Source organism: Cynocephalus volans, chromosome 6, assembly GCF_027409185.1.
Source record: "Cynocephalus volans isolate mCynVol1 chromosome 6, mCynVol1.pri, whole genome shotgun sequence".
NCBI lineage: Eukaryota > Metazoa > Chordata > Mammalia > Dermoptera > Cynocephalidae > Cynocephalus > Cynocephalus volans.
Window position 1 is genome coordinate 14224637 of NC_084465.1, and position 140500 is coordinate 14365136.

The window sequence follows — 140500 nt, forward strand, 5'->3', positions numbered from 1 at the left end:
CCCAATCTCTGCCGCTGAAAACCCAGGGCACACCATCTGCTCCCTGAAGACTCGCCTCACGTGCCTGCTCGCTGGGTTGCTTTCTCTCCTCACCTCCCAGGGCTCCCCTGAGGGTTGTGCCTCGCCTTGCATGGTGGTCATCTAAGCCTCCGGTACTAGAGGATGAAGATGGGTCTCTCACCCCTGCCTTCCCCGATGTCCATTACAGTTCTAGGGCCTGCAGAAAGTCAGAGGAAGAATTAGGTTAAAGGCTGGATCAAGCCTGGGTTGGGTTTAGGATTAGAATCAGGAAAGGGTTAGTCAATTCCTAATCCCACCCACTAGGCGGCGCCCGCAGTCTCATTCCGGTCAAGACGCCTCCGGTTTGGGACGTTAATTACCCGTCCAGCAGGTTTCCTTCCGACCCTCCTGTCCCTTTAAGAAGGTGAACCAGGTGAGACCGGGGCTCCGCCCCCGGCGCTGGCCCCGCCCCCCGCCCCCGTCCTGCCCGCCCGGCTCGCCCAGTCCCTCGCGACCTGGCCCTGCCGTCGGGGCCGCGGTCCCAGGTCCCGGCCCGGCGCCATGGAGCGGCGCTGGCCCCTGGGGCTCGGGCTGCTGCTGCTGCTCTGCGCCCCGCTGCCCCCGGGGGCGCGCGCCAAGGAAGGTACCGACCCCCTCCCTCGCGGCTCCCACCCCCTCCTGGGCCCGGCCGGCTCCCTCCTGCAGGAGCCGGCATTCCGGAGGAGGCCCTGCTCCCCGCGCCCCTCTCCAGCTCCCTTGGTTTGCCCCGGTCGCCCGCCGGTCTATCGACCGGCCAGGCCAATCTTTGGTCTTTAACCCCAGACTGCTGCTGTCCCGGGTCAGTCACCCCCACCCCCGCTGGCCTGCAGTTTGCGCCTGGGGTTGGCCAGTGACTGAGCTGCTGACCATTGCAGGCACGCAGCCTCTGCAGCCCCACCCCAGCATCGTGGGACCCTTCATTCCCAGGCAGTCCCAGCCTCAGGTGCCCAACCCAGAGATCTGAGTCTTCTGAGGTCGAGGTGGGAAGCCGCTTTCTGCCAACCCAGGCCAGGCGAAAGAGGGACCTGCCGCTGGGGGAAGGCATTGCTACAGGGGTTCCCAGATGTAGGGGTCAAACTTTATAGAAGAAGGCTTGCAAACCCTCTCTGGCCCTACGGCCCCCACTTGGTAGACTCGAAGCTGTGCCTTGTATCCCAGGTTAGAACCCCAGTCACAAGCCAGAGCAGGCTGGTGACAGTAGAGTTGAGCCTCCCCAACCAGGAACCCCCTTTTGAAGTCCCCTATCTGCACCCAGCCTACTCAGCACTGGCAGGGTCTGAACTCCTCCTGCCCACCCACTTATTCCAATTCTGCAGCTGATGGGTGCCCCAGGCCACCCCAGCCCCGGTGGCTTTAAGGGTGCTAGTTTTGTGGGGCTGCCTCTCATGCTTCCTGCATTGACTTTGGTCAAAGATCCAGCACTCCAACCCTTGCCCCGCTCTGCCTTTCTCCCTTCACACTTGGAAGGAAGGAGCTCTCCACTCATTCCTGGGCGCTTTTCCACCCCTAAGCCTCAGGAAGTCACAGCTGTTAGGAACAAGATGTTAAAGCCCGGGGCTGGAGCCCCAGAATGAGGATGTGGGTTGCATGGGCACCTCCACCCCCAGAGGTGACAGGCTCCTTCTCTCTCCATCTTCAGTCACCCTGATGGACACAAGCAAGGCACAGGGAGAGTTGGGCTGGCTGCTGGATCCCCCAGAGGATGGGGTAAGTGTCAGGGAAGGGAAGGGTCTGGGAAGGCTCAGGGCTGAAGGCCAGTGGGAAATGGGGCGGAGAGGTGGGTGGAGGAACAGAGAAAAGAGCAGGAAAAACTGGAAGTGTCTCCTCAGGGAGGGGGAGGGGAGGCTGAGTCAGCCTCCTGAATGGGACATGGGGGGGGGGTCAGACTCACCCGTGGGGAAGGCCTCAATGGCCGGGCTCCTCCCCCTCCCTGCCCCAGTGAGGGAGGGGTGAATACTTGTGAGGACTGGAGGGGGAGATGTACCCACTTCCCCTAGGAAGAGGGGATGGTTGAAGGCTGAGACCAGAGCATTGCTTGGGGAGGGACAGAAACACCAGAAAAGCATCCTCAGTCTGAGACCCATTCATCCCAATGGAGTTGCATGGGTAGGTTTCAGGGGGTCGATACCTAAAAGTGTACTCTAAATCGTGTATATATGTATGTGGACATTTTTTTCTGGAGAAGAGAGCCTAAGTTTTCATCAAATTCTTCAAAGGGTCTTTGACTTCCCCCACGTTAAAAGCTGCTTCTCTAGAGTTCCCCAAGCCCCTGGCACCTTCTCCATCAACACACTGTGCATTCCAGCTGTTGGAGGGTGAAAGAGCCTGCTCCCAGTCCCCTCCTTCCTCAAATGTTCTAAGACCCCGTGAGCAGCAGTAGGTTGTGAAGTGAGTCCCAGAGAGAACCTCTGATGATGTCGGAGAAACCAAACTCAGTTTCTTCCTACCGCACTCACAACACGAATCACTTCTGTGGCCTCTAGTCACCAAAATGTTGGGGGGATTCTCCTCATTAGCAACCAATTCTCTGCTGGATTCTTTAGCAGACACTGGCTGAGTGTCCTCTAATTCAATGCAACCCTGACACTGTTTCCCTGGAGACAGTGTCAGATCCCATAGACTGAGGGCTCAGCTCCACGAGACTGCTCCTCACCACACACACTCAGAAGCCAGTTAGTAATAAGTTGTCACCTGCACTTCCGTCTGATCAGCTATCAGTGGGGGTTTCCACAACCCTGTCCTTACGTTTCATTACTTCGGTAGGACAGATCACAGTACTTGGGGAAATACTTATGTTTACTGGTTTATCATAAAGGATATTACAACGGACAGCCACATGGAAGAGAGCGTAGGGCAAGGTGTGGGAGGGGTGCACAGCTTCCGTGCCCTCTCTGAGTGCTCCACCTTCTAGTCACCTCCATGTGATCAGCTATTCAGAAGCTCCCGGAACTCAGTCCTTTTGGGTTTTTATGGAGGCTTCATGACACAGGTGTGATTGATTAAATCGTTGGCCATTGGTGATCAACTTGACCTTCAGCCCCTCTTCCCTCAGGAGGGCTGAAAGTCCCAACTTTCTAATCACATGACTGGTTCCCCTAGAAACCAGCCCCCCATCCTGCGGCTATTCGGGAGCCCCCAACCTTCAGTCAACTCATTAACGTAAAAAAAAAAAGGCCCTTATCACTTTGGAGATACCAAGGGTTTTAGGAATATACCAGGAAACAGGGACCAAAACCAAATACAAATGTCACAATATCACAGCACCCCAGCAGAGCTGGTGACAGAACCACAGGATCCTGCCTCAGTTGCTGGAGCCTCAAGGACCCCGGTCCTGGACCCCATTCTCTTGGTGCTTCCTTCCTTACTTCAGTTCTTCGAACTTCAGTCCAGCCTCTTGTTTCTGGGTTAGGGTTACCGGCTTGGTTTCCCTCTGGGTCCTAGGGTCCTGGCTCCATTCTCTGCTCTCCCACAGAGTGCCCTGTAATTAGAGTTAATAGACTAAACCATAATGTATCCTCCAGGAGGGGCTGTTTAGAAAATCCTGGATTAGGCCAGCCCTAATAGGCGCCTTATCTCATAAACCAGCTAATCACCCCACAATGATGGCTGCAGGTCCATCTGCTGGCTCCCACGGGCCTTCGCCTGCGTTGTGCCCCTGCTACTGCCACACAAATAACTCTTCCCTAATTGGGTTGGAGTGAAAGTAAGGCCTCTTTCTCAGCTCAGGAGAAATAACCTTGTCCTAGGAGGGCAAAAAGAAAGCCAGCAGTCACACGATCCCACTCTCTACCTTGCCCTCTTCTCCTTTTTCAGAACACATGCACACACATGCACACATTCAGATTCGGGCTCCTCAGAATGCACTCAGGCAGCAGCCAGCAGAGCCTGAGTGATAAGTGAAAGGATCCTTCTTGTTGATCCTGGGCAGCTGGTTCTCCCTCATCTGTCACTGCTGGAACTGGGAGAGGCGCATTACAGCTGGGAACATCTGCTCCTGGCTCCAGCTGCAGCCTGGCAATCTGGCTAATGAGCTGCACGTTAACCACCCACCAGCCTGTCCACCTGGCCCCCACCCTGTGCCTTCCTGTTGGGCTTCCCAGCACAGCTTCCTCCTAGGAGCAGACCCCAGATGCCCCTTTGATTCCAAGTTCATTGCCTTTCACATACCCCTTGCCAGATCTTTGAACTCCCTAACATAATGCAGAAATATGTGCCTCACAGCAGCTAACATTTCAGCTAACATTTCATCCCACCCCAAGTTCTTAATTACTGGTGCTTTTTCCCAGAGCTAAGAGTAGAGGTGAGAGCCCCTACATTACAGTGGAGTAAAAACTTGGGGAAAGTGAACTTTCTGAGGGCATCAGGCACTTCTCTCTCAAAGTATGGGGTTGCAACCTAAAATATCAGTACAATGCTTTATAGAAGTTAAAGGCTTCTTTCTCAGGTTCACCTGGCAGAGAAAATATTTAAGAATGATTGAGAATGTTTTCTGAAGAAGAATGAAATGGGAGATTTTTCCTACCAACAGATATCATCAGAACATCAACTATAAGTAAAACATGTCACTGCACGAAAATACTCAAGTCAAAGGAACAGAATAGAAAGTCCAAAAACAAACCATATATATGAGATTTTAGTATGTGATAACATTAGAATCCAAATCAATGTGGGTAGTATTGACTAGTCAATAAATTGACAATTGAATGTCCAAAATTTAAAAAAAAAAAACAAAAAAACGGTAAAGATACACTTCAGACTATACACACAAAAAATAAAAGATTTTTTAATAGAGATGAAAATCTAAACCTACAAAGCAAACCTACAAAAATTTTGGAAAAAAATCTAGAAGATCTTTATAATATTGAGATGGATGGGTTTCCCAAGCAAAATACACAACCCAAAAATCATATAGGGGAAGATTATAGATGTTATTATGTAAAAGTTTCAAATGCGTCCACATCAAAGACACCATTAACAAAGTTAAGTGCCATGGCAGACAGGGAGAGAGTATTTGAAATCTACATGTTGAGCAAATGACTACTGTCTGTAACACGTTTTTTAATAAAGCTCATCCACATGCAAAAGAAAACAATAAAATGAGCTCCAAGATTATGAACAGAGAATTCCATAAAAATGCAAATAGTCAATGAACAAAAGAGAAACACACACAATCTCCTCCTAAAAGAAATGAAAATTTAAATGGTAAAAGCTGTGTTTTGACCATAGGATTGGCAAAAAGTAAAAAGATCGTTAATATCCAGGGTTGATGAGATTATTAGAAAAAGAGCCCTCCTGCATTGCTGGTGGAAGTATAAATTAATAAAGCCTTTTTGAAGGACAGCTTGGTAGTATCATATAAAATTTGCAGTACGCCTACCCTTCTACAGACATCTTACATAAATCTGAACATGTTTACATGATACAGCAGTATTCTTTAAATGTTTTCTTTAAAAACAAAACAAAACTAGAAGCTATCAAAATGTCCAAGGATCAATGAATGATTAAGTATATTATAGCACATCCATGCAATGAAATATTACTTCTGGATAGGTAAAAAGAGATCTATACATACTCATGTGGACATGTTTCAAAGGCTTCTTATTTGTTAAAACAGAAAGTAGTTTACAGAATGACACTTGTATGATCTCATGTATGCTAAAAAATGAAACAGAAACATTCAAACATTTCTCTGGAGGCACTGAAAATGGCCTGGAAAGTTTTACTCCAAATTGTTCAGAGTGGCTGCCTCTGGGCATGAGGGTGGAAGGCACAAAAGAGAAACACACACACAACCTCCTCTTCAAAAACATGTCAGTCTAAGTGGTGAGAAGTTATGTTTTGACCAGAAGTGGAAGGGGGATGGTTAACTTTTTATTGTATGCAAGTCTTTATTCTTTGACTTTTTATGATAAGCAAGCAGAGGCATAATGATTGAGGGCATCATCTGCGGGGTCTGCAGTACCTGGGCTCCCGTCCCAGTTTTGCCTCTTCATAGCTGAGTACCTTGGGCAAGTTACTAAACCTTGCTGTGCCTCAGTTTCCTCGTGGAAAGTGCTTAGAACAGTGACTGGCCCATTGCAAGCACTATATTAGTGCTAATGTTAATATATTACTATTATATATTAGTACTAAGTTTAAAAAATTATTTTAATGTAAAAGAAGTTAAGGAGGGTGGATTAGATAGGGTCTGGGAGCCTAGCTGACTCTGTCAATTGTTGATTTTGATATTGGGTATAACTGGAAGGAATATTGGTGAGGGTGAGAGTTTTCTACAGAAACAGTTCTGTGCTTGTTTTTGCCCTCCAAACCTTAGAGGCTTTAATATTTTAAAATGAAGCAGCTGTCCAGTTCACTCAGTTGTTTAGAGCATGGGGCTGATAACACCAAGGTCCAGGGCTTGATCCCTGTACCAACCAGCCACCAAAAAGAACAACATGAAATAAGTCACCTCCTTGAACAAGTAGGCAGAAGGGTTTTGTGAATGAGCTTTGCCTCTGGGTACCTGACAGCTCCTCTGATGCAATATGGAGAAATCGGTGCTCACATTCTTATAGTTGGAGTCAGTTAACTGAAGGGACCAGCACTGACTAGGGATGTTAAAGGGCTCTTGTCTTGCCCATCCTATATTCAAATAAATCCCCAACTCTAAACACTTAACCTGCTGTTCTGGAGCCTAGGGGTGGGGACCCGAAGGGCCTTAACACCACCCTTCCCTCCATCAGCTCTAAAACGGGAGGGTTTGGGGAGCCGTGTGATGCTCCATGACTCTCTCTTTTCGCAGTGGAGTGAGGTGCAGCAGATGCTGAATGGGACCCCCCTGTACATGTACCAGGACTGCCCAGTGCAAGAAGGCAGAGACACCGACCACTGGCTTCGCTCCAACTGGATCTACCGGGGAAAGGAGGCCTCACGAGTCCACGTAGAGCTGCAGTTCACTGTACGGGACTGCAAGAGTTTCCCCGGGGGAGCCAGGCCTCTGGGTTGCAAGGAGACCTTCAACCTTCTGTACATGGAGAGTGACCAGGACGTGGGCATTCAGCTCCGACGGCCCTTGTTCCAAAAGGTGCTGTGACCACCACCCTCCTGCACCCTCCCCAAGACCATCTCCATCCCAATGCTGATTGCTGCCTGGCCCCTGACCCTGCTTAAGATGGAAAAGAGAAGAAGGTGGCAGATACAAGCAGAGAGTGCAGGTGGAGAATAATGGAAAGAGTGAGGGACTAGAAATTGCAAGGGCTGGACCTTTTCTGCTGTGCCCCAACTTTGGGGGCGTTTTTAACCTCTCCAAGTTTTGGCTTCCTTGTTACAGAGTAGTGGTAATAATCGGGCCAGCCTTATCTGTTTTAAAGGCTTTTACAAGCATCTGTTGAGATAACAGGATGCTGAAGTGGAGGAGGGGAATGTAGCAGAGGTATTTAGGCTGTTTCTGTCAGTACCTGTGAAGCTTATGTACAACACGCCCCATGAGTCCAGCTGGAGTTATGTAGACAGTGCCCTGCAGGCTAGTTCTCTATAACACCATCCCTTTCTTTCCTACTCAAGAAAACATACTAGAATGCAAAAGAGTAAGGAATATATTATTGTAGGAAGTGCTCTCATTTCTTCCCAACACTGTAACCTCCCCTCACTGGCACTGGGGTTGGAAGCACCACCAAATAGTGGAAATTTCATGGACTGTAGAGTCCCACTGCCTGCGTTCCAACCCTAGCCCCCTCAGGTAGTAGCTGTGTGATCTTCTACAAGGTCTTTAAAGTCTCTTAGCCTTAGGTTCCTCATCTGTCAAATAGGAATGAAAAGCCATCCTACCTTGGAGTATTATTGCATCGACTAAATAGCATAATGCACGTACAATGCTTAGCCCCGCACCTCACACACAGTAAGCTCTCGTTCATGGTTGTTTAACTGCTAAAGTCTTGAGCAAAGAGTTGTGTCTGTTGTATGGGGATCAAGCACGACTTTTCCATCGCTCCCCTCTTCTCCTCACCCCCCTCCCAGGTAACCACGGTGGCTGCAGACCAGAGCTTCACCATCCGCGACCTTGCGTCGGGCTCCATGAAGCTGAACGTGGAGCACTGCTCCCTGGGCCTCCTGACCCGCCGCGGCCTCTACCTCGCTTTCCACAACCCGGGTGCCTGCGTGGCCCTGGTGTCCGTGCGTGTGTTCTACCAGCGCTGTCCTGAGGTCATGCACGGCTTGGCCCGATTCCCTGACACTCTCCCTGAGCTCGGCGGGCTGGCGGAAGTGGCAGGGACCTGCTTGCCCCATGCGCAGGCCGGCCCCGGGCCCTCGGGTGCACCCCGCATGCACTGCAGCCCTGACGGCGAATGGCTGGTGCCCGTGGGACGGTGCCACTGCGAGCCAGGCTACGAGGAAGGTGGCGGCGGTGGCAGTGAGGGATGTGTCGGTAAGGAAGGAGGCAGGGAGAACCTGCAGAGCCCATTGGGAGAGTCGGGGGTGCCAAGGCAGGCAAGGAAGCCGATTCTTAATCTGAGTGCTCGAGAGCCCTGGGGACACATGCAGAGGTGTTTCCAGTACAAGCGAAGTGATGGGGCAGGGAGGGAGAGGGGATGGTTCTGCCCGTAAGAACACTGGAAAACCATGGCTCTGTGACGTTGTGTCTCCAGCCTGCCCTAGTGGTTCCTACCGAACTGACATGGACACACCCCACTGTCTCAAGTGCCCGCAACACAGCACAGCAGAGTCAGAGGGGGCCACCATCTGCACCTGTGAAAGCGGCCATTACAGAGCCCCCGGGGAGGGCCCCCAGGTGCCATGCACACGTGAGTCCAGGAGTAGGGCCTGGCCATCTAGGAGGAGGTGCTGGACCTTTGCTGAGCTCTTGTTAGGGTCAGCATTTTCCAGAGCTTATCAGATATTGGAGACCATCCAGGGTGTCAGGTACTTATAGTCCCTGCCTGGCCCCTGCTCTCCCTGGAAGAATGCAGAGGGAGGAGTCAAATCTGCCCATGAAGACTTCAGGAATTGGGGTGAGGGTCAAGGTGGGGTCCCACAGCTTGGATGAGAGTGAAGCTGGCTCCTACTGACAGTTCCTCTTCTCCCACAGGTCCCCCCTCAGTCCCCCGAAACCTGAGTTTCTCTATGTTGGGGACCCAGCTCTCCCTGCGTTGGGAACCCCCAGCAGATACGGGGGGACGCCAGGACATCAGATACAGTGTGGGGTGTTCCCAGTGTCGGGGCACAGCACAGGATGGGGGACCCTGCCAGCCCTGCGGGGCAGGTGTGCACTTCTCTCCAGGGCCTGGGGGACTCACCAAGCCTACTGTGAGTGTCGATGGTCTTGAGCCCTATGCCAACTACACCTTCAACGTCGAAGCCCAAAACGGAGTGTCGGAGCTGGGCAGCCCCAGCCACACCAGCGCCTCACTCAGCATCAGCATGGGGCATGCAGGTGAAGGATCCAGGAGGGGTTGGGCCGGACCTGGAGGAAACGAAGGGCATGGGACCACGGGGACAAACTGATGGGCAGGATGCATGTGACAGGCTATTTAAGCTGTTTCCTCTTTCCTTCCAAATCCAACTCTGTCCTTCTGGACTCCCAGAGTCACTCTCAGGCCTGTCTCTGAGGCTGGTGAAGAAAGAGCCAAGGCAGCTGGAGCTGACCTGGGCGGGGGCCCGGCCTCGCAGTCCAGGGGGTAACCTGAGCTACGAGCTACATGTGCTGAACCAGGTCAGGATGCCACTGGGGGATGGTCTCCAGTGTCTGTGCCTGGTCGCACCCAACATTCCCAGCCTGGGGCACTGGGTAGGAGGAATCCACCCAAAGTAAACTATATGACTTTCTCAGGACAAAAGTCTACACAGAACCTTATCCTTGCCATCTCCTAGCCAGCCCCTCCCCACGTGCTCCCACAGTTGTCCGTCACATCCTCCCAGGCCTGGCCTGGCCTGGCCCAGGTAACACAAGCCACACCCACAGGATGAAGAACGGCACCAGATGGTTCTAGAGCCCAGGGTCTTGCTAACAGAGCTGCAGCCAGACACCACGTACATTGTCAGAGTCCGAATGCTGACCCCACTGGGCCCTGGCCCTTTCTCCCCTGACCATGAGTTTCGGACCAGCCCACCAGGTAGGTCATGTGTTCTGCACCCAGCTCCCTGGTCAAGGGGACAAATGCATACCTGAATCCCACCGAGAGGCCTAACCAGCTGTTCCCCCATCATTCCTGGGGACTGTGAGTGCCCCCAGCCGTCCTCACCCCATGTGCTTACAGTTTCCAGGGGCCCAACTGGAGGAGAGGTTGTGGCCATCATCTTTGGGCTGCTGCTTGGTGTCGCTCTGCTGCTCGGGATTCTTATCTTCCGTTCGAGGTGCTGGCTTCTGCCCCTTCCCCATCCACCCATCCTGGGTCCTTCTGCCGGGTCAGAAGCCCTTGGCTGTACCCTGACCACCCTCCCATCCCCTGGTACCAAAGCTCAAGTGGGCCCCACTCCCATCCTGCACTCCCACTCCCTCATTTCTGGGGAAACTCAGCCAGGGCCTATTGGGCCCCTCAGGAGGTGCTGGGACCCTGAGGAAGCTGGACCCCAACCCCCACAGGAGAGCTCGGCACCAGCGGCAGCAGAGGCAGCGCGATCGTGTCACTGACGTGGACCGAGGTGAGCCATCAGCACCTGTGTGTGCTTGTGTGTAGGGGGGGTGTGTGTTAGGAGGCATCACTGGGAAGGGACCAAGCAACCCACATTTGCTAGGCCAACTCGGGGGGCCCAAGTGGGGTTTATTGTCCCTGGGGATCCTGTGTTTTGCTACCTAATTAAGTTTGGTTAATTAACTTTGCACTGATAGCCCCCAGTGGCTCTGAAGCAATTATGTGTTAGCTCTTGATGCCGTGTGCCATCACCCTGGGCTCTGGGCAGCCTTCCCCCTCCTGGTGACTGGATCTGTGGGCCAAGGCTGGACAGGAGGGGGATTGGAGTCCTCTGAGGCATGTGTGTTTCCTGTCTGTCACCTCATTAGGTGTCCCGTGAATGGAGGAGTCAGTGGTCCCTCCAAGTAACTGGGATGGAAGGGAGGCTTTGTCGGGCATGTGAACGAGGTGTTGCTGACAGGAGCAGCGTGGGGAGCAGGGATGAGGAGGACAGGCAAGGGATGGGAAGATTGGGTAACCATGGCAGTGACATGCCCTTCAGACCCCGGGGAGTGAGGACAGAGAAGCTTGGAGTGCAGGCAAGAAGAAAGGCTGTGACATGAAGGTTTAGTGGCTGTGGATAGAGACTTTCTCCCACTTCAGCCAAAACAGGAGTCGCCTCAGGGAACAGGGAAGTATGGAGAAATGTGGCGCCTGCTGTCCTCTTCACCCTGCCCCCACAATAGTCCTGAGCACTGAAGTTGGAGCTTCTGTGGCTGAGCCTTCCCTGTTCCCCCCCAGAGGACAAACTGTGGCTGAAGCCCTACGTGGACCTCCAGGCATATGAGGACCCGGCACAGGGAGCCCTGGACTTCACTCAGGAGCTCGATCCAGCATGGCTGATCGTGGACACGGTCATAGGTGAAGGTGAGTCCTGCTGTGCACCATGGCCAGTCCCCTCTGTGTGGCAGCATAGAGCCACCAGCAGGACCTTTCCTTCCGGCCTTTCCTGGGGAACCTGGCTGACCTCTCCTCTGGCCCAAGAGTTCTCAGATGAGCTCACTCTCCACTCAGCCCTGTGTCCTCTTTGAACTGCTGTATTCATGTTAAAGCCCCCTTATCAGGTGTGCTGGAGCAGCCCCTGCCTCCTACACATGTTGCTTCTATGGTCTTGGAATTTCTGATTAGGAGTGATAAACACATCGTCTTTGTCCCTAGAGGTGTTGCTGTGCTGAGGCTCAGGTTGTTCTCAGATGGTTAACAAATGTGGGAGAGACTCAGAGCCTCCCTTGCCCGGCATCCCACCCCATCAGAGGCCCAATGTCCTTGGACTGCCCTGATCCCTTGAGTCACCAGAGGAAATGGATCTGAGCAGAGAACAAAGCTTGGCAGTGTCCTTGCAAATTGTGTCGCCAAGTTGTGACTGAAGGAGCTCACAGAAGAGAGGTGGCAATGTCAGCCTCCCTGTCACTTGGGCACTGGTGCTGGACTGCCTGCCCATCATGAGCACACCTCAGTCCTGCTGCATAGGGCTCACTCACCCAGCATTTACTGAGCACCCACTGTAAGCCAGAACTGGAAGACAGTGGGGCCAGGTGACAGTGCTTCATTCCGGTTCCAGAATCTGCCCCTTCCCCAGGAAGGGCAACCCACCCCCTGTGCCAGGAAGGGCACTCCATGCTTCTGATCCTCCAGAGAAGAATAGGGGCTGGGGGGCCTGACAGAGTTGCTCTTGTCCCCAGGGGAGTCTGACAGTGCAGAGGGCCATGACTCTGTTTTCTTTAAATGCAGGAGAGTTTGGGGAAGTGTATCGAGGTACCCTGAGGCTCCCCAGCCAGGACTGCAAGACTGTGGCCATAAAGACCTTGAAAGACACATCCCCCGATGGCCAGTGGTGGAACTTCCTTCGAGAGGCAACTATCATGGGCCAGTTCAACCACCCGCACATTCTGCATCTGGAAGGCGTTGTCACAAAGAGTATGAGGAGTGGTCTCCACGAGCCCCAGGGGTGGTGCGGGAAGGAGGGGGTGAGACCACTGTGAGTGGAAGAAGGATGTGCTGCCAAGGGCAGGAAGCCCAGTGCCTGGTATGATGGCTGCACTCTCTGTCTCAGGAAAGCCCATCATGATCATCACAGAATTTATGGAGAACGGAGCCCTGGATGCCTTCCTGAGGGTGAGGAGGGCAGAGGACCCACTGGGGAGGGGGATGTGCCAGGGAGCCCTAGACATTGGGAGAAGGAGACCTGCCCATCCCCTGACTTGCACACTCACCCTGCTGCAGGAGCGGGAGGACCAGCTGGTCCCCGGGCAGCTTGTGTCCATGCTGCAGGGCATAGCATCTGGCATGAACTACCTCAGTGACCACAATTATGTCCACCGGGACCTGGCCGCTAGGAACATCTTGGTGAGTCAGAACCTTAGCTGCAAGGTGTCTGACTTTGGCCTGACCCGCCTCCTGGACAACTTCGATGGCACCTACGAAACCCAGGTGAGAGTCCTATATGCACGGCATTCATATTCATGTGCACCACTGCATGCCATTCATGGTCACACATGTACAAACACGGGGATTCATGCTCATGTGGGCACGATGCCTTTCCATCCCTGTCCCACATGCTTTCTCAGGGAGGAAAGATTCCCATCCGCTGGACAGCACCTGAAGCCATTGCCCATCGGATCTTCACGACAGCCAGCGACGTGTGGAGCTTTGGGATTGTGATGTGGGAGGTGCTGAGCTTTGGGGACAAGCCCTATGGGGAGATGAGCAATCAGGAGGTGAGCCCAGAATATTCCTCTCATGTCATCCCTAACTCACACCTCTTATCTCCTCCTAAAATCCTCCCATGGCCTATCCCTGCAAATATCCTTATTTCTTCCTGACCCTCCATCTTTCTGCACTCCTGTCTCCTCTATCCATTCACCGCATACCCTGTGCTCCTTACCTCTCCTACCCTGTCAGGGTTGCTGAGAGGCTCCATTGCAATGATCCTGTCAGCTGCCTAGCCTAGGGCATGCCTCCCTCTCCCCACTGCAGGTCATGAAGAGCATTGAGGATGGGTACCGGCTGCCCCCTCCTGTGGACTGCCCAGCCCCTCTGTATGAGCTCATGAAGAGCTGCTGGGTTTATGATCGTGCCCGCCGGCCCCACTTCCACAAGCTGCAGGCACATCTGGAGCAACTGCTTGCCAATCCCCACTCCCTGAGGACTATTGCCAACTTTGACCCCAGGTAACTGTGTGGGAGGAAGACCAGGGAATTCAAGGTCTGGGAGAATGGAAATGGGCATTCAGCCACGTGCACCAAGTGCCAGGCCTGGGAGCTCTGCAGAGGCCAGCGTGTGAGGCAGGACCACAGTCCAAACCCTCAGGGAAGGTCCGCCCTCATGGAAGTGGTGCAGCCCCGCCCTGCAGAGCCCTAGTCCAATAGAAGATAAGAAGCAGTCACACTGAGAGGGAATACACATTGAGAATTCTGAAAGGTGCCACTTAGAGAGGTCAGCTCTAGATTACACACATTTGCAGCCAGGCCCTGATTCCCTAACTCCACCTGGGCTGGGTCCCCGTCCTTTCCCTTCTCAGGCTGCCTCACCTGGGACCCTCCTTGGACACTTCTGAGCCTGTCCCACTGCCTTATGCTAGGCCCAGAGTCATATCTTTTCTGGGAGTTTCTGTGACCCAGTATGGCACTTGAGATACATTCCTTTCCTCATGGAAACATTCCTTCATGTCAAAGAAAGGCTCATTTGGGGCTGGCCCGTGGCTCACTCGGGAGAGTGCGGTGCTGATAACACCAAGGCCCCGGGTTCGGATCCCATATAGGGATGGCTGGTTAGCTCACTGGCTGAGCGTGGTGCTGACAACACCAAGCCAAGGGTGAAGATCCTCTTACCGGTCATCTTTTTAAAAAAAAAAAACAAAGGCTCATTCATTCAACAAATTTTGGAGTGCCTGCTGGTGCAAGCTCTTAGCTGGACATTAGAGATACAGCAGCACTCATGGCCTGGTACCTATTCTAGGGAGCTTGGGACCTGAGTTGGAGTGGTGTATTAGTCCGTTTCTGTTGCTTATAACATAAGTACCTGAAACTGGGTGATTTATAAAGAAAATGAAATTTATTGCTTACAGTTTCAGAGACTGAGAAGTCCAGCGAACACATCTGGTGAGGGTCTTCTTTGGTGGTGGCTTTACAGCAGTGCAAAGGGCTCACATGGCAGAAAGTGGCAGAGTGGAGAGAGAGTCTCACTACACTCCTTTTAAAGCCCTAAGAACCATGCCCCAACCACCATTATTAATTCATTCACCGTGGTGTGCTCCTACAGTCTAATAACCTCTTCAAGGCCCACCTTTCAATTACCATAATAGGATTTCCCACCTTCCCAACAGTCACAGTGGGGGCCAAGCTTCTAATACATAAAATTTGGAGGACACAATTCAACCTTCAATGGAGTTTGGGAGGGGACATTCAATCCACAGCATTCCACCCCTGGTCCCCCAAAACTCATGTCCTTTCCACATACAAATACATTAATTTCATCTCCAAAGTCTCAACTTGTTTCAACTCAAAAGTCCAAAGTTCAAAGTCCCATTTGTGAAATCAAAACAAGTTGTCTACTGCCAAGATACAATAGTGGGACAAACACAGCGTACATATTCCCATTCAAAAAGGAAGAAATAAGCCAAAAGAAGGGGTAACAGGTCCTAAGCAAGTCTAAAACCCAGCAGCACAGGCATTAATCTCAAAGCTAGCGAATCGTGTACCTTGACTGTGTTCAATGTCTTCTGCACACTGGTATGGGGGTTGAGTCCTCAAGTCCTCAGGCAGCTCTGCTTCTGCGGCTATTCTTGTCTGAAGCTATGCTTCATCTCTTACAGGTTGGCATGGCACACTGGTAGTTCCACAATTCTGGGGTCTCCATGGTGGTCCCTCTCTCATGGCTCCACTAGGCATGGCACTGATGGGGTTTCTCTGCTGTAACTCCAACCCCACGTTTGTTTACACTCGGCATTGCTCTAGTGAAGGCTGTCGTGGTGACTCTGCCCCTTCGACAGATCTCTTCCTGGGCCCCCAGGCTTTTCCATACATCTATTGAACTAGCAGTTGGAGGATCCCAAGCCCCCACAACTCTGGCATTCCTCAAGCCTGCAGACTTAACACCACGTGGTTGCCCCCAAGACTTCCAGCTTGTATTTTCCAAAGCTGGGAGTCCAGGCACACCTGGGGCCAATTTAGCTACAGCTGGAGAAGCCAAAGCAGTTGAGGTGCTGGTGCTGGAAGCTGCTTCCTGAGGTGGCCCTGGGCTGTGAGCCCGTAAACAGCACCTCAGGCCTGTTCCCCTAGGCAGTTCTGTTTCCTTAGTCCTCTGGGTCTGTAATGGAAGATGCAACCTCCAGGATCTCTGAAATGCCTTTAATGTCTTTTCTCCCTTCTCTTGACAATCCCTTTCTTCTTCACTAATCTCCTCAGCCAACAGTCGTACACCATTGAATTGTTCTCTTGAAAATCCTTTTTGCTTTTTACCACTTAGGTGGCACATGTTCCAGATCTTTACACTCTGTTTTCCATTAATTATAAATTCTGGCTTTACATCATGTCTTTGCCACCTTAACTCAGCATAGGCTATTGCAAGTAGCCATGTGGTTCCTGAATGTTTTGCTGCTTACTAATTTCTTAGACCAAATATTCTGGGTCAGCACATTGAAGTTCCACATTCTGTAAAACTTTGGGGCATGAACAGAATGTAGCCAAGTTCCTTGCCAGTTCAGAGCAAGGGTGATCTTTGCCCCAGTTTCCAATAAATCCTTTCTCATTTACATCTTAGATCTCAGAATGGCCGTGCCTGTCCATATTTCTATCAGCATTCTGCTCACCACCATTTAACCAATCTCTAAGAAGTTCCAAACTGTCCTTGACTTTCTTGTCTTCTAAACTCCCACCAGCAGCTAGGCTTTTTCTAGCCCGCTCCTTCAAATTCTCAGCCTTTGCTCAACACCCGGTTCCAAAGCTGCTTCCACATTTTCAAATATTTGTTATAAGCAACACCCCTTTTCTAGTACCAATTTTCTGTATTAGTTCATTTTTGTTGCTTATAACATAAGTACCTGAAACTGGGTGATTTATAAAGAAAATGAAATTTATTGCTTACAGTTTCAGAGACTGAGAAGTCCAAAGTCCAGAGAACACATCTGGTGAGGGTCGTCTTTGGTGGTGGCTTTACAACAACGCAGGGAGCTCACATGGCAAAAAATGGTGGAGCAGAGATAGAGAGACTCTCAGGCTCTCCTTTTAAAGCCCTCAGAAAAATGGCCCTGACCACCACTATTAATCCATTCACCATGGCATGATGCTACAGTCTAATCACCTCTTCAAGGCCTCACCTTTCCATTACCATAATAGGATTTCCCACCCTCCCAACAGTCACAGTGGGGGGTAACTTTCTAATACATAAAACTTGGGGGGCACAATTCAAGGTTCAATGAGTTTGGAGGGGGACATTCAATCCACAGCAGGTGGGGAAGGAAGGGACAGCCTTGCGGGATCTGGGAAGGCTCCACAATCACGCATCCAGCCTGGAGGGGAGCTGAGGGCTGGCAGATTGTAGGTAGTGCAGGATGATGGCAACTTCCAGTTAGAGGACAGCAACCTATAGCTGGGAGGCAACAGGGGTCAGCACAAAAGGACCAGCCCTGCTGAGAAGTCTGGACTTTATCTTGAGTACAGAGAACTATTGGCCAATTTTTAAAAACTGTCTAGGAAGGGACATGGTGAGAACGTGGAGAACGAACAGACAAGAGGGCGTAAGGTGGAGAAGGGCAAAGCTGTACTTCCAGTGCTTTATTGGGTAAACTGGCCTGGCATGCCAGCCTCTGTATCAAACCACCATATATAACCTTGTTTCTGGGAGAAAATGTGCTCCGAGTTCCAACTTTTGAAACTATCTTTTGGAGCACAACTCCCTCATACACTGGAGACTGCATTGCTAATCTTTCTGGAATGCTGGATATTTTTCCCCTAGCAGATTTACTTTGCTAATGGCTTTTGGCTCTGGCTGGCTTTAGTACAGGAACACTCATTGTATTGTGGGTGTGAGAGTGCAAGAATAACAGCCGAGGTTGAAGGTGGCAACAGGGGCTGCTCCCAGAACTCGAGCGGCCACCCTGGAAAAGGCAGGACCATGCCTGACTGCCAGTGCCTCAGTTCTCCTGCCTGAAGCCTCCTCTCAGCTGGGCACTTTCATGTCTCAACCAGACCCCAGCCAGGTGCCCAGAGCAGCCCCTCCAGCAGGAGATCGGCTGGTGGTCCACTTCCCTCGGGGACTCCCAGAGTTGCCAATTTCCCTAGTCTGTCAATCAGTGGGACTGTCAGCCCAGCCACTGCTGTGAGCACACCAGGATAAGGCCAGGAAGTGGGGTTGCAGACAATGGCCAGGCTAATCCAGTCTAGATGGTCTGTGTGCTCAGAGGGCCAGCCCAAGTGCTTGCTGCAAATGCTAAGATCGGCCCCTGCACCCCTCATGACTGTGTCCCACAGGGTGACTCTGCGCCTTCCCAGCCTGAGTGGCTCTGATGGGATCCCATACCGAAGCGTTGCCGAGTGGCTCGAGTCCATCCGCATGAAGCGCTACATCCTGCACTTCCGCTCAGCCGGGCTGGACACCATGGAGTGTGTGCTGGAGCTGACCACTGAGTGAGGGCACGGGGGCTGCCCGGGCAAGGGAGGGCTGCTGGAGTTTGAGTCCCCAGACTCACAGCCCCCTTCCTTGCCCGCAGGGACCTGACGCAGATGGGAATCACTATGCCCGGGCACCAGAAGCGCATTCTTTGCAGTATTCAGGGATTCAAGGACTGAGCTGCTGCCGAGGGAGATGCCCCCTGAGCCTTCCTCTTTCCCCACCCTCTCCTCAGGGAGCAAGGACGGGGCCGTGGTCACTCATGGTACCCTTCCCTCAGCCTACAGGATGTAGGCTACCGGTGCTGCCCCTGCCCACCCCCGAGAGGAACCTGCCTCTGGACCCTGGAGCCTCTTTATTTTAAAAAGGGAGGTGGGGGTAGAAGTAAGAAGTAAAAAGGTAATTGTGGGAAGGAGTTGGGGGAGGGTTTAATATATATACATACATATACATATATATTTTTGTAAATAAACAGGAACTGAGTTTTCACCCTTACCCCTGATCTTTTTATCCCTTCATCCCACCTGTGAAGGCAGCAAGACCTACAAAAGAGTCAACTCCTAAGAATTCTGGAAAACAAGGTTTTTTTATTTGCAGCTGTAGCCATAACCTGGCAACATGGGGGAGGGTGGGAATGTCCAGACCAGTCAGCCCAGGCTCCCAGACAGCCAGGGTATCTCCCAGTCTCAGCAAGCAGAATGCAAAGGCTGCTTGGGGCCAGCCAAGGCGTCGGCACAGCAGTGAAAGCGGCAGCACTAAACTGGTGCCCCCCAGGTGGGTGAACCCTGCAGGACGGGCGGGGGCTAGAACCCGGGGCCAGGACTCCGCATCCCTGGGCTATGTTAGTGCCCTGGTCAGGGCCCTTGGAACCCCAGGGTGGGGTTTGGAATGGAGGAGGGGCTGGACATCCAAATAGTAACTGAGCTGGGTGGGCAGGTGGAGAATTGATCTCAGTGCGGGTGGTCCGTGATGGGGAAGGGCCTTGCAGTCTGGAAGGAGGCAGGTCCTCACTCAGGTCTGGGTTCTAGCAGTGTGGCACTTCCGACAAAGCACGTGACCGTCCAGGGGGAAGCAGCCATTGTCATCTGCCTCAATCGACAGGGGCTTCCCACAGTCCTGGGGAGAAGGAAGGATGAGAGGGGCGCTGGCCCGGAAGGCCCCGGTCCTCTACACCATCCTAGGGCTCCATCTTGGAACTAGGAAGGCCAAATGCTTGGTGGTTCTGAGCTGGTGCCACTGGCCACCCTCTAAATCCCAGCCCCCATTTCCTACAGGCTAGCACTTCCCACCCCTGGGCTAGTAAGCAGTGTGACCCACCCCTCCTGGCCACAGCCAGCCCCAGGAGACCACCGACCTCACACTTGTAGCACTTCATGTGGAAGTTCTTATCCAGAGCGACCACTCGCACAGTCTCATCGCGGCCAGGTTCAGGCATGATGGGCTCTGCGCAGACGGAGCACCTCGGCGCGTACTGCCTGTGGTGGGAGAGCAGTCCCGGGCAGGGTGAGCGAGCGCAGGGTGAGCGAGCACAGGGCTCCAGGGCTTGCATCCCCTATGAAAGCGCAGGGTGACGCCGGCTTCTTTGTCCCCACATCTCTAGGTGGAAGAAGCTCACCAGAAAGGCCTGACACCTAGCTGCCACGACTGGTCCTTAACAAGGGGAACCTCACACCTCTGCTCACCCTCCCAAAGCCCTGTCCTCCACACACCTCTGTCACGGTCTTCTCTCCCACTAGATCCTCACCCCTGCACCCATCCACACTGCAGCTCCTGCCAAAAGCATGCCCAGAGGTGCCCTTCCGGCTCCCATCCCATATCCCAACCCTAGCCTACCCCACCCCCACATGCCCTGACCCCTGGGCAGTGTGGAGAGATATGAATCCTGAAAATGTGCACCCCAAAGACAACATCAGTGGTGAGGGTCGGATTCTGCAGTTTTCCCAGGACCACCCTTTCGCTACATTACAGGATTGTGCCTGCCTTGTAAACAGTGTTTCTTGGAGAAACCGGTGTTCCAACAGCTGCTCTCCAAAAGAACTTTTAGATCCCACCCTGTGTTTGAAATTAAGTCACTCCAGCACATGCTTCTCAACACCGGATACACACCCAAAAGTAGGTTCAACGAGCCAAGGCGTGGGTGGGACCAGCCAGGAGCAGGACTTGCTACCCAGGCCAAATGAAGTGGTCCCTGCTGTCTACAGACAAGGCGTGGGGCCGGAAAGCAAGACTAGGGGTTTGGGGCTGTCCTGGGGCCAGGGTGGCAGCCCTGGCTGCAACTCAGAGAAGAGCCCAGAGGGTGGGGGTGGGAGCGTCCTCACTTGTGGTAGTCAGGGACGCAGTGGGGCCGGTTGGCCTGGTCCACGATGAAGGAGGTGCCCTCCAGGGGGCAGGCGCAGACCACACAGGTGAAACACTGCGGGTGGTAGGCTTTGCCCGTGGCCCTCAGCATGCGGTCAGTGATGGGCTGCCCACAGGTGTTGCACTTCTCTAGGGTGTCCTGAGGAGATGGCAGGAGGTTGACAGGGAAGGACACCCAACCACCAGCTTCCAAGGCTCATCTGTCCCCAGCCCAGCCCCTCAGCCCCACCCCCACTCACGGTGTAGCAGCCCTCACAGTACGGTGCCCCCTCCAGGCTGTAGAACTGCTGTCCCTGCAGCTGCTGCTCACACTGGTGGCAGGTGAAGCAGGTGATGTGGAACAGCTGCCCCAGTGCGCGGACTGCAGGCTGCGCACGGGCCAGGGGCTGATGGCACCGGCCACAGGACTCTGGGAAGGCCAGACAAGACAGCAATAAATAGGAGGAAGGACATGAACTTGCAAGAGATCAGCCAGTTCAGATGAGGAGTCATGTAGGCAGAGGTGTCCTGGTGGGGTGGGCGGTGGGCTCACCGTTGACAGCCACGTTCTGCCTCTGAGGATGCTCCATGTCCTGCATCAACTGCTGGGTCAGCTGCTCCAGCTCCTCCACCTCCTTCAGAGTCAGGGGACCTGGGGCCCCAGGGGAGCGCACCTGAAACCCCAACACTGTCTTTGTACTTTCCAGGGTCATTCCCTCCAAGAACCCTCCCAGGCCAGCTTACCCGCCCCCCTCCTTCTTTCATGGACTGAGCTCCAGGCTCATTTCCCAAATGCTTCAGGTTAGACCCTTAAAGCTCCTCCTTCTCCCTCCCTGCCCCGACCCCCAGCACCACACGAGTCACGAGAGGGGAAGGGGACAACCTTAGCCTAGATCTCATATAGCAAAACATTTCTACCCACTTTGCCCAAACCCCCCTGGGCAGTCACAGACAGGCCAGAACAACTGAGCAGACGAAGGCCACGCACATAGCAGCTCAGGTCACTGAAGCACCGGACACGCCAGGGCCACGTGTAAACTCCACAGAGCATGCTCGGATGCCACCCGCGGAAGGGGGCACGCAACAGTGCGCACAGCGCACACACCTACCCGTCCCACCTGCTGCTGAGCAGCCCTGTCAGCGTGAGGACACAACACAGGCGAGAATCACAAGTTAACCCCAGAGCTGTCTGCAGGAGCCCAGCCCCCAGCTCCACAGAGACCCAGGGTCCCTCCTGAGCGTGGAGCTTTTGGACTACCTGACCCCAATCCCTCCCAACGGGCCATAGAAAAGACCCAAAGGACACTTCCTGGGCCAGCCCCGCCCCTCCTATGTAGGGGATCCTGAGTGCTGGAGACTGGGGGTGAGGGTGGAGGTTCGGGACAGGGCAGTGCGGCTGGGGTGGAGGTTAGAGGCAGGACACTGCCGGTAACCCCAAGAACTCCAGGAGCTGTCTGACCTGCTGGACGTCTCCATGCGACACTCCCCCAGGAATGCTGGGTTGGTCTTCCCTATTACTGGATAAGTGCACCCAGGACTGTGGCCCCCTCACTGAGTGCCCTACCTGCTGATGCCTTCGTTCCCACAACACCCAGAACCTCCAGAGCCTACCTGCTGCCTCTTCCCAAGGCCCTTCTCCCCTCAGCCCTGACTCCACCCACCCTCACACCGGTCTGCACCCAGAGCTGCGTCTGTTCTGCATGGGAAGCACAGATTCATAGAAGTCAGACTCCTCCAGATCTTAGCCACTTTCCCTTAAGACTCCCACCATCTCCCACCCTTAACTGACACGTGTCCCTGCAATACAAGCATCACTCTTTTCCTCTTCCCATCTTACCTACCTGGCATCCTGGAGACAGAGGGAAAGGACTCAGCCAGACCTTGCTCTCTGGTGCCACTTTAAATGCCTGTCCCATTCTTTGGAAACAGGAATGTCACTTCCTCATGGGTACCCATGTCCTTCAGGACACTCTACCCAGCCACAGTTCCTCTGTCTGCCAGCATCAAGGTCACTGCCTCAATATCCAAGGCACTCAGACCTCCAGCTCCTCAACTCCAGTGGTTCTCAACTTCCCTCATTTCGGTCATCTGCCACCATGGGACACCCTGGACCTAAGATCTGCCAGTCTCCCTAGCTCCAAGACCGTTCCTAACCACCACCTGCCTCTCCATCTCACCACTCATACCTAAGTGAGTCTACTCAAAAAGGCTTTAGTTGCCCTAACTCCCGGCCTGCCCCACGTGCCTTGTGCACCCAGCCCCCGGCTAGCCCCTTGACCCTGTCTTTCTACAAGGCTCTCACTATCACGCCTGCCACCTGCAGCCACCTCTCCACTATCTGGCTCAATCTCCAACCCCAGGTTACACCCGTATTCGCTTCCTGTTTCTGCTTCCAGGCTGCAGAAAGTAGGTGGAGAGATCGCTCAACACTGCAGAGTTCACAAAACACTGCAGCGCCCTCCACGCCCTTCAGCGCTCCAGCCCAGCAGCCCTGTCTGGTATCTGCGGATTCCCAGTTGTCTCGCCCACAGCAGCTGTTCCAAACCTTTCCTCCTCGGGCCCCAGCCCCGGTGCCCCCCACTCTCACCGATGACCTCATCTCCTACGTGACTGAGAAGAGGGACGCTAGCCAGTCCAAGCTCCCTGATCGTCCATCCTCTCCACGGCAAATACTGCAGCCACCCTGTCCTCAGTCTCTGGGGAATGTCACCAGGCTCCCCTCCAGGACTGCACGCACACGCACACACACAGGCTCACACACATGCACGCACACACACGCGCGTGCACACACACACACACACTCGTTCCCTTACTTAGTCCCGCTTTGCCCGGCCCACCTTTGAGAGCAGTCTACACTAGCAACTACATTTTCTCACCACCCACTCACTCCTCAGCTCCCTCCATCTGTCCCCACCACAGAGCTAACCAGCCTCCCCAAGAACATCCATGATTTCCTAATGGTCAAATCTCTGGCCGAAGAGCTCCTGCGTCATCACATTCTGTCTCCGTGATCCCACCCTGCCTGTGCCTCCTCCTCAAGCCAGTCTCCGTCCTCTCTGTGGGCTCCACTTCCCCTCGCCCCAGCTCAGCACGAGCACGACTTAAGGTCCTTCCCAGGCCCTCAGCTCTCCCCTCTGCGCACTCCCTGGGAATCCTCGTGGGCTCCCACTGCTTAGCTCACTGCGCACAACTACCACCTGTATACACCTCTACCCCCTCCAGTTGGGGGCCTGAAACCAGGTCCTCCATTTCTAACTGGATGCCAATTCCAGCTGAACGAAAGTCATCTTGGAACCTGTTGCTCAACACGTTGACAGCTGGACCCCTCCTCTTCCCGTCCAAACCATTTCCTTTTCTGGACTTCTCTATTTTGTCAGCAATACCGTCATTCCCCAACACACCCAGGCTCAGACCCTCTCTGGCATTTTTTTCTCTCCTCCCTCTTCCCCTCCTCTTCCATCTGCTTATCAGTTGCTGCGTCCTGTAGGCTCTTCCTTTCTAACAGCTTTCATATGTGGGTCTTATTTTTCATTCCAAGTAATATTACCATTGCCCAGGAGTGAACTCACACACATCACTGACCTCCTGACCACTAAAACACATCTCTGCTAGAAAAACTTTCCAGAAAGCTTCCAAAAGCACTACTTTCACCAGCCCTCCCGACCCGGCCACACACCCAGTGAAAAATCACAAATGCCTCTCCAGCATTCACAGGCTCCCTTGGTGTGCCATTTCCTTTCCCACTTCCTCCAGCCCCCACCTGCCTCTCTAAGAATAGCTCTATAATTTTCCCACAGGAACCTTCTACTTTCTATTCTCCATACACCCTGTGCATTTGTGCCCCTGAGTATTGCTCATACTATTCCCATCAGAATGCCATTCTCTCTCCTCTCTGGATTCTTGAATCCTGCCCATCCTTCAAGGCACACCGACTCCATGAAGCCTTTCCTACCTTGCCAGCCCCATGTTGACTCCCTGTTCTGAATTCTGTAACTCAGGATTCTGCAAAACTCACTGGCACTTGGCATTTCTTCCTAAGCTGGGTCTGAGTACATGCAGACATCCACGCTATCAGTTGACTCTGTGGATGGGTGGGCTAGGTGACCATGAGGGTCCCTTCAACCTGGAAGACCTATTCTCCTGAATTAGGAGACATTAGCTCATTTAACCTTCACAACCATTATATGGAATAGACAGTGTTATTTTAAAGATGGGGAAAGTGAGGCTCAGGGTTCACCTAACTTGCCTAGGGTCTAACAGCTGGGAGAGGCTGCTGGGAATTCTATCCTAGGAATTCTATCCCATCCGACTTCCGAAGGCTGAACCTCTCTGAGAGATCTCTTCCCTCCTGTGTCCCAGCCTTCTGAGCACAGTGCCTGGCACTCAGCTGATGCTGGCTCAGCCAGTGTTTACTGTGCTGTGACTCTTATCTCCAGATAGGCCCTGGAGCAGTAAAAGTGCTCAGAGGAATGAAATTAACTCAAGACCCAAGAATGGGAAAAAAACAAGGTTGGACTGGTGATCTCATCCCCCGCTTTAACATTCGGGGGACAAAGGTGCCAGAGAAGGGCCACCAAATCCCCCTAATTCAGAGGCTGTGCTGCTCTGCGCACTCCCGGTTAGGCCCCACCTAGCCCCAGGTCCTGCCAGGCCCCTCCTCCAGAAGAGCTTCCTCTTACCACTGTCCCACCAATCTAACCCCACAGGACGAAAACTCCTATCCCACTGCCCCCATGCCCACCCCAACTTTCCAGGGTCCAATTCTCCCAGGTCCCCTTCATCCTTATCTTGGACTCCTGGCTTGGCCCCACCCCTAGACCTCTGGTCTCAGCCTTATGCTACAGCAGTCTCTCACCTGGTTTTGGTTTTGAGCCGGTGGGGGCACTGGGTGCTGCTTCTCCTGCACTCGGGGCTTCTCCCTCTGCTGAGCATAGGTAAAGCTGGGGGGTTGAGGGGAGCCTGTGCCAGTGGAAGAAGGAGCTTCCGGGGACCCCAATTTTTGATTGGGCTGTGACCCAGGTCCACCTGGAGCTCCAGGGCTGAACTTGGAAGCCACAGGAGTAAATTTGGTTGTCACTGGAGAAAACTTAGGGGCTGCAGGCGGAGATGGGGCTGGGGGACCTCGGGGCTGGGTGTTAGCCAAAGACACAGGCTGGGGATGGGCCTGGGGCTGGGACTGGACATGGAGCTGGCCTTGAGACTTGGCCTGGGGCTGGGCCTGGGGCTGGACATGGAACTGTGTGTGGCTCTGAGGCTGAGACTGAGCCTGGGAGCTAGAAGGGGCCTTCCAAGGAGGCAGGGGTGCTGTGCCCCCAGTTGCAGGCTTAGTACTGGACTTGGAAATAAATGGAGTGGCAACTGGTGGGGGTACGTATCCAGATGACACCTGCAAAGGGAGGGGCGGGAGAGAAGAGCAGTTAGAGGAGGACCGTGCCCTCCACAGTTTATCCCCAGCCTCTCCTCCCCGAGGTCCTGCTTTGCCTACTCTCCCCTCCTTTACCCGGGCTTTGAAGGGATCATTCTTGGTCATGTCATCCAGCAGTGAGGACAGAGAGTCGATCTCCAGGTCAATACTGCTCACCTTCTCCCTGGGCTGGAGGGTCAAGGGTCAGAGCACCCATCCCACTCCTCCACAGCCCCTCCCACCAAACAGGGCAGAGGTGCAGGGGAGGTTAAAAAAAAAAAAAAAAAAAAGCCCCCTCCCAGGCCTCCATACCTGTGGTGGGAGCGGTATAGGGGCTTCAGGCCCTGCCTCCTCCTCCAGGGGAGGCGGCGGCGATGGGAAGATCTCCTCCTCCAGAGGCGCAGGGGGAAAGCCTTCCTCGATCGGGGGAGGGGGAGGTGGGAAGGCACCTCCCAGAGCTCCCTCCGCGTCGTCGCCATCCCCAAGGAGGGGAGGAGGAGGTAAGGGAAAGTCTGGGGTAGGAAGGACAGAGAGGGCCGTCGGCAGGGACCCCTCCACCCGTTCCCCAAGTCCCCCTCCTCCTACGACTCCAACCCCTAACCCAAGAACCCCCTTGGGGTCCAGGAGCGTGTGAGGAAGGGAAAGAGGGACGCAGGGCGCCCCCGGGAGCAGCGGTCAGGAAAGGCCGGGGACACGGCCGAGGAGTGGTGCAGCTCCCGTTACACTTCGGAAAACGGACCCAGAGGGGGAGATTCGTGGCCCACATTCCCGCCTCCCACCCCCAGGCGGGGGACTTGGAACGGTCCCAGGAGCCCTGGCTCCCAGCCATGAGCTCCAAGATGAGGTAAGAACATCTGCTCGGGACAGGGTGGCTGCGCCCAGCCCCCTCCTCAACAACCTTCCCAGACACCCCCAGATTCCCGAGACCACTGTCCCCACCCCGGCGCCGGCCGGGGTCCACCCCCAAGCCCAGCCGCATACCTTCCGGGGGCGGCGGGGGGATCTCGCCCACCCGGCCGATCTGTGCGCGCTGGGCCCCGGCTGCCGGAGGAGGCTCGCTGTCCCCGGGCCGGAAAGGGTTCACTTTGGGCTTTGGGGCCACCACCGGGCCGAACTTCTTCTGCGGCGCGTAAAAAGCCGGAGCCGAGACCGAGACGGAGATCGCGGGAGGAGGGCGGGGGGCCGCCATGGCCTGGACGGGCTGCAGGGGGGTGGGTGGCCGGGTTACGCAGCGTCGAGCCGGGCTGAGGACCCCCTTGCTCCGAGCTCCCCTCGGCGACCCCACCAGCCCTCTCCCTGCGCCCCGCGCCCCCTCCGCGTGGCGGCCGCCGGCTGCTCCCCGCGCCTCACCGCGGGCCGGAGCGTGCGCGCCGCGTCTCGGGTGGCCGCCTCGGTGGCCGGTGCGCGGACTCTGCGTCCGGGTCCGGAGCAGCCTCCAGCCAGGCGGGGACGGACGCAGGGAGGAGGGAGGAGGCGGGGACAGAGAGGCGCCCAGACCGTACAAGGAGCGGCCCGGAGAGGGGGCGGGGACAGCAGGGGAGGGAGGCGAGGCAGGAAACTCCCCCAGGAAGGGGCCCCGATCCGGCCCCCGCCGTCCCGGCGGGGCACAGACCACCCCTCCCCGAGCACAGGACTCTGATGTCATTTCCTGACCTGCCGCCCCTCCCCTCCTGGCCCGCGGGTGTCGGAGATCTGACTCACTGTCCCCGCTCCGGGTTTAGCCGGCGGAGGTCGGGCCGGTGCCCCAGAAGCACCTAAGCAGCCCCATCGCGCCCCCGCCACCTCAGGCCCGCAGTTACCTGCTCGCCCACCGCACCCCACGCTGTCCCCGGCTGCCCCTCCACCTCCCCGCCCGGTCGCCAGCCCCTCGCCCCCAATTCACGCAGGGTCAACCGGGGCTGGCAGGACTGGGATGCAACTGAGCTGGGTGGATGGGGCGTTCTGCCTTCCTGCAGCCCCCTCCAGGCCTATCTGGGACTGAGGCTGTACGAGCACGAACCTCAATAGTTCTCGGGGGACACTAACTTCCAACTCTGGGCAGCCTCTTAAGGCTTCTAGGAATTCGCATCACCCGCGCCCCCTCCCGCGGATCAGTTGCGGAGGGAGAATCCGGCCGGCGGAGAGGTGGGTGGAGGTGGGTGGAGGTGGGAGTGTCTCCAGATGATTCTGGACCCGGGACGACGGAGGTGGACGCAGGCTACACATCTTCGACAGTTTTCAGCGCCCGCGGCGACCCACACCCTCAAGAAGCCTTTGGACTACGGTGGGGCTCTAAAGGATTCGGAGACTGCGCTCGGTGGAGCCCCCTACTGGTCCGAGCGGATTCCTCAGCCTGCCACTCTGTGCCCCGGGCTACACGAAAGAGACCAGACCCAGGCTTTTTTTTTTTTTTTTTTTTAATTGGACACGGAAACTTACCTAATCGCTGCTGGAATTCTTTCACACTAACTACCTGCTACATGCAAACTTTGCAAACAATGGAATCCTGGCCTTTCGCTCTCTGGTCCAGAATACCCACCCTCGGGCGCTTCCTTTTCTCTTCCTGCCAGCCTTTTACTGCCGTCTAAGACAGTCCTCTTGTCCACGCCCTACTCAGTTCTGTCCCTGGCAGTCCGAATCGGCAACACCCTACTGTCAAGAAGCATCTGGGCTACGCTTTGGATGATCTCATCCAAACTAACCGCTTAGACTTGTGATAAGAAAACGGAAGCTGAGCTCTGAAGATGAGCCATGGTCGCACCGAGGTAATGCAGCGTCTGGACTGAACCGGTGTCAGAGCTCATTCCCCGTACCCTGTTGTCAGCGAGATGGCACTCTGACCTCACTCTGCCAAGACCCAGCTCGATGCCCAAACCAAGTCTCCATTCTTCCCCTCTCCATCTGTAAAAGAGGGATGATATTTAATCGACCTATCTTATTGCACTGTATAGTTGAACAAATGAAAGGCCACATATGAACGGCTATATAATTCTTAGTATTATTATTCAAGTCCCAGTTCTGCCCAGATCCCCCTGATCTTTCTTTTCTCTAGCACCTCGTTGTCTTTGTCACCAGTATTTCTCACAGCCACGAGCATGTGTGGCCATGTATGATACTAAGTACACAGTGTATACCTTCTCTCTGACACACACAAGTTAGTCCTGGGCCTGTTCCTGTGAAGATCTGTTCGAAATTTGATACTAGATTTCCTATGCATGTTAGAGATTGTGACTTAGGCTTTATAGACCAAAAGTGTCATCACCAATTCTTCAAACTATGCCCACTTATGGAAAAAAGTTAAAAAGATAGTTTCCAGATAACTTCATAGGAGTAAAAGCCACCTACCCTCCCTTATGTCTCCTTAAGGAAAGTGTATGTGCAAAATAGAGTACGTGTAATTAACTGTTAGGCAGCCAAAGCTATTTATAAATCAAGAATAGAAGAGAGCAGTAGGCAGGCTTAGTTTTACTGACAACGAAGAACATTCAGGATGAAGAACATTAAAGCTAAGACTTTCTTAAACCAGCCATTCTAAATACAAGTAGAAACACAGAGTATCCCAGAAGGACAGAATCACTGGCCCAGATGTCTCAAGTGGAGCTGCAGAGTCAATGCCATTAAAATGCAGACAATGAACAAGAACAGTCCTGAAGATTCTTAGGTATTTTCCTTAAGTGAGCAATTCTAATTGATGTCTTCAGGGGTATGTGTAAAGTGTAGCAAGTAAGTAGATGTCCCTCCTAAAACATCTCCAACAGCTTGGGACTAGGCCAGGGTGACAAAGTAAGAAACCATGCACTGACCTTCACTACCTGAAACATCTCTACACACCTCCAAGGACTTACATCCACCAGGTACCAGAAAGTTTTCTTCAAGGGGACATACATAAAAAAAGAAGTTAGAAGCAATCAAGGAATAAAAAGGACAAAATTGTTCAGACACCTATACCAGCCAGCTGCCAAAAAAAAGGAAAAGAAAGAAATAGGATAGTGAAAAATAAATCTGTTTCCAAAATGAAAACAGATTGCTGACAGGAGGTTCTTTCCGTAGGCCGGCTGCAGAGCTGTCTGCAGATGACAGAGGAAGGGTTATGTGCCAGGCACTGTGCTAAGCTCTCTTAACAACAGCAACAACAGCACCTCCATAACAACAATGGCAACAACTGTAATAACAGCACACACTTAGTAATGCTCAGTATGTTGTTTTAGGTGCAATGATAAGCACTTTAAATGTATTACCCCTATTTAAACGTCACAATGAACCTGTGAGGAATATGCTTTACTATCCTATTTTTCAGTTAAAGAAACTGAGGCCAACTAGATATTGGATTTTCCACTTCTTAAACTGCACAAAATTTTTTTGCAACACAAATATTCTGTTATTTTAAGACACTCCTGCTCCCTGTCCCCCCCTCATCCTCCTTCGTCAAGTTTGCCTCCAACCCAACCCCCTACATTTACATCCTTGGGTTTTCTCTGTGTATCACATGACACCATCAAATTCTATCTGTGTGTCTATCTGCATGTGTATACACGCACACACAAATGTTATACATGCTTTTGTATAATAGTACAAGGGTTCCTCAAAAAGCCCAAGGAAAAATAGAATTAAAAGATAATATGAATCTTTCTAACTTTTTGAAGTACCCTCATACATTTTCAGAAGGCTAATGGCGGTTAGCATTAGGGTGTAGAATGGGAGAAGGCAGAAGGCTTTTATACTGTTGTGTTTTTCCTTGTGAACATGCATGACATTTATAATGTAAAAAAGGAACAGAAAGAGAGAAATGAAAGCACCACTCTGCCTTTTTCCTGAACCCGAGGGCTTTCCTTGCACTGAGCACTGTGCGCATGCACACAGCCTGCAGCTTTCCCAAATACACTGCCCTCCTAGACCCACCAGCACTTGGTCGTCAGCATGAAAGACTCTCCCTGGTGCGGCTGCAGATACAAGGGCGGGAATGAGGATAAGGTGAGAGTGAGACACTCCACAAGACCCAGGGATCTTTGCAGCCAAGGCCAAGGACAGGCAGCTTCCTGCTCTTCCAGGAGCCACTCCCCCACCAGAAGGGAGGGACTGACAACCACAAATGCCCCTCACCCACTTCCTCCTTTCTTCCAGGATCAGCCCAGGAGGCTGACATCAGAGCATCATCCTCTGTGCACTTTCCCTCCCATTTTTCAACCTCAGTGCAACCAATATTTACCAAATAACTTCTATATTCTAGGCACTCTGAAAATAAAGATAAATAAAGCCAGTTCTTACCTTTAAGAAACTTCTCATCTAGGGGGAAAAAAACACGTAGATAGTATTACTGTAATAAGATATGTGTTAGGATTTTTTTAAAAAATGTTCTAATCACCTCTCCAATAGTGCTTGCTTGGTGTGGCTGCACTAATCACAGTAGCTGGGTGGCCTGCTCACCATGGAAACCTCATTACTATCCCACCAGGTCAGAAGCAGCAGTGAGGATTCCAGCACCAGGCGAGGAGAGTCTGCATAGGGCATCTCCGAAGCAGAGGGAGCAGAGGTTGGAGGAGCAGGAGAAGGCAGGAGTCCATCCAAACCTGGGCCAGATGGGCACCCAAAGGCACTGCGAGCATCAGCAGCCAGAAATGTGGGGACTTGTGGGGAGCAGAGCCAGGCAGATGGTCAGATGGTGAAGAGTCAGCAATCAAGGGAGCAGAGAAGGGCAGACAGGAAAAGAGACCTAAGGCCCCCACAGCAGCACAGGCGGGTGGCTGGCACCGAGGCAGCCTTGAGTGGACCATCTGCTGCCCTCCTCCTCCCTGCACTCAGTGGAAGCCAAAATCAGAGAGAGCCTGGCCTAGAGACTGTCACTGAAAATAGCCAACAGAGTCGCTGAAGGCAGGAAACATCTCAGGGGGTGGGGGTTGAATATGGATAGCCAGCCTATCTTGCTCGAGATGAAAGGTATATTCATCTCGTCTCTCTGGTTTCTCCCCTAACTCCACTCCCTGTTATAAGGTGGGCTTAATATGAAGAAACCCACCCGGCTGACGTGACTGAGGAAGTGAGCAAACCCTCAGCGCTTGCTCAAGCTTCCCTAGGCTGCACTTCCTGCCACCCTGCTTGTTATTTACCTCGCCACCCAGAGACAGGACCAATGTGGTGAACAGACACTGTCTCAGAAAAAGGGAAGGGGTCTGCCAAGAACAGCAGATGCTTAGCAAGCTCGAGCAAGCCAGGAGACGTTTGTACCCAAGTGTGAGATGCTACCGAAGGACACTTGTGCCACATGACAGCCTCCCATCCCAGCCAAATCGTTCCAGTATGCTTAGCAGTAGCAGAGCAGGGTAGGCCTAGGACCATGCCTGGCACAAAGCCAGGGCCTTCTTTACATTTACTGACTGAAATTGAGTTCCAGAACTATCGAAATCTCAAACTAGATCAAGGTAAAGCATAACGGCTTTATTGACATCTCAAATCGCTCATTTGTTTATCCAACAAGTATGTATAGAGCACCTATGTGTGCAGAACACTTCATTAGGTGCTGAGGACATAATACTGAGCAAAGACAGTCACGGTCCCAGCACTCATGGAGATCCCTTGCCCTTGGGAGATCTATGAGGGGAGATAAATACTAATCAAGTAATGACAAACAAATGTAAAACTGCGGCTGTTCCAGGGACCTCAAGAGAAAGGTACCTGATGCATCTGATGAGGTGTATGATTGGGAGATGTGACCTGGTTGGGAAGCTCAAGGAAGGGATGTCCACACTGAGATCTGAATGATACGCAGGAGTTAACTAGGCAAAGTGGGAGGGGAGGAGCATTCTGTGTTGCAAAGCCCTGTGACAGCTGTGGGCACAGCCCATGTGAGGACCCAGGGAAGGCAGGCATTGCTGGCATGTCTGGGGGTGATCTGTAAGCACAGACCTGAGGAAAGGCTGGATGGGGGAGATCTTTGACTTCATCCAGAGGGGAAAGGGGTGCCACAGCACAGTTTTAGGTTCAAAAGACAACTTGAGAATTTTGAAAATAGTCCCTTAGGGGCAGTGTGGAGAATAACGGTGGGTGGGGGGGCAGATGGGTTTAGACCAATTCAGGGACTATTGCCCACTGGAGGTGCAAAGGGGAGGTTTGTGAAGATGAACAAAAGTGGGTGGAGCTTTGTCAGACATGAAATCATCAACAGAGCTCAGTGATGAACTGAATGTGGGGAGGGAGGGAGAGAGAGACATTGAGACATCGTGGGGCCAGCCCAGCTTCTGGCTGGCACCTACATGGGGGATTGCATGCTCCACTAAGAGGTCCAGGTCTGGAAGAAAGATTATATATTTTGCTCTGGACATACTGAGAATGAGATGGTGTACACTGGGCAGTGAGATATTAGGGCCCAGAGCAGAGAAGAGAGAATTATACCAAAGATCCATATTTATGAGACATCTGCCTCCAAGTAGTAATTTGAAGTTGTTATTGGCTGAAAATAAATCACCTATCAAGTACTGCATGAGAAGTTGAGGGGGCGAAGGATCATGGGTTCCAGCATTTGGTGGCCAGGTGGGAGAGGGAGGCACACACCCTCTGCGTAAAAGCCACCCTTCTTAGACTCAATGTATGACTGCCCTTCCCTAGGCCCGTGTCTCCACCAGCAGGAGTGAGAAAAGGGCACCCATTCCCCACAGCCCTCCTGTGCTCACAGCCTGGCCTCCATCTGCTCTGCCTTGAGACCACCAGAGCTAATTCAATTAAGTCTGTGAGTCCCAGTATGTCAGTCACTGAAAAAAGCCCCAGATTTTCAGCTCACCCCACCTCTGCTCCCTCGCCCAACTCCTGAAACCAGTCCAGGTTTCCCTCTGGAGCTCATGGATCCTTCTCAGCAAATCCTCTTCTCCAACCATTCTCTCCTTTTATTGATCTAACCCAGATGACCTCTGAGGACACACCTCTGCTGTAGCCCTCCCAAGTGACAGTAAATGTTTTCCCCCACAGCTTTCTTACCACTAGTGCTGAATGTGGAAGAGATATTTTTCTGGATCCTCACTACTGCATCCAGACAATTCTTCTCTCCTCTCTAAAATCCCCCAGCTTAGAGTGGGGGACCAGTCTCCCCTCCCACAGCCAGGTACATCTCCAGCACCTCGGGGCCCACCCAGGGTACTGAAGCATGGATCTAGGGACCGGACCCCCCCTCCCACAACCAGGCACACTGCCAGCACCAAGGAGCATGCCAAAAACATCACCTCCATATGGGTGGCCTACCACAGCTACCACAATAACCATGGCTGCCACAAAAGCAGCTAGACACCGTAACCACCATGCAGATGATCTGCCAGCCACTGGAGTGCATTGACACAAGGAGAGTCACCAGCAGAGACCAAAGAAAAGAAGATGTTTTGCCTCACAAAACCTATTCCAGAGAGACAGAAGAAGCATCTGCTCTATGATAATATTGGGGGACCTGAACGTACCTCTCAGCATTGGACAGATCATCTAGGCAACAAATCAACAGAGTAACCATTACTCTTTCAGAAGGAGAGAAGAAATCTAGGGTAATTAGAGGGGGAGGGGGGAGGGAGAGGGGATGGGGAGAGATTGGACAAGGGGCATGAAGAATAAGTAGGATTTGTAACAATATATATGCTAGTAATATTGGTTTGATCAATATCTCAATGTTGAACCCCCAAAATATGTATAATCAATTATGACTCAATAAAAATTTTAAAATAAATAAAATCCCCCATCTTTGACTAGCATGCCATCAGACTATATACCTACTGCCCGTCCTTGTGCAGTCATCTGTCAACCTGAGTCATGCATCCTCATTTCTCAAATGTTGTTATGTTCTGGCTCACTGTCACTCACTTCAAAATGACTCTGCTATTAATTCTTAGTCATTTTGATATCCACATAGATGATCCTTCCTTCCACCTGACTATCTGTGTCTTGCACTTGTCTCATGACTTTACCCTACCTCAACCACTGTCCCCATGGTAACATCCTAAACCAACATTGACCAATAGAAATAGGAATGTGAGCCACATATATCATTTTTTTTTAAAAGTAAAAGGTAGACAAGTAAGATTAGTTTTAATAACATACTTTAAACCAACATATCTAAAATATTATCATTTCAGCATGTAAACAATATTTTAGAAATTATTAATAAAATATTTTACATTGGGGGGTACAAAGTCATGGGATCTTGGTGTGGATTTCACACAGCACATCTCATTTCAGACTTGTCCCCTTGTGGGTGCTCAGTGATCACACATTGCTAGTGGCTACAGCATTGCACAACACAGCACTAAACAGACCTTGTACCATCTCTTCACAATCTTAGTTCTAAGCCACCCTCTCTCCAACCAGGTCCTTTTATTTTTCCAGCTCATTCCTTTTTTTTTTTTTTTATCCTAACTCAAACAATCCTTGGGCCCCTGGGACCCACAATACATATCAGCTTTTCTCTCTAGCTTCCCCATCATGCCCTCCGTACCCGTTTAATTCCCTGGGATGATCATTAAAGCCACTCCCTTGCACTGGCTCTCAGCTCCCTGGTGCCTCTGTCTCACTCTGTGGTACTCAGTTGGCAAAACCCAGGCCTGGGTTATATCCAACTCTGCCAACTCCACACCGGCACCCATGCAGCTCAGTGGAGCTAGAAAAAAACACACAGCCCTTCTGACTGGTCTCATTTGAAAATGCATGACAGTGAGCTTCAGGGGCCACCCAGCCATTCTACTTCCTGAGAAGCACACCAATTTCCTTTGTCCATCCACGCACCTACTCTCTTGGAAGACTTGTAGACCTTCTCCTCTCACCTCAACTTTTCCTTCCCATCCTCATGCACAGCTGATGGCCTTGCTTCCTGTTGCACTGAGAAAATTAAACAAATTAAAAACACCTTGCCCAGGCCCCACGTGCCTCTACCTGAACTAGTCCCACATACTCTCTGGCCTCATCTCTGGCTGCTCACTCTACTCCAGCCACGCCGGCCTCCTTGCTGTTCCTCCAATGTGCAAGGCACATTCCCACCTCAGAGTCACGCACTTGCTGTTCCCTCTGCTTGGAAGGCTCTTCCACAGACACCAGTGTGGATCGTCCCTTATCACCTCCAGATCCTTCCTCAAATGCGTTCTTTGCAGTGAGGCCACCCACAAGCACGCTCTTTAAAACCCCCTTTATTTGTGATCCTCTGCTCCTTCATTTTTCTTCAAAGCTGTTATCACTTTAAATATATTATATCATTTGGTCCTGGTTTTGCGCACTGCAAAAATATTGTATCACTTAATATTTTTATGTGTATTGCTATCTCCTCCCCACCACTTCTCATTCGACTGTAAGCTCCACGACAGCATGAGTTTTGGCCCTTAGCACCTAGAGTAGAACTGACATACAGTAGGTGGTCCATGAAAGCTTGAAATAGGAAGTGAATGAATGAAGGAAATGAACCAGCAGAGACAAAAAAAGGAGTAGCCAGAAATGCCCCTGATGTGCCATGTAAGATTACAGATGAACACAATCTATTGACACAGAGAGTATGGGAGGCCCTGTGTGAGCTGTTTCAGTAAAGATGCTAGATTTTTTTCCCTACCCTATGATGCCTCCCTACATCTACATTACTTTATTTTTCTACGATTTTTATTATAGCATTAAACACTGTTGAAATATGCTCAGTTCTCATGGACCTATCAGCTCCTTGCAGATAAAATGCAGGGTGGGGAGAGGAGTGCACGAGGTGAGGAAATGGATAAGATCAGTGTTGGCAGCTCTTTGATGAACTTTGGCTATAAAGGAAACTAGGGAGATCCAAGGAGAGAAAGATCAGGTGGCAAGTTCCAGCTCCCACCTTAGAATGAAGAAATAGCTCAGATCCTTCCCCGCCCCCATGCAGTTTCCCACTCTCAGTAACAAAATTCACCCTCTACGACCACTAGCCACCCTGTTGCATATATATGCACAAAGAAGTTTGAAAGGAAATTCATCGAAATGTTAATACCATAAGAAATTGGGTGATAACTTTGATTTTCTTCTTTTTACTTATCCATGTAAATTTTTTCCTATCCATATAAAGTTCCGTTTACAGTCTCCTTTGGACTTTCCTGGCTGGGTGTGTCCACTGGCAGGACAATAGTGATTGACTCAGTGAGTGAACAACCCTCAAGTGGACCCACACCCAGGAGAGTAATGCCTTGCCCCTGCTAGCTCATCACACTGACAAGCCTTTAACCAAACAATGACCTGAACATCCATGCTAGGATTATATACACGTTCTTAAACCCAAAGAACAAGAGGACAGTCAGCTCTCGAACTCTTAAGTTAAAAAGAGCAATAGTCTTTTTTTTCTTTTAATTTTATTGTGTTAAGAACATTTCACATGAGATTTACACCCTTAAAATGTTTTTCATCCATTTTATCTGCAAGGAGCTATCAGTCTACAAAAGCAAATAGAGTATGAGGACTGAGCTTATTTCAATAGCATTTAATGCTATAATGAAAATCATAGAGAAATAATCTAACATAGATTTACGAAGTCATCATAGGATAGAGAAAAAATGCTAAATTAAGAATTAGAGGACCTGAATTTTGGTAGCAGTTCAGCCACTTACTAGCTGTATGACTAAAAATCTGAGATGGGTTTTCCTTGTCTGTGGAAGTATAGCAAGAGACTTGATTTCTAAAGCCTTGTCTACTCTAACACTCAATGATCTGTGGATAATGCCCTGTATAGCCACTGCTCTTTAATTGTCAGGAAAATGCCTCTGTTGTCCTTTCTTTGGACTCAGCTGGCTTGCTTAAAAAAGGAAATGACAGACTGGAGCTACATCTATCTATTATGTATTAAACAAAGCATTTAGGAACAGGACCAGTTGCAGGAAAGGAGAGAATGTTTCAGGCAGTTAGGCTTTGCAGCAAAAACAGATCTTTGCCCAAGCAAGCATTTGCAAAAGAAATCCAAACTGAGGCTGCAGGATATCCCCAAAGTTAGGGAAGGTGCAGGGTTGCAGAACCCAGAAGGGAAGCATATTTAGGAATCAGAGGGGCAGGCTGTCAGCTGTCACCTGCTGATAGAGAAGTCTGACAAGTAGCAAGGGAGCTGCAACCACCAGGCCATGGCTCAGGGGCAGGACCTGGTGGGGATATCTTTCAAGCACAAGGCAGTGTGTCTCTCCTGGAGCAGCTGCGCATAAAGCTGAGGACTAAGGGGTCCCAGCAGGGGAGGGAGGATGGCTGCAGAGGCATGATGTGACATCTACCACTCCTTTCCCCCGAGTCCATAAATACCCAAGTACTTGCCAAGCAGCTACTGGTACTGGTCAGGAGCATTCCAGTGCCGGGTTCTCATTGGTATTCCCTGGATGGAGGAATATGAAGCTGACAGGTAGACCACTGAGGCTAGAATATGCAACTGCCTTAAGTTACATTTTTTTTTTTTTTTTTTTTTTTGTCGTTTTTTCGTGACCGGCACTCAGCCAGTGAGTGCACCGGTCATTCCTATATAGGATCCGAACCCGCGGCGGGAGCGTCGCCGCGCTCCCAGCGCAGCACTCTACCGAGTGCGCCACGGGCTCGGCCCTTAAGTTACATTTTTGATCTCTCCCTTTCTCTGTCAATGTTCTGGGATTTGTGAGTGCTGAGGACTTGCTTGGCCTCTGAAGATCCGATCTGGTTCTTGTCTCTAGGATTTATGAATTCTGGTTTTTATTGCTTACTTAGCTTCTGACTCATGGTGGCCTGAACAGACCCTAGGCCCAGCTTCCTTAGTCCTGGCATCTTGCCCTGGTCTGCTGCTGCTGTGACCTGGTCATAAGGAGGGAGCCCTAGGGCCCTGAGTGTGCTCTGGGGCCTCAGCAGGAAGCAGCAGGAAGTCCCTGACATTCTTCCACGGCCTCCGACAGAGATGTGGGAGCCCCTGGACCCAGAACCTCAGCCTGGCCTTTCTCATCAAACTGTTTGGACAGAACCTCCTGATCTAACGAGTCCTCTTCCAGGCATTCCCACCGACCTGCTCCCCAAAGAGAAGACAGGGCAAATGAATTCCCTTGATAATCTGAAGCACATACTCTATGAGAGTAGCCAGGGAAGCATGTGTCTGGGTGCTGTCCTCTGCTGAATGGGGACCACAGGATCCTACAAAATGTGGCTTCAGAGGTGCTGACCTGCCCCTGCAGGAGGCTTTGTCTTATGGAGGAGTGTCCCTTGGGACTGTGCTAAGGAGAGAGATCACCACCATTGCCCATGATGATAAAATTCTTTATCTGACTATAAGTTGGAGCGAGCTCACCTTAGATCCCTGTTTTAGTCCATTTCTGTTGCTTATAACAAAATATCTGGAACTGGGTGATTTATAAAGAAAATGAAATTTATTGCTTACAGTTTCCAAGGCTGGGAAATCCAAAGTCCTTCTGGTGATGGTGACAGTGACCTAGGGGTCTCACATCACAAGGTGGTGGAAGCAGAGAGAACAGGGAGAGAGAGACAGACTCTCTTCTCTCTTCTTTTAAAGCCCTCAGAACCACTCCCTGACCACCATTTTTAATCCACTCACTACTGCATGGTCTTACAATCTAATCACCTCCACAAGGCTCTACCTTTCAATCACCATAATAAGATTTCCCACCCTCTTAACAGTCACAGTGGGGGCTAAGTTTCTAATACATAAAACAGGAGACACAACTGAAGCTTCAGTGAGATTTGGGGGACATAATTCAATCCACTACAATCCCAATATTTTGCAAAGGTCTCAATCCTCATCTAAAAGCCAAGTGAGCAATGACCTATGCTGTTCTAATGAGTTTTATCTTCCTCAGTATCCAACAGATCAGAGATTGGTCAAGTGAGGCCTTTTTGTTCCCACCACCAACAACGAATCCAGAGAACTTCTGCTATGGGATGCGTTGTGCTATATAACTAGCTGCCCTGAGACGTCCTTCCTTCCTCAGCAAACTTGTTCTGCCCAGGGAAGCTCCCTGCCCAAGCACAATGGCCCGGAACCTCTTCTATTGATTACTCTGAGAATCCAGCTGGGTCGTTGGGGGTAGGTGATGAATAGAACTACACAGACCACCAGGACAGATTCTGTGGCCTCTTCCCACTCTGTGGGAATGTAACTTCATACACTACCAACACCCCCACCCACCCACGGCTTAGCTCTGAGTCTATGCCTATGTAAAAATGGAGTTCCTGTCAGCAACCTAATGCCCCTAAATCCCACTTTTGGTCCTCCTGTTCACTGAGCATTGGGGAAATTACTCCTATTTAAAAGAATATAGACCTCCATCACTGCTCATTCTCAAAGTATTGTGATTTTCATCCAGACTGAACCCGAGATTGTTTTTACCAAGGTTCTCCCAATCCTGGTGCTATAAGGGCCTCTGGTGAACCACTAAGAGCTGTCCCAAAGCTGACTGAGCGTGGGAGCTGCCTGAGTGGCCTCCTTGATGCCAGGAGACACAGAGACTCTAACACCATACATAGATATTGATAAGTAGGAACCGAGACACTCCTGCCATCAGTACTTTATGACAGCATCAAACATTATCACTACAAGTCACTTTGAGGAAAGACAATTGCTTTCCCATTTCAAGATTTAGAAATGTAAATAGATGTATTCCTCTCTTCAGCTTGTGGTCACACTTTAATTAAAGAAAGACAAGAGTGAAAGAATGTATATCAATTAAAGTTTCCTGAACTGAGTAATTCAAATTATTAAAAAAAAAAAAAATGAACAAACACATCAATAAAGCTCTTTTCAACAGCATCCAGAATGGATTTTTCCATCTGAGTAGATGAGTTTAAGCTCTAGCTCCTTCTTTAGCCGGCTGGGGACAAGAAAGTTAATTGACATTTAAACCCCAGTTTTCTCAACTGCAATGCAAAGATAACGTCTTCCTTACGGAGTTGTTGAAAGAACAGACTGAAAATTCTTCGTCAAGGGCAAGGTGATATTTGCATATTATCTACTATTTTTTTCTCTCTCTCTCCCTTTCCCAACTCTCAGTAGATTATCTTGCCTCCTACTACTCTGAGAGAATAGATGACATCAGACAGGAATCCCTCAGCTTCACAACACCAAACTTGCAACCTACTGGCATCTGCCCCATCTTTTCTTCTGCTGGAATAGAAGAGCTGGGTTCCTCCTCCTGAGCCTGATCCCTCTCCCTGAGCTGCGCTCCCATCCCCAGTGGCTGCCTTAGGAATTTATGCTCAGTATCAAGTAATCTTCCCCTCTCTTGTACTTTGAACCTCCCCCTTTCCATTGGATTTTTTCATAGGCCTTTAATTGTGATTTAATTTCTCCCATTAAAACAAAAAAAGTGCTTTATTAAGCTATCATGTTTGGGAGCTGTCTCTCCATTTGTTGGGGCTGGCATCAAGCTTTGTTGCCCTCTTTCGGTTCTGCAGATCTTTTCAGTTCTGCAGTTCTGTCCCCAAGAACAATGGGGACTCCAGCTTCAAAATGGTGTCTTGCTTGGGAGAGAGAGCGCCGAATCCTAACCACTAGACCACCAGGGAAGCTAGTCTTGCTTGGTAATGTCATTTGCGACTCAACCGAATTAAGCCCCTGCAGAATCAGAGAAGCCCCCATCAAGTACATACCAGGGTACTTCAAAAAGTTCACGGAAAAATGAAATTAAAAGATAATATGAACCTTTCCGTGAACTTTTTGAAGACTCCTTGTATTTAGAGTCCAGGAGTTCTCAAACTTTTCTAGGTCCTGGACCCCTTTGGCAATCTGGAAAGCCCATGGATTCCCTCTTCAAATAATATTAAGTGTGTAAAATAAAACGTGTCTGATTACCAGAGAAACCAACTGTATCAAAATACAGTTATATAAAATTGTGATATAGTCGTACATCTGCTTCTTCATAAAAGCATTAAATAAGAAAATGTAGAGTCAGATTCAATACTACCATAGTTTCAAAGTACTGCTGAACATAAAGGATATTGTAAAAGATCTGCCAACTGTCATGTCATATAAATATCTGTAATTTTTATTGCTGCTAAAGACATAATACCATATCTCTAATGCTACTGTGGTTTGCTGCCTATATATATAAAGCTGAAGTAAATGGGGAATTTAAGTTATAAATTAATAAATATAAAGATGTAATTTTTCCCATCCAAGGTTATAGAGTCTGGATTCTGTCCATGAATCCTGGGACGAGAATCCCTGTTTTAGACATTGCTGTCACTGAACTTGGTTGGTTCTTTCTGTCCAAGAGCTTTCCACAGGAGCCTAGGAGCAGGAACCAGCAGCAACAGAGAGGATGGAAGGCATAATTTCACCTTGGGGCTGTGTCCCAAGGGGGACAAGTTAGGAAGCAGCAATGCCACACTGGGGCATTCTGCCAAAGTCCTATATTTTTATTCTTTGGAAAGAAATTGGTTAATATTGTGATTTCATTGAGGGTCAGACTGTAACTTATGAATGAGGTTAAATATTTGTAAAACAGAGGCTTTCTTCAGGGAATCCCCCAAATTACTTGAGATAGAAAGACTGACAAAAGGCAGGAAGAGTGTGTGTGCAATTTTTAAACAAAAGTTGACATTCTCTAAGTCCTTTTGTTTTGTTTTGTTTTGTTTTTTATTTTTGGTGGCTGGCTGGTAAAGGGATTTTAACCCTTGACCTCGGTGTTATAATGCTGTGCTCTAACCAACTGAGCTAACTATACAGCCCTAATTCTTACATTATAGCCCACATTTTTACAATATCACAGTATTTCATGAGTAATTTTCCATGTCAACAAATATGATTATAAAATATTATTGATGGCTGCATAGTATTCTATTATACACATACATCATAATTTATTTAATGAATCCCCAGGTTTGTATATGTGGGTGTGTACAATTTTCTTTGTGATGTAAACGGTGCTCCTAATTCTGTAGACTAAATCCTTGTCCACATTCTATTTCTATTTCCTTACAATATTTCTACAAGTGGAACAGCAGTATCACAACTTAGTAACAACCACAACAGCAATGCATATTTTAAAGATTTTTTTGATCAGTACTGTCAAACTGTCCTCCAGAAAGGTTATTCCAGTTCATACCAGAACTGGAATCTTTGGCCTTGGCTCAGAAGATGGCAAGGCGACTGGGAGAATGCCCCTAAATCATGAGAAGTAGCAGGATTCCTGTAGAAAAAGCCCCTGCAGGGAGCGGGAAGGAAGCTGGCCAGCATTATGCCTATAATATTTTACTTTCCTTTGGTGCTGGAAATACCTGCAAGACAGAATGTGAGATGAACTGAGTTCCCAAGACCTGGGATCACTCTTGTTGACTTAATTTAAATCATCTGAATGGATCCAGCCTTATACAGCTGTGCTAAGGGGACTAAGGGAAGGGGTTTGTACGTTGTATGTTTGGGCCACAGTAAGGGATATGTAGAAATGCATAAACATACATTACTCAGGGAGAGCAGTTTCAGTTGGGAAAGTGTGAGCAGCCGTGGCCACCTGGTCCATTACCTCCTTACGGGGCTATTCTCCTGTCAGTGTTTTCTCTGCTCACATAATAAGAGTTTGGGGAGCATTGCTAGAGTAATAGAAGTTGTTTCTTCTTCCTTTTTTTTTTTTTTTTTTTTAACCATCTCTCCATTTTCTTTCCTTTGCTGCTAGACTATACATTCCATAAGGGCAGAAATTGTTTGACACTTCTTTTATGTAACCAACAATAGTATATATGGACAAAGCAAATACTTAATAATTCTCTCCACTGTTGAAAGAAGACCCTGCGACAAACTATACTGGATTATTAAAATCTAAGCAGACCTAAAAGTGATTATTCTCTTTTCTCCTTTGGAGATTTGGTTTATTTCTTCATGCACATAAACCAAAGAGCAATTCTCTCTCCATAATCCCATCTCCCAGATCTACAATTACATTTTTAGTATCTTCTCCCTTAGCTTCATCTGAAATTCTGTAGGACATAGTTCCCCATTCATAATCTAAAGATTCAGCTGGCTGGTTAGCTCACTTGGTTAGAGCGTAGCTTTACAACACCAAGGTTAGGGGTTCGGATCCCAATACTGGCCAGACACTCCCGCTCCCCCCAAAAGGTTAAAAAGTTGCATCCATAAGACTTGGTCTCTCTCTCTCTGTTACAAGCCCACACCAAGGAACCTTTGTCCCTGGCTCCCTTTCCAACCCTAGGAGAGACACACAAGCAGGTGGGGAGCAAATAGGCCCTGGACTAGCAGTGCTCCTCTTCCTTCGTGCTCACCTGGCCTGTTCTCTCACATTTGGGGCTTTTTGGCTAGTTAGCACTTAGACAAAAAGGTCTCCTTGCCCTCTCTCACGCATCTTTCTGAATCCCGCTTCTTGCCTGCTGTAATGGCGCCCACGTAACCCTTGCGACTTAGACCTCAATCTCCTGGCCACGAGGTCCGTAGTATCTACCCGGCTCCTTCACTAGAGGCAATTTTTCTCTCTCTTTCCTTCTCTGTGACATCCTTGCTATCATTTGAGAACACCAAGCAAGGCTCCGAAAAGTTAAATTGAATTTAAAACTATGTCTTCCAGCCAACCTCCGGACCTGACATTATTTCACTCTAGCTGAGATTGAGTTATCGTCCTTCAACTCCTGCATCCCCAGTGAAGCCTGGGGTTGGACGATCTGCACGACCCCCACACCCATCTCGGGACGTCCAGCGGGCACGGGGCACGGGGAAGTAGAATGCATGATCCACTTGCAGAGATGTCACGATGTGTTTGGGTGCACAGAATAGCGCACACGAGACGCAGAGCAACAGCCCACGCCATATCCAATCACACCCTTGCGTGTGTCCCAGATGCAGCCCCAGGAAGAAAACAAGTGTTGGCGGAATTTGGTGGCCAAGGCCCTTAAGCCCAGCTTTACTCTAACCCCCGCCCACTTTTCCTCAGGGCATCCCCAAGCCCCCAGCCCTCAAAGCCCATCAACCAGAGCCTCAGGGTGGGCCCTGGGTCCTTGACCCGCCTTCAGGGCCCTCAGCCAGGCATTCTCCGGGTTTCCACCCGTACTCCGGGCGACAGCCCAGCAGGGATCCTGCGAGGAAGCCGGGGCGCAGGGCTGGGGAAGGGCAGACGGAGGGGCGCGGGGCGCGGGGCGGCGGGTCGGGGGCAGGGGCGGGGAGGCCCCGGGCGCAGCCAATCCCCGGGCGCCGCCTCCCCGGCCGCCGCCAGCGGAGCCGGGGCGGGGGAGCCAGGCGGCGGCGGCGGCGGCGGCGGCGGCGACGGAGGCTGCCGTGGGGAGGGATGGAGAGGGGAGGGGGGAGCGGAGCCGAGCGGAGACAGCCGCGGCGCTGCAGAGCGGCTGGGGCGGCGGCGCGGCTCCCGGTGCTGCCCCCGGCGCGCGCCCCGAGTCGGTGAGGGCCCGGCCCGGAGGCCCCCAGAGCCATGGGCTGCATCGGCTCCCGGACTGTGGGTGGGTACCGCGGCCGGGCCCGGGCCGGCGGAGGCAGGGCGCGGACCCCGTGCGTCCCGCGGCCCCCTCGCCCCGCTCGCCCCTCGCGCACCCGTCTCGGGCCCCGCGCCGCCCGGCCTCGCGCCCTCACGTTGCCTCCCTCCTCTCGCGGCCCCTCCATCCCCCTCGTCGCGCTCTCCTCCCGCGCCGCCCGGGCTCTGTCCCTGCGGGCTCTTTCCCTTCTCCCGGTCGCCCTCCCCAGGCGCGGTCTCTCCATCCTGTCTCCATCAGCCGCCTGTCCTCTCCTCCGCCGCGTTGCCCCGCTCTCCCTGCCCTCATCTCCGCACCTCCAGGCCATCCACCTCCACCCCGCCCCTTCCGAGGACCCCCAGCCTCAGTCTCGGCCCCCCGGGCCCTGCGCACGCCCCCTCCCCGCCTCCGTCTGGCTGGGCTGTTTGGCCCCGTCTCTCCCTCTCCGGTGCCTTTTTCTGTCGCGCCCGCCTCCCCCGGTTTGCTTTGTTCACGTGCGTTGTGCCTCTGGGCCGGGGGCGGATGAGCCTGGAGCCTCGGGGAGGGGAGTGGGGTCCACGCCCGGCCGGCGTGGGGAGGAGGCCAGGGCTCCGAGGGACGGCGAGGGGTCCCGGGAGGGGGGGACTCGCCCCGAGAAGGCGCCCGGGACGCGACTGCACCTGTCAGCGGGGGCTGGCGGGGCGGGGCCGCCTCTTTATTTACCTTTGGCTTGGGGTTGGGGGGGCGCCTCCCATCCGTCTTCTCCCTCAGCCTCTGCCGTGCTCCCGCCCCCTCACCCCCACCCCAGGCACCCACCCACTCTCACGGCTCAACAGATGAATCCAGCCCTCTCCCAAACCCCCCAATTTTCCGCTTTCTAACTCCCAATTTCTCCCGCCTACACGCCTCAGTGACCTCAGGCTGAGAGAATAATTCGTATTATTATTACAAACAAACTCACTCTCAGGAAACCCGATTGCTCTGAGACCCGATTTATTTCCATGGATCGCCCCTTCTCTGCTTTCACCCCCCCCCCCGCCCTCCCTGTCCGCCCCCCATCCCTTGCTCTGACTCAGCTCTCTCTCTTCCACAAAGGCCACCTCCCCTCGCTCCCCTCTCTCCCACTCTGCCCTCCCCTCATCTCTCTTCTCCTCAGAGATCATTCTGTGCCCACCCCATACCTTCGGTCTGCGTCCAAATGTCCATCCTTCTGCTCCTCCCCCAGCCACAGCCTCTGGTCTGACCCAGTTCACCACACCCCTGTAGCCCCAAGGGAAAGTGGCCAACTTTGGCGGTCCTACCTCCCTCAGTCCCATTAACCACAGTCTCCTTCCTTTTGCACCAGTTCTATTGTCGCAGGCTGAACACCACCGTCTGCCCAAGACCCCACTCAATGCACCCCTTTCCAAGAATGGACCGGTCACTCTAAACTCAGAATCATAAGACTTCATGTGTATAAAGGATCTGTAGGTCAGATGGCTCAGGCAGCCATCGGATGCTTGAATCCCTCTACAGTGACCCAAGTAGCTCTTCCCCAGGTCTCGCAGTAGGCACCACCCCACCTTCAGGCCAGGAGGCTCCCTCACTTCCCAAAGAGCTTTGGCCTCACGGTGACAATGACCATCCTCATTGGCCCTCCGGTTTCCCCGTCAGCCCTCAAACCCTGTCCACCCCCTCCTAATGGCTTCTGTCTTCTCTTTGACTTGAATTCCTATTCTATTCTGTTCTGTTTATTTATTTATGTATTTATTCTGGTGGTTGGCCAGTGATACGGGATCCCTCGACCTTGGTGTCATCAGCACCGCACTCCAAACAACTGAGCTAACCAGCCAGCCCCTGTTCTTTTAGTTCCTATTTTAAAAAACTCTCTCCCTCCTTCCACTCCCCACTCCTCTCCTCTTTAATCCATCACGTGTCTCCCAGCTGTCAGGTGAAGCGTTTCAGTCTCACCCTTCGCCTTCTCTGCGGCCTGCTTCTGGTAGACATGCCCAACTTCTTGCTCTGCTCCCCTGACTCTATCCCCACCGAGTCTTCTTGTCAGACAAATTCACCGACTCTTACAGAGCCCACTAAGGAAGGTGTATTCCTCCCACCCACGAACAATAAAGCCCACACATAGAAAGCTTCCCCCTAGAGAAGCTCTGCCCTTATTTGTAGAAATGTGAATAGGTGAAAAGCCCAGCTCCTATACAGAAACCCTCAAAGATTCCTCAGGACAGAATGGGCAATTGTTTTCTTGAAAAACCCATCGTCTGACCCCTCCCTGTAAACAACAACAACCAAGGCCATACGATGCTTTTTCTGGGTTTGCTATTCTTGGTTGAGCTAAAATTGAATATTTTGGCTAAGCATTATTATTTCTCTCACCAAAAATGTGAGGCCAGTAGGGCCACGAAAGGAAATGGGTAATCAGAAGGAGTGACAGCTGGCAGAAGGGAGCGGTGTGGAGGGGCTGGTCCCAGGGTGTGTCCTCGGGGTGTTCTGTGAGGGAAGACGAGGACGGCACAGGGAGGCGAGGGTGAGCAGCTAACCTTCCGGCCACTCCAGGGAACGAGGTGATTGCTGTGGACTGGAAGGGCCTGAAGGATGTCGATCAAATCAACATGGACAGCACCAGCTCCCTGCACGGGAGCAGCCTCCACCGGCCGTCTACCGAGGTGAGGCCCTGTGCTCAGCTGTCCCCTCGCCTAAGGACCTTCGAGAGACCCTAAGGACCATTATGGACAAGCTCCCCAGTCTCTAGCTTCCCGATCCTTGAATTCTCTTCCTAAATTCTGAGGCAACATCTCAGACGCTCCCTTAGACTGACTTGTGTACACGCTAAACATCCACTCTGAGATCTTAGTTCCCTACGTTAACCTCAGGAAACTTCCCCAATTCATGTAATGCTGAAAGTCCCTCTGAGGAAGGCGGGGTGACGTGCACTCCTGGAAGTGCCTGGAGTACCCATTCCATTTCCTCTTCCCTCGTAGCAAACACGGACGGATTTCTCTTGGGACGGCATCAACGTGAGTGCAGTGGTCCCCAGACCTCCCCATTGCCCCCTTACTCCTCTTCTTTACCTTGTGCCCTAGATGTTCCATAGAACACAGTGCTGGCTGACTCCAGCAGGCACTGTGAGCCCTCACGGTCTCCGTCTACCCCCAGGTCTCAAGGGCGGTTGGGCTGTATACCTCCTTTGGACTCGGGTATAATGGTTTTCCTTATCACCTGCCCTAGCTTGAGTCCTTCTTCCTGGAAATCATGAACTCTCCTCCCCACATAAAGCACCCCCATACCTTTTCATTCCCCTGCCCTTCCTCCACGTTCCCTATCCCAGCTCTCCATGGAGGACACCACATCCATTCTTCCGAAGCTTAAGCGAAACTCTAACGCCTATGGCATCGGCGCCCTGGCCAAGTCATCATTCTCAGGTGAGACTCCCAACCTGGACGTAGGTCCAGACAGAACAATCCCTACAGGCTCCTGGTCTCAGTCTTCCTGCTCCTTTAGGCTCAGTGAAGACCTTTATCTCCACACCCTGACCTATTTGCCCTTTCTGTCAGGGCTCTACTGTCCTCTGGGCTACCCCTCATACAGTCAGTATATGGAGCCATGTGGCATACCCTCCTCAATGGGAGGGGTCCAGTGTAACTGGGGAGGGGATAGTGGGAAGGGTCTGGTATGACTTTCTGGAGGATGTGGGGAATGTCTGGCCCCTTAGGGATCTCACGAAGCATGAAGGACCACGTGACAAAGCCCACAGCCATGGGGCAAGGCCGGGTGGCCCACATGATTGAGTGGCAGGGCTGGGGGAAGGCACCAGCCATTCAGCCGCAACACAGCCACGAGTCCGTGCGCCGGGATACAGATGCCTACTCTGACCTCAGCGACGGCGAGAAGGAGGCCCGTTTCCTAGCAGGTACTTGTACCCAAGTCCTTAAGAGACACATTTTCAGGATGGCTGGAGACTGGCCGTCCAATCCGATTCCCTATGGCAGGATTGGCTCCATCCGTATGTTGACCGTAGGCTAACACTTCCAAACAGCTCTAATTTCACATTCTTTGACTTGTTAATTCTGATAATTGCCCTCATTTTTTTTTATTAATTTTTTAAATTAATATCTCAGAAAATGAGGGGAATGAGATGGGATTTGTGGACCCACCCCTCCCAGTGCCTTCTCTTCTACATTGTGGCACTGTTCAACTCCTGAACTCCCTTAGTACAGGAAAAAACACAGGAGCCTTGGGCATCAAAAAGCTCTGCTTCTACTCAGGTATATAGAAATAAGAGAAAGAAAGGCCTTGGAATTCTTCTAGCCTTTGCCCATTACCATGTGGTGCCATAAATTCACTTACTTGTCTCACTTGTGACAACCACTAGAGTATCAAGGGAATTAGGTGAGGTGATGGTGGTCTACAGAAGAGGTTTAGTTCTAGGAAAATGGTATAGGTACAATGGCAGGCACGTAGTGTATCTACAAGAGTGGCAGAACCCTAGTGGCAGGTCTCAAGATACCTAGGAAGAGTGACAGGTCTGGAAGAGAAGGGAGGTATCTTTGTGTTGGTGGTGTGGGTCATAGAAGAAATATCTGGGGAGGGGTGACAAACACGTAGGGGTAGGGAGGTAAGGTGGGGCAGTAGCAATGAAGCTTAAACTTATGCATGGCTGTGACTAGAATAGGGACCCCCAAGACTACTCATCCCCCCTATAGTACCCTCCCCTCTCCTCCCAATCCCTTGAACTTTCAACCTTGTATCACTGTGGACCCACAATCCTATGATGCTCCCTTGAGGGATCTCTGTTGATCTTGAAACTTACCTTCTAGATTCCTCTGTCCTTGACCATCTAATACTAGGTACAATTCCTACAAACCTCCAAAGATAAACTGGAAATCCCTAATTTTAATCCCTTAGGATATCTCACCAGAAGACCCCCAACTCTGTTCCCTGGGAATCTTAAATCTGACCTTCTGGGAAGTCCCCCATGATTTTGCCTTGTTTGGGGGCCTGTATGAAGCCTGTGCTGTTCAGTACAGCAGCCCCTGGCCACATATGGTCATTGAGAACTTGAAGTGTGGCTAGTCCAAATGGAGATGTACTGCAAGTGTAAATACTGATTGGATTTCAAAGACTTCATACAAATTAAAGAATGTAAAATATCTCACTAATAATTTTTATATCGATTATATGTTGAAACGATAATTTACTTATATTGGGTGAAATAAGATATATTATTACAATTAATATCATCTGTTTCTTTTTTTTTTTTTTTATGTGACCGGTAAGGGGATCGTAACCCTTGGCTCGGTGTCGCCCGCACTGCGCTCAGCCATTGAGCGAACCGGCCATCCCTATATAGGATCCGAACCCGCGGCGGGAGTGCTGCTGCGCTCCCAGCGCCGCACTCTCCCGAGTGAGCCACGGGGTCGGACCTCATCTGCTTCTTTTTTTTTAAGTTTGTTAAGCATGGCTGCTAGAAAATTGCATTGTATCTCTGTTGAATAGCACTGCTCTATGACATCTCCTTGACCCTGCACTTGTCTAAGGGTCTCTGATCTATCTTGTGTTAACTACACTTCTTCTCACAGGTGTCATGGAACAGTTTGCAATCTCTGAGGCCACACTCATGGCCTGGTCTTCCATGGATGGTGAGGACATGAGTGTCAACTCCACCCAGGAGCCATTGGGCTGCAACTACAGTGACAACTACCAGGAGCTGATGGAGAGTCAGGGTGAGAGATGGTTCCAGAATTCAACTCCTGGGGCCCCAGGGGCCTCTCTGACTCTCTAGGCTCCCTCCACTCATCTTTGTTCTGTTCAGACTCTCCTGCCCATCCCAGCTTTCCCACTGTCTCCTCCATGCTCTGAGTGCCCCCTGCATCTCATCCTCAGTGCTCTGTGCTGCTGTCACTGCCTTTGGTTTTCTATGGCCCCACCAACCTCCATGATTCTCTTTACAGATGCCCTAGCTCAAGCCCCCATGGATGGATGGCCACACTCCTATGTGTCCCAGGGCATGTACTGCCTGGGCTCATCGGATGCCTGGGAAGCAAGCGATCAGTCCCTCATCGCCTCTCCAGCCACGGGATCCTATCTTGGCCCCGCATTTGATGACTCGCAGCCCAGCTTGCATGAAATGGGGCCTTCCCAGCCTGCCTCAGGATACTCTGCTCAGGAGACTCCACCTTTGCTGGGGGGAGACACTGACTGGGCTACAAGCGTTGGAGGAGTGGACCTGGCAAGAGGCCCTGCCGAGGAGGAGAAGAGGCCATTGGCCCCTGAGGAGGAGGAGGATGCGGGATGCCGGGACCTGGAATCGCTTTCCCCACGAGAAGACCCTGAGATGTCCACTGCTCTCAGCCGGAAGGTATCTGACGTCACATCGTCAGGTGTGCAGTCCTTTGATGAAGAGGAGGGTGAAGCCAACAACTAGCTTCCTGCCACCCCAGGCCCTGCCTTCCACTCCCACCTGAGGGGCACGGCTGCACCCCATACCCTCCCTTCCCCCAGCCGTACAGCTGAAACCCCGGGCAGAAGACAGCGGGGAACCCAGGAGCCTCCAGTCCTCACCCGGAGAATGGAGGACAGGGATGGGCTTTTATCTGGGCTGACACTTTAGAAACCACAGGTCCAGGGCCCAAGACCCAGACAAGGAGATGGTTATGAACTTGGCATGGCCATGGGCTTCTGGCTCTGTGCCGGGAGCCTCCAGCATGTGCAGCCCGAGGACAGGAGCACAGAGCGGTGAGCCGGAGACCGGATCTCGATCCTTCACTCCCTGATTTTGTCTTCCAGGAGCCTTGACTGTGTTGTCTGAACTCCTCCTTTCTCCATTTCACTCCTGCTTTTCCCGGCTCTGTGTTTTCTCTGGCTGTGGCCCCAGCTCATCCCAACTGCGAGGAACAGACCTCAGGGGCTGCTGGACCTGGCTCGCCAGGTGCAGACAGGCAGATGCTCACATCTGCATGGAGGGTAGTGAGTCTGCCCGCAGCTGGTAATTTGGCTCCTGAGATCAGGAGTCCAGGAGGAAGTGGACATGGCAGCTGGGATTTACAGGGGGCACAGGCATGATTCTGTATATCAAGGCATGTCCAGAGAAGAGCGTCACTGATGAGACCAAGAACAAACACAGCTGCTTTTTCTGGAATCTCGAGTATTCAGTGGCTTACAGGAGGATCCTAAGGATCTGGGAAAAGACCCAGACGGGGCTGGCTTCTCCAGCTCTTACTTCCCTTTCTGCCTTCTTCCATCCCCTGCTCTGGGAGCCCTGGCCCTGAGGAGTGTGAGGGGCCACCAGTGTCAGATATGCTGACACAGGATGCAGATGTCCCAGCCAGTGGGGGGAGCATGAGGGCTATCTCCCTCCCCCCACCCTTTATTCTCTGGAGCTGTTTACACTTTTCTCTTTGCCTTTTCTACATTTTTATAACTTCTTGGGGACTCAGGGTTGAGTGGGGTGGAGGAGGAGTCCGGTGCTGTCGTTCCCTAGGCTGGGCTGGGTAGTTGGCTGAGGGATGGGCACTCAGGTCCCTCTGCTCCATGGTCAGCTTCTTCCAGGACCCCCGAGACAGCCTCACAGATTCCTCCCACCCTCCTTAGGCCTCCTGCTGGAGGAAGACGGGCAAAGGAGCGTGTTTTTCCTTCTAAGATGGTTTATGGTGAAACAACCAGTTTCTACTCCGGTGGGGCCGCTGAGCAGCATGGAAGCTCCAGCACTTCCGTGAGAGCGCATGGTGGCAGGGGACAAGGCAGAGTGGATCGGCAGTGGCAGTAAAGATGAGAGCATTGTGCCCCTCCCACTGCAGTGGTAACCCACTCGCTGCCCTGGGCATAAGCAGATTTTGGCAAGGAGAGGGAAGCCTAAGAGATCCATTGCCCTGTTTCCCTCCAGCTCCAGCCCCAAGGCCTGTGTCCTACCCACACTCTGTCAGGGGACCTGCTACTTGTATCCTCTGTTGGAAAGGGAATACTGTCATCCTCTTCCAGACCCTGGCACAACTACCCCTCAATCCCAGGCCCCAGACTTTTATCGCTTGGATTGAGGAGGTTGAGAGTTGAGGTGTTTCTGTCCATCTATCACCTGCTCCCCATCAAGTTCATACTCTCATGCACACATGCTCCTGAAATGCAACCAGGGCAGGGCTCCATGTCTTCCAGGGGAGGTGGGAATGATGATCCTGAGGTTGGTTCTTGGAGGAAGCAGGAGCAGGCATGGTCAGCCACGGTGGGTGAGCAGCCACTTACCTGATCGAGTGCTGCCTGAAAGGAAGAAGATACCTCTTGTGTCTGATGATGTGTCCTGACTTGGCGACCCAGGACCTCATTTCCAGGAGCTCTGGAAATTGGACTAACATGCCCACCATGGCAGCTGTCCCTTGTCCCAGAGGTTTTGCATGTTCACGTTACCCTCCTCCCACGGGGTCCCTGTTTCCTTGCCTTGTGCAACCTGCTTTATCAATGTGCCATCTTCTCTTCTTCGTCTCAACCCCTTAGTGCCCATGTCCTCCCCCAGATCATGGTGGCCATCTAATCCGGTGGGTAGATTTGTTCTGCAGCTCCTTTTCACTCAGGACCCTGAGGATTCAGGAAGGGTAGACTAAAGCAGCTCTCTTTCCTCCCTCCCTTTGCCAAGGAAGCCAAACGGTCCCTGACAAAAGAGTATTCACCATGAACAGGGTGTGGCAGTCCCCCCACCAGAGGTTGGAGGGCTGCCTCTTGCAGGGAGCTCCCACCCACTCTGAAGAGAGCTCTAGGAGCTGACCTGGGATCCTCGTAGGACTCTTCTGGAGGGAGGGACTGCCTCTCTGGTGCTGGGGGCAGGGTGCATGGGGGTTTGCTTATAGGGTATTTTGGGGGAGGGGAGGGGCATGTACAGGAAGAGGCTGTTGGGGGGTGGGGAAGGGTTGCTTTCCTTTGGGGTTAAAGGCTGTGCAGCACGTTCTACAGCAATTCTGGAACGGGGCTGTTTTTATATTCTTGTGAATGAAACTGCTATTGCTGAATGATTTTCCTTTGGGCAGGGGGTACACTTTCATTTCCAATTGACTTTATTAAATGAAAATCCAAATCTTTCATTTCTCCCCTTCCACTGTCTCCACCACCCCCACACATTCCTTCTTTTCCTTGTGTTAAGGAGGGAATCTTGGAGGTTGAGTTTATCATCTTCTCCTTGCCCCCATCTATATATCCCACACTCTGTTTTCCGGGTCTGGGAAATATCCATTTTTATGGCCAGTCTTAGCATGTTTTCTTAATGTAACATTCCCACCCCAGGCCCAAGAGAGATTCTATGACATATATTGCAGAGAGAATTCTATATAAATATATATAAATATTACAGATTATATACACATGGGCACGGGCTTGAAGGCCCACCGCCAGCCAGTCCCCCTACCCAGGCTGCAGTGGCTCTCTCTTGGCTTGGGGAGGTGGGAGGGACATGACATTGCAGAGGGTTCCCGGCTGTGCTTAATGACACTAAATGGAATGTGGTGGCATTCTCTGACTGTGAGTGTCTTCTTTGGGGGATGGAGGAAACTGGGCACAGGGGAGGAGAAGGAGGGGTACGTCGGAGAGGGGACACAACTGCAGACCTAAACAAGGCAGACAAGGAGGGAGGGAGGGCAGCGTTGGTGCAGAGCTGGGGTTTCTGGATGCTCAGAGTACCCGCATCACCTTCTGGAGAGGGCAGGCTAATGGCGTGCACCAGCAGCACCCCCACGGGCTCCCTGCTGCTGACATGGGGAGGGTGAGGATGTGACAGTTCAAGTGCAGGAAGTGCCAACGCAGCCTGCCATCTGGACGCCGCCTAACAAACTCCCAGCTCTCTACCCCTGGCAGGGGAGCCTGAGGAACTCCTGGAAGAGGGGGCTGGTGTCTGAGTGACCCAGTGACCTAGCTGCTCTGGGTCTTGATTCTTGGCAGGAGAACTGACCTTGGCAGGACAAGTCTGTAACCACAGCAGGGAGAGGGAAGATACATTTTCTGGATGCTGGCGTGCGAGGAAGTGAGATGGGAAGTAGGAGGCTTCTGCGAGAGGGGCTCAGATGATTACATGGGGCTCACTGTTGGGCAACAAGGCACCTGCCCTAACACAGAGTTTTTGGCACCTTTTCTCTTCCAGGCTGCTGCCCTTTATAGGTTTTTCATCCACGTCTCACTGCTTGAAGCAGGAGAGGAAGGAGGGAAATGTGTGGGCCTTTCACTGCCCTGGTGATGGCCCTGGCCTGGGGACAGACGGTGGGCTTCAGGACGGGGCCTGGAGGCAGACTGTGGGCAGCGGATGTGGGTGAGCAGGAGGGCTGGGGGCTCCCAGAGACGTGGCTGTGGATGGTTTGGAGGCACAGTCTGGGGCAGGCAGTCCACAAGGCCATGATGTGGTCCCATCTCCTACTCCAATGTGGCACTTGCAGGGCCTCCTCCACCCTCACCCCCTGTGGAAACTGAAGGACAGACAGGCAAGGACAGGAAGATGCTGGGACAAGAGCACCAGGGAACTGTGGGGGGCAGAGGGGAGGCAGGGAGAGGCAGGGTAGTTCCCACCTGCACAGCAGGAATCTCAGGAAGCCCCATGGAATATCAGGGGCCTCTCACAGGGGCTCCTGCCTGTCTGGGACTGGGGGAAGCAGTCTAAATAATTGACCAAGGCTCCTTCCTGCCCAAATTCTGACTCCTCCTTTAAGACTAGCATGATCATATTTGAAAATTCCTGGGAGGGGCCAAGATATGGGTGTGACCTCTCCAACCTCAGGACACACTCTGTCCCACACAAAGCCACCCTCTGGCATGGGCCTCTGGACAGACTTCATGAGCAGGTCCAGGGAGGTAGTCAGAGGATCAGTTCATCCTCGTCCTCCTCATCAGTTGATCGCAGACTGGGGCCCTGCAAGATGTCAGCCAGTTCCTCCTCTGGCCCTGGACTCTCCACCAGTTCCATCTCCTCCAGCTCACCTTCCACGTTTGCTGGGGCCAGGGAGAAAGGGGGCTTCGGGGAAGGAGGTGGCATCGGGTTCTCTGGAGAGGCAGGAGCCACACCCCCTGCTCCTGTGGCCCCAGGCCCATCCTCAGGCAGGCTCCAGCCCTCTGCAGGCGGGGGTGGTCCTCCAGTGCTCTTTCGAGTTGAAGTTGTGTTCCGGAAGCTGGCCAGGGGAGGGCGGAGCTGCACCCCAGACTTGGTGTGCCCCTCGATGGCCTTCTGTAGCTGGGGAGTAGAGGGAAAGGGAAAGAGGGTACAGAATTGGAAAGAGAACAAAGATGGGGCAGTGGGAGAGAAAGAGACAGCAGAGAAGAACAGAAACAACAAAAAGGAATGAAAAGTTATAGAATGTCAAGAAAGGCAGAAGCAGGAAGACAGACAAGGGCCAGAGGAGGAAGGCAGGAAAAGGAAAAGAAGAGGGGCGTGACGAGACGTCTGCCCGCACAGCAATGCATCTCCAGTGCCCCGACTCAGATCCTCTGCTGACCCTTCCTTCCTAGCGACCTCCTTCAGCCACATCCCTCCTCTGCCACTTTCTGTGCTCTTCCCCACAGCACACCCCTATGAAGTTATGTCTCATGCCCTGAACCCCATCTCAAATCTATGCCATCCAAAGAAGATTGCATGGGGTCCCCTCTGGGGCAGAGAGTGTAGTCCCTCTCAGATCATAGCCATAACAGTCTTTGTGGTTTCTCTACTCCTGCTGGTTGCCCCCACCCCCATCTCTGTGTGAGAAGCAGAGAGGGATACCTAGGGGGGGCTTCCCAGATCCTCCCACTATCCCTTCCCAACCTGCTCTCTCATCCTGTGCCCACCTCACCCTCCTGCTGCTCAAGCGGGACCGGTGTTGCTGTTACCTCCTCCAGGGCCAGGACGCCCCTGAGTTTCCCCATGCTGGTCACATAAGCAAGGTGAAGGCCAAGGAGCGAGAACAGCGTGTGAGTCTGATGGAAGGAACACAGGTCAGCACCTTCCTGCCCCACACCTCCCTGCCTGCCCCATGGCCCTGAGCAGTCAGCAAGGACTCACCTTGTGCAGCGTCGTCTGCTCCACCAGCTGGAAGGGGGACTGGTCAATGCAGCAGCAATCAAAACAGACAGGCTGGCCCAGCTGCTCCCGCTCCCAGGCCTCAATCTGCAGGGCAGAGTAGGAAAGCCACCAACATTAGGAAGCCCCCTTCAACCTCAGACACCCGGCTTTGACCTCACACAGCTCTCCTAGCTCCTGCACAGAACCCTGAACAAGCAATGAACAACCACAGATCCACCAGATCAGCAGGCCTTCCCCCTTCTTCCCAGGGGACAGCGCCTCCCATCTCCCCTTTCACCAGGCCCCAAATCCACCCTGCACACTCAAGTACCCAGAACATCATTCCATCTTCTAGTCACCTAACTCTTCACCCTCTGATGCCCCAAACGTTTGTTATTTCCAACCTATCTTTCTATTCGTATCATCCACTACTCCTGTAAGATTCGCTGCTCCAGTCAAACCAGACAGCTTTGGGTTCTTCAGTCCCGCCTTCCCGTTTGTCCTGCTGTTCTCACCACTTGGGTTTCCTCTATTTGCCCCACCCTGGCCCTGCGCTGGATGTGTTTCCTGAGTCTCCCAATCAGACATGCTCCTTTCCCCATTTTTAATACCTATAGTACTCTGCTGGTCTCTCCTTTTCAAAAACAGCATTGGCCATACTCAATCTTGTATTGGCATTTGTCTTACTCTGCCTGCTAGACGCAAGCTGCCTGAGAGTGTTATCTCTTGATAGCTTGAGAGTGTTACGCGGCATCAATTGCCACCTATTGTGAAGAAACTAGCACATTCGCCTCTTACACAGTAGATCATGGCAAATGTTTATTGAATTTGAAGAGCTGTTCTGGATTGTGTGGCACTTAGATGACTTGAGCAAAGCTGTTTTTTGTTTGTTTGATTTGGGTTTTTTGTCTATGATAGAAGCATTAAGGCACAAAGGCCTACTCTCTTCTTGACTTTAGATATGCATACTGAAATCCTTGAGCTTCCAAATAATCCATTATATCTCTGGCTTTCATAAATGAAATCTAAAATTTTCTAAAATCGCTTTTCAGGTAGTGCTTTATTTAGTTTCCTATTTGTCCAGATTTACAACTCTCAAGCTTCAGGAGTGTGGAATATACTAAAAAGCAACTCAAAGCAACACAGGAGAATAAGACCAAAGGCCATCACCTGATTCTATTGTCTAGGGTGGTCCTCAATGATGCTCCACCTGTGCTGTCCTGACACTTTTTTTTTTTTTTTTTTTTTTCAAAAGATGACCGGTAAGGGGATCTTAACCCTTGGCTTGGTGTTGTCAGCACCACACTCAGACAGTGAGCGAACCGGCCATCCCTATATGGGATCCGAACCTGTGGCCTTGGTGTTAGCAGCACCGCACTCTCCCGAGCGAGCCACAGCCCGGCCCCGTTTCCTGACACTTCTGGACTACAATCATGCTTCCTCTAAACTCTCATCTTCCCGACAAAAGGTTCACACCAGCTCTCACAGCACAGGATGAACAACCACTTGGCAGGTGTGTTGTAGAGAGGATTTAAGTGCAGGATGGGGGCTAGACCTTGCTAAGTCTGATTTGGTTGATCCTGTCCTCTTGGTCCTGTCTATGATCATTTGTGGGCTTCTCTGGTTCCATTTTTGCCTTTCCTTAATAACAACAGCAGCAACATTTTCAGCAAATGTTTATCAAGCACTTCTGTGCCAATCATTGTTCTAATTGCTTTACATGTCTTAACTCATTTAATCCTCTCCAACAACCCTATCATGAGCTTCATTTCGCAGATGAGGAAACAGAGGCATAGAGCATTTAAGTGGTTTGCCCAAGTTTACACAGTCAGTAACGGGTGGAGTGGAGCTGGGCTTCTAACCTTCACTGCTGATCATGTTCCAAGAACACCCCCAAGCTTTTGTCCAAAGGGAGGAGGATGTTGCTGTTGGGTCTGATGTGTTCCACTATTTGAAAAAGCTCGGCACCAGTTAGAACCAGAGCTCTGTGTGTACTCTGAACAGAGTATGCAGAATTAAACGAACCATAGCAGGGTTTCAATATTCCCATACTGTCCCCATACTGTTTGTCAATATCAACATCTTGATATTGTCAGGGGCGTCATCTAATCTGGTCTGAAAACCATGTCCAAAATATCCTAAATTTTGACTCCTATTGGATCTTATCCCTCCAAAATGTCCCAGTGAGTCACACGGGAGTTGGTAGCTACTTAAAATCTTCCTTGGAAAGAACATACAGTAGAAGTGTACGATCTATCTTCTTTTTATCCCTGGCTGCACTTTATTTCCAGTGGTCATCAAATAGCCACACTAATGGACTAGCTGGTTTTCTCTCTTTGGTGCATTATAAAATATATATATATATATATATATATATATATATATATATATATTTATTCTGAATGTCCAATAAGATGTTTATTTTAGATAATATCTACCGTGTTTCTTTTGTCAGCTTCCTGCTTCACAAGCTCCACCATTTCAGCCAGCCTGCATTCTCTCTTACTGTATAGAATAGTTGCTAATAGATGTCTTCTTGTTCCTCCACAACCCCCTAGGTCTGTTCTCATGGCTACTGTCAGCTGCCTGCCCCCACCCACTGCTCCACATTCTGTTCACTCACATCCAGGTGGATACAGTATGCTCACTTTTTCTTTCTCCTGGAGTTGATAACTACCTCTTTTAGGACATAGACATTTGTCCCCACAAGGCACCATAGTCATTCTTTGCTTCCCTTTGCAATTCCTCCCAGGCTCGCTGCCTGACATATTCCCGTTGTCCACTGTCTCAGGGCCCCAGTCAATTCAGCACAGTAACCTCCACCAGTTGCTGATTTTCCCACTCAAGTTTCGATGTTATTCTTCCACTTTCCCTTTCTGACACCACTGTGTCCCTCCGAGAATACCACCGTGTCCTGCCACGCTCTCGTTACTCTCTCCACAATCATACCTTTATCCAACCTCTCAAAATACTTGTCCATCTAGACTTACATTTTATTCTTAGAGCAACACCATAAAGAAGGTAGAAGAAAAACTAGCAATATCTTCATTTGACAGAACAATTCACCCAGGCAGCTGTTTCCCTTACTTACCTCTTCAGGTGACATGGTGTCCACTAAGTCCGTTGAATCCTAGAGAAGAAAGACATCAGTCCAAGTTCTTTCCCTTTCTTCTCACAGTAGCTATGGTTCCCAATGAAACAACAGCCACCTCTCCCTGGCCAGGACCACAGAGGCTCCTTCGCAAGTCATCATTCCTTCCATGTGATTAAACTTCTCCTCCTTGGTGGGATCTCTGCCCTCCTGATTTAGAACCATGGGTCCCTCACTCATCAAAGACAGGCTCCCTCTCCCTGTATCCTCCAGTCACATCTCCTCTCACCTGGGTTGTCTTCTTCATGGGGCGAGCTCTGCCCAGCAAGCAGCGCAGCAGGGACTGGAAGATGGAGAGTCTTTGACCTGAGGGGAGTGGTGAGCAGATGGAAATGGAAGTGGAGCAATAGTCATCCTGGAGAAATGGTCAGGGGCTCCCATTCCCAGTGGTCCCTGACATTTCACCACCAAAGGACTGCACTTCGCAGATGCCTCACCTCCACCGACACCCTCCCTTCCACCCTCCTAAATCAACATCTGCCTCCACTCCTTGGGACAGCAGTGTGCAGAATCATGAATAACCCCCCCCCCCCTGCTGTCCTCCCCAGGCCTCACACCTCCTCATAGGAGTGGCTTTTAGGTGGAAGCGAGCCCAGAGGTAACCCACAAGGCATGAGCTAGGGTGCGTGACAGGTGATCTTCACCTGAAGGCTCTGGTGCTTCTGGCTGCTGTTTGTGGTTGGGCAGGGGTCCATTGGGCTCTTCGGGGCTCGGTGGCGCAGTAGGAAAGGGGTGAGGAGGAGGAGGAGGAGGAGGCAGCTGTAAGAAACAGCAAAAATTCTGTCTCAGAGAAGAGGCTGCCTGACACTTCGCTGCCTTTTCTGGTGGGTATCCTGCGAAATCTAACTCTGTTTCCTCCCCCAAGTTCAGAATTCCTGTATCCCTTTGAAATCCATTGATAGCATCATCCGCAAGCTTATCTCCCTCAGTCCCTGGACGCAGGGGATCTGGTCTTTTTGGCCCCCGATCCAGAATTCTGGCTTTCTCAGTTATCAGCGTCTCCCCTCCCCCTTCCTACTTTCTGGGCACTTGTCCCAGCCCAGCCCAACCCAGCTGTCACCAAACGGTGGCGACGTCGCCAACCATCCCTGCGGACGCCTTTCCCTTTTACCCCCTGACTGATCCGCTCCTCGGGCCCTTCTTAATTTAGTCACCTCGGTCTTCCCGGGGAGGTCCTCGTCCTCATCCTCATCCACGAAGGCGAAGGACTCGGGCCGGCCCCCCGGGAGCCCCTCCGCGGCCAGCCGCGCCCGCCCGTCGTAAGGCAGCTCCGACAGCTTCCGCGCCAGGTCCTGAGCTGCGCGCAGCCTCCGCTCGGGACACAGGTGGCGCTGCAGGAGGGACTGCAGCTCTGCGCGCTCCACGGAGCCCAGCAGGATCATGGAATCTGGGGAAAATCCATGCCCAGCCGGGGGGCTCCACCTTACCCTCCCACCCCAGAACGCTCAGCAGGATCGGGTCAGGAAGAGCAGAAGCCCAGCGTCCCTTGTCTTTTTCCAGCTTTTTCCCTCTCTCCCTAAAATCTCATTTCGAACATCCTCCAGGATTGACCCCACTTAGTCCCTTTATTTCACCCATGTAGCACTTACGGACCAAATGGGTAGTACACTAATGGGTGCTAATTTGTATTTATTTTCATACAGCCCTCATACAGACTGCAAATAGGTGAGCTCGGTATTAAAGTAGGCTAATCGACCCTGTCCAGATAAAAAGCCATTCACACAGGCTGCCATGTAAACACACTTTGAAAGAATTCTGTAAGCAGTACAAGCATTGCATCTCCTACCCTGGAAGAAGGGAAACAAGGGAACTCTACCTTTTTTATCTGATGTTCCATCACTTAAAGATCCAGCGTCCTTCTAGGATATAAACAAAATGCCTCCTTTTCTTGAGAAGGTCTCTCATGTGTTTATAGAAATTCTGCCACTATCATTAACATTTTCATTAAGTTTTAAGGCCATGGAATTGAGGCAGTGTTATTGAGATACATTTTACAGTTAAGTCTTAATGATTATTATGAAAACCCTGCACCTCATTGGCTGTACCCCTGCTCCAATGAAGAGCCACTGCTTTAGAAGGTATCTAGAAGGTATCTGAGATTTGGAAAATATTTGAGCTAATCTAATTTGAGAAATTTGAATACTCTCATAATCTGAAAGCAGAACTAACAATCTTGATGGCTCCAAATGGCCCTACATGATTTTTCTCTATTACACCCATTCCAACACTAGGCAAGTATTTATTTAATATCTACTAAATCTCTATAACAAGGTACTTTGGGAATATAGAAGTTATAGTCTCTACCCCCAAGAAATACCCTAATAGAATGAGGAAGACAAGACATAGATATTTAAAACACGATAAAAAGTAATACAAAGCAGGATGAAATACCAAATGCAGGCAGAAAGGATGGTAAAGGAAGAGAAATGTGAAATCACCAGTTACTAAAACCATTCACCCCTCCACATGGAAGAATTTTATCTCTTCCTTAGGTTGGGCCCTAATGAACAGGTATGATTTAGTCAAGTAGCAAAGGAAACCGTGTAAGGGGCTATGAGATTTACAGTCGATCACATTATTCAGATTCCCTCTTTGTGAATTCACCTACTCACGATAATAGATTTGTAACCCAAAATCGATACTACAGGTGCTTTTGCTGTAATTCAGACCTGCTCAGAGCAACCCTCATTCCCAGCTGAGGTTGAACCAAGCAGTGAAGCAGTGCTCTGCCTCTTGTTTCAGCTTTCATATTGTAAACAAGTGTTCTTTTTGCAGTCTATTTAATGTATTTTTGTGCTTTGCGTTGGTGATTTTGCTGTTGAAAACAGCCCCCAAGCATAATGCTAAAGTTCTGTCTACTGTTCCTAAGCACAAGAAGGCTGTGATATGCCTTACTGGGAAAATATGTATGTAAGGTAAGCTTCATTCGGGCACGAGTTATAGTGCTGTTGCTCATGAGCTCAGTGCTAACGAATCAATGGTAGCTGTTAAATAAGGTGTCTTTAAACGGAAACACACATAAAACAAGGTTATGTGTTGACTGGTTGACAAAAATGTTGTGACTGGAGGCTCACAGGAAACTATCACTATATTTCCCTTCGGAGCAATTGTTCAGTATTGTATTCACTAATTCAGTGTTCATAGTGACTTTATAGAATGTAACTACCATGAATAATAAGAATTAAATATATTTCTTTAACTGGATTTTTTACTGTTCATGTTCCCTAAGGAGCACAGGCTGGGCCTGCCATAGCAGATCAGATGGCCCCTAAAGATAAGCCCACATCACAGTGCCTCCCTACCTCTATGTAACCCTTGTTCAGGTCACTAGCTCAGGAGTCTGCTTCCTTCCTTTTCACTAACCTTTTGAATCAACCAATGGTAAAGTCTTGACTGTCGTGGTCTGGAGCAGGGTTTGCAATTCCCCATATGTGCAAGAAGCTGAAACAAACTTCACATCACGTACCATGATGTCCTCAACAAAGATTGTAAATTTGCTATGGAGGGAGAAAGCAGGGTGGGTTAGCCCCACTGTATGCCTGTCCCTTTGCTAACCCTCTACTCCTCCCATGAGGTTTGCCATGCATTTGGTCACTCACAATATTTAAGTACAGAAGAACATAAAAATAATTTAAAATAGTTCTTACAAACATTGACCCTAACCTCAATCTCAACCGCAGAACCTCCCACCCCCATCAAATCTGAACTAATTCCAGCTACTCCCCCTGACCTGAGCTGGTTCCAACCAAGGTCAGGCAAGTAGGGTAGCTTCTTGACCTGGATGATGCTGTCATAGAGGGAGGGCTGCAGGCTCTGAGCCACCATATTGGCCAAGATAACAGCCACCATCATGGGTAGGATGTGTGCAATCTGACCCGTTAATTCGAAGCAAATCACAGCTGTGGAGACTGTATGGGACACAGCACCGGTCAGTGCTGCTGCTCCTAGAATAACAGGAATACACCCGCGGGTTAGGAGTCCATTCTTGGCATAGAGGGCATGTGGGGATGTGATGGGAATGACATAGGATGGCGAGATGTGACCCTGGTCAGTGCCGATTTGTCAAGAGTAGGAGTTAGAATGCTGAACTGTTAGAACGTCATCCTTTTGATCTCATTTAATGACCTGCCTCAAGTCACAGAATCTTTGTGTGTGCCAAAATTTTTATTATAAAATGAAGATAGTGGTGTTCTATATGTTCCTTGATTTTGAAAGTTTGGATTGTTCTTAACTGAGCATTTTAAAAACCGGTTATGAAATTTTACCTTGGGTCTCAGGTATTGATGACAATTAATGCGTGAATAGAGTGAAAACCCAAGAATCGTGCTGTGACTTAGAGCAATGAGAACCGCGTCAGATCCTCATTCTACTCTTTCTCAACTGTATGAGCAGAGCTTAACTCCTCTGGAATCCTGCGCACTTATTTGTAAAGTGAAAGGGGTCAGTAAGTGATTTCTAAGGCCCTTGCAGATCTAAAACTTTATGATTCTATAAGCTCTCTAAAAATAGAATCTTTCTTGCTTATTCTTGGTTGCTTTCCCATCAACCAAAATAGTCCTTTGTGCATTAACTATATTTCTTATTTAAACATGGGGGAGATATCCTATGGGGAAAATGTTGGGAAAGGCATACATGAGAATTTAACAAGTCACAAAAGGGAAATATTAGGAGGAAAGACACTACTGGATGGTGCATACAACATACTTCAGAACATAAACTACCACAAGACGTGTTTACTGGGAAATGTATGTATGCACCACGGAGGATGAGGCGGGACACCTGACAGGCATGAAGATGGAGAATAAGAGCAGATGACTCTTAATGATGAAAATAATAGTAGTAAAACAACTATGATGGGGGAGTAGGGTACCATATGAGCTATAAACCTGGTTGGTGTTTTTCTATCTAAGGGAGGCATGGCCTTAGATGTTAAGGGGTTTTGGTGAAGAGGGGAGGGAGAGTGGAGGCATAACAATCCTGGGGCTTATATTGCCCACTGTGTTAGACATGGCTGTATCTCAGAAATCATTTTAGAATAAAGAAGGCTCAGAACGGCAGCTAACATGCTCCATGATCATCCGGGTAACACATGGCAGAGATAATCTAGAGCCCATGTTTCTTAGCTCCTGGTCCTGTGTCCCTAGTCCCCACCAATATCAGTACATCTCAGGCTTAGTGTATCTGAGCCAGTCACCTGCAATGCTGGTTCCATGATTCTGAGGAAGGAAAGAAAAAACACCAAACATCCAGACACAATTCTAGGTGTTTCATCTTTACTGTCTCTTTTAATCTCCATAATCACTTTCCGTATTGGGAAACTAAGGCTCACAGAAGTGTAATGAGAGCTAATGAGAGCCAGAGCCAAGGGTTGATTATTTGAATGAGTTGAATTAAATAGCATTAAATTAAAACCATATAGTGTAGCCTGGTATGAAAACATAGTGGAAGAGTTTGAGTGTGGGCATTTGGGGTACTCAATGTTTGGTTAGAGAGAGGTGGGAATGTGTCTCACCAATTACTGCATACCCCCCAGGCAGGATCTTGTAGATGATGTCATCAAATAAGATACCATCAGGGAATAGCATGGCCATGACCTCTCCTACCAGCCTTCCAAATGCAGCTCCTAGAAGGAGGATAATAGGAGAAAAGGTGTTACGATATCCAAGTTCCTCATCCTCTATTCTTTCAGAGCCATTCTCACAATGGGTGCTGCTGTGGACTGAATGTTAGTCCCCTTCAAAGCTCATGTTGGGAGCTTGATTCCTAAAGTGGCAGTGTTGAAAGGTGGGGCCTTTAAGAGATGATTGGATCATTAGGACTATGCTCTCCTGAATGGATTAATCCATTTCTTGAGTAGTGGGTTGTCATGGGCATAGACTGGTGGCTTTATAAGGAGAGTACATAAAAGAGCTCTTGCTCTTCTTGCCATGTGATACCCTGTGTCACCACAGAATCCTGTAGAGAGTTCCTCCCAGCAGAAGACCCTCACTAGATGCACCCATTGGACTATGGACTTCCCAACCTCCAAAACTGTAAGAAATAAATTTCTTTTTTTTTTTTTTTTTTTATAAATTATCCATTTTCATGTATTCTGTTATAAGCAACAGACTAATACAGGTGCTAAGACCAAATGCAAACCTTCAGCATCCTAGGCTTGTCCTTATTTGCCCTGTAACCTAGACTGCAGCTCTCAGTAAGATCTCAGGCTTCCTATAAGAACTTACCTAGCACAAACACAGGCATGAAGCCTCCACAGGGTATGGGCATAGTGGTGGCCACGATAGACATCCAGAACTAGGATAAAAAGAAGTGTCAGAATGCCCTCTCAACTCTGCCCAACCCACATGCACACACCCACCTGCCTTCCCATTATTCTCTTCCTTTCTGTTTCAAGAGGCACAGAAATCCTGGGATAGCTAGTCCTTCTAGAAGCCATCTTGTCTGTCATCCTTCCCCAGAACCAAAAAACATGTAGCTCTCAAGCTACAAGATCACCAAAGACAACACTGTAAGAAAGTTCCTTCAGATGGCTAACCCAAATTCCTTCTCCTTTGAGTGACTATATTTGCATTTCAGCAATCCAGAACAAGCAGTGGAGTCCCAGAGGACTCTTCTTTCACTTCCTTAAGAGGACTCCAGCCCATTGTACCGACTTAGTCCAGAAAGGTCACTTTAGTTAAGTAGCCTGAAATTCATGAAGCTGGAGGATATCCTCTTCTAGTCAGGTTATGTTTCTGAAAAGGAGTCTCAGTTCTAAGTAGGAGACACCTTAAAATCTTCGTGACTTATTGTATAACTAATTTACCTTCAATATAGTCATTTACAAGGCCACCTTAATGGTAAACTCCACAGGGACACCTGGAGGGAAGACTAAACCATCTGCCTTAATATCAAATCACCTTATACAAGGATCAAAAATTAGAATTGTCCTGCTATACTGGCAGGGCAAATTGAGAAAGCCTGATAAGTCAGCCAATATAATAGAAAAGCCATCCAAGGCCAACTTTGTAGGGTAGCATTCCGATAGAAATTGGGACAATTTTAGCAAAAGCAATATGTACATTCTGAGTCAAAGAGTGCAAAAGAATTGAGAAATTAGAATGGAAAAAGACATAGTGGTCAAACTTTTGACATATCTGTAAAAGAAAAAAACAACATGAAACATAATATTTAGCTATGCAAAAAGTTTACATTTCACTCCCCAAATAAGGAAGCCAATCTTAGAAAATGATCTCAAACTAATTAGGTGCAAGAAGATAGCAGCTAAAGGTCAGAACAAACTGCCAGGATTAAAGTGTTTACAATTTTAAAATTGCACCAATTGCATTGTAAACTAATGAGAGATAAATTTCCTAATTTTCTGAAATTTAGAAGAATTCTGTTCAGCCAGGGCTGACCTCAAGAGGCAGTGATGAAGACTCTGAGAAAGCTTCATCCCAGAAGCCGTACGGCAAAGCATAAACTTCGTCATGTCTGAACATGACTGTTGAGAACTGCAAAGTTAAATGTGCAAAATGAAGAGAACATAGACTGAGAATTCTTGGAGAGCAGAGTGTATCCTGCTATTTCTGCCCTCCCTCCGCACTGGCACAGTATCCAGTAGATGTAGGTAGGATGTAGGTAAATGTAGGTAGGTAGGAAGGAAGGAAAGAAAACGAAAGGGTGATCAAGCAGTATTCATGCAGAGAAGAGAAGGCTTCTCAGAGATAATAACTGTCAAAACACCCAGGAGAACTTGTTTAAAATGCAGATGCCCAGCTCTCCCTTGAAACAAACATATCAGATTGTGGTGACAGGGTTGTAGACACTTGTAGTTTAAGCTTCTTAAGTGATTCTGACATTTAACAGTTTGAGGCCCCTTGGACTATCCTGTATCATCTCTCTGGAAGAAATACATGAAAACCATAAGGGATGTTGTAGGCTTGGGCTAATATGAAAGCTCCACTAATCCAGATACCAGGTGACCGATAGGTCTGATCTCAGAGGATTATCCTTTAGATTATCCTTCAACATCTGAGTAAGAGCAGTATCAGGATCAGAGGGCATTGAGGGTTTCAACTCCTATAGCATAAAGAATGACACATGAGATTAGCAAACTTTTTTAGCTATTGGCACATGAAAGAAAAGATCCAGATGTGATAGGAAACACAAATAACTCCCAAGATTCTAAACACTCAATTCTAGAGATCTGGGAAACCAGAGACCCTTTATCACAAATTACAGTATATTTAGACCTTTCACAAGAAGGATTGATATGAAGATCAGGCAAAAGGAATTCTACAAAGCCTCAGGCTATGCTGAGAACTTAATGACACGAGGTAATAATGTTAGATTTATTAAAAGGGAAACTGAGAAGTTGTAATTACATTCACACTCATTGTAAAAGCTCTTGATTTATAACATGATACTTTTCATGTGTTCAGATTGAGGAAGACAGAAGTTCCTTTCATCAATATTATAGAAGAGCTGAACTGAGAATCTTACCTGCCTTACTAATACTGCCAGGAGAACTCATAGACTAATTTCAAATCAGACTGTGGAAAAAATAGTTTTAGTCACTTTTATATTTTAGTTTGGCTATATATCCTTTTCTCCACACTTTAGGAAAAATGAAAGATCAGACAGTAAAAATGCTGGGAAGCAGAGATAAGTAGGTAATATTGTGGATTTGTAGCAATGAATCGTTTTATGTTTATAAATATTACAGAATATTACAGGTCTGCTGCAAACTATTGGGCTTGAAATATAGACCAGGAGGTGTTCCTTTCCTGGTACACTTATGATGTAAACATTATCAAGGATATAATTCAATGAGAAATTAATAATAGGGACATACAGTTGAGTCCTTCTATATCAACCAAGTATGTTTCTCAAAATAAACTTTAATCTGTGAAGTGGAATCCAGAAATATACTTGAGAATCTGGGGAAGTGGGATGAAGCGTGGGGAAATGTTGAAAAATATACAGTATTTTGTTTCTACAAAACTTTTCAAAATGTTGACATTTTAAAAGTATATATTTTAAGACTATACTTTCAGGGATCATTTCTATAGTTCGTTAAAAGTATATATTTTCCCAAAGTTACCATATAGCTCAGTCTAGATAAATTTCAGAAAAGCACAATTATCATCATTGGACAATAAATTCTGAGAAGCCATCAAAACTTGGACTTGATTCCCGCAGATGGGTATGTATACTCAACAACTAATTATGGGAGGTGGGATTTATAAATGAGAAAAGATTAACTCTATAATGAAAGTCCAAAAATCAAATCCCTAATAAGATACTGAGAACTTCTTTATGATAAAAACATCAAATCTTTAAAAAAAAAAAAAAAAAAGAAAGAAAGAAAGTAAAAAGAAAAAACAATCAAACCTTTTGAAGGAAAAAAATTAAAAATAACTAAATTAATAAAGTGGATGTGCAAAATATAAAAGCAATAGACCCAATTAACGCACCTAGGATGGAATGGGAAAAAAAATGGATGAACAACAGCTTCCAGAAACCCACAGCAAATCCTGAGAATATAAGTTATAGAGTTGAAAACTTCTGTGTCATCCACCTGATCTCTTTAATCATAAGATCATTGACAGGGACATTAAATGAGCAGCAAAAAAATAAAAAATAAAATTTTTCAATAATTTTTTTCAACCACAAGCATAAGATTAGCCAAAGATCGATGATCAAGTATTATGTACTTGGCACATAGTAAGTGCTTAATAATATTTATCAGATATATGAATAAATGAACTCACTGTAGCTATTACAATATAAATATAACTTAGTGACTCATATCCTGGAAAAATGTATATTCATAAAAGACGTCATACATAAGATAATAGCAAAGTATTCAAAATCATGAAAGTTCAGTGTGGACAGACTTATAAATAAGAACCCTGATTTACAGAGGAAAATGTTGGATTGATTATTTAGGCAAGACATACTATTAGTAAAAAGGCAATCATCAAAAGGGGGGGAAACCTATGAGCAATCATAATAGATGTCACAACCAGGTTTAGAAATAAAAATATCTTTGTATATGGCAGTAATTGAAAAGGCTATAAAAACATGATCAGTGATGGGCGGATATGTAAAAGAACTGATGTAAGAGATTGGCTTTTGTTCCCTAATTGAAGTTAGGAGAAAATGATTTGAGAATGGCAAAATCCTCACAGCCTCACTGTCTAAATAGAGAATAATAACATTTACAAAAATTATTTATAGTCACAAATAAAATTAATTTAAATATCTGATCTCTTTTGAAATTCTAGAAAAGGGATTACCCACAGACTGGGGAAAAAATGGACACACAGATCACCTAAAAATGGATAATCAGATATATAGAGAATGAAGTACCTAATTATCTAATATGTGAAGCGGATTTGGTTAATTAATCTGAGGTTTTTATACCATTTTCTATATTGCTAAACTCTATCTTGTCCTTGTTTACTTGGCTGCTGTGATGTCTCAATAATTTAAGTGCAACCATTAGAAGGGTTAAATAACTATGCTAACCGTCATTAAGATGGTATGAATGGAAAAATTAACCCTGATAGGGGTTCACTTCTAGAGACGAGCAACTTAACTTATGCCGTTGTTTCCAAATAACTTCTTTTTAGGTTGAAAGAAGACCAGAGGAAGTTCTGCCCCTTCCTACCCCATGCAAAACCTGGGTTTCTAGATTCAGAATAGAGAGGTTTAGGGGGTCCGTAGTGTGGGAGCAGTACCTTCATGACAAAGAAGAGTGAGATGACAATGACAACGTTGACCTGGGGGTGAATCCACACAGCTGACCGGCCCAGGCTCTCGGGGTCACCTGCATGTTTTACCCACGTATTGTTGTCAAACAGGGTACTGATGGCTTCCCGGGGCATCAACTGTGAAGGAAGCAGTGAAGGTAGGTTCTCCAGGGACAGACTGTACTTCATTTTTTTAGTGGACTGATTCCCAAGCCTCATTATCCAAAGGTCACTTTTCTCAGGGGGCGAGTCTACCCTTGGGCAAAATGACAGATGCCCTGAAGCCTGAGGGACATCTGTGCTGTTTCCTCTTTTCCATGCTCCTAGTCCTGACTTAGTAACCTAGTCACGTGCTCAGTGATCTAACCACCACCCTCAGACTCCCTGAGAGCTGACCTCTCCAGCCATGAATTGACCCACTCCTGGTGGAAAGGTGAACGAGGCGATGATGAAGGTGACAATTCCAGGATACAGAAGGCGGCTGAAAAAGAAACAAAGTTAACCCTCCCCCTAGTTTAGCCAACCCGCTGTGAATACCACATTGAACCTTGGCAAGCTGGTTTCCTGTAGTCCATCATGGTCTCAGTTCTTTAAACAAAGAGCATTCTCTTCACCAAGAAAATAATCTTCACAGGAAGACCACATGACTCACCTACCCATGTATCAGGGTTTCCTCATATTTTAACGCAAGCCACCTAAAGGTATTTAATGCCGTCCATGAAGATAAAAAGGGAGGAACTCTTGGAGAAACCAGAAAGTCAATGTGGAGGGCAAAAGGAGGGCAGTGACTCACTGCTTAGCAAGGAACTGGCTGAGGGCCTTGTGCTTTCGGACACCGAGCATGACTTGGCGATGCAAATACACAAACACAGCACCCAGGAACCCGCAGCAAATCCTAAGGATGTAAGTTATAGGGTTAGAACCTTACAGACATAAAACCCCTATCTCTCGGACCCAGCCACTGCAGGGAAACAAATGGCAGGCTTCCACCTTGTCTTTTCACTCACCATCTTCCTAGCTTGGGTCCCTTCCAATCCACAGCCTCACCCCACTCCCTGCTCACCACACCCAGAGCAGGTGACCCCACTGACCCAATGAGAGCAAAGGCTGGGAGTTCCTTCAGGTCAAAGGGAAAATCCATTCGGAAATTGGTTCTGAACAGAGCAGTGATGGTGACTGCAGGATGAAAAGGCAAGGATTATTGGGGGAGTTTCACAGAAACTCACAGGTAGGAAAACAGTGGTCATCAGTGTTAAGGATTAATTCCTTCCTTACTCCAATCCCAATATCTCCTCTTCTATTTAACTTCCCATTTTCTATGCACAGCCACTCCATGGTTGTACTCCCCTACTCCAGGATCCTTGGGTATCCTTGTCCTATACCTCTGGGCTTTGGTCCCACTTCCCAAATGACACCATCCCTTCCTTTTCTGAACTGCCCTAGAGAGCTCCCCAGCTTGCCATGTTAGCAGCATCACACAGCCTCCAGCCGGGGCCTCCCCGGTTACCAGCATCCTTGTTCCACACCGCCAGCACGCGGAACACAAAGGCACTGAACGTGGCTGCAAAGAATCCTCGCCAGTAGTTCCGAACGGCAAAGTAGGTAGAGGTGACCTCGATGCTGAACAGCACTCCTACAGGGGCATGGAATAGGGTCAGGGGCAGACAGAAGTGAAAGGCCTTCTCATGCTCCCCACCCCTGGGACCTGAGGAGTTTTGCTGAAACTCGAATCTATGGGGAAGTGGGGAAGTGGTAGCAGAAACTAAGGATCTTTTGGAGTCCCAGGCTCTAACACACGTGGCCGTTCAGGTTGGCTTTTTTTTTTTTTTTTTCTTTGCAGACCAGGGATACGGTTGAACAAAATACAGAAAAGGTGGGACATGCATGGGCCCTCAACTCCCAAAACATGAGGATCAAGTGGCCGTGCCCTCTCCACCCCTCAGAATGTAGGGTTGAGTGGGTTCACAACTGTTGCATATCTGTGGAGATTTAGGTAGTTGAAAATATTCTGCAGAAAAGTTGAAAGAGAGAAGCTTCCAGAACAGGTGCTCATCAGAGTTGCCAAGCAGAGCTCAGATTTAAGACTCTCCTTAACATCCCCCTCCAGTCTCTCCTACCCTCCCCCCCATACACTACATACCCTGAGGAAGAAATAAGAAAAATAGGAGAGAGCATTGTAAAAGCTGACAGTACTCATTATTGCAAGGAAAGAAAGCAGAGGAGTCATACAAATTAAAAACAAAAACAAGATTAAAAAAAAAAACAACTCAACTTAAAAGGACCAAAGCAAGGGAAAAACCAAGAGCCTAGAAGATGAAAACAATTATGCTTAAGAAAAGTGGGTGAGGTGAAAGGAAAGCCAATTAGTAGTCCTAAATAGTGCTGCTTCTGAGAGCAGATGCTAGAGCAGAAAATGAGGAGGTGGATACACAGAAAGAGAACAAGGGCTGGTAGGGACAAAGTAAGGAACGCTAATGAGGGCATGAAGAGCAACATCCAAGAGATGCAAAGAAAAAAATCTTCAGACAGCTTAAGAACAAGGAGGTTGGACTCTGATTTGATGCAAAATAAAAATTGATGACAAAATTACCTAAAACCCAGCTAAGCCTCATCTTTATCCAAAACAAGGAAGGAGAACCAGGGAAATGCAGCACATAGATGAATGGAGATGGGGTCTGACCACAAGGAAAATCACAAAGACATGACTCCTCCTTCCCCTCCACGGTGAACTGTTACTGGACTGCCCATGACCCCCACCTACTCCCCTCAGGCAGCACCTCTCATCCTGGTAATTTTCTTCTCCCTGTTCTATATTCAAAAGTCACATCTCCTGAATCCCTCAGGACCTCCGCCTTCTCTTCTGTAGGTGACAGTCAACTAGTTACATGGAGTCATTCCATCCTAGGGGGTGGCAGCCTGGCGCTTACTCCCTCGTGGGGCAGCTGCTGCGTTCTGGCAGGGGATTTCTAGTGGTCAGCCCCAACATCACCTTCTCTGGGAAGCCACCCTAACCCTCCACTTCAGGAAGAAACCATTCATTCCTCATCTTGTTCTCTCAGAATTTTGGACTATTAGAGCACAGGTTTAGTTATTTGTTTACATTTCTGAGTTCCCCCGAGAATGAAAATTCCTTGGAAATCAACCCCTAGTACAGTGCCTGGTACATAATCAGGGTTCAATGCCTATTCTAGGGATGAGCAGGAAAAGAGAGGAAAGGATAGGACAAGAAAGAAAGAGGGCAGAAGAAAAGAGAATGGGTGGAATTTCAGAAAACCGAGCAAGGCCATGGGTAATCTGGAACAGAGAGAGCTCTGCCAACCACCCCTTCCGCCCTGCTCTTTAAATCACATCAGTAAGGCAGCTGCCTCCGTGGCCTAAAAGGGGGCTTTGACACAGTGGGAATAAGGTGCAGTGAGTTCCTCTCCTTTTCTTTACCAGGAACAAGTGCAAAGTCAGCTTTGATTTGCCTGGGTGAACACTAATCTAACTTATGAATATTTTACAACAATTTTTTGAAATCCCGGGCTAGATTTTCTTTCCTGCGATGTGCTTCTGGGACACTTTCCCTAGCAGTCTGTCACTGTAACTCAAGAATGAGAGCTAATTTTAATATTAGCCTGAGCCAAACATAAAATATGCTGCTAAAAGGACACAAAGCTTTAAAAACACAAACAGCTTTTGGAAACTCTCTCATCTCTTGGGTTCTGGAATGCTGCTCTCTTCTCCCCCTCTGGATTCTTTCTCTGTCTTCTCTGCCAGCTCTTGTGCCTCCTTCTTTTGAGACTCAAAGACATATCTTCTCTCCCAATTTCATTTATGCCCCTGGCATCAGCTACATCTACATGGTACCAATTGGCAAAGATAAACCTTCGGCCTAGCTCCTGAACTTCAGAGTCACCAACAGGGCTGTCTGCTTGACCTCACCTGGAAGTGCTGCAGAAACTTCAAACTCAGTGAACTCAAAGTGGAACTTATCAATTCCCCCACACTTGTTTCACTTCCCATATTCCCAGGCTTGGTTACTAACACCACCGTCTACCCAGTTGCCCTTGGTGGAGACTGGGGGTTAGCCCAGATCCCTCGTCCTTTTTCTCTGTCACAGACTCACCTAAAATCAATCACCAAGTCACATCAATTTTACTTTCTATTGCTCACATTGATTGTCCTCTTCTCTCTCTCCTCTGCCTCTGCCCAGTTCAGTCTCTCATCATCCAGCATCAGCTCTATGACAATAGTCTTTTTGTTATTCTTGGATTAACCCTGCTAATTCATGGGCCAATTCTACCCTGCCCACATTTGCCAAAGGAATTGGATGAACATTCAAAGCTGGCCCTGTCACTTCCTTGTTCAAAATTCTTCCAGGGTTTCACTTCACTCATGACAGCATTTCCCAAAGTCAGGTCCATGAGAGATTACAAGTCACATGAGATGGTCCCTGCAGGAGGTTCTGTGGGAAATGCTGTATTAGGGCCACATTTGAGATATTCACAATGCATGTCAGCACATCAAATGTTCTGATAACTTTTCCAGTTTAAAAAACTGTATGTTTAACCTTGCATTTCCCAACTGATCTGACCTGGAACCATTTTTACACATTATATCTATTTACGCCATGAAGAACTGTGTTCTGTAAAACACATTTGGGCAAATGCTGGCCTAGAGAATAAAATCTTCATTCTCGTGCACGGCCAATGAGGGCCTTCTTGGTTTAGCCCCCATTCACCTGTCCAGACTCCTTTACTGTTATTCCTTCCCCTGTATTCCTCTGGTAATACTCATCTTCTGTAATTATCGTTGTCCAGATCTTGACTCTGCAATGCTGTTTCCTCTGTCTAGAATACCCTGTCCTCACCATCTTCCTTGCAAGTTCCTATTTATTACTTTAGCCTCATATCAAACATATCTCTTCCGTAAAGCTTCACTGGCTCCGCCTGGCAGCTTAACAGAAGGTTCCCACTGCACTTTGCCCAGACTGCCACTTAGAAACTTATTTGAATGGATTGTGATGATCTGTTTGCCTGTCTGTCTACCCTCTCAGCCATGGGCACCTTGGGAGTGTGGGGTCCAGCACAGTGCCTGGCATATATAGGAGCAAAAAGAGGTTTGTCATCTTAGTATAATGTCAAATTATATTTCTTTCCTCGATGTAAGGAATTAAGAGTTGACTACATAGTGAATAAATTCTTTGAATACTAATTTTTTTCTTTCAGAATTATTTAATATTCATAAGAAAATAAATCCAGTAATGCCACCTACAGACACTTTTGTCATTGGTCACATAGTACAAACAATCTGAAGATGGCACCTTACTTTTTAAGTGCTCAACAATGTCTTTTGTCAAGAACAATGTTTTATCTGCAACTTTCCCACAATGTTTATCTTTCCAGTCTCTAACCAGGACCAAAAAGAACCTTCCTCATTCATCTCATAAATTCCCATTTTATAAAGTATATGCAGCTTCTCTTCACTTTATAAGAATCTGGCTGATTAAAAAGAAAACAAACAACAAATGAATTATTCCTGTCTAAAAATATTCTTTAGACATTCTGGATTTGTAAGGCTAAAGAGCAAATAAAGGCAAAAGTGGGTATAAATGTAAGTGTGAATGTTTAACGTGCAGAAATTCAAACACGCTATCCTTCCCTGACAGGGACTAATGACTTTTAGTGACTAGACCTGACCCCAGAAGTGCCAGCAGGATGCCAGCTGAAGCATTTCCTAGCTTGGTCTCCTCATGCTGAGTGCTTTGGCACAGGGTTGGCAAAAGTTAGCATAATATGTTTGCATTAACTTTAAGCTTTTTCTCATATATCATTCCTCAGCCAAGTCATTTTAGCTACCTGGAAGACTCTAGAAAATGACTACATTTTCATAACTACAAAGAAACCTCTAACAACTGGTCATTTAAGAAGGATGTACCCTTCCTGTAGTTTTGTTTCTTCGACTGTCAACTTGGTGTCCTTTTTATCACCAATGCATCGAATGAATGATTTATATTATCCCTACCCTGGTCATCAGGCTACAACCAATTTTGATCAGTAAATAACCAGATACAACTGCTTTCTCTGACAATGTTGATTTGTTAGTCATCCATGATTAAAGAAAATAATATAAAAGATCACTGTTTGCCTCATACATGTAGAAAGAGCTAAACTTAACTTTAAATTGCTATCAAGGAACAATTATCCTTTAAAGCTCCCATAAATACACCTCATTTAAAGCCTATCATAAACCTAAACAAGGTCCACTTAAACTACCATGTCCTTAATAAAACCCAACAAAACGTAAGTTTTCTCTTGGAGAAAGAAGCGTATAGAGTCCCCTGTTCCAAGATGTAATAGGTGCAAGGCAAAAATATTCAACAATACAAAAATGTTTTTAATTCCTTGCTCTTTAACTTACTAATAGAATGACCTTGATCAAGTCACTTGCCTTCTCTGGAGCTCAGTTCTCTCCCCTCCCACCTTTACAAAATCTGTCTCAGACAACCTTTGGCAGGAATAAATGTCAAAGTGCTTAGAATATTGCCTGGCACATAGTAAATGCTCCCTAAAAGTTAGCTGCTCTTGTTACAGTAAGTAAACTAGTAATGCTAGCACTTGAGCATGCTGACAATAACTGTTGTGGGAGCCAGGCCAGGCAAATGGGCTGATATGAGACGGAGTGAATCACTTGCCTCCAAGTGGTGTCCCGAAACAACAGCCAACTCCTACAGCACAGCCCACCGTCAGGATATCAGAGTAATAGTATGGCTGCTACTGGGGGAGAGACAGACAGAGAGACGGGGAGGACGGGGAGGGGACACAGACAGAAGAAAGGAAAACAAGCAGGGATGGGGAATAAGGTGGAATGAGAGGCCGAAGTCACAGAGAATCATTGTGGTCCCAGTGCCCCCTGTGAGTCCCAGGCCAAGAAAAACTCGTGAGTTTGGCAAACAGGAAGTGACCTTATAACACAAATCCAAAGATAGAAAATGAATAAAAGTTAGGCAAATATATGAGAGGCAGGTAATGATAATAAATCAGAGAGGGGCAGGAGATGATGGTATTCGTGGTGACAAGTGGCAATAGCTAAATAGACAGGCAGAGGCTCCAGACTGAACAGGACCAACAAGCCTGCATGGAACAGCAGCCACTCTCAGAAGAACACACAGCCCTTTGGTAAAAAAAAATGCAAGTGCCTGGAGACCAGGGGTTGTGATCCATAGTCACTCCCTGGATGCCCACCCACCAGTCTCTTCACGGAACACTGCCCTCTTCACCCCAAAGCTCATGGCAGCCGCCCAAACCTTCTTCCAAGTCTGGCTCAGGCAACCAAGGTAGGGAGGAAGTGAAACTTGCCTCCAACAGGGCTGCAAAGCAGCATCCCACGCCCACCGTGCAGGCCGACACCAGGAGATCAAGCTGCCCAGGCATGGTCTGCAACAGAGAAGCGCGCAGGACGAGGGTGTGGAGGGAGGGAGGGGGCAGCATGGGAGAGGGATCAGGGACTACACAGGGACAGGGCAGCACAGGAGGGAAATGTGGAGGGAGATGAACACAGAGGGTGGTGAGGACTAGCAGGGGAGCAGACCAGGGGACAGACCACCAAGTAGGAGCCCAGACCTAGAAGGGATGGGCATTAGGAGGCAGCATTGGCTAAACAGAGGCATCGCGTGGCTAGATAGGCGGGCAGGGGGACGAGGAATAAGGAAGCATGGGTTAGTGTGAGGCGCCATTTCAGTGTCATGGCCAGCCCAGCGCAGAGGCAGCTTCCTGACACCCTGCACCAGCTGGCCCCTGCCTCTGCCATCTCAGCCTTACCTCGTACACCCCACAGAACATGGACATGAACTTGCTGAGGACAGCAGCACAGATGCTGGCAATGTGGACGAAAGGTCCCTGGAAGAGAGCAGGGGAGCCAGGGGGAGGAGTGAGAGGCTGCAGAGGAGGCTTCGTGGCATTCAGCGAACTCAGGACTCCTGCTCAGGGCACTGAACCAGGTCCCCCGAGTAGAGATTCCAGGCAGAGTCTTGCCATCACTGAGCTTCCCCAGAGAGGAAGGGAGTGATAAACCGTATGTTATCATGTCAAGTAATGCTAAGGGCTAGGAAGAAAATAAGAGGGAGGGGATAGACAGCAGGATGGATGAGGGTGGGATGGGAGCATGTGTCTAGCTGGGGTGCTCGGGGAGGCCTTCTGAGCCCACCACAGTGGAGCAGTGCCTTCCCTGAAGTGAAGGAGTGAGCCCTGTAGGAATCAGGAGGAAGAATGTTCCAGGCATGCTGGAGTGGTTGAGGGGCAGAGGAAAGCCTTGTGAACCCACACAGGGAAGGAGGGTGGTCTGGGAGGACATTAACTGGACAGATGGGAGAAGCCAGCCCACCACAGCTCTCGTAGGCCATAGTAGGTTGTTCAGATTTTAAGAGGGATGGAAAGCCATTAAGAAGGTCTTGACCAGAGGTCAGATGTGACTGATTCCATTTCTAAAAGGTGACTCGGGCTGCTGTGCTGAGTGTCAGAGGCAGTGGGGCCAGCATGGGCGTGACTATAGAGCTGGGGGAGCCCTGAGGGTGCAACTCTGGAGAAAGCACAGTCTCTTTCCAGGTTTCAGTTTTCTCATATTGAAACAAGGGAATTGTCCGAATTATCACTAAACTACTGGTTCTCAACTAGGGGAGATTTTGCCCCCCAGGGGACATTTGGCAATGTCTGGAGGCATTTAGGGGCGAGAGGCCAGAGATGCTGCTAAATATCCCAACAGCACAGAATTGTCCAGCCCCAAATATCAGCAGTGCCCAGGTTGAGAGACTCTGCTCTAAGACCCCTCAGCTCTGACGTTTTGTCAATGGACCCCAGGGTGAGGACCTTCCAGAGCATTTCCACTCCCTAGTGGCACTTGGTTCTGGCTTTAGTCCTGTCCCCATGGCCCACTTCTGCACCCAGAGCACCTTCTAGATTTGGCTGAGTGCCTCTCTCAGTTCACATCTCAATGATGCCAGACCTACCTCTTTCCCCACAGGGATGCCACTGCCCAGCCCAGCAGTCAGGGCGACAACCTTGGCCACAAAGGCCTTGAGTGTGAGATACTCCTTCAGAACAACCCCACGAAGTATTGTCTTCATTTCAGGGATTCCAGAGCCTGAAAGGGTTAAAAGATGATGTGCAGGTTCAAGCTGGAGGTTAAAGGGGAGAAGAGCACCCAGAGAGTGGAAATGGGGGTTGGGGCTGTGGGTAGGGCTGGAGGAGGGAGGCAGACAGAGCAGAAGGATCTGCAGGTCAACAAGATTGCGTTGTCTGGTAGAAAGTTCTCACCAATAGCCTGGGGAGAGATGAGGTGACAAAAGAGGGCGCTGAAGAGGATGAGAATGAGCGGGAAGGTGACCCAGACCAGGAACTGCAGAGGAAGGCTGGGCCGCATCTGGGCGTAGGTCCACTTGTAGGCTGCAGAGACACACGCCTGGGGTTAGGCAGAGTGTGGACAAGGGGCCACGTCCCCGGCAGCAGCCGGTGTACCGGGCACGGTCTCATGCCATGGGGCTCTGATTGCCCCTTCTGAGGTGGTGATACTCTCATCTTACATGTGGGAAACCTGAGTGGCAGGAGGTGAAGTGGCCTGTTCAGGTTCCCACTTGCTTCAAGTGACACTGAGTATTGGGCCTGTAGGCACCTGGTCAGGGGCCTCAGGGTGGCCAACCACCAGGTTTGTCCAGAACTGTGGGGGTTCCTGGGACTCAGGACTTTTAGTGCTGAAACTGAAAAAGTCCTGGGAAACTGGGAAAGTTGGTCACCTGATTCAAGGGATGCACACAGCTTGGATGGCAACAGGTGGAAGAGGCACAAGACATGGATGTGGGTCTAGGTCTGGCCTTGTCTGGAGCCACAGTCCCACCTGATCCCCTCTCTCTATGCAACACCCTCCTCCCAAAACACATCCTGCTCACCCTGGCTAGAAACTCTAGAAACAGCCTAGTGTGGGGAGGGGCTGAGAGCGCTGGCAGGTTAAACCTACCCTGCAGGCTCTTGGCACTGACGTAGTCCATGCTCCAGCTGACCAGAGCCATCAGCAGGCCCAGAAGCACCAGAAAGATCCAGTCTTCCCCTAACTTTCTTCTCACCATGCGTCCCAGGCGGCGGAAACAATCTAGGAAGGGGAAAGGGTAAAGAGAAAGGCAGCCAGACGGTCACTACTTTGGGGGCATGACTGCAGGGTGGAGGGGGGATACTGTGCCCTTAGGGTCTCATCTGCACGTCTTATTCACCGAGTGTCTCTTTACCTCTCTTCCAGTTGCTGCCCCTGCCCCTTTGAAAGGCACCAACGTCCCCATGGGAAGTTGAATTCCTTGCTAAAACTCTTATTTCTTGGGATTGGGGGAGGGATAGCAGGGGACAAGGAAAAGTGGGAAGGGGTGGGAAGAGGCACCTGTTTCTTAATACTAGAGGAAGGCTTTGATGTGCGTGCCGGGGGAGGAGCATGTGCAAGTTATTCTCCCAATCCCTGTACCTCTTTCTACTCCAGATTCCTTTATTCCTCAGTCAACCTTCACCTTGACATTTAGAATAGTGATCCTCATCCCTGCTGTCCATAGTAGAACTAGAGCCCGTCTTCTTGGGCATCCCCATGTCCTCCTCCTCGTCTGAGAAATGTTCTTTGTGATGGCCATAAATCTGGATAGAGGGAGAATGGTCAGTGTCTGGATTGTTGAAGGGTAAAAAAGAATAGACAGATGCAGCACATAGACTCACAAAAAGAAAGAGAAACAGCTTCTTTGAACTGTGGGTGTTGATGACTGTGTGCAAGATGACTTTGTGGTCACCCTGTCGTCAATTCTCCACTCTCCATTCACACATTTCCCACTCTTTACCCTTGTCCGCCCATCCCCATGTTCTTTCCATCCATTCTTCAACCTGGACTCATCTTGGTCTGTGGTGGCCTTCATCAAGAAGGCCGATGTCTACTTTGAAGATGCAGAGAACTGTGCTGAGACTGGGCAACCGTATCAATTCGGTGGCTTTTTTGCTACTATGCTTTCTGCATGTTTCTGCAATTTCCCCACACCACGCTGCATTGACTTCCCTCCTAGGGATCGTAACATGGACAGGGTGAGGACAAACTGGCCTAGCAAGCAGATGATTCTTGGTTGCACTTCGCCCTGGTGTGCTTAGCCGCTCCTGAGGCACCCTGGGTCTTCCAGCAAGCTTAGAGCAAGCCCACCCACCTCATCTCCCAGTGCTTGTATGAACAAACAGGAACCAGCCCTGGTCAGGCAAGTCAACCTTTTTCTTCCCAGAGCAAGATAATGAGACTTCCACCAACATGTAAACAGGGCAGAGCAGTACCCCTCAGATCTGCTAGCCCTCCCCTCTCAGCCCAATGGAAAGCATGCATATGTGTGTGGGGTGTACAAGAGCTCTAGCCACATTTAGCCTGCCCCACCCCCACTATGCTAACTACATCCTCTGGGGCCAGTGTCAGGCCAGGCCACGTCACTGATTCTGGGAGAGCGTGGGTAGAAGAGATCTGATTTCACAATACGAGTAGTGGAGTTTTATGCCTCAGTCCTGAACAGGCACACCCTAATGGCCCTGCTCACGGCTGTCTCATCTTCTGGGATGAGGTGAGAGGCGAGTGATTGGAGGAGGCAGTGTCCCTCCAAACCCTGCCTGGGACCCAGAGAAAAAAGACACCCCCAATGCAGGTTGCCTCAGCTCCCTTGAGGTTCCAGCCTGGTGGAGATAAGGAAGAGGGTGCTTCACATCCAAACCTGGGCTGGAAAAACACTGCAAGAGCCAGATCTGTCCTGGCTGGTTCAGTGCTAACCACACCAGGGCAGGTTAGGGCGGGGGGGGGGGGGGGGGGCGGAAGGAGGAATCAGAACTCAAGTCTACCAGTGATGCAATGTCTGGGTTGCTAAAAGGTACTCCAGTGTATGTGGAGGGTGGAGGTGGGGATGGGAAGGACAGATGAAACAATATTGACAAGATATTGGTAACGTGGGGATTCATTATACCTTTCTCTTTATTTTTGTGTGCCTGGAATTTTTCATAATAAAATTTAAACCAAAAAAACCCCATTAAATCCAGACTCTTCTTCTTTGCTTTCAAGGTCCTGTAGAAACCAGCCAACGCTGCTCCCCAGATGAACTCACCAGTCCTTTCCAACATGAAGCTTCGGGCTCTTTTGGCCAGTTTCCTGTCACCAGAAAGTGGCCTGGCTGCACTTTTACTCAAGCTGTTGTGCCAGCCAGATATGACCACATACACAGGTGGTCCAGAGCCAGTAGGGGGTCTTTCTGTCCAATCCCACATAGTATTCAAAGGGCAGACCCTACCATCTCCAAGAAGCCTTTGCTAACTAGTAGAGCCCTGCTTCCCAACTGATTCCCTGGTGCTGCCTTCCCAACTACCCTTGATGTCTGGGCAGGGACAGAGTGGATCCTTTTGATGCCCAATGCAGAGATCACCTGCACGGTCCACCCCCCTGGTTCCCAGCCCTGAACCTAAAGGAACCATGAGCTCCCAGTTAGCAAAACCCCTTTTAAATCCTGATCTCCTGCCTCTCTGGACACGCTCCATTCTCTTTGGAGTGAGAAGCACGCTTACTTATTAATCACAACTTGTATATTTCTCCATGACAATTTCAACACCTTTGCTTTATTTGTGCCCATTCCCATTTCCCTTTTCCTAGATGTCTATAACCCACCAATCCCCAGCCCAGGAGGATACTTATCCCTGGAGACTCCTAAACAGTTTGCAAGCTCCTCTCCCTGGATTCTCATCTCTGCACCTTTCTAGCTGCCTGACACTTAATAGGTTCTCATGTGACCAGTCTTGCCACTTAAAAGCTTGATCACATCACTCCATTCATTTGGACATTGGTAAATCTTTGATCATTTATATGCGATTCAGTCTGTATTCTCCACTTGTCCCAACTCCTTTCTTCTGCATTCTGCAGAAGGGTTCATTTGTTTGTGTGTGTGTCCTGCCGAGGGTCGCAGTGGCAGAAATCTGGTGGTGTCTGCACACAGGTGAGGGTGTGGGTGGCAGCTCACAGCACACAGCAGTGTGGGCTCCTACACAACCCCCCCCCCACACACACACACAGGTTATGTAAGCAGCAGCTATTCCTGCATGTGTGCCTCTGCTGTTTCCCACAGGTCTTGGTTATTGTTAGTAAAGGTTGTATAAAAGTGCATGTATATCTCTGTAAGTGCATACTTAGATGAGCCCAGACTTTTGAAAGATTTTCATATTTTGAACACATTACCATGTACTTTTTTTTTTTAAGTTAGACAAATTAACCCTGCTCCCTCTTTCCCCTTGATTCCTAATTTTCACTAATCTCTGGCACCACTGTCTCCCCTACCTGCCCTCCCCTTCCCCCTTAGAACTTTACCTGTGTTGGGTGGATGTTGTGACGGGGGCCTGCATCCTTTCGGAGCCTGTGCTGGAGGCCTCCATTCTCGGAGGGCAGTCCGTAGCTGGTGCAGTGTTCAAAGGGCATATACTGGTACTGGGGGTCACTACCCCACCAGCTCTGCTCACCCCCACGCCGCTGTGACTCAGATCGCTCCATGTTCCCTCCCCCCAGCCCTGGCCAGGCCTTGGCCTGTGTGCCCCTGTCCTCCCCGCAAGGCAGCTCCTTAAGCCTCTGCTCTTGCCCGTCCCCAAGGCGTCTGGGGCAGCATGCCCACCTCCAGCTATTTATAGCCACCTCTCCATCACATGACCCCCCACTGCCACATCTGATCTGCTTGGGGTCGAAGCAGGTGTGAGAGCAGTGTGTGGGTGGGGGTTGGGATGAGAACCTGAGGAACAGCCCCACAGGGAATTCCCTCTGCAGAGCCAGCAGCACTGTCCCCCTCCTTAGTCACCAGTCGGCTTCCAGCTCCATGTCACTGGTCCCTCTATAAATATCACCCGGACCAGGATGGGAAACTGCTTAGTATGCGCCTGTGTGCAGGGTGCATCTGCACCGAAGCCCGCCAAGGCTCCCCTCTCTTCTTCAGTATGTGGAAGGTGAGACATGAGGTCTGGATGGAGTAACTCAAAGGTCTGGAAACGTGGAGAGTTCACTCACCGGGGAGAGTAACTGATGCCTCTCTGCCCTCTCTCCCTGTGGGACTGTCCCCAGTTCCAACTCTTCCTAAGGTTCGGTCCTCATCTGTATCAACTTCTGTCTGGCCAGCTCCCCCAGCCATCCCACTTCCAGTTTTCTCCTCCAGCTCTCTGCCCTTCTGGCCAGAGGCTGCTAATAACACTTGGGTGCCAGCCCCTTGATCCCACCCTCACCACCCACTGGGTGTGGAACACTTGTGGGAAGCAGGGGGTCATCACCTTGGGTTTTGCAAGTTTTCCCACTTCCCAGACTGATAGGTGTGAGCCACGCTACCAGCCCAGATTAATGGGGAGGGACTGAGCTTCCATTTAGACTGTGGAGTAGGCAACACAGCTCTATCAGGGTAGGTCAGATAACATGGGAGAAGGGGAAGTAGGCTGGGGGCACAGGGAAGATGGAGGTGGGGAGAGTGAGTGTTTCTCAGGGTGAGTCTGACAAGCAGAAAAGATGATGGGGAAGCACTCTCTGCTCTTCTTCCCTTTTCAGGTCAATAAGTAATTTTTGGCAAAGGACAAACTACTCTGTCTAGCGTCGTGTTTCTTTCACCAACTTTCCTAGGACATTCTTTCCCTATGAAATCCTCGCTATAGAAAAAAAGTTGTAAACTGAGCCAAAATGAACTTTAGGATCCATCACCAATGAGATCTCACTCAGGACAGCCCAAATTCAGGGACTGCAGGGTAGGGACACCAAACATCCGGTGTATAATGTAATTTTGATGAAGACTAAATGGAACCTCCCAAAGCAAGTGAGGAAATGGACCTTTTCTAGGTGCTCAACATCACTAATCACCAAATGCAAATCAAAACCACAATGACATATCATCTTACACCTGTCAGGATGGCTGTTACCAAAAAGACAAGAAAAAAGTGTTGACAAGGGTGAAAAGAAAAGGGAACCTTGTGTACTGTTGGTAGTAATGTAAATTAGTACAGTCATCATGGAAAACGGTACAAAATTTCCTCAAAAAATTAAAAATAGAGCCACCATATGACCCAGCAACCCCACTTCTGAGTATATATCCTAAAGAAGTAGTCAGTATCTCAAAGAGATATCTGCACCTCCATGTTCATTGCAGCACTGTTCACAATAGCCAAAAATATGAAAACAACGTAAATGTTCATCGACAGATGAATGATTAAGGAAAATGTGGTATATATACTACGGAAAATAGTATATATAATGGTTCAGCCTGAAAAAAGAAGAAAATCCTGCCATTTGTGACAACATGGATGAACCTAGAGAGCATTATGCTAAGTGAGATAAGCCAGACACGGAAAGACAAATACTGCATGATCCCACTTACACGTAGCATCTAAAATGTCAAACTCATATAAGCAGAGAGCAGAAGGGTGACTGGCAGGGGCTGGGCTGGGGCATGAGGATTGGGGAGATGTTTCTCATTGGGTACAAAATTTTAATAACTGTGAGATAAATAAGTCCTAACGTTGACAATACTGTATTGCATACAATACTAGTATGATAATGGATATGTTAACTATCTTGACTGTGGGGTGATCATTTATACATATATCAATACATCAAGTTGTACACCTGAAATATATATGATTTCTATTTGTCAATTATATACCAATAAAGCTGAAAACAAATATAAAAGCACCTTTTCTAACATCAGTCCTACAAACCTCAAAGCCTACCATCCACCTACAAAGACTGCAAATGTGTGATGATTTGAGGGTCTAAAGTTCTGTGATGATACCCATGTTTTCTGCTGGCAGAAAATAAAGAAAGAGATCTGAGGGGCTGGTGTGAAATAAAAGGAATACTTTCTCGATAAAGAACACAGTGCCAAAGTGAAATTACATTGTTTAGAGGGCTTCAGAAACAGAAAAGGAAATGTAAACTATGTTCACCCCTCACCCCAACACCCCACTGGGCCTAGTGCTTCTGTTCCTAAGAGGGTACTTCAAAAAGTTCATTGATAAATAGAATTAAAAGATAATACAAATCTTTCCGTGGACTTTTTGAAGTACCCCTGTATTTGGAGGGTCAAAATGGGCTTCTGGGGAGTCCCATGAAGCACCTAAATGTGGAAGCGAACAGATAAGCATGCACAAGTGATACGTATCCTTCTGAGACTTAAAATAGATTCTCCTAGGGTACATGATACTAAAAGGTAAAAGCATAAAGGTTTATGGGATTGCTATTCGAAGGAAGGTTATACAAAGTGGCCACGCAGGATACTACGTGGAGGGGGAAATTCTATGCTGGGGTATACATGGTTGCATATAGGATAGCCCTGTGGCATCCCCAAAGTGATTTAAGCATGAATTTTCTTTTGGGGTTGCACCCTTGTTTTCAGACTCCTACATCTTTAAGTCTGGCCTTCCCAGCCTATTGGGCAACACAACCATGACACTTAAGCATATTTTATCACTTTTCCTCTGCTTATTCAGGTAGCCTGGGACCCACGCCCACCTTACTTCCTAAAATTTCAGATAAGCAACTACAACTTCCTCTGAAGACACTCTCTCTGTCACATACTTCATTGGTGGTCATCTTTCCTCGATTCCTTACTGGGCCTCGCCTTCCCTATTCTTTAAGAATCCTCAGTCCTTTCCTGTGGCTGGCCTATTAGGCCTTCCCTCTAGCACTTGACAGGTCTCTTTCTCCCCCTTCTGGTTTTTCAAACATGATACACTTTTTCCCAAATCCTCTACCTAAATAGGGCTAAGACAGAATAAAGTTTTTAGTCTCAGTTTCATTCTCCAAGCCCAGTGGGAACAATCCATAGCCCAAAAAAGTGAGGAAAAAAGAAAAAAAAAAAAAAAAACCATTATGCCAGAAAAAGTCACAGAAACCAGATTGTTAGTTAAGAGCATATCCTCAAGTTGAAAGATTTAGTTTCACGTAACTATGCCTCTGTCTCCTCAGAAAGGCACTAACTAGAAGGTTATGAACATAGAAGACTACATGCAAAAAACCTGCCATGGTGTTTGACTCACAGTAAGCACTGAATGTTAACTCATATTATTAAACTGAGGCTCTTTCTGCTAGACAGTTAACATTTATCAAGTATTTTTAATGCATTAACACCATGTGATTTATATGCACCATCACGGTTAATTGTCATAGGGATCTTTTAAGGTAGGAACAATTTTTCTTATTTTTAGATAAGGGAAACTGAGGCTCAGTGTTAGCTACCTTGGCTAAGTTCTCCAATGTCTTCAAAGGCACAGCCAGCATTCAAAATCAGTTCAACTTAATTCTAGAGTGCATGACCTTAAAGCTACATTTCTTCCTCTTGATAATGGAAAGTCTCTGAGCCTCATTTTCTTCTCAGAAAAAGGAAAACAACTCCCTCGTGGGACCATGAGAAGATGGGACGGAGAGCTGCATGTTCAGTGCCTGCAATGTACCAAGTACTTGATCGGTGGTAGCTATTATTGTCTTCCTCCCTCTTAGACACCTTCTTTCTTCCTTCCTAACATCATAGCTTTGGTCTGATATCCCATTTGTTTCATTTTTACCCTTTTTCCCCTTAAAAGAAACCGGATGGGGAAGGGCAGCAGACGGCAGCCCCCAGCTCAGGGAAGGCGATAATTTTAGAAGAGAATCCCCTGGCAGAAGTAACCCGGGGGAGGGAATAGAGCTATGAAATTCAACCTGATGCCCTCATTCAAGGGCAGGGATGGGAAGGACATGAAATCCAGCTTCCAGACAGATGCTGCTCTGTAATTTCCAAACATACCACACCTCTGTAAAGCTTTCCTATCCTGAAAATGGGTACTTATCTTACTCATGCAATTCCAGTAATTTCTCAACCTCTCCTAGAGTTTGTTTCTCAACCTCTCCCTCCCTTGACACGATCCCACTGTTTTTTCTTGCAGGACAACCAACCAGTTTCAGTTCACTTCATGTGCTTTTGCCCCCAGTGTTCTTCTGCACCAAATTCCTTTACCTGGTGATGTGTTTCAGCAACTCAATCCACTTTTGCTCTTCTTAGACAGCTACCCTCTGTACCCCTCAACTTTTCCCAGGTTCCACAGCTGTTTCCTACCAAAATGCACCCATTGAATTTCCCATTTCTTCTCCATCACTCATCTGCACCTGCACACTTGCCTCTTTATGCATACGTGTTAGACACAGTGCACCCTATATATTCCCCAATGTATAAATGGTTCATTGCTTAGATCTCTATGCCCTAGAATTCTCTTAAAATTTATGACCACCCTAAGAAACTTTAAATGCAAGTTGGACCTCGTGAGACATGAAATTCCAGCCCTGTTACTTCAGCTTCTGTCCCATAATCTAAAAAACCCAGAATGAACACTGCTTGCTAATGACACTTCCATCACATCTGACTGAGAGAAATCCCAGGACTATGTCAACTGAGATGGGCCCACACATGTACATATAAAAAGGATCACAGCAGCAAAACATTATGGGGTTCTCAGCTCCAGGCAAGCCTTCTGAGGCGGGGAGGAATGCTGCAGTGTGAGGGGCTGAGGAAATGAAACTAGGTGGGCTTCAGAAGACCGAGTATCTACAGAAACAGAGACATCAGGCACACACCAGTAATAAATATGACCATTTATTTGGCACCTGATGGCAATACAAAATCCTGGCAGTGGGAAGTGGAAAGGTTTTATCACTCAAATACTTCCATACTCTACTGACCCAAAGGCAAGACTTGGCAGCAAGTCTTCAAACCACCTGGCTCCCAGAACAAATATTTATTGAGCACCTTGACTACTACGGGCCTAGCATACTGCCAGAAACCATGGGAGATGTGAAAGAAGTTGTCTCATGCGTGATGTGTCTTCAAGGAGCTAAAAATACCAGTGGGTAAAAACAAAACACATAGAAAAACAGAGAACAAATACTTAACTGTGTATATTGTCAATAGGGAAATTTTGTTAAAAAGTAAGATTCTAGCTAAGGCTGACTTGCTTTGCTTCCTTCTTTCCTTCCTTCAACAAACATTTATTGAAGACCTATTATGTGTCAGGGGTTGGGTACATACTACTGAATAAAAAGAGAAAGGTTTCTGCTCTCTGCCTTACAGCCTAGGTAGGAGAGAGAGAAATAAATGAGTAAAGCAAGGAAACATAATTATAAATTGCAGAAAGTGCAATGAAGAAACTAAACAGGATGTAGTAATAAAGGAACACAAGAGAAGACTGTTTATAGAGACAGAATGGCCTGGGCAGGCCTCCACGAGAAGGTGGCATTTGACCAATGCTTGAAGAAGAAAGGTGCCACTCAAGCCAAGACTGGTGGGGGGAGAGTTCAGAAGGCCCAGGAAGTAGGCAGGAAAGAGCCCCAAAATGTTTGAGAAACTGAAAGGAGGTCACCGGGGTTGAAGCTGCACAAGAAATCACCATTTAATGAAGTTCAAAAGGAAAGCAAGATCTCATAAACCAAGGTAAGGAGTTCGGATTTCATATAAAGTACAATAGGAAGCCAAAGGGTTCCAAGCAGAGGAGTGACGTGATCAGATTTAAAAACCAAAAACCCAAAACTACTCTGTTATGTAGAAAATAGACTGAAGAGGGAAAGAATGGAAACAAAAAAGGCCTTAAAGAACAGGGACGTTTCAGATAGGCAGAGATAAAGAGGGCTTCCAGATTGAAGGAGTAACAACACAGATGGTAGCAGCATCACTGAGACAGAGAGAAATAGAGAGAAGGGAGATAAGGTCACATAAAAGCAAAGAGGAGTTTAACACCGAAGCAGAAAGCAGTAATAAGGTACTAGTTACATCCTTGTGCAGCCAAATGATCCAGCATAGTAGCATTTTAGACAGATTTGGTGGCAGCAATAAACAGGATGAACAGCTTTTCTAGAAATCTAGATATAAAGTACATTTAACTGAATGGAAGGGAGAATAGCAAGGGAGAGAAAGAGACATTTTAAAGGAAGAAAAAAGATGTGGTGACTGGTCAGAGTCTGAAGACACATGGGGCTCTTCCCCACCTTCTGCAGACACGTCCCACAAAGCTCACTTCAGTAACAAAGCTCAGAGAAAAAACAACCAACTAAAGATCTTTGGGACTTCCATGGGCAAAGACCAACAAGGTACAGACGCAAGGAATCCACACCCCAACATCTGCTGGAAAGCTGCATGCCTCGAGCCCAAAGGAGTCAAGAGTGGAGCTGAGAGGACTGCCCTTCCTCTGGATGACCCTGCAGTACTGAAAGGCACACAGCAGTGGGGTGTGTCTCTAGTCAAGTCTGTCTCTTCAAGGCCAAGTGAAAAATACCTATGTTAAATCTGGACATCTTCCAAATGCTCACTCTGGGACAAATGGGGTCTAGGATATGAAAGAAAGAAAAAAGACAGGAGATGATCTCTGAGATATCTTACTAATGTAATAAAAGCAATTACGAAGTGCCACCTACAAAAGCCCTGGGGGCAAGGATCGAACACAGACATCGAGGAACCCACTTGCCCTCTTCCTATGACAACACTGTGCTCATGACGTCACTTGTGACGCTCTTCAACTATAACCCAAACATTCCTGGAAGCAAGACCAGCCAGAGCCGGCTCTACTGGCATAGAGCTTCACATAGAAGGAGCTGGCCTGGAGTCCCATATTCAAAGGCGGAGATGATGGGCACAGGAAACAAGCCTGGGATTCCATGTCCCTGAGGGGAAGAACAGAAACCGTGTATCTGGAAGAGAAAAGGCTCTAGCACACCTCCTGTGATCCAGTGGCCTCCATCTGGCACAGATGATGGGGAGGCGGCATCACGTGGGAGGGTGTCCTGGGAACAGGTAGAGGTGACGGCACAGAGTGCTACAGTACTCTGACATCTCCTTGCACCGGTGGAACTCTGTGCCGGGGGCGTAGCCTTCACGCTCCTTGATAAGGGCATTCACCTGGAAAGGCAGAACCAATGGTCTCAAGTCTGAGAAACTCGTGCTTTCATGACAGCACAGCGGGAAGGGGAAAGAGAGTTGAAAACGGTGTGCAAGCGGAAGAAAGCAGAACACGGCGGATATGCAAAGGTCCGTGGAGCCAGTCTGAGCCAACTTACCTTAACCAGCATGTCAGCCACGTGCATGTCACACGCCCTCTCAGAGAACACTCGAGTGAGGGCCTCAATGTACCAGGAACCCCGTTTGGTGTTCCGCATGGCGGCAGTCCCTACGACCAAACACCATTAAGCACAGTGTGAAGATCATGGGTAGCCTCCCACAGCTGGATTTCCCAGACTCGACTTCCTCCCCAGTCAGAAGCCCAGCATGAAAAAGGCCAGTCTAAGAGATCTCGCAATACCTTTGAGGCAGGCGTAGCCACATATCATGTCCGAGCGAGTGGGCAGTCTCATCTTCAGCAGCTCCTCTTTCCCGGCGTCACTCTCCTCGCACCCAGGGGAACTGGCATGGTTCTTTCCATCTTGCTGGTCAACCCCACGGTCAGTCTCATCTGTACAAAGGCAGACAGAACAGACAAAGATGTTATTTCTCCCATCTCACTTGGGCCCGTCACGGGAAACTCTCCTGAGTTTCCTACAACCTTGAATGGAAAGAGCCACTTCCAGCTGTTGCCTCCAACCTACAGCTAATGAATTTAAAAAAAAAAAAAAAAAAATTACTCTCCCAGCAAGCATCCATCACTCAGGGGGTGCCTACAGTAGGACAGGCACATGCACATACGTGGGGTCAGAGCACTTCCCTTCTGTGTAAGGTAAGAAAAGTGCCAAATCAAGTACTCCTCGTAAATGGAACTAAAAATCACCTAAGTCCATGATTTATTTGTTCAATTAGCAATATACCTGGAAGTCACAGTGCTTTTTATTGCAGTACACAATAAAATATTGATACATTTAGTTTCTTTACATAAACAAGGAATAACAATAAACAAAAAAAGGTTACTATATGTATGCTATATAAAAATTACAAACTCAAACTGTGTAACAGTGAAAAAATTATAAAACTAAGCATGATCAGGTGTTTCCAAGGTGGTTTTGATATTTTTAAAGCACTTACTACTTGTTTATTGATTTCATAAGATAAATGATAGCCGACATCCAAGGTTTAAAAAAAATCTAAAAGAGGAAAAGCTTAAAGTTGGGATAATTTGACTATTTTCTCTAACAAAATTGAAAAAGAACACCATTATTCAATTTTAGCAGTAGTTTCTCAATGTACCCTCAGCACATGCCCAAGCTCTCAATGCAGGTCTTATCTATCCCAAGATTCTTATTTTTGATGTTGCTGTTTTATTCTGGGGGTGGGCAAGGGTCCTGTCAGTAGGAAAGAGATAGAGAGGGCTCACAGGTCAGCAACCCAAAGGTAAAAGAGTATGTTTTCACGGTATTTCCTGGTCTATGTAATATTCAAGAGAGCCTAAGGAAGGGAAGCTTGAAGAATCATGGGGAAAAGGACCAAGATTCACTGATTTGATAAAAACTTATTGAGCAAACGCCACGTGCCAGGTACTGTTTTCTTTTAAGCCCTAGGGATACAGTGAAGAAAAAGTTCCTGCCTTCGTGGAGCTTACATTCCAGTTTAGGAGCCAGTCAATTGGATGTGGGGGGCGGGGGGCAGTACTTTTTTTACGATCATTAATTATATTAACCAAATACAGCAGGAAGACAGGTGAGCTCAAATTTTCAGAGGAACAATTGGTTACTGGTTTTTCCTTAAAGGATTTAACTTAAGAGAAAAGTTGAAGCAGAGCAAAAGATTCATATCACCCTAAATGAGCAATTTCTCCCTATCCAGATCTGATATTGTATACAGCTCTGAATAGAGGAGGAAAAAATTTATTTTGCTAGTAATGACTCCTAAAGTAAATGGGACAAGCTGAATGTGTTCCTCAAGAGAAAGGAAAACTCCTGTTTTGTCTCCATATTGCGGAGATACCCTTTTGATCTTGATGTGTTAGGTGAATTGTCCCTTTTCTCATGAAAGACGCTATCTGCTACTCCACAACTATGTAAATCCTGTTATTCTGGGTCCAAGTTAAGCCTTAACCTATCCAAAAAATCTCTTTAAACTAACCTCACTTAAAAGGAGCTATTATTACTGTGTGCTCCTTCATAAGTAGTTTGTACTCATTAATTTCACCCTTGCTCACATGAGGCCTTCAAACTAGTCCCAAGCTACTGTGCATGTATTTGTTTTATTTTCCTGAGTAATTGGTGGGCTCCTTAGAGAGGCCACATTTTCTTTTGCTTTCGTGAAAGTACCTAGTGTAGTCCTAGTCACATTGTGAGGACCTTAATAAAATATATTCTGTGGGGATATTAGATTAGGAGGATAATAATATTAGCTATTTACATTTGGCCACACAACAGATAAAAGTGACCTTTAAACCAAACTATAAGCCCTTTGAGGGCACTGATTGTATTACAGTTATAGTTGTGCCCTTAAACGCATAATTCCATTTAATCATTACAACAACCTTACGGAGGAGGGGCAATGAGTATCCACATTTTATACCAAGGAAACTGAGGTGGAGGAACATTAAGTAACTTCTCTAACTTCACATAACCAGCAAGTGGTGGAGTCACAACAGGACTCCACGGTTAGAACTCTTAATGACTCCTGTTTCCTGTAGGATCAGAAGCGTGCCCATGTGTCTTCTGAGGCTCATCACACTGTCCTGGCTCTTCAAGGGGTAACACAGACTGCATGCAAGAAAGAAGAGAGGCAGAAGCAGCGCATGAGGGAGGAAGAGGCAAAGGTGGACAAGGATTCTGCACACTATCCTGCATGGTCCATGAATGACGAGGAGGAGAAAGGAGGCAAGAATACAAGTGCAGGTAGACAGAGAAGTACAAGGAGAAAGAAGAAAGGGGAAAGGGGGAGGAAAGATGAAGAAAGAAGAAGAGGAAGGAGAGAAAGTGAGATGGATAGGAAGAAAAGATAGCCAGAAAATCCTTAACCAGAATGAGTAACAACAACAAAAAAGTGCATCAGGGTTAATAAGCAGAGAAAAGAGTAAGACTTCTCAGAAAAGGCGCAGAGACACTGACAACAATCCTGAAAGGAGATGGTGGTGCACAGAGAACTGACCAGCCTGAGAGTCATGGGCTGCCCAAGTCCCAGCACACCCCATGCATTGGGAGACACTTACAGAGCAAGAGAGGCGGTGGCAGCAGTGAACAGAAGGAGGTGCCCAAGGGATCCAATAGCACCTGAGAGGAGCAAATAGGAAAGTGAGAGCTGGTGGGAGGCTGCCCAGGAGCCACCACCCAGGTGCTGGTCTGCCAGGGCACTCACCTCCACGGCAGGCCTGGATGAAGAACATTTTCGGCTTGTTCTGAAGGCTTGGGCAGTTGGCATTGTCAAAGAGCCGAAAAACCTCTTGTAGCTGCCAGAAAGAAATCGGGGAGAAGGGAGGTTAAGTAGTTGGTAGGGCCTCCTGAAGTCCTACACATTCAACAGCAGTCCCCACTGGAAAGAGAGCAGGGAGGAGGCGAAGCAGCCTAGTTTCAACAGCCGGTGTCCACGTGACTATACTCACCTGAAGCAGTTTGCCATCCACACCATAGATGGCACCCTCCACACCATGAGACAGGAGTGCCACTATGCAGGAGTCCATGGCACGGTGCGCAGGTAACTGTGCAAAATTCTGGAGTTTCTCTTGCATTTCCTAGAAGAAAGAAGCCTTTTAGTATTGTTCACTGTAGCGAGTACCAATATGAGCTCTCATCTTTGGTTTCTATTTGACACCCTAAGTTATGAGAAGATCAAAATGTTTTCTGTATATTCCTCTGGTCAATGATATAAGAAGTCAGAGACCCTTTGAAAGGCTAAAGATAGCTATGGACTCACCAAAAAATGCACGACTTCAGACACAAAATTCTGAATACAGATTCAGACTCACTGAGATAGGTTAAGAACTCCTGGACTAAAGCAAGGAACTAATGAAGCTAATCATAAGCTAGTCAACTTTGATTCATTCCCTCACCATCACCCAGATCCTTCATTAGAGCAAATGCCCTTGTATGTAAATGGCACGAGGGGGACCAGCAGGGGAGCTGTGAATGAGTAAGTAACTACTATTGAGCTACAAGAAAATAAACTGCTCCATGACAAAGGGTTGATAGCATCACGATAGTAGAGAACAGCAGTACTTACATGCTGTTTTCTGTCTCAGGCTGTGAGTACCCAAGAGGTAGCAGTGATGTCTGTATAAAACACTTTGGTCAGGGAAGAGCACACTTTGATGGAGGATCCCACACAGGCCAGTGATTATATACATGGGCTCTGGGATCAGACCCAACTAGGTCCGAACCCTGGGTTCTTAGAACAAGTTAATTAGCTACTCAAGGCTACAATTTCCACTTTATAAGAAAATAATTATGAGTAAATTTTCTCTATGTTTGTGAAGATTAAAAGAGATATTGCTTAGAAAAGTCTTATCACTGTGTAGTGCCTGGCACATACTGCAAAGATCTGTCATTATTATAATGTATGTGTCTAAATAAGAGCAATAACATTACCATTTTTTCAAAGAAAGCCTATTATTAACCTTGGAGTCCAATTTAAGAATCTAGCACCAAGTTACCATAAGTTAAGCATTTGATCCATGCAACAGAAAGTTATGCTGTACTTAATAGTATAATAATCTGGCACAAACTTTTAAACCTATGTCTCCCTCTACAACTAAAGATGTCTGTGTCTCCTCTCCTGAGATGAGGAGAGAGAAAAAAAGTTCATTTTATTATGAATTTGAATGAAATATAATGAAGATGAGTATGCCATCTAGGCAGAACAACTATAGCACACACATATTTAGCATTTACCACACACACATCCAAATAAAAAGCACTTGTGTAATATATTGCAGTGGTTCTCAAAGTGTGCTTCCTAAAGCATTACCTGGGAACTTTAAGAAATGTGAAATCTTGGACCCCAGCAAACTGCGTTTTAACAACCCATCCAGGTGATTCTGCTATGTTAAAGGTTGAGAACTACTAATCTATTTATTTGGAATACTTTTGTTTGCAGATAATTGAGATGTAATTATATAAAAAGTTTAAAAAATCAGCAATAGAACTGGAAATGGAGAAATTGCCTTGCTGAAAAAGAATGGGTAAATACAAGGCAACCATAAGAATAGAAATCGTAAGGTAGTAAAAGATACAAAGTTCATTTGCTTCAAGAATACATAATTTCAAGAGAATACATAACTGTGAATGTTTGTCTGGAGCTGACCATAACAGAATTTAACATACAATAGTTAAAGAAATTAATTTTGCTTGAAGAAAGGAATAAAAATTAAATACTTGAGTACCTACTCATGAGCATTTTGAACTTAGTGAGATTATTAGGTCAGTAAACAGAGGACAACAAAGCCCAAAGTAAGAACACGCACACTTTGTAACTGACCTTAGTAAGACTAAACCATTCAATAAATGGGGATTGGTTATTTGGGGGGCATTTTTCCACAAGCAGCGTAGCTTAAAATAAGATTTGTAGATTTATTTCTGATAAAATTACAGTATTTCTATAAATAGTAGGATCCTTAACTCTTGCATATGTTTTTGGCTGGGGGTTGGGAGACACATGCAAAGAGAATAACCTGTGAACCCCCTGAAATTATGTGCAAAATTGTATGGGTAGCTGCATTTTCCAGGAATGACCCATAGCTTGTCCCTACATTTTCAAAGCTGTCTGTGACCCAAATGCAAGTTAAAAACAATACCACATTGTAAAAGTAAATTTGCCACTTTAAAATGTATCTTATTTCCTAATATATGGTAAATCGTAATTCTAGAACTAATAACCTTGAAGTAGATGCAATGAGACTTTGATGATAAAGAGAAAATTGAAAACATACTTGGGCAGTGAGAACACCAGTGTTTTCTCCTGCACTGTCTAGGGAAGAGAATTCTCTAAGACTATATTATTTCCTATTTTTAAATGGGATTTATCTCTAAAGTCAAAAGATTTGATAGGGGAAAAAGGTGGGTGTGGGGGGGATCTTAATTGTTTTGATTCTGTTCCTTTGCTCACGAAATAATTTTGAAATAAAAGAATTGAATCTCTTGAGAGGTCCCACCATGAAGAGCATATTCTGTGCAGATGCCAGATGCACCAAATTATGATATCCACTGTAACCACATTTCTTGTCTATAATGGTTCTCCCTACCTAGGAAGCCTTCACCACTCCTCTCTGCTTTAGTAACTGCTATCCTTCAAGGCCAGCTCAAGTCCCACCTCCTCCATTTATCCTTCTGACTATATCTATCGAGGCATTTCTTTCTCTTAGCTAGTATAAAAGACCTCTCCAATCCTGCTTGGTCCTTAGGAATATAAGGGGACATGCTTCCTTTTCTGCTGATGTCAAGATTCCCTCATGTATAACTGAAGTTCCCTGAACTCAAGGTCCACATTTTTAAAATCTCTTGGAGCTAACACAGTCGCCCATTATAAGGTATTCAAAATTTAACTCTACTGCAATTCAAGTTATAGAGAAATGTAATCAGAGAATTAGAAGCCAACAGGTTCTTGAATGTGCATCAGGTTTAGCATAAATGGAAATGGCATTTATGAAGTGGACTCATGGACTTATCAAATCTACTGAATGTCTCTGAAAAAACAGCAGCATACAGCTGACTTGGTGACTAGATACTATATCTTTATCAGGCATGTAGGATCCCTTATCAACTGAATACAATTTGGAAAACCATGACATAATAGATTCCTAGTAAAAGCAATGACTAGACCAAAATCTCTAAGAAAACATACATAGTATAAATTTTGTCAAGTGACCTTCTAACAGGATTTCCTTCTCCTATTCTTGTTCCCTTCATGCCCAGCAGCCCTCTCGGAAAATTGAATAATCTACTCGAATACCTGATGACTGAAGAGGCTGTTCTGGCCATGGCTTCAAAGCAAGGCAAGGTTCACTACTTTGCATGGGCAATTACTGCTGGCAAAAACAGCATGTAAAGGACAACACCCAGGTACCTGTTGATGGAACTGGCCTTACCAAAAGTATAGCAAATATGTAACTATTCCCAATGCAGCAGGACAGCTGAGAAATAGAAATGAAGGACAACGCTAAACATGAAACAAAGATCCTCTACCTCAACAGATCAAAGAGAATCTCCTAGAAATTTTAATTTCACCACTGACAAACCTAAAAGCAAGCTTAAGAAAGTACTATTATTCTAGAATCAAAATAAAGGATTAATATAAATTTACAAATAGGCTATTGTTGACTTCAAAACATAAATCCTACAGGTAACAAAATCAGTAGTGCAGCTTGGTAATTGAGGTTTAGGAGTAACTCATAATGAAAATACTTATTTACCAGAATCTAATCCAGAAGCAATCTACCCTAAGATATAACTTGAGGCCATACAACTGATAAGAGTAAGGAAGTGCCCCATATTAGACTGCCACTAAATAGTATTTACATGGATAATTCTGGCAAACTTTAATTGGCAAGGTTTATATCTGCTAAAGCAATCTTTTAAACAGAAATTGGGCTCCTAAGTAGCACTATTAACCAAGAAGTAAATGTCCTGTTAGTCCTAGCTTATAAATATCTTTTCTGAATAGGTTAAGGTGAATCTCAGTGTCTCATCACTTCCTGAGTGACGGGAAATCGTTTCTGAACATGTAAAAGTGAGGACCCAACCCTGTACTATTATTATTCCACGAAAGCACAGTTACCCTGAGACATCAACACTGCAACATTGAAACAGCTGGCTGGCCCTAATTCTTTTTACTAGATTGCAAGATGAGAGGTAGAACAGAGTCAGTTAAAAGGTAAGGAGAGTAAACAAGTTGTAAGACATATCCCAGCATGCACAGGAGGAGCAGGTATTTCTGGCCCCAAAGTGTTGCCCAGCCCTCTAATTTACATGTCAGTTTTTCCTGCCTCAGGTACCTGTGCAGTCTGGTCATGCAGAACGTGGATGTCGTAGCCCAAAAGCTTGAAGAGTGTGACTAGAGAACCGTGGTCCACATCCCCTCCAGAGCGAAACTCCAGGTCTTTCTCTCCAGTGAAGTGCACATTGCTCAGCACCAGTGCCAGGCCACGCGGCCGAGACTGCAGCCTATAGGCCTGGGGAGGGGGGCCAGTTAGACCATAAGCTTCTTGATGGCAAACTATGATTTCCCCCTTTAGATGGGACATTTCAAGAAAACACAGACATCACATTCTTCTTCTTAACCCTATCAGGTGAAGACAGAGAAATGCCCTCAGAGGGCATCCAATCAGCAATGACTTTCTGACTAATACGGCAGTTAGAAAACAGACATGCAAACTACGGTCAGGTGCCCAGGAAGGGTATCTCATTTCCCACCTCTTTTCCTCTTGCCATTATGCAAGACTCACCAGCTGGTAGTGTGTTTGATAAAACTCAGGAGTGCAAGGCTTCACTTGAAGGCAGGGGGGACCATCTCCATTGTCTAGGGAGTGTTCCACAGTATCTGTGGCATAGATAGAAAGCCAAAAAACTAGTATACAATCTAAGCATAAATCCTAGCATGTCATTCTAACCTCAGGCATGCCTTTGAATTGGGGTTTTGATAAATACTGGTCTCATTCACTCCCCTAATCTTTAAGATCCACAAAGGCAGAGACCATGTTAGCTTTAGCTCACCAGCAGATCCTCTGCACGTAGCTTGCATGTGCTCAACTCACTGAATGACTGAATGAGCTCTCTGATAAAAGCCTGGATGTAACCATTAGGTTCCCTAATCAGCAGGCTGGTGGCCCCAAAGGTAGTCTTCTCTCACTCTAAACACTCAGCTTTATAGAGGAGACAGGCCAATCATGTGTGGGAATGTCCTAACGGTACAAGTTGCTCAAAGGGCCAATTACCCTAAAGAAGGTTATCTGTGATGAAAGGGAAATGGGCCCAATTAACAACCCATCTAAACTGTCCTACTAGCACCTAACAAATTCACTGAGGAAACTGTTCCCAATGTGAAACTGTCTCATGTCAGGGCAAAGCCAGACACCATTTAAAAAAAGGGAAGTCAATCTGTGGGACCCCATTTATCTAATCAATTCTCACCTGTCGAAAGACGCAGCAGCTTGTGAGGGGGACGGGACTCACACATCGGGAAAGGGAGACTCAAGTCGTAGTCACAGCTCAACTGTAAGAAACCACAACTCACCATGATAGACCTCAGGGAGATGGTCCAGTCCAAATAAAACAAAATCTAGTCTCCCCCCACCCCATCTCAAAAATTCCCTTCCACACAAATTAACCCTTCCCAAAATACCAAATTTCTAGGGCTCCATACCGGTGGGGGTACATGCTGAAGACCAGAGAGGGTTGTGAGCAACAGATCCTTCAGGTGGCCCTGCTTGGTCTCCCTCAGTGCCTCACAGAAGGCATCAAAAGCCTGGGGACCCCTCTTGGGCAGCAAGTTGAGAAGTTCCACATTCTGACTGAAACTTCCCACTTTGGCCTAGGATATAAGAATAAATCATGGAATAATATTTACTGATCTACATATAATTCTATTTATCTTCCTGAGCTTCCTCATTCATCTCAAGAATTCCTTTTACAGGAAAAGTATGTACAGGTGAAGTCCTTCCCACCATTCTTAAATTATGTATCTTTTCTGTCAAATGCTCTAGGATGGAAAGGTGTTTCCATTTCCTTAGCAAGGTGCTACATTCTTTCCACACTCTATCATGCTCTGTTCCTACCCCTATAACCAACTTATCTTCTTGGCTTCTCTTTTTTGCCTCCAGATACCTGGATGAGCTCCCTCATTTCCAAAGTGATGATGTCCTTCTCCAGAAGATGTTCCAACAGTTCACTCAGCAACAGCTGCTTGGCCAGCACCACCCGGTTCTTTTTCAGGGTTTCCTGATGGTCAGGATGCATGCCACATACTCCCAATACCCTACAGATAGAAGGAAGAAGGAAAGGCTGTCAAGTGCAAGGTTTGACACAGAAGAAGTGGGTGGAAGAGGCATGGGTAGGAAAAACAAAAAGATTAGGACTTATAACAATGAAGATCAGGCATATATTATTGAATCTGGTTAAATAAAAGATGTACTAAGCAGTAACATATTGATCACAAAGAAACAACATATAATTCTTTCTTGGAGTACATTCAACTGAGACTGAGACCATCTCTGACTGGGAGACGGAAATATCTGTCATCAAAATAATACACACAAGCACACATATATTCATGAAAAGGAATACTCCTCTGTCTGACAAACCAATTTTAATTAAAATAATTATTCCTGAAAATATTTCATATTATTTATCTAGGCTGATAAAGGTGATGTAAGTTTAAAATGATTTGGGGTAAAGAATAAAATAACTTAATAAATGAGACAGACACACACCCTTTTCTCTAGTCTACCTATACAAAGTATAACTGTCTTTTAATTAAAAACTTTAAGTTCCTGTGACAAAATGACATTATAAACCATCAAATCCTGTATGACATGGGTAAGCAGAAAGTATGATAGAAAGACACAGTAGATAAATGCCAATGATAAACACAATATAATTTGAAATCACTTAAAGAGTTAAAGCAAGTGTAGGTTACATTATTCTAGCAATTTAGTTTAGTAGGGATGTCTTTACTTCAAGGACTCCTTAGTTTTACTATTGGCTTGCAGAGATCAGCTTCTGCTCATTAACTAAGAGAATCCCATTTCCAATATACATCATTATCTAGTTTATATAAATCTAGAGCTCTTCATTCAGCCTACTTAGACAATTTCCAAACACATAACAACAGGAAGGACCTGACTGGATTGAGAAAAGTATATGATAATCGCTTCAGTTTATAACTTAAAACCCTACTTAGAAACGCATCCTGCTTTCAAAGATGTGTGTACGTGTTTTGGGGCAGGGGGGCGATATGCAGCTCAGAATTAATGAAATACCATGCATCTATAGGATGGACGTACTTGGCTTATTTGTATTAGAAATTTATAATTAGAGGAGAGAAAAGCAGGGTCTTGGAGGAACTGAGAGACCCAGGAACACAACAACTGGGATCTTAAGGCAGAGGAAGGAGGTTGGAAGCAGCCAATGAATTCTGGGTTTGGGACAGTGATGTCTGAAACTACACTTAAACTTCTTTCTGTTCTATAGTAATATTCTTGTTACCAAACCTTCAGTAAAAAACCTGCTCCAACAACAAAATCTACACAAACCAAAAACCCCATTTAAGAAGTACTTAAGGGCAGGCCCGTGGCTCACTTGGGAGAGTGTGGTGGTGCTTGACACCAAGTCAAGGGTTGCACTCCCCTTACCGATCAGACAAAAAAAAAAAAAAAAAAAGAAGAAGCACCTTAAAACACATCAAGCAGTATCAATTGTGATGAATATGAACTCTGGTAAAAAAAAATAAAAAAAAAAATACCATGGCAGTGGGATGCTGGATATTTCTACAGTATATATAACCAATGATGGTGCGGATTTCTTCCTTCGGTTTACCTTTGGTTTCCGTGACACCACTGTCTCTGGGTCCTCTTTCTGCCTACCACCTTCCTGTTTCCTTTAGAGGACCTCTGGCCTGCCCTTTAATGTTGATATTCCATTAGGACTCCCCTGTCAAAGAGCCTCTCCCTAGGCACTCTCATCCACACTCACAACTGACACCCAGTTTTGCAATCTCTCAAGTTCCAGACTTATTTTCAATCAACAATTGCTTAGTTTTAATCTCAAGCATCATCAGCTCTCTGCACACCTACTCCTTCCTCTATTCAGTACCATGGGGAGGGTCTTAAATGCGAACTTTTAAAAAGTTTCCAATCACTTAGAATTTTAGGACACATCTGGAAGGGGCTGAGGGAGTGGAGAAAAAGACCCCAAAGGAGTTCTTAAGTCTTGATTCTGTGTCCTTTTGCAGGTTTCTCGTTCTGAAGACCCAAATTAATCTTCTGGGTCTGGAGAAGGCGGCATCAAAATACGTTCTCCTGCGTGATGTCTGCCATGAAACAGAATAACCGGGAGCCACAGGAACCTCTTTGTCCTCTCAACGTATTCAAACCCCAAAGCCTGTGTTGACGTTTTTGAAAATCTGGTCATTATCCGCAAAGCAATGCAAACAAATCACGATATAATCAATCCAAACCAAATGCACACCCAGAGCACCGAGGTCTGCAGAAGGTCTCAACGGTTTTTTAAGGGGACATAGTACGGTTCCTCGTAAGTGAACCAGGGGCGAGGATGAAGAATCATCAAGAGAAGCCGAAGCCGAGAGCTGGCAGGACTGGAAAACACTCCCCTTATTCACAGCCCCCCTGCGCTGGACGAAGGAGTCTGGGGCAGTCTTTGTGCACCGGGAACAAGGCCAAGAAGAGACCCGCCCGCGCGCCCTTGCGCGGAGTTAGACCCTGAGGGCTCGGCGGGCTCGGCCGGGCCTCCCGCCTACGGCAGGAAGGGCGAACGCGGCGGCTTCCAGGGATCCGAGGGGAGGGGGAGACAGGGGGCTGCAGAGCCGCACGCCTGCGAGCCGCGTTCACCTTCTCTGGGCCCCGCTAAGGACCCCTGGGACCCTTCGCCACTCACCTGTGCCCCCTGTCAGCGGCCATTAACCCCTCCTGCTGCAAGGCGGGCCGGGATCCCGCGCTCGGCGCAGCCATTTGCAGCTTTTCCCGGGCTGCGAGCGCACCGCCCACCACCCAAACAGAGGGCCGTCGCTTCCTCCGCATCCCTCCCCCGGCCGCCGACGCAGGCCGCGCCTGCGCCCCACCGAGTCCCCCGCTCCTCCCCGCCGCCAGGACGGCCGCGCCCCCGCCGCCGCTGGCGCGTGCGCGGGCGCCGGGCTCTCGCAGTGGCCGTGCCGTCCAATGGCGTGTGAGGAGAAGCTTAGCGTAAAGGGAAGGGGCGGGGAAAGAGCGAGGGGGCCGGCCCGCCAGACCTGGGAATCCGATTGGTTGTCGATTCCCGCGGAAACCAAGGCCTCCTTCCCGGCACCTCCAACCCCTCCTACCCCGCCCACTGCAATAATTCACCCAGACAGGTGCGGCCCCCCCTTTTGAAGGGGGGCTTGAAGTTAACCGTGGGGCTAAGGTGCGGAGAATATGGAGAGCACTGGAAGGTGCTAGACAAATACCCGCGCCATGAGTGAAGGCTTGCGTGAGGAGTGCGGGGTCAGCGATGGTTTAGCAGCTCCCAGTGGCTGAAACGTGCATCACCAGACGCAGACTCTGGTGTTCCGTCCTGGGATCTGAGGAAGCAGGGCAGGGGGCTGGGGTAAAACAGTAAAGGTCAGAGCGGAGGGTGAGGCTGAAGCGATTAGAGACGCTTTGCAAGTGGCCCTGGCGCCTTATAATAGATAATTCAGGAGGGAGTCTCCTTAGGTACCACTCCCTCACCCCTCGCCAAGAAACTGACATGTTTATCCTTTCTGACTTTCATATCCCCCCCACTGTCAAAACCGGAAGTCCCCCCGAGGCAATATACTCCCCTGCTTTCAGACAGGGTGGGGACCCTGCAGTGGAGACTGCTCTCCGTCTCCTGGGCAGAGAAGAGGCACAGTGACTGCTGCCACATAGAGCAAGGACCGTCAGAGCTTTGATTAGCTTTGCTCTCCTAGGAGGCTGGGGGCATTCCTGGTCACGTGCAGTCCACCCTGTCTGTAGACACAACTGGCCCCCCATTCTGTGTATATGAAGTCTTCCAACCCTCACCAAAAGTTGTGCCAAGACAGGGATTGAGAGGTGTGCGGGTGGTCTCGCTTCCCACTACCTTGTATTGAAAACACAGTAAGCTTCGAAATCAGGAGTTCATTAAAGTTATTTTTATACTATTTACTATCAGTGTGCCCTTGTGCAAATTATCAAACTCCTCTCACCCTTGGAATCCCCATTTTTCAATGAAGGCTGGGAATCCTAAGGGATTTAATAGAGGGACAAAGCACGTGGAAGAGAAGCAACATAGCTGTCACTCTGATGTTTCCTCTGGTCTTTCTTCTCCAGCTTCTCTGGATCATCTCCCCACCTCACCCTCCATCTGTCTAGAATATTGGATCTGTGGTAGGTCACCGAATGTTGCCAGAAGACTCAAATTGTGCCACTCACATCTCAATTGGGACGGGCTTACCATAGCCTGCCTCCCCTCTGGGTCAAGTCCCCATAGGTGATGTCAGGGCAGAAACACAGTTCCTGACACATAATAGGCACTGGGAAATGTTGGTCAGATGAATGAGTGGGTCTCATGAACACAGATGATAGATCCTGGGAGAATAGTTTAGCAGGGTGTCCAGTTGTCTTCATAGAAAACATTATCATCCTCAGGTTGACCAATGCTGACATCATAGCCAGGGGGTGGAGTAAGAGGCTCCGATTTGGGGACTGCCCCCAAGCTCCGCAGATCAGGAGCAGTGTACACAACCCGTGGTCCCCGAAGCCGAAGGCTGATTGGAGTTCTTCCAGGGCTTCCTCCCTGGGTCACTGACCCCTCTGAGCCCACTCGCCTTTCCAGTCCGGCTCTCCTCGGCTCCTCTGGATGGCTAGGTTGTTCCTCCTCAAGTCCTGGGGGGACTACAACAGTGCTGTAGGGGGGTGGTTGATCCACCTGTTGGGGATGGCACTGTGATTCCAACACCACCATGGCCTCTTCATAGGTTGGCACCTCAAAGGCTTCATTGTCCCTGAGGGAGGAGAAACAAAGTCATTGTTGGGTTCCTGAAAGAGCTCTTTTTCACTTTCTTGTCTGCTCCCAGCAAGAGACTCTCTGCTGGCCCTGACCCTTCCTCTCATGGATGCCAGTGACATTAAAAAGCAGAGATTCCATGAATGAGAAATTACAGAGACAGCAGGAGAATGGGCCCAAGGTGTGTTCCTTTCATCCTGCTTGCCCCTTAACTCACCGTGCATTGCCTGAGGCCTCTGGGCTCTCGGTCTGTAGCGATGGCAGTGATCGGAACACCCAGTTCAGAAAACAGGCCAGGAGGCAGGCAAACAAGAAGAAGCCAGCCAAGCTGAGAAAGAAATAAGCAGCAGGGGTGATGTCCGGCCGTATGTCCAGCAAAGCCAGCCCCAGGAGGAAGAAGACGCAGCACAGGCAGAGAAACGGCTTCTCCAGTCTTCCCCACAACTGGCTTGGCACCATGGCCCCTCCCCGGGCTCCTGCAAAAAGACACACAGCTGCTGTGTCTAAACTAGCAATTGGCATCACAGCTCTGTCAGATACCAAAGTAACCACATTATCCTCCTTTGTTTACGTTCCAGGTTCTTCAATTTCAAATCAAATAAATGATCTGCAGGGTCCCCTCCAGCCCCACATTTCTCTCCAGTATCAGTGTGTGTGGAATAGCCAGAAAAATAGCCCTGGAGTTCTGCCTCCCAGCCCTCCTGCAAGTTTACTGTGTGCTGACTTTGCCTCTCTGCCTTCCTTTCTCCTTCTTCCCTGCCGTCTCCCTTTCAGCTCTCTCCCTCTATGCCATCCAGGATCCAGGTTTGGGTACACCCTGCCTGGGGCCTCAGTGCACAGTGGCATCTCTGGAATCCAGGTGATGGGGCAGGGCCTGCCCTTTATTATTGTTCCTACTGGACTTCCACCCCCACCTTCCCGGACAGAGGCTTTCAGTTTGATTCCCTTGGGGAGTGAAGGGGAAAGAGAGCACCACATACCCTGTCTGACCCGTGTTCCCCTTTCCTCCACAGTCAGCTCATGCTCGGCTGGCAGGAGAAAATGCACAAAGACACAACAAAGCCACAGGGACACAACTACGTGAGAAAAGAATCCTACAGACGAAGGCCTAGGGCAGTGGCCACTACCCCATATCTGCCAGGGGCCGTGCTCTGCTGATCCTAACTCACTAAACTCAGATTTCAAGTTTCCTGCCAAAAGTTAGCACAGGGGCCGGGAGGCCGGCAGGCAGGGTAAGCCTTTTCCTTGCTCTGAAACACAGCAACAACCCCGAGGCAGCCCATACCCCCAAACCAGCCTGTCAGGAGTTCCCTGAACTCTGTACAGCAAGGAGTCGCAGAGCCCATCCTCACACCCCAGTCCCAATCCCATGAGCCTCCCGCCCTGCACCAGCTCAGGAGTTCCTCACTTACCTGTCTCCACAGACTGCAGAAAGTAGGTTGTGGGGGGGAGAGGAGGAGGTGGGGCCTGCTGGCCCCACCCTCCTTTCTGCCCCAATCCCGCAGTTCTTGCCAAGTCTTCCTCCTCCCCGTTTCTCCCCAAGGTTGACCTCCCACTTCTGCCACACCTTGATTCTTTCTGGTTTTGACCCACTCCACCTTCTGCGGTGCCCTAATGAGAGTGCTCCCCCCACCCCCAATGACCTTTGTACTTAGGCCCAGAGTTAGAATTGACCTTTCCCTCTTTTCTCAAGCACACAGTATGTCAATTACGGCCCCGAGCAGTTTGCCTTCTTTTGTACCTGACTCTCCCAAGTGGCTGGGAGCAGAAATCATGGCTTATTTAATCTCAGTAGGTCATGCAGAGCGTTGCTCACACAGTAAGCAATGGTGTGCACATGGGATGGTCTGTCCTGTTTCATTGCCTGAGTACCATTTCTGTGGACTTCCTGTTTTTTGCAGACCTGTCTGAGGTGTTGTGTGTATGCCTCTTGGCCCAGTTAACTCTTGATTCTTCAGAATCCACCTCCGAGTTGATGCCTGCAGTGGGGCCTGTCTCTGCAGAATATGCACGGCATTCATTCCTACCTCTGTCTCAGCCTTTACCTGGCTGTAGAGTAATATTTTAACTATTTTTCTTCCATTGTGAGTTACTCAAAGCGAGTGATTAGATTCAGTCATCTCTCAATCCCTGAAACTAACATGGTTTCTGACACAAGGTAGGTGCTCACCACGTAGAGTTGACGCTTTCATGAGAAGCCTGCCCTTTAACCTGGCCTCACCTCACCCTGCAGAGAACCAGGAGCCGCTCTTTTCAATTGTGGGTCAGGCAGTAAGTCTGTGTGAGGTAGGTGCTGAGAGGTCGAGAGTGGGTGGAGGCATACTGTGTTCTAGAACCAGAGCAGGGCAGACAAGACAGAGCGCTTCCTTCCTTCAGAGCATTACCAGTGGACAAACCAAGGGGAGTGCAGACCACGGGGCACAAATCTAATCCAGCCTCCCCAGGGACAGTCATGGGGGCATAGCCAGAGCTGCTGCAGCAGAGGGCATGTGGAGTGTGTATGTATAAGAGTACTTCAAAAAATTTGTGAAAAGATAGAATTAAGACATTGTGAATCTTTCCATGAACTTTTTGAAGACCCCTTATAAGAGTTCGAGTGTGTGTATGTATGTGTGTGTGAGAGAGAATAAGGATGAATGTGTCTGTGCAGTATGCATGTGTAGGTCGCGGTAGGATATCATAGATGATTGTCTGTCCCCAGTTGATAGCATGGAGACAGAAGAGACTTAACAGGAAGGCTATGGTAGTCTACATGAGGTGTGTCTCTTTAGGAAGCAAGAATGGGGAATGGGAGCTGGTGGTTGTTTTGTTTCCACCAATTTCCTTACTATTCAGCTCATTTGGCTCTAATCAAGATTTCTATCTACAGTCAATAGAGGAATAGAAGGAAATCGGCCAAGGGTCATTGATGTGTATGATAAGTAAGGCGGCTTTGTTAAAGAATGAGGTCTGGTGGTTGGGGGGAGGTGACTGGGGGGATGTAGGCTAAGACGCAAGGGGCCAAAGGGTGTGGGCCTGAAGGTCTACAGTGTGAGAGGTTGCGTAGTCTGGGAGAGGTGGGACCTTTGTAGTTTAAGGCTCTTGATTGCTAGAAGGAGTGTGCAATAGAGAAATTTATTAATTGAGATAAGAACTGGAATCACTATGTTTTCTACCCTAAGTGAATCATTACGCAGTTTATGCATGTACTGAAACAACACACTGTACCCCACATATATATATACAAGTAAATGTTAAAATTTTAAAAAAGAAAAAAGTGGATTTCTTGTAAAAAAGAAAAGAACTGAATTCAAATCAGAGAGGTCAGACTGCTGGCTGGCTGTGCCCTTTAGTCTATGAGGGTACTTCAAAACGTTCATGGAAAAATGGAGTTAAAAGATAATAACAATCTTTCCATGAACGTTTTGAAGACACTTCATATTCTCTATTCCAATAATTTTAAACCTATTTTCTGAAAATTGCATTTATTAAAAAAATAAATGTTACAAAATGTTTAAAAACTAAAGGAAAAATGATTTCCAATCTTATTATCCTAACATGGCCATTTAAAATTTTTACATATTCTTCCCAGGCTGTCCACATACAAACCAGAATATACTCTGGCTGAGATCAGAGTATATTCATCACTTTGTATCTTAAAAAAATTTGAAACATTATGTAGTAAATATTTCACCTGTTGATAGTTTTTTTTATCTTATTTTTGTTGTGTTGATAGTCTTTATCGCAGTAATTTCTAACAGGTGCATAATATTTTATTGAATGGCTATGCCATAATTTAATTAATATATCCTTATGATATGTTATTCAATAATATTGAGCTTATTCACTTGTTTTGGTCATTAAAAATGATGTTGCAAGAGATGAAAAGTAGATTAGAGATTGCTAGGGCCAGGGTGGGGAAGGGAGGAATAGGGCATGACTGCTAATGGGTTTCTTTTGGGGGTGATAAAAATGTTCTAAAATTAGATAGGGGTGATGTTTGCACAACTCTGTGAATACACTAAAAAACCCCACACTGAATTGTACCTCTGAAAGGGTGAATTTTATCTTAAAAAAGCTCTTTATAAAATAATGTAATGAACATCTTCTTATGTGTAATTTTTCCTTCTTTTTGTATTATTTCCTCAGGATGAATTCTAAGAAATGTCGTTGAGAGACACGCAGTATGAGAGTTTTTATTGCCTTAGATACAGATGGCCAAATTGTTTCCCAAAGGTTTTCTTTCCTTTTTTCTTCATCAACTCAGTATCCTTAGCAAAACATGAGCGCACCACTTCATTCGGTTGTCATCCGGCTTTCCACTCGCCTGCCTGTGACAAAGCCTGCTACAGGTTGAACCACTCCTCTGCGTCACTCTTCCCACCTCTTTTGGGGGATGATGGTGAAGGGAAGTGGGAGGGCAAGGGGAACAAGGGAGAAGTCAAGATAATTGAGAGACTTCCGGTGAGACTTGGCGGCCTCCACCGTGCGCTTGGCTCTATTGTTATTTCTGTGATTTTGTGTTTCTGAATCTGGATCTGCTTTATAATTGTGGCCAACACCTGCAGAATGTTTTGTGTGTACTGGTCACTATGCTAATTACTTTACACAAATTAAGTAATTTAAAATACGTACACTATAGTAGGAGATAGTTACTATGATTATGCCCATTTTGTAGGTGAGGTCAGAATCTTGGAGAACGTGGATGGGTTTTTGAGGGTGGGGCCAGGATTTGACCCACAGTCTGAGCTCAGAACCCTGGCTCTCACCACGTCATTTTGCTTTAAACACTTTTCTGGCTGCCATCATGATGATAATTTAACAAAACATCTATGGCATTTTGAGGTCATTACTCTGGTCTTCCCTGGAGGAGTGGTTAGATGCTATTTTCCCCCCTGTTTGGTGTCTTATGAAAAGGCTGATCTTTGTACAGCAAGGGCAGCCAGGGAGACTATCAGAAGATAAAATAAGGTTGTTGAACTATAGGGCAGGATGGGGAGATTAAGATTGCAATCTGTATCAAGATACCTACCTTTTATCAGCTAATCAAGACTGATTATAAAAGAGCACTTTTAACTGAACAACCATAGAACCCAATGCAGGTGATTTCTAAAAAGATGTTGATGGTCATAGATATATATTTCTGTGTAGAAACCATTGATGGGGCCCATGTATGTGAACTCATTTGACCCTCAGTAACAATCATGTGGGGGTAAGTCTAATTATCATTTTCATTTTACAGAGGAATAAACCAACTCAGAGAAAGTACAAGATTAGTTTCATTAGAACCAAACTCAGAATCTTGACCTTATAATTCAGCTGAGTGTGTTTTCCTCTCCCTTAAATTGCCTTAGTCACAGCTCCTCCAAATGTGTAGGGAAGCTGGAGAAATGGTTTAACATTAAGTAGCCCAGCGACATTGCTACTTCTGAGATGGAAATGCTTCCAACAATCATTAAACCTAAAGTATATGAGGTCAAATACATGCTGTCACCCTCATCAACTACTTTAATACTGTACAAAGCTCACTAGGAAAGAAAGGAGCCAAAGGTGGGGTTCAGGCGGTCCGTCTTTCTCACCCCACTCTTCCTGCTTGGTGAACACAGCCAAAGCCAGTCATGTTCTGAATGTAATGGGCACATCTGTGTGGGACAAGCAGAGGGCACTACTCTGTCACTGGGACCTGATTTCACAGTGGAGCATTTGTTTGTAACTACATCATATGTAGTCTTGTGCTAACCTCTGAGGTTATCTACCTAGAAAAGGTAACACATTTGATCTTGGTCTCCAGGATGTTATGATATGGATAGAGAGATAAGATACCCATATGAAAGAATTAGATAATGATTAAAGCCAGTACCTGAGAAAGTATCAATGTGTGAATATTATCAAATTTTTTAAAAATAAAAAAAAACTAAAAATATGGGTTACTAAAATAAATTAATTAAAAAATAATCTATACTCATGGTATAAAATTTAAGTCAAAAAGAATTTTAGTAAAAAGTAAGTCTTCTTTATACCCCAAACCTGAGTCTCTCAGTCCCCTTCCCTAGAGGCAATCTATTTCCCAGCTTTTTCTGGGTACCCCCTCCCCAGAAGGAGACCACGAATATACAAAAGTAATACATACAGGCTCCCTTTCTTTATACACATGGGAGCATGCCATAGACATTACTTTATATTTTGCCTTTTGCATCTACCAATGTATGTTGGCGGTTGTTCCTCATCAACATATATAGATCAACATGTAGAAACCATTCTACTATTAATTACTAAAAATATACAGAAAAGAATTTTACAGCGAACACTCATGTACCCACCACCTAGGTTTTAGAATTAGCATTATACTATACTTGCTTTATTACATGTCTATTTATCTATCATTCCTTTATCTATCCATCAATACATATTATCTTTTGATACATTTCAAAGTTGCAGACATCTGCCTAACTATTTCAGTATACATAAAGTTTAATATTTTGTTACAGTTCATTTTTTCCTTTCAAGTAAAATTTGCCTACAATGAAACAGATTTAAGTGGACCATTTCATGAGTTTTGATAAAAGCTTACCCTGTGTAGCCTAAACTCCCATCAAGATAGGAGACATTTACTATCAACCAAAAAGTTTCCTCGTATCCTTTTCCAGTCACTCTAGTAAGCACATCATTTTTTTCTATTTTATTCCTTAATGATATATTTATATATTATAACATACAAGAAATTTAATTATATTCCATTTTATACAATTATTAATTTGTTTAATGACTTTCCAACTGATAATCATTTAGATTGTTTACAGTTAATAACTTTTTTTCATTTTCTTTGGCGGCTGGCTGGTATGGGGATCCCTGAACTGTTGACCCTGGTGTTATTCACACCGTGCTCTAACCAACTGAGCTAACTAGCCAGCCAATTACTTTCTAAATGTGTCTTTATTCACATGTATAAGTACGAAAAATATCTAAAAGTGAAGTTTTTAAAAGATATTGCCGAATTGCCCTCCAAAGAAGTTGTAACAATTCACACTCTGATAGAGTTTGGACGTGTTGTCCCCTCAAAACTCATGTGGAAATTTGATCCCCAATGTGGCAGTGCTGGAAACTGATTGAGTCATGGGGGTGGATCCCTCATGAATGGATTAATGCTCTCCCTGGGGAAGAGGGGATTAATGAGTGAGTTCTCGCTCTATTAGTTTCCGCAGAGCTGGTTGTTTAAAAGATCCTGGCACCTTCTCTCTCTTTCTTGCTTCCTGTCGTCATGTGATCTGCTTGCACCCACTGGCTGCCTGCCACTTTCCGCCATGAGTAGAAGCAGCTTGAGGCCCGCGCCAGATGCAGCTGTCCCAGAACTGTGAGCCAAATACACCTCTGTTCTTTATAAATTACCCAGTCTCAGTTACTGTTATAGCAACAAAAAACGGACTAACAAACACTCTCACTCACATTGCAGAAAGTGAGTTATCAAACTTATTAACAACAAACTTTTATCGTTCACCTGCTGTGTAGACATTCTGAGGCATATACAACAATAGATCAGATAGAAATCACACTTGAGAGAAGCTCACAGCTCAGAAGAGGAAAGATGTGTATACACAACTATCTGTAAGACAAGGTACAAAGTGACAAATATTGGAAGTGAGGTACAAAGTGCTACCGAGGGTAGACAGAGCTGAGAAGGGTGGGAATCAGGTGTGCGTCACGGAGGAGTGTGGGTTTGTTCACACTCTTTTTATGGCCATCTCAGTATTAGACATGTAAGAGACGATAAATATTTGTTGACTGTGACTCAATAAATACTTGAGTAGACAATAAATATTTGTTGTATCATTTATTGTATTGTATCATAACTGTATATATTTATGGGGTACAACGTGATGTTTTGATATATGTATATTGTGGAATAATTATATCAGGCTAATTAACATATCTATCACCTCACTTACATATCATTTTTATGTAGTGAGAACATTTAAAATCTATCCTTTTAGTAATTCCAAAATACACAATACATTATTAACTATAGTCACCATGCTGTGCAATAGATCTTGAAAAGTTATTCCTTTTGTCTAACAAATTTTGTACCGTTTGATCAACATCTCCCCAATCCCCATCCCCACCCTCACCCCCACCCTCACCCCCACCCCCAGCCTCTGGTAATCATTCTATTCTCTACACTGTTAAGTTCGACTTTTTAGATTCCACATATAAGTGAGGCCATGCAGTATTTGTCTTTCCATGCCTGGCTTATTTTGCTTAGCATAATCTTCTTCAAGTTCATCCACGGTGTTGTAAATGACAGAATTTCTTTCTTTTTAAGGCTGAATATTATTCCACTGTGTGTTTTTGTGTATATATATATGTGTATCTCCCACATTTTCTTTATCCATTCACCTATTGATGGAAACTTAGGTTGATTCCATATCTTTGCTACTGAGAATAATGCTGCAATAAATGTGGGAGTGCAGCTATCTCTATGAGGTGCTGATTTCATTTCTTGTTTTTTCTTTCACTATTATTAGTTTTTTAATCGACACATAATATGTGTACATATTTACGGGGTACAGAATGATATTTTGATACATGTATACAATGTGTGGTGTTTAAATCAGGGTAATTAGCATACATATCACTGTAAATATTTATCATTTCTTTATGTTGAAAACATTTGAACTCTTCTAGCCATTTGAAAATACACAATAAATTGCTGTTAGTTATAGACACCTAGCACTACTATAGAACACTAGAACTTATTCTTCCTGTGTAGTTCTAAGTCTATATTCATTAACCAGCCTCTCCCTATCCACCCTCCCCCCATCCTTCCCAGTCTCTAGTAACCACAATTCTACTCTCTACTTCTATGAGCTCAACTTTTTAGCTATGAAGACTGAACCAAGAAGAAATAGAAAATGTGAACACACCAATAATGAGTAAGGAGATTCTATCAGTAATAAAAAGTCTCTCAACAAAGAAAAGCCCAGGACTAGATGGCTTCACTGCTCAATTCTACTAGACTTTTAAAGATCAAATGCCAATTCTTCTCAAACTATTCCAAAAAAGGAGTGAATTCTTCCAAACTCATTCTACGAGGCCAGCATCACCCTGATACCCAAACCATACAAGGACACAAGGAAAAAAAACCCAAAAAACAAACAAACAAACAAAAAACTACAGGCCAATATCCCTGATGAACACAGCTACAAAAATCCTCTAAAAAATATTAGCAAACCAAATCCAACAGCACATCAAAAAGATTATACACCATGATCAAGTGGGATTTATCTATCCTAGGGATACAAAGTTGGTTCAACATATACAAATCTATAAATGTGATACATCACATCAACAGAATGAAAGACAAAAACCATATGATCATCTCAATAGATGCAGAAAAGTCATTTGATAAAATTCAACATCACTTCATGATAAAAACTCTCAACAAATTAGATAAACAAAGAACATACCTCAACACAATAAAGACCATATGAGGGTACCTCAAAAAATTCCTGGAAAAATAGAATTAAAAGATAATACAAATCTTTCCAGGAACTTCTTGAAGTATATGACAAACCCACAGCTAACATCATAAAGAGTAGAGAAAAGCTGAAAACTTTTCCTCTAAGAACAGGAACAAGACAAGCATGTCCACTTTCATCACCCTTATTCCACACAGTCCTGGGAGTCCTAGCATGAGCAGTTAAGCAAGAGAAAGGAATAAACGTCATTCAAACTGGAAAGAAGTCAAACTGTTGCTGTTTGCAGATGACATGATCTTATATATAGAAAACCCTAAAGACTCCACCAAAAAACTCTTAGAACTGATAAACAAATTCAGTAAAGTTGCAGGATACAAAACCAACATACGAAAATCAGTAGTATTTTTATACACCAACAATGAACTAGCTGATCTCATTTCTTTTGGTTATAACCCAGAAGGGGGATTGCTAGACCATATGGTAATTCTATTTTTAGTTTTTTGAAGAGACTTCATACTGTCTTCCATAATGGCTGTACTGATTTACATTTCCACCAACAATGTACCAGGGTTTCCTTTTCTCCACATCCTTGACAACACTTACTTTTAATCTTTTTGATAATAGCCATTATAACAGGTGTTAAGGTGCTATCTCATTGTGATTTTAAGTTGTTTTTCCCTAATGATTAGTGATGTTGAGCATTTTTTCATAAATCTGTTGGCCATCTGTATGTCTTCTTTTGAGAAATGTCTGCTCAGGTTCTTTGCCCATTTTCTAATCAGATTATTTGTTTTCTTGCTATTGAGTTGTTTGAGTTTGGATATTAACCCATATCAGATGTATGGATTGAAAATATTTCTTTCACTCTGAGGGCTTATATTCTCTTTTAAAAACATTTTTATTATGGAAATATCTCAGCACATAAAAGAGAAAAGGACAGTATAAGGAACTCCCCTTGTACCCATCCTCAGCTTCAACAATTATTAACATTTTGCCACTCTTGTTTCATTTATTCCTTCCCCTTCTCACCTTTTAAAAAGCATGTCACTCTTATCCTAAATATTTCAAAATGCAATTCCAACTGATAAGAACTTCTTTTGTGCACAGCCATCTTGCCATTATCACACTTAATAAAACTAACATTAATTCTTAATACCATCTAATATTCAGTCCATATCATCTTCCCCATTGTGTCAAAATGTATTTTTATAGTTTAAAAATTCTTTTAAAATCTGTTATTAAATCAATATTGAAATTTCTCAAAATAATCCAATTAGAAAATAGGCAATAGACATGAACAGACATTTAACTGAAGAGGATGTACAGATGGCAAATAGGCACATGAAGAGATGTTCAACATCATCAGTCATTGGGGAAATGCAAATTAAAATCACATGAGATTTCACTACATACCTATCAGAATGGCTAAAGTAAAAAATAGTCATAATGCTAAATGCTGGTAAGGATGTGGGGAAAGTGGATCATTCATGTGTTGCTGGTGGAAAAGTAAAATGGTACCACTACTCTGGAAAGGAGTATGGCAGTTTTTTACAAACTAAACATGAATTTACCATAGGACCCAGCAGTTATTCTCTGAGCATTTACTCCAGAGAAATGAAAACCTACATGCACACAAAAACCTGTACATGAGTGTTCAGAGCAGCTTTATTTGTAATAGCCCCAGACTGGAAACAACCCAAATGTTCTTCAACAAGTGAATGGTTAAACATACTGTGGCCCATTCACACCATAGAATACAACCCAGCAGAGAACTGGATATCAATATGCAGGAGAATGAAACTAGTCCCATACCTCTTGCCATACACTAAAGTCAACTCAAAATGGATTAAAGAATTAAATATACACCCTGAAACAATAAAACTTCTTAAAGAAAACATAGGAGAAACACTTCAGGAAGTAGGACTGGACACAAACTTCATGAAGACGACCCCAAAAGCACGGGCAACCAAAGGAAAAATAAACAAATGGGATTATATCAAACTAAAGAGCTTCTGCACAGCAAAAGAAACAACTAACAGAGTTAAAAGACAACCAACAGAGTGGGAGAAAATATTTGCAAAATATACATCTGACAAAGGATTAATATCCAGAATATACAAGGAACTCAAACAACTTTACAAGAAGAAAACAAGCAACCCAATTAAAAAATGGGCAAAAGAATTAAGTAGGCATTTCTCTAAGGAAGATATACAAATGGCCAACAGACATATGAAAAAATGCTCAACATCACTCAGCATCCGGGAAATGCAAATCAAAACCACACTGAGATACCATCTCACCCCACTTAGGATGGCTAAAATCCAAAAGACTCTGAATGACAAATGCTGGCGAGGTTGCGGAGAAAAAGGAACTCTCATACATTGTTGGTGGGACTGCAAAATGGTGCAGCCTCTATGGAAAATGGTATGGAGGTTCCTCAAACAATTGCAGATAGATCTACCATATGACCCAGCTATTCCACTACTGGGAATATACCCAAAGGAATGGAAATCATCAAGTCGAAGGTATACCTGCTCCCCAATGTTCATCGCAGCACTCTTTACAATAGCCAAGAGTTGGAACCAACCCAAATGTCCATCATCGGATGAGTGGATACGGAAAATGTGGTATATTCACATGATGGAATACTACTCAGCTATAAAAAAGAATGAAATACTGCCATTTTCAACAACATGGATGAACCTAGAGAGAATTATATTAAGTGAAACAAGTCAGGCACAGAAAGAGAAATACCACATGTTCTCACTTATTGGTGGGAGCTAAAAATAAATAAAGAAATTCACACACACACACACACACACACACACACACACACACAAACCGGGGGGGCGGGGGGAAGAAGACATAACAATTATAACAATTACAATTCCTTGAAGTTGATATGATGAGCGAACAGAAAGGACATTGTTGCGGGGGAGGGGGGAGAGGGAGGAGGGAGGGAGGTTTTGGTAATGGGCCACAATAACCAACCACATTGTATATTGACAAAATACAATTTAAAAAACAAAAAAGAATACTACCCAGCAATAAAAAGGAACAATTTTTTTTTTTTTTTTTTTTTTTTTGGTGGCTGGCTGATATGGGGATCTGAACCCTTGACCTTGGCGTTATGACACCATGCTCTAAACAACTGAGCTAACCAGTCAGCCCAAGGAACAAACTCTTAATACATGACAAAACCTTGTATAGATCTCCAGGGAATTATGCTGAACAAAAACAAGCAAATCTGATTCCATTTACAGAGCATTCTTGAAATGACGAGATCTAATTAAGAAGAGATTAGTGACTGCCAGGGATTAGGAATGTGGGGAGGAAGGCAGGTGGCTGTGGATATAAAAGAGTAGCACGAGGGACCTTATGCTGGAATGTTCTGTATTTTGACTGTGGTGGTGGTCAAGAGTCTACGTAGGACAAATTTATATAGAACTAAATATAGACACAAATGAGAACACGTAAAAACTGGTGAAATCTGAATAAGATTGATGGATTGTATCACTGTCCATTTCTTGGTTGTGTTATTGTGCTATAGTTATGCAAGATATTACCATTGAGAGAAAACGGATGAAGAGCATGTGGATCTCTCTGTATTATTTTACAAAAAGAATACACACATAACTAGAGAGCAGGAGTGGGGGTGAGAAAGGGGACTCTTCATTTTTCACTTGGTACCTTGTTTTTGCTGTTTTTGTTTTTACCACATGCGTGCATTATTTCTTTTTTTAAAAAATTACGATTTGTGTTTGGCTCTGTAAAAGAAATCACTTCCAGGAATTTTAACTTGCAGGAAATTTAATTTTAATCTAAAATACATAGACAAAAAGGTTGTTTAGGAAACAAATAGTATTTGATAAGCTTGGAATTTGAAATACAATGCAAGAAAGTGGTTCAGTACTTAATTCTGAGTATTGATATAATTGTGAATTTCATATAACAACTATTGATCAGAAGAGGAAGGGAAAAATTAAGTATGAAACTCTCCTTGTATTAGAAGATAAGAGTGTTTCTTTAATAGCAAACATACAGCTACATTTGGGGGCTTTCCCCTTTCTTGTTTTGGATTCTATCTGGTAGAAGGAGTTCAGAAATTATAATCTAGATTAGGGGCGTAAGGATTAGTTTAGAAACTGTTCAGTTTCCAACTGTCTAGCTAGTTTCTCCTCCAGAGACGGTTAGAGTTGGCCATTGGATTAGGAAAATAGGATGCTAAAGTCTTTTAAAGAAGACTGGACAGAGCAGGGAAGTATGTATCTACAATAAAAGATTATCCCACTTAAACCTGGGAATAGACTCAGGATTAAGTTAAGCAATTGATACATTTAAAAAACAACGGGAAGGATACACAATTGTACCCAAATGTTAATTTACAAAATTTATTTTTTCATTTAAATTTTTTTTGTTTCCCAGAATGTGATCATTTTAAAAAATGGGAAAATTTTAAAAGTACATGTTTTAGTCCATTTTGTTTTGCTATAACAGAATTAACTGAGACTGGGTAATTTATAAAGGAAAGAGGTTTATTTGGCTTACAATTCTGAGACAGCTGCATCTGGCACAGGCCTCAGGCGGCGTCTACTCATGGCAGAAAGTGGCAGGCAGCCGGCGGGTACAAGCAGATCACATGGTGACAGGAAGCAAGAGAGAGAAGGTGCAGGGCCTTTTTAAGCAACGAGCTCTCTCGCAGGAACTAATAGAGCAGAACTCACTCATTCATCCCCTCTCCCCCAGGGAGAGCATTAATCCATTCATGAGGGATCCGCCCCCATGACTCAATCAGTTTCCAACACAGCCACATTGGAGATCAGATTTCCACATGAGTTTTGGAGGGCCAACCCATCCAAACTCCATCAGTACACAAATAAAGTGGAAAGATTTTGATGTATTTATTTGATAATTAATAAATTAATGTCCTCTAATATATTTTTATATCAAGATATATTGAGATAATACCATATAGTTTCATCTTTTTCTGTTCAATATTGTATCCTAAGAATTTCCAATGTTCTTAAAAATTTTTCAAAAATACAACTTTTGATGGCTATGAAACATTACATCCTGGATGTACTGTAATTTATTCAGGCATCCTCCTGATGTCAGATGTTCAAGTTGTTTACAAGTTTTGGTAACAAGTAATACTGAGATGAGATAAGCATCTTTATTCATGAAACTCTGTCTCCATTCATCATGCTCTGGGAAGCTTTGCCCTTATGTTTTTAAGATTAGACATCTTCCCATATTTTAAATTAAATATTAGCTGTACATGTCATAAAATTCTTTTGAAAAAGGGAGTACTTAATTTGGAGATGTACTTTTGGCAGTACTTCACAGATCAGCTGGGTAAAGTTGATTTTACATCCTAGAGGATGCCGGAATTATGGAAAAGGGGAGAGAGGAGGAAGATGGAAAGTGACGGGGAATAAAAAGGGAAAATGGAATACGAGATGAGAAGCCAGAGGGAGGGAGCAAAGGGAAGATGGCATCTGCCCCTGAAGCCCCTCAACACTGCCTACGTCTCTGCACCTGGTGCCCAACAGCTGTTCAAGTGTGGTGTTAGCTTTGAGAAAAAAGACCATTTTCAAAGAAGCCAAAACACAAATGAAACTCTAGCGTTCTGTTTATTGTACAGTGGGCACAGATAGACAGAGACTTTGGTTAAATAATTGGGGGAATGGGAAATCTGTAGGTATGCAGGAGGGAACAGAAGTGTTACTAGACCCAGAAGAGAAGCTCTGGGGTTTTCTCAGGATCCTCATTGTGGGTGAGGGGAGGCAACTGTGAAAGGGGGAGTGACTTCCCCAGGCCAGGGCAACTCCAGCTGGTCTCCCTGCCCTGTGGATGGAACCACTGTAAATATCTGGGGTCAAGCTAAGTCATGCTCTGGTTTGCTCCCTGTTCACTCCCACTGGGCCTTTGGTCCCAGCCCTGTCTCAGTCACTATGGCTGGTCAGAAGGCAGTAAATGCCAAACTGGTTAGTTGCAAAGTCCACCTGGCTTAGTTTTCTTTCACCGGCAGAGACCAAGGGGGTTGCTATGTAAGAGAGGGGGGACTGTTTCCACTGCTTTCACTCAAGCTGTCCCAAGACAGGTGGGTAGCTGGCCTGGCTGGGAGTGCAGAAAGACTCTTCTTCCCCAGCCCCTAGAGTGGGCAATATGTGATCACAGGTGAGAAAATGCCGACAACACCAGGGCAGACACAGATCCAGAAACATGTTTATTTTGTGGGAAAGAAGAATTTAGGGCTCTCTGAAAGGCACTTGTGAAGCACAGAATCAAGGGCAGCCACAAGACTAAGGGTGGACACCTCCCCAGCATCCCTGGGGCTAGGGGGAAGAGGGAAAGCCCCCAGGGCCACAGAGGATACCTCTGTCCATAGAGAAATCCAAGTCCTAGTGGCCCAAGGTGGAAGAGAGGTTAGGCAGATGGCCTACTTTTTTATACCAATAGTCTGCTTTCTCCAGGCAGTCTTAAAGTCTGGCATCTGGGGCTGGAGGCACAGGACCCATCCACTTCTCTCCTGGATGAAGAGAATCAGTTTTCAGGTGTGCGGACAGTAGAGGTTGGCCCCACAGGCTGCCAGGGGTTTTGTAGGAAGAGCCCTGCTTGGCTTCAAGGTACAGAAGGTGTCCTTCTCTCCTCTGCGGGTGAAGGTGGCCCCTCCCCACTCAACCTTGAGCAGGACTGTCTGCATAAGGCTTCGTTAGTTGCTGGAGTTGGCAAGAACATTTTTTGCTCTAATCCCCTCCTTTCAGTCAACTGATATAATGGGGGTGGGGTTGGCGTCAAAGTATGCCCAACATTGAACCTTGAACTTACCCAGTAGGTGTGCCAGCAACTCCATTCGGTCAGAGCCAAATAACACGTGGGTTTGGCCATCCACGTGAGCCACAGTGACGGGCAGTCCAAAGGCCTGGAGAAAGTAGTTACAGAACAGGGAGGAAGGGGATGGAGCACGTGTTTGTTAGGTTGGGGTTGAAGGTTTCAGTCAGTACTTGTCTGGGATCATAGAAGCAAAGCAGTCTAGGAGGCATTTGATAAGAGGCTCCATGTTTCCAGGCGCCTTCTCTGTTTCTAACTCTTAGACGGTCTGTCTTTACTCTCACCATCAATCTCCTTTCCCTCCTTTCCTTGGGCTCAGGGAAAGGAAGAGAGATGATGAGGGTTGTCTGGGAGAGCTGGGGAGGACTCATGCTGGGCAGGAGGCTTCTGGACAGGAGCATGGGGACCCAGCAGAGAAGCTCAGTTTCTATGTTCAGGATGGGGGCTGGGAACACAGATCAGGAACTGCTCACCCCATATCTGCAGGCTGCTTCGGTGGTCTCCTTGAGCTGGTTCTTCACCTGTGGTGTTGAGATCTTTTCCAGAAGTCCTCGGGCTTGTTCTGCAGACATACCAGCCTTCTCTGCAGCCTAAGCGTGTACAGAACAGAACTGTGTCTGCATTGTGGAGGGTGGGGGTCTCACGAGAAAACTCTGGGCTTTTCATTTTCTGCCCCACGTTTTCCTGGCAATGCTTTTATCCACTAGCAAGTGGAGGTCTATCCTTGCCAAGAAGTGTTTCTTTTCTCCAAAATCTTGAGAAGGGTGGAAAGAGCAGGTGCCACAGAGTCAGTCACAGAATGTAACACCAGAGGGCATCTTAGAGACCAGCTAGCTGACCTCTGCACTTCACAAAGGAGGAGCTTAAAGTCCAGAGGCGATACACTACTTGCTTAGAGTTTCTGAGCTTGTTAGTAGCAGAGCTGATGCTAGAATACAAGTCCCTAGAGTCGAAGTCCAGGGATCTTTCCTTCCTAAATGGCTAAAGGCTTCAGTTTGGTGTTTGTTGTAGTTTGGGATCAGTGGTTCTCAACCTTGGCTACACATTAGAATCTCCTGGGAAGCTTTTAAAAGTCCCAACTTGCAGCCCATCCCCTGGAATCCACCAGAATTTCTGCGGGATAGCTCCAGGTGTTCCAGGTGATTTTAATGTACAGCCAAGGTTGAGAACCTTGGCCACCTTACCTTAGAGGGGAACACACAAAATCATGCCATCCACCCTAACCAGACACTGCCTTTGCCTTGGCAAAATTAGAGAACTGTGTCTCAGACCAAATGTTCAACAATAGGGAAATGGTTAAAGAAAGAAAAAATAAATCCACTGAATGAATGCTATAGTTTCAGAGTTAAAAATAGCATAGAAATGATTCTTAAATATTAAGTAAAAAAGCAAACTAAAAATTACGTATATACTTTGCAGAAATAAAGACATTAGAAGATATATTGGCTGTTCTTTGTACATTTAATTTTTGTGTAATTTGACAGTTTATACATTAAACTTAAAAATGCCTTAACTCTCTTTTATAAACTGGAGGAAAAATATAGGTTTGAATTTTCCGGTTTAATCAAAGAAAACCTTACTTTTCATACCCCCATCTACGCTGGCACACTTTTCAACATTTTGAGCCATTTCCATTTGTTCTCACTCAGGCTTCTGTATAATTCTGGTGTTAGTCACTTATCTGTTTTTGTCTTTTTTAAAGCCTCTTTTTAAAGTCTCTTGCTTTCCACTCTGGATGTGCTGATGAGGTTTTGTTGGGGACTTTAAGGCCCTGTGAATACCCCATCCCTTCCCATCTGGGGATTCTAACACTTATCATCTCTCCCCCACTAACTTCTCTCATCAAATAAATTCTATCCATGTATTGTCCTTTTTGCACTTCCTCTTTCAACCTCGCGACATTCTTTTGAGAATCATCTTAGTTCCAACTTTTCAGTAATTTTCCCCCTCAACACAGACATCCTTTTTTCCCAAGCAACTATGACCTTTCCCATGCAGGGACAAAAAGATCGTCCTCTTCACCCGCAAAGGCCAGCTGTCCTACAATTCCCTGAGAACGGTGGGGGTGGAGCCAGGTCACTCACGGCCAGGATGCTCTGCGGCTGCGTGATGTCTTCATCCTGGGAAGGGGAGACCACTCAGCAGGAAGCGGGTGGTGACAAGAGGGCGTGACAGGAGGGAGCAGATCAGCCAACAACGGGGAGGCAGGATCCTAACTCTGGAAATGGCTCTGGGAAGGGTCAGAAAGTCATCCAAGGTCTCCCCTGAGCCCAGCCCTCACCCGTGACCAGACGCGCATCCACAGCTCCCTGGACACTTTCTCCAGCATCTCCGGGTGCTCCAAGTTCACGGCGGTGAGGAATCGCATGGCAGACAAGCTTCCTGTGGGGCAGAGGCACTCAGAGGTGGGACTCCCTTCGCTTGTTCCCTGATGGAGGACCAGCTCTCCCCTGCTTTTGACATCCCCCAGAGCTCAGTGGCCCTCAGCCTCTCACCCAAGTTTCTCTGCCCTGCTCCCCCTCCCTTTTATGTCCCCCCAACCTTCAGCTCGCTCAACTCTGGACCTGAGGTCTCCCAAGGCATGCTTCATTTAAATTAGTCTCCCGAGCCCCTCCTTCCTTTAATCTTGGACTTCTCTGTTCTCCACTTGAGACCTCACCTACATTGCATGCTCTTCACCTTTTTCAAGAATCACAGAGAAGAAATCCTTGGGGAACTGGATAGGAACTTGGAGTTGCTTTCCCAGGAGTTTAAGGTCATTTGTCATGTATTGAGCTTTGCGGGGAACCAGAGCTGGTGGCTTGTTCCCTGCCAGTAGAAGTTAAGCACACTGGTGAAACTGTCCCAGATTTGGGGGCCCCCTAACTAGGTCTTGGGCACGGGGGAATTTATTAGCTGCCAGTGACAATATAAAGACCAGTTGAGGACAGCTCCCCTGGGCCATTATAATCATCCCTCCCCCAACCCCATTCTGCAGCAAATGCTTCTCTCTTCCTACCACTGTCTTTCATGATCGCTGCAATGAAGCTGGGTCGAAATTGCAGGTTGATATTCCAGACGTTCTGGTACCGGCACAGGACCTACCAGAGCAGAGGCGAGGAAAGAGTCTGTGTGTAAGATGGAAAATGAAACAGTGAAGGGAAAGGGAAAGGTTGTTTCATAGCAACCAGCGGCTCTAAGCGCACAGTAGGGGTTATCAGAACACTTTAAATTGTTTGGTTTGAAATGGCAAAAATCTCTCCTCTCCTAGAAATCAAGCCCAGGATCTTTGCTGCCATAGATGGTTGCCATCCTGTTCTGCATCCCACTCCCCAAATTGCCATCAGAGCGCTAAGGAGGTGGCCGTGTCCTGAATTTCTCTTTCTTTGGAGCTGCCCCTCTTCTTCCAAATCACCGTGGAAACTACTGCCTTAGGATCTAACGGCTCCACTTGGAGCAGAGACTCTATCCCGTGCAAAAGCACAAAGTGACCTTCAGCCCTGGCGCTCTCTGCTGGTCCTAACCCCGTCGGGCAGCGCCAGGAATCTCAGGAGACCTCTGTCCTCGTCCCCTGCGCTCGCTCTTCCCTCTGCCCTCGCCCTACAGGCCCCGGCCGAGTCCCGGCTCCCCCGGCGTCACCTCGAAGCCCAGCCAGGAGTAGGGGGACAGCACATCGTAGAAGAGCTCCACGGTGCGCGCCAGGGGCCCCATGCTGCAGCCACAACCGCGCCGCCCAGGGAGAAGCCAACTCAGCTTGGGTAGGGAGCGGCGCGCGCTTCCGGCGTTTGGAACGCGCAGACCCCGCCGCTTCCGGGTCTGCCCCGGCCGGACTGCGCAGCCGCGGCCGCCGAGCCGCCTCCGCCCGAGAGCCCCGGGGGCTGCGCACGCGCGGTGCGGGGCTTGGGGAGCCTGCGGGGCCGCGTCCTCCGCAGTGTTATGGGGTGCAGTCTGGAGCAAAGTGGTGGCCTGAGCGCCTCTCACTTGGCTGTGCGACTTCGGCAAGCCACTGTCCCCTCTGAACCTGTCTTCCCATTCCCGTGTAGACAGGGAATACGTGGTGACAGCACCTACCTCCTGGAGAGAGGTTGTGAGGAATGAGGGACTCCAGTAAATGTTAGCTGTTGTCATTGTTACTTGGTTTCAGGAGCCTCTTGGGACTGGGGCGAGTAAGAAGTTTCCAAATTGCACATTTTCTTGTGTTCCCTTTCTGAGAGATTAGCACAATGCCTGGAACGTGTTTGGCCATCAGTACAGTTTTTTGATTGAGTGAAAGAGAGAGAGACTGGTAGGGGAGGGGGGAAGTCTCACTCCAGACATACCCGTAGGGATAATGGGGAACGGTCTGCTCTATTTGTGTGCAAATTTGTCATATAGTCTTATATTGGGATTACATTCACTGCAAAGAAAGCAATTTTAAAAAAATCCCACTTAGTTTTATTAAAATTATTTTTAACATTACTAATTTTATAAATTGGAAAGCATGTAATAAAGATTCCACTTCTCATTTGTATTCATTAGGAAAACAACTCCAGGCTATAGAAAGAGACAATGTAAATAAACCTCTGCATGGAGTACATACAACAGGAAATGAGAAATGTTATCTTCACCTACTTGCAAATTAAAATAATTGGCCCATATCCAGTCAAACTGAACAATTATACTTCCGTATTTCTCCAATAATATTAATTTAGAAGTTACCAAGAGCTAATTCAGCATGACAATAGAAAATTTTATTTTGAAAGTAGATCAATCATTTATTTTTAAAAACCTTTATATTTGGGGATAATTTTATTTTCCAATTTTACTTATACTTTATTTTTTGTAGAGTACAGTGTGTTGTTTCAATACCTGCATATACTACACAATGATTCACTTAGGTAGATAGCATAGTTTTGTACTCATTAGGCCAGACTTTCTCTTCCCCTAACCCCTTTCCTCTCCCAGACTCTGCTAATCGTTCTTTTATTCTCTACTTCTATGAGAGACCATACAGTATGTGTCTTTTCATGTCTGATTTATTTTGATTTCTTGCTATTTATTTTTAGTATGTCTCATAAGTTTTTGTGTTATGGTTACCATGGGGCTTTACAAGAAAATATAGTTATAACAGATTACTTTAGACTAATAACAACTTAACTTTGATAGCTAAGAAAAAAGAAGGAACCAAAGCTGGCATTATGCATTTGCACTACCCCATACTTTTTGACATTTTATTGTTTCAAGTTATAACTTTTAATATTGCCTATCTCTTATACGGTTGTTATTAATGTTTGTGTCTTGTTAGGTTTGTCCTTTAGTCTTCATACTAAGGATATAAGTGGTTTATTCACCTCCCTGACGACATTGGGGTATTCTGTGGATGTTCGTGAATTTACTTTTACTAGCGAGGTTTCTTGCTGCTCCTTAGTGTAGTCTTCTTTCAGATTGAGCTCCCTTTAGCATTTCTTGTAAGGTAGGTCTAGTGTTGGTGAATTCCCTTAGCTTTCGTTTGTCTGGGAAAGACTTTGTTTCTCCTTGTATTTGAATGTGGGTTTTGCTGGACAGAGAATTCCTGGATGACAGGGTTTTTTTTCCTTCAGCACTCTAAATATATCACCCCATTCTCTTCTGGCCTGTAGGGTTTCTACTGAGAAATCTGCTGAGAGACATATCGGAGCTCCATTGAATGTTATGTGTTTCTATTCTCTTGCTGCTTCTGGTATCCTTTTTTTGTCTTTGTCTTTTGATAATTTGATAGTGATGTGCTTTGGGGCACTTCTGTTTTGATTGAATTTGATTGGTGACTTTTGAGCTTCCTGTTACTGGATGCTGTCATCTGTCTCCCTACTTGGGATATTTTTAGTCATTATTTCCTTGAATTTGCTTTCCACATCTCCTTCTTCTCCTTATGGTATGCAAATTCTGTAGGGAGTCCCATATTTGCTGTATTTCTGTTTCATTTTTTCTTATTCTTTTTTCTTTTTGCTCCTCTGTTTTGATAATTTCATATGTTTTATCTTTGAGCTCATTGATTCTTTCCTCAGTTTCATTAAGTCTGCTGCTGGAGCTTTCTATAAAGTTTTTGAGTACAGATAATGTATTCTTTATTTTTACAATTTCTGTTGTTTTTAAATCTATTCAATTCCTTTGTAAAGTTTCTCATTCTGCTTCTGCATTGTTTTCCAGATAGCATTTAATTTTCTATCTGTATTTTCTTGTGATTCCCTTAACATCCTTAAGAGCATTATTCTGAATAATTATTTATTTCATTAATCAGCTCTTCCTCTGGGTCCATTACTGATGTTTGTTTTCTTTGATGTTGTCATATTTTTCTGTTCTTTCTTGATCTTTGTGTCTTTATGTTGATGCTGCCTGGGCATTTGAGGATACTACTACCTTTTCTGTGTTTTGCAAGTGTTCTTTGGTGGTATTAGACTTTTACTGGTTAATATCAGGCCTTTGTCTCTGATCTCTGTTTTTGGGTTGTTTTTTTTTTTTTTTTTTTCAGTTCTGTATTGGATTATTACCTATGCCACTGCTTAAACTCTGCACTGGAACTAACTTGTTGTCCTTTGGATAGTTCCAAAACTGGGGTGACTTCCTGTGGGCAACAGCACTTGAGTCCTGTGGTCAAACTGAATTGCTGCTTTGCTGTTGATTCTTTGGGGAAAGCTTTTTTGTGTGGCTCAGGTTTTAATTGTTGGCCTTTTAATCACTTCTGCATCTTGTGAGGTCAGATACACCTGGGGCATGTGGAAATTTTAGCCCGGGACTGAGTCTTTCCAGCAAACTGAACTCCCTGCACTTCTGTCTCCCTGACCAGTCTTCACTGAATGGGATTGTACCAATCAGAAGGCAGATCAGCTGCCTACTCTACACCCCAGTGTTCCCCTGGCAGGCCAGCCTTCCCTACTGCACTGAAAATGCTTCCTGTGGGGTGGGCCAGGTGTGGGTCCCTCACGATGACTCAGCATCCTCTACGTGGCTTTTTTCTTGGGTCAGCTAGGCCCTTCACTCCTATGTGAGTCCATAGGAACCCTGTCAGTGGTCTTACTGGCCTGGGGGCTGGTTTGGTGCACTCTGAGGCCCTCTTCTCCCCTGCAGACTCTAAGTAACTTCATGCAAAGTGCACAGCTGTGGCTTCAGTCAGTTCCTGCTCTGTGTGCTGCAACTTCTTCCAACCCCTCACTGATGCTGCCCTGAAGTGGCTGGGGCTTGAAATAGAGCGGTCCCTTCTTTCTCTCACCATGGCTTTTCCTACCTTTATGAACTCCTCCTCTTCCCCTGAGCTCCAGTGGTCCCTGGCTGGCAGTCTTTGCTTTTTAATAGTTGTAAATTGATCAGTTGTGGAAGAGAGTGATGCTGGAGACCACCTATTTTTCCATTTTGATGACCTCTCCCCTGGAAATAATTTTAGACTTATAGAAGAGTTGTAAGGATAGTACAAAGAGTTTTCAAATCTCTCTTACCCATCTTTACCTAATGTGAACATCTTATGTAACCATGGTATAATGACCGAAACTAAGACATTAATGTTGGTACATTACTATTAACTAAATTATAGACTTTGTTCAGATTTCCCCAGTTTTTCCATTAAAATTCTTTTTCTGTTCCAGGATCCAACTCAGCATACCACACAATATTTCCTTGTTGTGTCTCTTTAGTCTCCTCCTATCTAGGAGTTTCTTGGTCTTTTCTTGTGTTTCATGACCTTGACACTTTTGGAAAGTATTGATCAGCTATTTTGTAGAATGTCCCTCCATTTGGATTTGTCTGATGTTTTACTCATAGTTAGACTGGGGTTGCGGATTTTGGGGAGGAGTACCGCAGAGGTGAGTTGCCTTTCTCCTTGCAGCACATTAGGGGTTACATGATATCGATCAATATGACTCATCACTAGTCACGTTAACCTTGATCTTGTTACGGTGGAGCAACTGTCAAGTTCCTCTACTGTAAAAAACAACATTACTGTCTTTTCATAGTCTATTCCTGCGAAGAAAGTCACGGAGTGCAGCCTACACTGGGGTGAAGGTGAAGGTGTGTAGATTATGTCTACCTCCTGGAGGGAAGAATATTCAAAAATTTGTGAATGTATGTAAAACCACCGTGGTAATTAATAAATGTTGGGGGGAGATATGTTGAGGCTATGCAAATATTCTATTGCTCCTTAAACTTTTACCTGCCAATTTTATCATTCATCAGTGAATCTTGCCTGTAGCAATTATTACTGTAGTATATTTGTTTTCATACATTTATTGATTGGAATTCTTCTGAAAGGACTATTGTCTCTTCTTCACATTTACTTTTCAATCATTTATTTATGCCAATATAGAATCATAAATATTTAAGAATGATAGAATTGTAAAACATTGATGTGAGCCTTTATTTTCTGCCTCAATACACTGTTATAATAATTATTATTAGGTTGGTCCCTGTTGTGGGGAATATGGAATAAGAAAAACAACAACAAAAATTTATACACTTCTATGTGCTTTATGTTAATATTGCTGAGAGGGGTATCCAGAATTAAAATAAAAACTTTAAATAAATTACATTTATCAGTTTATTTGAGCAAAGAATATATTCATGAATCAGGCAGCACTCAGAACTAGAAGAGTTTGAAAAAGCTCTGCTCTGCAACTGTGGGCAGAGAGTGTTTACACACAGAATGTGGGGAGTACAGAAAGGACTTGATTGTTTATAGGGAGGTGTTTGCTTAATTTAGACATGGCCTGATCAGTTGGCTGCCTGTAATTGGCTGAACCTTGGCTGCTTGTGATCGGCTGAGACCCAGCTATGAAAATTAGATTCTTTTAAGTTAAGTTTCTGTTAGTTTATGTACAAAGTTAGGTTGCAGTTCTTTTCATAGAAACTCAAAGTGGGAGACAGTCTCAGGCCAATGGCTTGCTGCTTATTTAATTTAATCTTAGATACTAATTAGAGCTGTTAAAACAAAAAATAGTGGTGTAAATAAATTATAGCAAAACATTTTAAGTTTAAAACATTGGAGGAGGGAGGGAGGGGTAGTGTGTATAAACCAAATTCTCATCTTTTACAGATGAGCCAATGATACTGTCTATATTGACTCAATAAATAAGTTTTTAATCATGTAATTTATAATTAAACTATTGATACAGGAAAGCTGTAAGCTGCATTTTTAAATCAGTAAAAGATGGATTATATAATAAATGATATTGAGACAGCTGTGAGGCTTCAAAAAAATGTGGTTGGACCCATACATCAGAATTTACACATGGAACGTCTCCAAATGTATCAGATATTTAAATGTTTTAAAAAGAAACCAATAAAGTACCTGAGGATCTTACGATAAAACTTAAAAAAAAAAAAAAAATCTGGGAGTACAGACAGCCTTGCTAACTGTAATACTAAACACAGAAATCTTAAAAGAAGGATACATTCAATTACATAAAAGTTTTAAAAATGCTTGGCAAAATCCAACAAGTCAGGAAACAAACAACAACAACAAAAAACAATCCAAACATTGGAAAAAAGTACCTGCACTCATTTCACAGTCAAAAAGCTAACTTTAATTATTCTAATGTAGAAAGAGCTAAAAATAAATACAATAAGCGAACAGAAGCCCAATGGAAATGAAGAGACTGTTCACAAAAATGGACATATAAATGGCTCTCAAATATAAAAAAAAAAAAAGCTGCTTGTACATACTTAGGAAAATTGCCATTTAAAACAACACTGTGATATGCTTTTGTCTATCAAGTTGTCAAAGATAAAAAATGTGATGACTCCGTGTTGGCAGAGATTCATGGAAAGTCATCCTGTTATGTAACCAGTGGGTGGATAAATTGCTGCAACTTCCACACAGTGCACTTGAGCATTATCTTTCTGTTTTACAAATGCACAAGTGCTTTATACAGCATTTTTAAGAATTTATACTATAAACATGTTTGCCAACATGCAATATAATGTGCTATGAGGTTATTTATTTATTATTTTTAATTGACATTATAATTGTATATATTTACGGGGTACATGTGATGTTTTGATATATGTATACGATACGGAATGATCAAATCAAGCTAATTAACATATTCATCACCTCACCAATTTTTGTGATGAAACAGTTGAAATATTCTCTTTCAAAGATTTTGAAATATACAGTACATTATTATTAATTACAGTCTCCATGCTGTGCAGTAGTTCTCAAAAACTTATTCCTCCTAGCTAATGGAAACTTTATACCATCTATACCATGTCACCCTATTGCTGGTTGCCCACACTAGCACCATCCTGCTCTTTACTTCTATGAGTTTGACTTTCCACATATAGGTGAGATCATGTGGTGTTTGTTTTTCCGTGTTTTGCTTATTTCACTTAGCACAAATGTCCTCCAGGTTCATCCATTTTGTTACAAATGACAGAATTTCTTTCTTTTTAAAGGCTGAATAGTATTTCATTGTGTATATATATATATATATATATATATATATATATACCACAATTTCTTTATCAATTTATCCGTTTATGGACACTTAGGTTGTTTCCATATCTTGGCTATTGTGAATAATGCTGGAATGAACATGGGAGTGCAGATATTTATTTGATGTACTGATCTGATTTCCTTTGGATATATATCCAGAAGTGGGATTGCTGGATCATATGGTAGTTATATTTTTATTTTTTATTTTTTATTTTTTCTTTCTTTCTTTTCTTTTCTTTTCTTTTTTTTTTTTTTTTGTCTTTTTCGTGACCGGCACTCAGCCAGTGAGTGCACCGGCCATTCCTATATAGGATCCGAACCCGCGGCGGGAGCGTCGCGGCGCTCCCAGCGCCGCACTCTCCCGAGTGCGCCACGGGCTTGGCCTGGTAGTTATATTTTTAGTTTTTTGAGGAATCTCCATACCGGTTTTCATAATGACTGTACTAATTTGCACTTCCACCAACAAAGTACAATGTTTCCCTTTTTCCCACGTCCTTGTCAACACTTACCTTTTGTATTTTTTTTGATAATAGCCATTATAACAGGTGTGAGGTGGTATCTTATTATGGTTTTAATTTGAATTTCCCTATTGATTAGAGATGTTGAACATTTTTTGATATATCTGTTGGCTATTTGAATCTCTTTTTTTGAGAAATGGCTGTTCAAGTTCTTTTCCCATTTTTAAATCAAGTTATTCATTTTCTTATTATTGAGTTGTCTGAGTGTCTTATATATTTTGGATATTAACCCCTTATCAGATGTGTGGTTTGCAAATATTTTCTCCAGCTCTGTGGGTTGTTTCTTCACTCTGTTGATTGCTTTCTGTGCTGTGCAAAAACTTTTTAGCTTGATGCAATGCCATTTGTCTATTTTTGCTTTTGTTGCCTATGTTTTTGGAGTCCTACCCAAGAAATCAAGACCAATGCTGTGGAGTTTTCTCCCTATGTTTTCTTCTAGTACTTTTACACTTGCAGGTCTTATATTTAAGTCCTTAATCCATTTTGAGTTGTTTTTTTATACGGTGTGAGATAAAGAGCCAATTTCATTTTTCTGCATGTGGATATCCAGTTTTCCAACAAAACTTATTGAAGAGACTATCCTTTCCCTGTTGTTTATTCCTGGCACCCATATCAAAAATCAATCATCTGTGAATGTGTGGGTTTATTTCTGGGAACTCTATCCTGTTGCATTGGTAGATGTGTCTGTTTTTATGCTAATACCATGCTATTTTGATTACTATAGCTTTAAAGTGTATTTTGAGGTTAGGTAGTATGATGCCTCCAGCCTTGTTCTTTTTGTGCAAGATTGTTTAGGCTATTTGAGGCCTTCTATTGTTCTATACAAATTTCAGAATTGTTTTTCTATTTCTTTGAAAAATGGCATTGGAATTTTCATAGGGATTGCATCGAGTCTGTAGATTGCTTTGGGAAGTATAGATGTTTTAATAATGTTAATTATTCCAATCCATGAACACAGGATAATATTCCATTTATTTGTATCTTCTTCAATTTCTTTCATTAATGTTTTGTAGTTTTCAGTATTCAGATCTTCCACCTCCTTTTAACCAGATGTAACTATTTACACCTGAGTATTTTGTCGTTGTTGTTGCTATCATAAATGGAATTGTTTTCTTAATTTCTGTTCTGATAGTTCATTATTAGTGTATAGAAACACTACTGATTTTTGTATTCTAATTTTGCATTCTGCATCTTTACTGAATTTGTTTATCAGTTTTAACAGTTTTTTGTTTTTTCTTTTGGTAGAGTCTTTAGAATTACCTATATAGGAGATATATGTCATCAGCAAACAAAGACAATTTCATTTATTCTTTTCCTATTAGGGTGCCTTTTATTTCTTTCTCTTGGAAAATTGCTCTGACTAGGACTTTCAGTACTATGTTGAAAAGAAGTGGTGAGAGTAGACATCCTTATCTTATTTCTGATCTTAGAGAAAAAGCATTTAACTTTACACTGTTGAGAATGATGTTAGCTGTGGGCTTGTCATATATGGCTTTTATCATGTTTGGTTAAATTCCTTCTATATTTAATTTGTTGACAGTTTTTACCATTAAAGAATGTGGAATTTTGTCACATGCTTTCTGCAACTATTGAGATGATCATATGGTTTCTGTCCTTCATTCTGTTAGTGTGATGTATCACATTTATTGATTTGTGTATGTTGAACCATCGAACCACTCTTGTATCCAAGGGATAAATCCAACTTGATCATAATGACTGATATTTTAATGTGCTGTTGAATTCAATTTGTAGTATTTTCTTGAGAAATTTTGCATCCATATTCATCAGAAATTTAGCTTATAATTTACTTTTCTTGCAGTGTCCTTTTTTGGCTTTGGTATGAGGGTAGTACTGGCCTCATAAGATGAATTTGGAAATGTTTCCTCAACTTCAGTTTCTTGAAAGAGTTTGAGAAGGATTGGTATCAGGTTTTCTTTTTCTTTTTCTTTTCTTTCTTTTCTTTTTTTTAATGTTTGGTAGAATTCAGCTGTGAAGCCATCCAATTCTGGGCTTTTGTTTGATGAGAACATTTTTATTACTGATTTAAACTTCTTACTCATTCTTGGTCTATTAAGATTTTCTATGAATTCATAATTCAGTCTTGGCAGGTTGTATATGTCTAGGAATTTATCCATTTCTTCTGGGTCATCCAATTTGTTGGAACATAATTGTTCCTAGTAGTTTTATATAATTCTTTGTATTTCTGTGGGGTATCAATTGTAATATCTTCTCTTTCATTTATGATTTTATTTATTTGAGTCTTCTCTCTTTTTCTCTTTTAGTCTGGCTAAGGTTTGTCAATTTTGTTTATATTTTCAAAAAAACCAACTTAACAAAAATCTCAATAATTTTTGTTTGTTTGTTTCTTTTGTTTTTCTAGTCCCTATTTCATTTATTTCTGCTCAGATCTTTGTTATTCTATTCCTTCTGCTAACTTTGGGCGTAGTTTGTTCTTCTTCTTCTAGTTCCTTGAGGTATAACATTGTATTGTTTATTTGAGCTTTTTCTCCTTTTTTTGTATAGGCATTTATAGCTATAAATTTTCCTCTTAGAACTGTTTTTTGCCACATCTTGTAAGTTTTCATATGTTGCATTTTTATTTACATTTGTCTCAAGATATTTTTTGATTTCTCTTTTGATTTCTTCTTTGGACACTGGTTGTTCAGGAACATGTTTAACTTTCACATATTTGTGAATTTTCCAAGATTACTCTTGTTATTGATATCTATTTTGATATCATTGTGATTAGAAAAGATACTTGATATAATTTCAATCTTCCTGAATTTGTAAGCCTTGTTCTGTGGCTTGACATCTGAATCTATCCTAAAGAATAATTCATATGCACTTAAGGAGAATGTGTATTCTGTTGCTATTGGATGAAATGTTTTGTATTTGTCTGTTAGGTCCCTTTGGTCTAAGGTGTCCAATGTTTCCTTATTGATTTTCTTCTAGATAATCTGTCTATTGTTAAAAGTGTAGTACTGAAATTCCTTACTATTACTGAATTACAGTCTACCTTTTCCTTTAGATCATTTAATATTTACTTTATATATTTATGTGCTCCAATGTTGGGTGCATATATATTTAAAATTGTTATATCCTCTTGATGAATTAACCCCTTAATTATTATTTAATGATCTCATTTGTCTCCTTTTATAGTTTTTAATTTAAAGTTTATTTTGTCTCATATGAATACTGCTATTTCTGCTCTCTTTTGTTTTCTATTTGCATGGAATGTCTTTTTCCCCTACCTTCACTTTCAGTCTATGTGTGTCCTTCTTAGTAAAGTGACTCTTTTGTAAGCAGCATATAGTTGGGTCTTGTTTTTTATCCATTTCGTCACTGTGTGACTTTTGGCTGGATAATTTTACTCATTTATATTCAAAGTTATTATTGATAGGTGAGGACTTTTTACTGTCATTTTGTAATTTGTTTTCTGATTGTTTTGTAGATATTCTTTTTCTTTTTTTCTCTCTTTCTTTGTGGTTTGATGATTTTATGTAGGTGTATGCTTTGAATCTTTTCATGTTTTGTGAAACTACTGCAGGTTTTTGTCTTGCAGTTACAAGGCTTACTTAAAATATCTTTTACTTACTGTTGAGGGGTTAGAAATCTTGATTCTCCTTTGATCTTAGAATAGGATTTTTAGGTAAATGCATGCATGGGGCTATAGTCCTTGAGTAGGGGACAATAGTCCACAGATAAGTTTGCCAAAAGTCATCTAACCAATTCTAATCACTGTTTAGGGATGGGATTATGTACTTTGACTATTTTAGGTTGCTGGTTTGATTCCAGCTCAAAGGACAATTGACTATCTAACCTGCTGATTGTTCTTAAGATGTGCTAAGAAAACTGCTTGAATGCTGTTTAAATATGCCAAAGAAATCACCGTAGGGAAGTATGTGGAAAAGAAAATGTTTGCTAAAGACAAGCTGTTGCATGGATTGACTTAGCTTTTTACAAATTGCATTCTGGAATGTCACATTGCTAATTTTACTGCTGTTACTAGTTTCAGTTGTTTAAAGCTACACTTAGCCATAATTTACTTCTGTAACACTGCCTGTTTTATGTCCTTCTTTGATGATTGAATCAACTGATTTTTCTTGTGAAACTTCCTTGTCTTTTCAATAAAAAGAAAGGCTGACTTTGAATCGGGGCTGCTGCTCCCCTAATGGGCTGCAGTTGCTCAAGGCCTCATTCACGGTGCTTTGAGTGATTCTTTTTTTTTTTTTTTTGTCTCGGTTATACAGAGGGAAGTGTAACAACTTATAATAAGCTACTTTAAGCTGAAAATACCTTAAGTTTAATCAGGTACAAAAAGTTTACTCTTTCCCTCCCATCCCCCACATTTTATAATTTTGATGTCAAAATTTACACGTTTTGTAATTTGTATCCCTTAACCATTTATTGTAGCTACAGTCATTTTTCATAGTTGGTCTTTTAACTTTCACACTAGAGATAAAATTGCCTTAATCACCACACTTACAGTATTACAGTATTCTGAATATTACTATGTATTACTTATACCATTGAGTTTTGTACTTTCATGTGTTTTATGGTATTCATTAGCAGCCTTTCTTTATATATCAGCTTAAAGAGCTCCCTTTAGCAATTTGTTGAAGGCAGCCCTAGTGGTAATAAAACTCCCTTAGCTTTTGTTTGCCTGGGAAAGTTTTAATTTTTTTCTGATTTCTGAAGAACAGCTTTTCCAAGTACAGTATTCTTGGTTGGCGGCTTTTTTTCCCTTCAGCCCTTTGAATATATCATCTCATTCTTTCTTGTACTTGAAGGATTTCTGCTGAAAAACTCACTGAGAATTGTACAGAAACTTTCTTCAATGTGTTTTTTTTTATCTTTTGATGTTTTCAGAATTTTTTCTTTGTCTTTGATTTCTTATAGCTTGATCATGATGTGTCTTGGTGAACTCCTCTTTGGGTTGAATTTGATTGGAGATCTCTGAGCTTCCTGTAGCTGGATATTGTTGATTTTCTTCAGATTTGGGAAATTTTGGTCATTAATTCCTTGATATGCTTCTGGGCCCTATTCTCTATCTTCTTCTTCTGAAGCTCCAATTCTCTTGATGATGTCCATATTTATAGGCTTTTAAAATTCTTTTATTTTTTTTTCTTATTCCTTCTCTGACTTAATAATTTCAAATATCCTGTCTTTGAGCTCACTGATTCTTTCCTCTGCTTGATTGAGTCTGCCATTGAAATGTTCTATTGAATATCTCATTTTACTTATTTTATTCTTTGTCTATAGCATTTTTGTTTGTTTGTTTCTATTTCTTTGTGAAACTTTTTGTTTTGTTTATGTATTGTTTTCCAAATTTCATTTAATTTTCTATTTGTACATTCTTGTAGCTTTCTGAACTTCTTTTAGAAGATTGGTCTGAATTCTTTGTCAGTCACTTTATAGATCTCCATTTTTTTAGGGTCCATTATTGGAGGTTTATTAGTTTCTATTGTTGGTGCCATATTTCTGTAATTCTTTGTCAGCTCCTGTTCTTGCATTGGCATCTGCACATATGAGGAAGGAACCACCTCTTTTGGCCTTTGAACGTGCTCTTTGGTGGAGATAGACCTTTATCATTTAGTCCAGCCTGGAATTCTGGATGGGCTAGTTGGTAGAAACCATGAGCAGGCATACCTTACTGTTAGGTTTTTAGCCTGGGTTACTGCCTGTGCTTTGAGGTTGGATGAGGATGTTGTCTGTGTTCCACAGTCCAGTGAGGTCACTGACTGGACTTTGTGATTAGACAGAGCCTTGGCTGCACACTACAATTACCTGATTGAGCTTGGTTATAGGCTGTATTCCTGGATGAGTGGTACTGCTGTTTGGAATCTGTAGTTGGACAGGGCTGTAGGTCAGACACTGAGGCTAAGTGTTGCCAATTTTCCATTTGGGATAGGTAGGGCCAGAGGCCATGCTTCACAGATATCAATAATTGCAGGCTTGCCTCTTTGCCCAGGCCCAGGAAATACCTCGGTCTGGGTTCTGGAGTTGGGAAAGGTCATTACTTAACCACTAGGGTTAGGTAGGACTAGCAGCTCTGCTTTGCAGATATGTGGGGACATGTGCCTGCCTTCCTTTGAAGTTATTTATTACAGTTTTGTTTATAATTGCAACAGGTTGGAAACTACCTAAATGTTCATCATTTTGGAACTTCTTCAATACATCAATATTGAAAATATTTTGTAACTTTAGAAAGAGTTTGGAAGCTCTTTTTATATTAATATTGGAAGATATTCTGAATATTAATAAGTGAAAAAGTATAACTGCATACTATTGTTATTATTTTAATGTGTTGGAATACTCTGCAAGCGTGTATTCCACATATACAAATATATACATAGAAATATGTGCTTCTTGATATTGCTTCATAGAGAGACAAAGAATC

General features: G+C 46.3%; 7 protein-coding genes across 14 annotated transcripts; 2 read left to right on the forward strand and 5 right to left on the reverse strand.

Annotated features, from left to right (window-relative positions):
- The first annotated feature begins 561 nt into the window (after positions 1-561).
- Positions 562-18679, forward strand: EPHA1 (EPH receptor A1). Its single transcript, XM_063100205.1, has 18 exons — positions 562-643; positions 1679-1746; positions 6821-7102; positions 8035-8443; positions 8664-8819; positions 9104-9448; positions 9600-9727; positions 9977-10127; positions 10272-10368; positions 10598-10656; positions 11427-11552; positions 12417-12602; positions 12739-12800; positions 12909-13115; positions 13253-13402; positions 13662-13855; positions 18155-18310; positions 18394-18679. Exons 1-18 carry the CDS (start codon positions 562-564, stop codon positions 18470-18472), a joined length of 2937 nt encoding a protein of 978 aa, XP_062956275.1. The 3' UTR covers positions 18473-18679.
- Positions 18680-18868: 189 nt separating this feature from the next.
- Positions 18869-27638, reverse strand: ZYX (zyxin). Of its 2 annotated transcripts, XM_063099716.1 has the most exons (10): positions 27385-27638; positions 27016-27235; positions 26347-26546; positions 26131-26223; positions 25486-26016; positions 21184-21304; positions 20891-21060; positions 20612-20790; positions 19648-19768; positions 18869-19409 (listed from the first exon to the last, which is right to left on the reverse strand). In XM_063099716.1, exons 2-10 carry the CDS (start codon positions 27221-27223, stop codon positions 19305-19307), a joined length of 1728 nt encoding a protein of 575 aa, XP_062955786.1. In that variant the 5' UTR covers positions 27224-27235; positions 27385-27638; the 3' UTR covers positions 18869-19304. The 2 variants fall into 2 exon arrangements, with proteins under 2 accessions (XP_062955786.1, XP_062955787.1); XM_063099717.1 differs by lacking the exon at positions 26131-26223.
- Positions 27639-45359: 17721 nt separating this feature from the next.
- On the forward strand, positions 45360-51790 carry FAM131B (family with sequence similarity 131 member B). Of its 2 annotated transcripts, XM_063101186.1 has the most exons (7): positions 45360-45387; positions 47923-48032; positions 48348-48383; positions 48695-48788; positions 49079-49276; positions 50946-51089; positions 51318-51790. In XM_063101186.1, the coding sequence occupies exons 1-7, from the start codon at positions 45360-45362 to the stop codon at positions 51788-51790; spliced, it is 1083 nt and encodes a 360-aa protein (XP_062957256.1). The 2 variants fall into 2 exon arrangements, with proteins under 2 accessions (XP_062957256.1, XP_062957258.1); XM_063101188.1 differs by lacking the exon at positions 48348-48383.
- Positions 51791-54386: 2596 nt separating this feature from the next.
- Positions 54387-84890, reverse strand: CLCN1 (chloride voltage-gated channel 1). Of its 6 annotated transcripts, none has more exons than XM_063099782.1 (24): positions 84626-84890; positions 81777-81897; positions 81242-81373; positions 80545-80673; positions 80238-80371; positions 79054-79131; positions 78592-78669; positions 77928-78006; positions 72759-72884; positions 72343-72427; positions 72045-72146; positions 71648-71732; positions 71240-71389; positions 66737-66806; positions 66025-66135; positions 64243-64456; positions 63876-64009; positions 61667-61899; positions 61157-61271; positions 60742-60818; positions 60453-60491; positions 57362-57466; positions 57190-57276; positions 54387-56557 (listed from the first exon to the last, which is right to left on the reverse strand). In XM_063099782.1, exons 1-24 carry the CDS (start codon positions 84803-84805, stop codon positions 56186-56188), a joined length of 3036 nt encoding a protein of 1011 aa, XP_062955852.1. In that variant the 5' UTR covers positions 84806-84890; the 3' UTR covers positions 54387-56185. The 6 variants fall into 6 exon arrangements, with proteins under 6 accessions (XP_062955852.1, XP_062955850.1, XP_062955854.1 ...); XM_063099780.1 differs by having other exon boundaries at positions 57148-57276; XM_063099784.1 differs by lacking the exon at positions 78592-78669.
- A 6821-nt stretch (positions 84891-91711) lies between these two features.
- CASP2 (caspase 2) lies at positions 91712-104890 on the reverse strand. Its single transcript, XM_063100588.1, has 11 exons — positions 104792-104890; positions 102005-102155; positions 101544-101711; positions 101312-101393; positions 100627-100721; positions 100177-100353; positions 95794-95922; positions 95550-95640; positions 92596-92745; positions 92354-92463; positions 91712-92195 (listed from the first exon to the last, which is right to left on the reverse strand). Exons 1-11 carry the CDS (start codon positions 104863-104865, stop codon positions 92064-92066), a joined length of 1359 nt encoding a protein of 452 aa, XP_062956658.1. The 5' UTR covers positions 104866-104890; the 3' UTR covers positions 91712-92063.
- Positions 104891-106474: 1584 nt separating this feature from the next.
- Positions 106475-107338, reverse strand: TMEM139 (transmembrane protein 139). The gene is made up of 2 exons (XM_063100990.1): positions 107097-107338; positions 106475-106877 (listed from the first exon to the last, which is right to left on the reverse strand). Exons 1-2 carry the CDS (start codon positions 107336-107338, stop codon positions 106475-106477), a joined length of 645 nt encoding a protein of 214 aa, XP_062957060.1.
- Positions 107339-122541: 15203 nt separating this feature from the next.
- GSTK1 (glutathione S-transferase kappa 1) lies at positions 122542-126961 on the reverse strand. Its single transcript, XM_063100148.1, has 8 exons — positions 126784-126961; positions 126164-126245; positions 125845-125973; positions 125447-125547; positions 125250-125285; positions 123639-123755; positions 123163-123256; positions 122542-122863 (listed from the first exon to the last, which is right to left on the reverse strand). Exons 1-8 carry the CDS (start codon positions 126853-126855, stop codon positions 122814-122816), a joined length of 681 nt encoding a protein of 226 aa, XP_062956218.1. The 5' UTR covers positions 126856-126961; the 3' UTR covers positions 122542-122813.
- Positions 126962-140500: the final 13539 nt, after the last annotated feature.

What these genes read in the sequence shown, in the direction of transcription:
- CLCN1 (XM_063099780.1), bottom strand. Translation starts at nt 84,805, where the DNA reads ATGGAGCGATCTGAGTCACAGCGGCGTGGGGGTGAGCAGAGCTGGTGG. An exon ending in TGTTCTGTGGGGTGTACGAG is followed by an intron (nt 78,670 to 79,053) that starts GTAAGGCTGAGA and finishes TCTCTGTTGCAG; the next exon opens with ACCATGCCTGGGCAGCTTGA. An exon ending in TGGGGGGTATGCAGTAATTG is followed by an intron (nt 64,457 to 66,024) that starts GTGAGACACATT and finishes CTGTTATTCTAG; the next exon opens with GAGCAGCAGCACTGACCGGT.
- CASP2 (XM_063100588.1), bottom strand. Translation starts at nt 104,865, where the DNA reads ATGGCTGCGCCGAGCGCGGGATCCCGGCCCGCCTTGCAGCAGGAGGGG. An exon ending in TGCATGACCAGACTGCACAG is followed by an intron (nt 95,923 to 100,176) that starts GTACCTGAGGCA and finishes TCTTTCTTCTAG; the next exon opens with GAAATGCAAGAGAAACTCCA. An exon ending in TGGCTACGCCTGCCTCAAAG is followed by an intron (nt 92,464 to 92,595) that starts GTATTGCGAGAT and finishes GTTTGGTCGTAG; the next exon opens with GGACTGCCGCCATGCGGAAC.
- GSTK1 (XM_063100148.1), bottom strand. Translation starts at nt 126,855, where the DNA reads ATGGGGCCCCTGGCGCGCACCGTGGAGCTCTTCTACGATGTGCTGTCC. An exon ending in AGCGATCATGAAAGACAGTG is followed by an intron (nt 125,974 to 126,163) that starts GTAGGAAGAGAG and finishes TTCTACTGGCAG; the next exon opens with GGAACAAGCCACCAGCTCTG. An exon ending in GTTGCTGGCACACCTACTGG is followed by an intron (nt 122,864 to 123,162) that starts GTAAGTTCAAGG and finishes CTCTTCATCCAG; the next exon opens with GAGAGAAGTGGATGGGTCCT.
- ZYX (XM_063099716.1), bottom strand. Translation starts at nt 27,223, where the DNA reads ATGGCGGCCCCCCGCCCTCCTCCCGCGATCTCCGTCTCGGTCTCGGCT. An exon ending in CTATACCGCTCCCACCACAG is followed by an intron (nt 26,224 to 26,346) that starts GTATGGAGGCCT and finishes TTGACCCTCCAG; the next exon opens with CCCAGGGAGAAGGTGAGCAG. An exon ending in ATGATCCCTTCAAAGCCCGG is followed by an intron (nt 26,017 to 26,130) that starts GTAAAGGAGGGG and finishes CTCCCTTTGCAG; the next exon opens with GTGTCATCTGGATACGTACC.
- TMEM139 (XM_063100990.1), bottom strand. Translation starts at nt 107,338, where the DNA reads ATGGTGCCAAGCCAGTTGTGGGGAAGACTGGAGAAGCCGTTTCTCTGC. An exon ending in GAGGCCTCAGGCAATGCACG is followed by an intron (nt 106,878 to 107,096) that starts GTGAGTTAAGGG and finishes CTCCTCCCTCAG; the next exon opens with GGACAATGAAGCCTTTGAGG.
- EPHA1 (XM_063100205.1), top strand. Translation starts at nt 562, where the DNA reads ATGGAGCGGCGCTGGCCCCTGGGGCTCGGGCTGCTGCTGCTGCTCTGC. An exon ending in TGGATCCCCCAGAGGATGGG is followed by an intron (nt 1,747 to 6,820) that starts GTAAGTGTCAGG and finishes CTCTTTTCGCAG; the next exon opens with TGGAGTGAGGTGCAGCAGAT. An exon ending in GTTTCGGACCAGCCCACCAG is followed by an intron (nt 10,128 to 10,271) that starts GTAGGTCATGTG and finishes ATGTGCTTACAG; the next exon opens with TTTCCAGGGGCCCAACTGGA.
- FAM131B (XM_063101186.1), top strand. Translation starts at nt 45,360, where the DNA reads ATGGGCTGCATCGGCTCCCGGACTGTGG. An exon ending in TCTCTTGGGACGGCATCAAC is followed by an intron (nt 48,384 to 48,694) that starts GTGAGTGCAGTG and finishes TCCCTATCCCAG; the next exon opens with CTCTCCATGGAGGACACCAC. An exon ending in GGCCAAGTCATCATTCTCAG is followed by an intron (nt 48,789 to 49,078) that starts GTGAGACTCCCA and finishes CTGGCCCCTTAG; the next exon opens with GGATCTCACGAAGCATGAAG.